Below are 144,179 nucleotides of genomic sequence, written 5' to 3' on the forward strand. Positions count from 1 at the left end.
ATGAAATATGACAAAATAGGTGCTTCCACATTCCACCTCACTGAGTTCCTTGGACTCTCAGTTTACTAGTATAAAGCAGCACCATGAAGTTGTACATTTAGTCATCCACCCACCTATCCATTCATCTCCTCCATTTATGAGTCTATTCACATATCTCCTGGGGAGCAGAGACTATAACTTAGACTCTGAAATTCCACTATGAGGCCTCTTCATGGTGCTGTCACCTAGAGAATATTGTAAATTCTGTGATTGGAAGTGTGGCCATGGATCAGTCATATCACCTTAGAGAAACAGAATCTACTAAATCAAAATTGGCATTACCAACCTTTCCAGGTACCTTGTTTGCCTGTTAAGGTGGAAATGCAAATCAAAATATTGGCAGATGGATAGCTATGTGTGACCCTATCGAATGGAGAGGGTGTTACAGATGGCTGGGTTTACAGTGCCCTAGATGTAAGCAGGTCAAGCAGGAGGCCTGGGTTAAATGTGGCAGAAAGGAGATGGGAGCCAGGGAGATCACCCCAGTTTGAATATAGTTTGTCTCCTCTGAAACACATGTTGGAGTTTGCCATTGTGATAAAACAGAGAGGAAAGGAAAAGCCTGCTGGGGAGGGGCATGGATGTGGTAACCCTCAGGTCAGTTCCTTCTACAGGGGTAGGAGATCACCTTTCCCAGCCCAATTTTTCCTGTAGGAAATGGGATCCGTGTTAGGAGGAAACTGAGCCATGATTAGAACTTGACTTCTGGAGTCCTTTGGGGTGTCACGCAGAGCCGGGAGGAAAACAGATTCTGCTCCCTCACTCTCCTTCACATTGTGTCCCCTCAGCCCTTACCCTTAGGGACTCTTCCAGACCAACATTCCCTGGTGGAGAACAAGGAACTGACTGGGTCTTCTCTGAAAAAAGCCAGGTCTCTGGCAATCAGCTTTATTCTGCCCTGTGGGAGGGGTGAGCCTGTCTTCCAGGAAGTCCCAGAAAGGCTCAAGGGAACATGTTGCGAGTTTCTGGTGGGCACCTCTGCCAAAAACAACCTGCAGTGGGAGCAGGACAGTGGGTGCCACATACCTAGTGAGGTACCATGTCTGCTCCACCTGAGGCACCTGGGCTCTCTGCCCTCTTCACAACCTGCCTCTGTCCTGACAGCCTCCCATGACTGTCTCCAGCCACCCATCTCCTCTCATTCCTGCTAGCAGCTTTCTGTTCCTCTGTGCTAAGCACCGGCTATGCACCGGTCACTTGCTAGGTGGTGTGATGACACAAAGAAAGACGTGTGAGATGTTGATCCTGTCCTCATGGACAGTGCTGCCTCCCGAGTAGGGGTAAACAAGTTATATTGTGATGCGATCTGGTGACCTCTGGCTTACTGTAGCACCAGCAATATGCTATGTAGAAGCACCTGTCTGGCTTTTAACTGAAAATATCTCTTCTTGACATAGCTTTGGGCAATGAAGACAACCTGATCACCTCTGTCCTGTGCTGTTACTAATCTTTAGGGTCTGCAGAGACCCTATGTCTCCTCATCCTTATTCCACACACTGCTCACAATTGCCATTTTCTTCTTTGGGCAGCTTAATTGGGCTACCATTGAGACTTCTGAACTTGTAACATTCCTGCTTCCTGCTTTGGAATCTCCAGCCAGTTACATATGGGCTGCATTTTCATGGAGCTAAGAAGAAAGAATCCCACATGTACCCCAGTTGTGAACAATAAAGGAAATAATATGTGTGAAGTATCAGCAGTCTATTTTACTCAGAGGCTCAGAGTAAAAGTCTACTGTGACCATTCCTCCTTTCCTTGGTGTTCACCTATTATTTTTTTATCCTTCCTGCATACTCCTAGCCGACTAGAGGCAGTTTCATTTCTCTGTTTTTTAAGTCTTGTTAAAATTTTTGATCTAAACAGTTATGTTTCCACTAGTTTTTCCTTACAATCAATAGATTATAGGTTGACTGATGAATATCTTAGAATTTAAAATACAGAATTGATGATGCTTTGGTTATTATAAAATCAGTTATTAACACAGACTCTAGATTCACGAGCTCTTCCTTTTTTTAAAAAAGAAATTTTGGCACAGAATAAATGGATACAACACTTCAGCACATCTTTTTCCCAAGAATGAAAACAGGCCCTTCTGAGTTTATCATGAAAGCTGTGAAAAGTTACATGTCTTTTGATGCTTAGACATAAAGACAAGTTAGATGCAACTGTGAAAAGAGCAATGTTTGAAGGATAACCAGCTGCAAGTCTTTTGTTATGTATTATACGAAGATCTAGATGATATAATTAAAGAAAGGGGAGGAAGAAGCAAGGTTTTCTCACATCTGGACAGAACAAATGTCTTGTTTCACAGTCTGAGAACAGTCTAAATGAATGAAAAATATCTCATTGTATCTGGTGTTTCTATTTCTTTAAATCTTGCCTGGAATAGTATAACCTGAGTTATACTATTATTATACTTATAAATTAAGTTACTTATCTTGATTTACTGTGATATTTACACTTAGTTGTATTATTGATAACAGGTCCTGTTTTAGGGAAGATGTAACTAAAAGGAAAGGTGCATGTATCACCTTAGTCAGCCCAGAAATAAGACAGCACATCCACCTGGTGATAGAGGGTGGCAACTGCAGGCAAATTACTCACCTGACAAAAGTATGTTGGCAAACAGCACATGGTCCTTCCTCTCCAAGAGTGCTGTAAATGCTAGCACTGTGCTTGTGAACTTAGGACTTTTTTTACTCTTGGTAAGGTCATACCTACTGGTGCTCATTATATATGTGCATTTAGGAAATGTTCAAGTCTCCTAATATCAATGCCTTGTAAACATCTGTCCACTTTGGTGTGTCTGTCTTTGAAATTAAAATAAAAGTCAGGGGTTATGTTTGTCTAGCACATATTCTCTGTAGAGATTACTTTCAATAAAGATAAAACTAATGATTTTCTAGCCTGAAAACTGTTAAGTAACTTGATCAATACTGGTGTTGGGACAAGCTAAGGAGATTTTAAGAATGATTGGCTGTTGTGAACTTAGGCGTTTGTTAAGAGCTGACCAATGACCACTTTGGTGCCTTGGGCACATGGCTTGCAAATGTGGGCTGCTGTGTCTGTAGATCCAAAAAAGAAGCACAATTCGCTGCTCCAGAATCTTGGAAGGGCCAGGCATGTAGCTCAGTGGCACAGCACCTTCCTGGCAGGCATAAGGCCCTGAGTCCGATTCCTGTAACCAAAAAAGAAAAATAAAATGGAAACTTGGAAACACTTCTTACGATTCTAGTGCACATGGCTCCACCTTCCTTTACTCACAGTTGTATGTTGCTTTATTGCTGAGACATGCGCAAGGGTAGAAGGGCAGGTTGATTCTTCCCAGAAACAGTGAGAAAAGTGAATCTACCAGTAAGATGTGCAGGTGGAAGAGAGAAGACAGGGGGAAAAATCAATTGTATTATCATTCATTCCAGAAAACATTTAAAGAACACCTACACTGTACTAGAATATATGCTATTCTGGGGCCCGGGATACAGTTTAGTGGCACAAGCATCTGCAAGTGTGAGGTTATAAGTTTCAGCCCTGGTACAAAAAAAAAAAAAGAATATATGATATTCTATTTTTTATTTTCTATTTTGTTTGAGTGGCTTATGAATTCTTATGGATCTCTTGGGCATGACGTAGTGAAAAGAACACTGTCCTCGAGTCAGTGGCTTCAATTTCACAGATAACCATGTGTCTAATTTGCTGTGATCTGGATTGAATTGCTTTCCTCTGTGAGCTTCAGTTACCACATCAGTACAGTGAGGTGGCTGCATATGGTCCTGTGATGAGAAGAACCTTCTCCAGTTTTTTTTCCACTATCTTTTTGAGCCCCAAAGAATTTAGTTTTACTCCTAATGATCCATAGAATGAATCTGAAAATCAACCACTATTGTACTAAAGTAAGAGAACAGCCAGCTCTGGGAAAGGTTAGGGTGTAGCTTTCTCAACTGACGTAGTTCCAACCACTGGAGAGTCACCCTGCTTCTGGAAATCAGCATCTCCCACCCAGCTCTGTCCACTTCTTGAGCTGCTCTGGAATTGAAGCAGCTCACCTCTAGGCATTTCCCTTTCCTAAGGCCTAGGAAAGATACTGATGTTTCTCCTCTGGATTGGACTTGAAAGAGGAAGAGTGCCCTTATCTGTGCCAGTCAGCGAGTGCTGGCTGCTGGGCTTTAATGCCTACTCAGGGGCAGATACTGTGTGTGTGGGGGTGTCATCTGGGAGCCCTAATTCTTGCCTGAATCATGGGGCACCCAGCTATAAAGCAAACCTTGTCATTGCAATCTGATCATTGAGCTCTGCCAAGCTGACCTTCCCATTGAGCTGTCCTGGTATAATTCCACAATAATACTAATTGATATCTAAGTAGACATTGATCAACCAGCATTTATAAGTCAGTCTTTGGGAAAACACAAGCACCCTAACTCAAGCTAGCATTAACTGAGTACCTACTATGTGTCTAGTGCATAGTCACTGCATAGAGAATACAGTGGTCCCTGCCACCAATAAAGCTCCCACAGTCTAAGAGATAGTAACTTGAATAGGAGTTCAAGAACTAACAACTATTCTAAGACAGGTCTGGCTGCTAGAACTTTCTGTGATGATGGAATTTCTCTATTTGTGCTATTCAATATGGTAGCCACAGCCAAACATAGCCCTGAACACTTTAACATATGGTTAAGGCAATTAAAAAATGCATTCTTAAGGTTTCCTTAATTTCTTTTTACTTTTAATTAAGTAGTCACATGTATCTGGTTGGTGGCTACCATACTGAACCATGCAGCATGCTACTCAGTGTGGCTTGCACACAAGCAGCACCACATCACCTGAAGCTTGTTAGACATTCTCAGGTTCAGGTTCCACTTCCGACTCACCTAAATCAGAATCTAGAGCTTACCAAATCCAGAGGTCATGTGCTTTCACATTGAGGATTGAGAAGCAAAGGTCTAGAGCTATGGTTCCTAGTTACTGCATACTGGAATCACTTAGAGTTTAAAAAAAAAAATCCCAATGCTGTGACTGCACCATAGATCAATTAAGTCAGAATTTCTGGTTTGGGAGACCCAGGCAGCATTTTTACACTTCCCAGGTGATTCCAGTGTGTGTTTAAGGTTGAGAACTGCTGCTTTCGGGCCATGCAGCCACCTAGGGTCATGCTTGGATAGATCAGTCCATGTGATGGCCAATAATTTACTTCTCAGCCTCTAAATTCACTTGTTGGGCCTGGCTGCCTGAGAGGCCAAAGGGACTTATTCATACCTCAGCAAGTGTAAGAATTGGCTAGGGCTTATGTTTGTTTCCAGTGTCTAAGTGAGATGTTCATGAGTTTTTGACAAAACATGCCCAAATACCACACCACCAAAGGGTACTAAATGGGCCTAGATGATTGAAAGCTGGAAAGGGCTGATTCACTTCCTCACTCTGGGACCTGCAGAACCCTGGCATCCAGAGCAGTCCCCATGAAGAGAGCCATTCTTCCCATCCAGGGCAGAGGCTGTTGCTTTTTTCCAGTGCCACATGTCTTTGGCTGCCCCTCCTGCAGCTCAGCAGGAGTCTGAGGGGCACTGGGGCCAGAGTAAAGAGGTGAGGACCCTGATCCTGTTGATCAAAGGCTCCAGCCACTTCTTTATAGTGATCAATGATATCTTCAGTGATGAATCTTCTCTGAGGTAGTGAAACATATATCTGAAATAAGCTCTGAGGAAAATGGGTTCCAGGGCTGGGGGTTTAGCTCAGCGGCATAAAAACCTGCCTTGCAAGCAGGCGGTCGTGAGTTCGATCCCCGATACCGATAAAAATGAAAAAGACAAAAAAATAAAAAAAATAAAAAGAAAATGGGTTCCACGAGCAGCAAGGCTGTCCTAAAGGGTCACCAGCTGATTTAGTTCCCTGAGGGCTGGCATCCTTAGCTTGGATGATATGGCAGTGCAAGTGAGTCACTTCAAAGTAGCATTCCTCATCTGTGTAATACTCATTTGTGGTCATAGAACTTCTTGAGCTTTGTACTCAGAGCTTCTCTCATGCATTCATTACATACTAAACTGAGATGACCTAATATAAACAGCAGTGCCCTCAAGAAGGTCACAAGAGAAAACCATGATGCTTTGTCCATCTGGGGACAAAAGACGAGGACCAGCACTGGTTTTGTCCCAGGACATGAGAGCAAGTTAACTCTACTCCATTTCCTCCACATGTAGGTTTCAACTGCAGCTTTCCTTTGAAAGCCACCAGTGCCTGGGCCATACACGCTTGAATGAAGCTTCTCTGTGCTCTAGCTGGACATAAGCCCATCTCTAGAGGAGTGTCGGGGAGAGGCAAGGGAGCATCATTTCCCTCCCGTCACTGGAGGTGACTGTACCCAGTGGCAACAGTAAGAGAAAAATATCTTTATTTCCTCTGGCTGTCTCAATTCTGTTGCAGTCCTGTCTCCATGAAGATGCTCTTTGCCTCAGCCACACTGTTGTCTAAGCTGCACAATTAGTGCTTTGTTAAATGATCTCTCACTCTTCAATGGGACTTCATTACCAAGCCATAAAACATCAGGGGTCAGCAGGCTTCTTGGCAATCAAAACTCTTAACCTTGACTTAAAGATGAGGAAAATGAGACCCTAGGGTCACTGCTATGTCCTGACATAGTGGAGGCCAAGGCTTGAGGAAAAATCAGTAATACTAATTTGTCATGGTTTTCATCATGAATTTCTTATGCTAATTTTTTTTGGTAATTTTTTCTTATGCTAATTTTTTTGGTAATTTTTTCTTATACTAATTTTTATCTTCTCTCTCTCTCTCTCTCTCTCTCTCTCTCTCTCTCTCTCTCCCTCTCTCCTTCCCTCTTGCCCTATCTCTGCCTTTTTGGCTCACTTTCCTCTCCAGGGTTTGCCATGGCAAAGCCATATAGTGTTCACACAGTTTTCCCAGACGGTGCTATGCAAACACTTTGTATATGGTCAAGTTTGTCAGTCATTATTTTATCATTTGTGGTTTTGTTCACAGATTTTTAAAAAAGTTCTCACAATTCTTTTGAGTTATTTTAGGGTTTATTTATTTTACAACTGTGCAACTGCTCTTATTTTATGGCATGAGGGATGCACCTGAATGTATTATTCTGTTCCCCGCAAATGCCTCACCAGTTGTTCTGGGACATCCACTGAAACACCTGTGTTTCCCCCTGGCTGCAATGCCCTCTTCGTTCTATGAATGTTCCCAGGGTGTGTTTGTGTCCTACTCTCTACCCTTCCTTGGGTCCCATTATTCTGTGTATCTATCTGCATGCCAGCACTACACTTTTTCTTCATGTAACAGGCAGACTTGTCAGAGTCTGTGTAGGGATGGGGCAGCAAGTGATGGATATTCGGGTCTGTTCCCACACTTCCTCTAACGGAAAAAAAGAACAAAGAAGCTGTTCCTCATTAAAAGTCTGTTTATCCATCTCAGAAGAAACACCTTTCTAGACAGATCCTCTCCTGCCCCACAGGCAACTTGGGTTCTTGCAAACTGAACTGGTCTTTATCTTAACAGCATCAGGATCCTAAACAAACCTGTAGACCTCCTAAAGTGGGCAACAGTCTCTCCCTGGAAAGGCTGCTGCTTCTCCACAGGCCACTTTCCTGCTTTTACCTTCCCCTTTCCCACTAGTAGCTCGGGCTATAAACAGGAATTCCTTCCTCTGGAGCAAGTCATTCTCTGCTTTACAGCTCAGGTTTTTGGAAATTTATAGGTAGGCCAAGGGGAGAAGGAGTGTTCCATGGTGTTCATGACACCCACACAAACACATAGAGAACTGTGAGGAAATGATGTGATGTCTATGATTTGCTTCAAAATACCCCTTTGAGGGGCAGGGAATGACAGAGAGTGGGAAGAGGTGCAGGGAGTAGGAAAGGGAGCAACTGTAGGTTCAGCAGGGTTGGCCATGAGTTGGTGATTGATGGAGCTAGGGATGGGTGCTCATGAAATAAAAGAAACTTAAAGGGACTGAGAAAAGAAGGGGACTTGCTAGGTTGCATTGCTAGAATCTGCCAACCCACATGCAGGTCTACTGTTCTCAAGATTCAAGCTCTACAGGAACCTCCCTGCAAAGCAAATTCCTTCGTTCATTCCCACCCCACCCTTTATCCTCAGCACCAACAAGAGAGAGGAACCAGAGCCTCTGAGGCTGTTTCTGTTTATCTACATCCTTTCTGCTAAATTTCTGTCACTCCCCACAGGCCTAAGTCATCACAGGCCCTGGGTCCTGCAGCTCAACTCTGGACAGATGAAGCCCTACTCTCTGGGTAAGCTCCTGGAGGAGGCTAGGGCTGCTTCAGGGATGTGCTGAGAGTAGAAAATTCACAAATTCCAAGCTCTGTACTCATAGCAAATCTCCCAGACCAGGTGGCTGCATCCCTGTTCTCCCCTCCAACACCAATGGGCCTGGCCTGCCAAGCCAGAGGCTTTGAAACCAGGCTTGTATTTGAGTTGTAAAAGCACCAATGTCTGCAGTGTTTGTCTAGCAGAGAAGGGGCATATTTTCTCCCTTCCTAATACAAACTCAAAAGATGCTCCATGGGTTTTTCTTCAGACTTTCCACAGGAAACATAAATAAGGAAGAAAAATGGCTGTAGGTGATGAGACCCAAAGTGGAATTTCAGTCCTGAAGGAACTGCTTGGAACAAGCACCCTCTGTCCCAGTGAAGCCTGCAGGAGCCTGGGTCCTCATTTCTTTCTTCTGAGCAGCTGTTGCAGAAGAGGCACAAGGAAGAGCTGTCTCAGTTCTTAGGTCTGACTCGCAGTCAGGTGTTCCTCCCATCCAGTGGATGGACCATGCTCATCAGCTGCTGAATCCATTGTTTTCTTAATCTGTTATCTTTATTGTCCGTGTATTAAGAGTTAAAAAACTAGGATGCCCCAATCCCAGTGGTCCAACAACACTGGAAGCCAGGTGGTAGGTTGAATGTGAGGTGTGGCCCCTGAGCCTGAGGCTCTAGTCAGCTGGCCCTCTCTGCCCATCTCCATCATGCAAGGACAACTGGTCTATGGTCTCTGCTCTCATGGAGTTTATGATCAATAGGCAAATGCAGCCTAGGAGTAATCATAAGGCATTGTCTGGGTGATACACACATAATTTGTAGGTGATTTGAAAAATCTTACAGGGCAAAGAATCAGATACCTGTTGTTCATGGGTTACAGTTAACAAATGACTGCTTCTGGGTTGGGAGTTTGCAAATTATGTATTTGCAGACTACCTGAGCACAATAAAAGGTTCCACATACCCAAGAACCTTAGATTTGAAGTCACTGTGGCTAGTTCCAGTATGAATGCAACATGGTGGTGGCTTTCTTATGAACTACACATGATTTACTAGGGCCATAGGTAGGATGCTTCAAGGTCACTGCTTCTGTTGCTTGACACACAGTAACTTTCTTCTTGAGGTGATTTCCTTTCCTATAACATCCCATCTCTGCTTAGGCCCAAAAAGGCCTTGGAACATCTGCACATCTTAAAAATCTATGTTGTCAATTCAGATAGTCCTGCGATAAATCAACTAAGCAAAGCAGAGAGAACCACGGGAAAATGCTTGGGAGAAACTCATGTTTTCAAGGAGAATTTGTCTTTGATGTGCTGAATTCTGAATAAAGACTTTCTTTTGGTACTGGGGATTGAACTCAAGACCTCGCACTTGCCAGGCGGGCACAATGCAGTCTGACAAAGCCTGCAGAAGCTGTTGACTAGTTATCTGAGGTTTATGCATGTTTTCAGGGTCTGCAATGGCTTCTTGGCATTAGACTCATCTGTCCCATCACAGGAAAGGCTACTGACCTGCAGACCAACCTGCTGTTTTCATGAGTGATACTCTTCTGGTGGGTGACTGGGAAGGAGGGATTTTCCCAGATGTCTCTAGGGCTGGAGCTGGGCTGGCTCTGAGGAGAGAGCAGCAGTGGAGAAGACAGGCACATGCTGATAAAGGTGCTCTAGTAGATACTGCCAGAGTTTGAGTAGGCTCTGGGCATGGGCTTTCCAGTAACATTGCTCTAGGATAAAGGCTTATCAAGACCCTTCCCTTACAAGCTGCACAAACTTATGTGCTTACATATTGCTTGTCATGTGAAAGTGGCACAGATTGAGCATCTTTAATTCTTAGAACCAGAAAAGTGTTTCACTTTTTACAATTTTTTGATTCTGGGATATTTGCAGATACACAATGAGATATCTTGGTAATGGAACACAAGTCTAAACATGAAATTCCTTGTTACATATACACTTTACACCCACAGCCTGTAGGTAACTTTTTAAATTTACTTTTAAAATTTATTATTATGCAGGGCATGGTGGTACATGCCTATAATCCTAGGACTTGGGAGACTGAGGCATGAGGATTGCTGAGTTCAATGCCAGCCTGAACTGCATAGTGAAACCCTGTCTCAAAAAAAAAAAAATTATTACAACTTTGCAGTATTAGAGAGTTACACCGTAGTCTTGTACATGTTAGGCAAGTGCTCCACCACTAAGCTACAACCCCATCCCTCTGAAAATGATTTTTATACAGTATTTCTAGTGTGCCTGTGTTTTGATAGTGACCCATAATGAGGCAGGTGTAGAATTTTCCATCTGTGGCTTTATCTCAGAATTCAAAGAGTTTCAGATTTTGGAGCATTTTTAATTCCCAGTTTTTGAAATTGAGATGTTCAACTTTTTGTTTTTGTTTGCTTGTTTTGATGCCTACCTTTCAAAGTGCTTGTGAGGATTAAACAAGGCAAAATAAAGAAGAACTGGGTGTGTGGGACTCACAATCACCACTCAGCAACTGGAAGCTGTTCTAATTATGGTGAAAAGAAAGGAGGACAAAGGGGGCAGTGGGAGGGGCTGCAAGTCCTGATCTGCAGCTGCTCTTTGCCTAGCTCCACCTCTGGGCACCTGGGACGACTCAGCTCCCAGTGCAGACAGGCGCTGCTCAGATGTTTATTAAAACCTATCCATAAAAGTTATTGGAAACTTTATGTTTGCAGCATGGTTTCTACAAACTACGCAGCTGCCATGGCCCTCAATAAGGCCTCATTTACCTCGCTGGCCACTCCTCAGCTGCCCCCATCTCCTAGCCCTCACACCCACCAGGGTGCCCCTTTCAGTCCTGTTTACAGAGCCCCCCCCAAGCCAGGCTTCTTTCCCTCCCCAGGCACTGAGTGATTTTTCTGACTTGCCCTTTCCAAATGTGAAGTCTCTGAATGAGGTCACTTTGACTGGGAGAGCAAGGGAGGGTCACACAGCAATATTTCCCGAGTGCAGAGGTCCCTGGCTGATTTTAGGTAGACTCTTAAAAGTTTCTCATTTTAATAGCTATGGTAAAGCTGGAGAAAATGTAAACGTTGCTTAAAGGACATTACTAAGTCTAAATGGATTCGATAGAGACAACTTGGAACATCCTGATGCTTCAGCCCTCATTGGAAGCTGCTCTGACATGGCAGTCTGATAGATGCACATAGTTTTGATCTCAACAGGGAGGCCCATCCCAGGCTGCCCAAAGAGAAGGCTGTTCCACATCTAAAGAGCTCCTGTGTCCTGTCTCAGCTGGTTCCTGGTGGTTCTCTCGTTCTCCATCTTTCTGTACTGGCCAGACTTGCTCTCCTAAAATGTTGCCCGCTGGAGAGAGGGCAAATCCTCAGGCTGGTACTGAAGGCCCTGTTGAATGTAGGTTTCCTGTCTCTATGTAGCCCAGCCTCTCCACTAGGCCCAGCAGGACTCCTCCCTTTGGTCTCCTTTCTGCTCAGAACATAGCTGTCTGAGTTTAGCAGTCTCCAATCTGTCCCCACTCTCTCTCAGCTTCCTTCTGGTCCCCAACCTCCTCTTTCCTGCAGCAGGAACAGCTACTGTGTGAGCAAGTTGGTTGATAGTGCTGCTAACCAGATGTGCATCCTCTGATCCTCAGTTGCCTCTTCTGTAATGACAGTGTAATGGTAGTGACATCTACCTCCTCCCAGGCTGGGAGAATTGAGTGACATGATGCTCCTGGCATAGAACCAGATACATTAACAGGATGTGAACGGAGGGGGCTATGACTTCATTGCACTTGGAAGTTAGCCCTTGCCAAGAGCAGCCTTTTGGCACTCATTTTCCAGGGAGAAGGTGTTTGATAAACATTGGTTGACTACTTGTGGATATCATGTGATATGCTTTCTACATATGTTCTCTTGATAGAGGCTCCAGGGAGCCTAAGAGCAGAATTTCCTTCTTTTTCCATGGCTGTTTGAAGACTTGAAGAGCATCCATTTCAGAATACCCTGTAGCCTTCTCAGGGCATGGTTATGTTTGCTTTCCAGGGCTCTTCCTGGAGACACATCTTCTTCCATCAGACTTTACCTAATAGCTGGAGTCTCCCCAGGAGCGGGTGTGGCAGGTGAAAGTGACACATGAATCTTCCCCAGTGCAGGGGGACAGAGATGGTGTTGTATGTTCTGAAGCTGCCTTCATGGACAGACTACAGAGCACACACCCACCCAGCATCCCATTGTGTCAGGTACTAGGCTAAGTGTTCCCTACACAGTTCAGGCCCTGCTTCTTGATCCTGGCTTTGCTTAGGTGGCCATGAAGTGATGGGGGTTGAAATGAATTTTCCAACTTCCAGCCGGTGGCCACCCTGCAGCCTTGGGAGGGAAAGCAAGTCCAGTGCATGTTTTCCCTCCCCCACTCAGCTTTCCACATTTTCTGAAAGAAATGCTGTGTTTCCTCCCTTCCCCTTGCCACATCCCCTTCCTTCCAACAGAGCCTGGATCTCCAGGCAGCAGTCCAGCAGTCCCTCTGCAAGCAGACTTCCAGTGACACATGGCTTTGTTTGAAATCTCATTAGCAGAGACAGAAAGGCTAGGCAGCCTGTCAGGCATTCCAGGTGTCAGTTAAGAAGGGCTGAGAAAGAGAAGGTCAGCAGACCTTAATGGAGGTCAGCCACTAGGAGAACAAAAGTAATAAACAGAGACCTGGGAGAGGGGTGTAAGGTAACTGGAGAGCTGGGAGGGGTTACCCTCTGCTCTGGCTGGGAAGGGAAGACCCCAGTTCCTGGTAGGACTTCCAGCTTCTCTTGCCTGGTTCCAGGCATCCCAGACAGCCTCTATATGTAAGCTCCTGAGGATGGGGCGGGGCCTAGGAGATTCCATATCTGCATGAATGAGGAGGACTTAGCCATAGCTCAGACATGCTGATGCCGGGGTCTGGTGCTGCATTTAGCACTGCCAGTCTATAAGCTCTTAGTATCTCAATCACATAGGTATTATTAGCTCCATTTCAAAGATAAGGAAATGTAGATTGTGGAATGTGTTATTTTAGGGCTCCTATAATCCCTGAGAATTCACTAGAACACTATCTCCCGATAATACTTGGAACCTCTGAATCAGGGAAATTCCACAATTGCTCATAAAAAGGCTGAATGTGTTGGCGGCAGCTGCATATTGAAGCTTGCTCCTTTTGAAGGGCAATTAGTGTGAATGTTTGGTGTCCAGAGCTCCCTGTCCTGCTGAGGGGGGCTACCTGGAGTTAGAGGACAGCCTGTGGAGGGAGGGAGGCGGAAGACAGAGGCAGCTCTGTGTGGACTCCCAGCCTGGCCCCAGGGATTTATGTCTGTCTTTGCTGGCTAGAGGCCCACAAGGGCCATGCATTTTTGTCATGCCCATTGTGGAATGACAAAAGGAATTTATGAAGGTTTTTTTTTTTTTTCCCCCTACCTGAAGCTTCTTCATAAAGGGGCTTTGAGAAGATGACAGGGAACCTGGTGATGAAAGGCCCTCCTTTCTGGGCTCTGTTACATAAAGCATTCTGATTACCTTATGCTCGAGGATTAGGGATGTGGGTACCCCACCCTAAGTCTGGAATGGCCAGATACCTCAGAAAAACTGCACGTGGACACTTGCACCTTCTTCTCCTACCCTTCCTATGTGTTCTGCCCTTCACAACCTTTTATTTCCATTCCAAGAAAGCTGCCTGAGAGATCTCTGAGTCTCTCATCCCTGACAGCCTTGACTTCAAAGGCATAAGCTTCCTTGGAAAAGTCACCTCATCTCACTGAATCACAGTTTTTCTCGACTCCAAAATGAGCAGGAAAAAAGTTCTTGCAACACCAATGCTTCCTGCACCAATTGGCCAGCTCTCAGGGGACAGCTCGCCTTAAGTCTTATTTCTTCTTGTCTCTATAGCATCTGACACAGGGCCTGGCAAGTAGCAGTGGCAATTGGTAGAACTACATAGGGCCTGGCACTAAATGCAGTTGGTAGAACTGCAATCTCCTAAATTCAGTCTCTGAAAGTGGCTAGCACTATGCCTGATCCTCATGAGCACTGAAAGAATTTGGGTGAAGTCAGCATATGAAGCTGACTGTCCTGCAAACACAGAACAGACCCAGACTCAGATTCTGAAGTGGCTCCCAAGCCTCCAGCTGTCCCCTCTGGGTTTGCTAGTGGCTGCAGAGGACCTCTATCAGTTTCCTTCCCTGGCACCCCTCCCCCAGTCCTGACCACTCAGTCTTTTGGAGCAGCAGCCCCCAAAGCCCCTGTGTGGCAGTGGGCGTCCTTGAGTCGGCTCAACCAGGCTGGGCCCCTCTCTAGGGAAGGGGTTGAGGGGTGTGAAGGACTGGTGTGTGTGACTTTGTTTATTTTCTCTGAAAGATCCTGCCTGAGCACTGCTACAAAAATAACCTGCCTGGAAACCTCACATCAGAGGAGGAGAAAGAGGCTTTTGTATCCAGGGAAGTGGCTCTAACGGCCTCCCTGTGCCTGCTTCAGCCCCATGCAGCAAGCATCAAGAAGGGCCAGCTGAGGTGATGAGGGGCAGGGCTGCAGCTTGGCAGCCCCTCTCCCAGCACGCAGAACCTCACATAGGCCTGAGGAACTCAGAAACTCCAAGAAGGAGCTGAGGAAGAGTGAAAGAGCAAGCCAAGGGGAGATACAAAACAAAGAGGCCAAGAGGCAGAGGAAAATCAAGAAGAGGGACATGAGGAAGGTGGATCAAAGACTGAAGTCCAAAGAGAAAGCTGGGGGCTGGGGATTTAGCTCAGCGGCATAAGCACCTGCCTTGCAAGCAGGCAGTCGTGAGTTCGATCCCCAGTATCAAAGAGGAAGCTGAACGATGCATGGTCATAGAGACTTGAAGTCCAAGGGATCAGAAAGAGACTGCAGCCATGTTTACAGATGTTGCTAAGGATTTGGGCCAATTCCAGGATGCCCACTGTGTCCCTACCCCTAAGGGAGAAGGCAGGGCAGGCCATGCTGGCCCAACCACCACTGAGGTCTTGCTCACTTGCACTGCTCAGCACCAGCTCTGGCTCAGACTGTAATGGCAGGACAAAGTCCCTGAGCATTCACAGAGCAGGCCCTGGTGAGGCATGAGATGCGGGTCCCACTCTGTTTCTCAAAGATCTGCTTCCCAGGTGCCAGGACTGGTAGCAAGAATGAATCCATACTGACCCTGGATCTTGGAGGCCTGGATTCAAGTCCTGATTTTCCCATTGTTTAGCTGCGTGATCTTGAACAAACTATTTAGTGTCTGATTTTCCCATCTGTAAATGACAAATAATAAATCTCCTTGCCTTTCCCTCATGAGGCTGTCAAGCAGTTCCACCGAAGGTAACAAATTGGGCTAATTTATATGGTTCCAAGGAGACAACAAGCATTGATCTATACGGCTGTGATTCTCTGGGCACTAGCAATGGGCTGGTTCTGACCCAGAAGTCATCAGAGTCTTTGGAACCAAGGTCACTCGTGTCCCCTGAAAGCTTCCGGGCAAGCTCTCTGTTGCAGCAAGGCCAAAAAGAAGCCCACAGAATCAGTATCTGAACAATAAGCAGGTTCCAAGATTAACTATGCACAAGAAGCTCTTGGCTTGGAAATTTCTCTCATGGGTTTCTCTCATGGTTCAATCACCAAAACTTGGGATTGACTCACACAGAATCAGAGGTTGGTAAAACATGTACCATAGAAGGTACCCCTGAAATTTCTGCCTGTGAGGGAAGTTCATCTCCCGTGGGAAACAGTGAGTCTAGCAGAGGGTGGCTGGAGCTTGGAGCAAATCAGAACGAAGAATAGTGCTGGAGTTCAGGATACTTTACAGTAGCTTTTGAGGGAAGAATAATTTCTCTTCCTAGTGTAAGGACTGTTGAGATCTGGGTGTTGGCGGCACATACCTGTAATCCCAGCACTCAGGAGGATGAGGGAGAAGGATCATTGTGAGTTCAAGACCAGCCTGGACTACAAAGTGAGCTCAGGCTAGCCTGAATTTCATAGCGAAACCTTGTCTTAAAAAAAAAAAAAAAAGGTTGAGAAACTAAAAGGATTCTCAGTGACCTGAGACTGAGCAGAGGCCCAACAAAGAAAAAAAAAAAAAAAAAAAAAAAAAACAGGGAGAGAGACTGAGCAACAGAGCTGATAAAAAATATAAAGCAGGGGCTGGGGATTTAGCTCAGCGGCATAAGCGCCTGCTTTGTAAGCAGGCAGTTGTGAGTTTGATCCCTGTACCGATAAAAAACGAAAAAGACAAAAATAAATAAACCTTAAAAAAAATATAAAGCAATAGACTTGGCTCAACCAAGGTCCATCATTAGATGCATGGATTTTTAAAAAATCTACTATATATACTCAGATGGAATATTAGTCAATGATAAAACAGAATAAAATCCAGTGGTTAGAATGGATGGGCATTATGAAAATTGATATAAACCAAGCATAGGACACATATCACGTACTCTCACTTATTTGTGGAAGCTAAATATGTTGATCTCAAAGAAAAGGGTATAATAGTGGTCACTAGAGACTGAGATGGTAGGGGAGGGTGACAGAGATATTAGCTAATGAATACCAAAATCCAGTTAGATAAAAAGAATTAGTTCTATGCTGTATAGCACAATAGAAAAACTATAGTCTTCAAAAATTTGTGAGACATTTCAAAATAACTAGAAAAGAATCTGAGGGTTCCCAACACACAGAGATGGTAAGTATTTGAGGAAATGGAAATGTCAATTACCCTGACCTGATTGTTGTATAAATGTACTGAGTCATCCTAGGTGCAACACAAATATGTACAAATATATACATTCAAACCAATGCTCAGTAGAGCATCTGAAAACCAATTCATAGTGCAGGTGCAGGACACAGAAGCAAGAGGTTAATAAAAATGGTTGACACTCACTGTAAGCCAGGCACTGCATGCATCTCATTGAATATCCTTTGCAAGTGTCACTGTGGTCACCTCCTCCTAGTTTCTGTCACATGGTGCCCTCCAGTAAGCTTGCAGATTTGGATAGAGTTAATCCTAGTCTCATTTCCCAGGTAGGCTCTGGTTGATCTAGGCTAGTCAGGCTGACTGACACTGTCACCCATGCCAAAGAAATGACTTTAGGTTGTCCATACAATACAGACAAAATTCACTTTTTTGGTGCAAGATTGTGTTACATGCAGGTTCAAGGTACCATTTTAGGATTTAGGTGAGCCATTCTGAGATGAACTGACATAGCAAATGGCAGCAATCACACTGAAGTTCAATCAGCTCTCACGACCTTCAAGTTTTCAGTTCTATAAATTAGTGTTATTGTTTAAGTCAATTGAGTTGGATTGTTTCATAACTTGAAATTATTCAAATTGATATAGAATAAGAGTCCTGGTAAGATACATAGAAAGTGATGGACCTAGGGTTCTGAGCAGGGCAATGTGAACCCAGAGCGAGGCTCTTCAGCCCCAAGACCAACACTGTCTGCATGCCGACCATGTGTGAGTGCTGTGCTTCAGTACTTTTCAGGTTATCTCACTGCGTCCTCCCAGCCTTTGGAGATAAAAATATCAATATCCCTGTTTTTGCAGCTGAGGGAACAGAACTTAAACAGACTGTTTAATATGCTCTTCAGGTTGCTCTTAAGCAATACAGCATGATTTTAGTCAGGTCTATGTGTTCCGAGTCAGCATGAGACCCAGGGTGTGGGGCCTTTTCTCCAATCGGGTACTGCCCAGCAGTGACTTGGAGCAGTTGTGTCAGTCCTTTTGAGAACTACAGACTGCAGCTCAGTTCTGTCTTTCCATGGAGACTGCACAACAGGTGAGCAATTAAGGGAGACAGGAGACTGATTTTAGCCCCACAGTGAGAAGAATGTTCCTATTATTCTGGCAATGGAGTGAGCTGCCTGGGAGCTTCAGAGCTTTCTATGAATGAGGCCAGCAGGCCAGAGTTTGTGGAGACCACGGGTGTCTGTACAAGAGGCATGCTGGACTTTACACAGAAAGCCTGACATTCAATGCTCCTTAAACCTTCCTCTCTGTAGGCCTCAGTTTCTCTTTCTGCAGTGTTTGGGGCAGGACCAGGTAAGGCTGAGGTCTGGTCCAGCCTTAACATTCTAGCACTCTGGAATTCCCGGAGGCAGGACTTCAGGCCCCAGGGGCTGGCGGAGAAAACAGAGGTTTGCCTGTTCAGCTGGCTTGGTAGAACAGTAGAGCTTATTGAGCTCGAGGTCCCCTGAAACAGAAACAGCCAGACGGCACACTCAAAGAAGAGAAATTCATCTGTGGGGCTGGTGAGAGTTGCTGTAAAAAATGCAGTGTTTGAGGACTGTCGAAGGAAGAGCCAGTTTTCAACTCAAAGGCTGTAACAACAGCGTACCCAGCAACTGGAAAAGCACATGGGGCTTCATTCCGCCATGGCCACAGGGAAAGTGGTGCCAGTGCCAAAGATCATCCTTATGGATAACTCAGTGACCAACCAGCCCTATGTGGTGGGGCCTCCTCAGGATGGGTCTGCTTCCCTTGTGGGCTTGGTCGGGTTGGGTTGTGTTTACAAATTTCTGAAGTCCTTTCAGAAATTTGCCTTGACCAAAAGAAGCCATTCTCAGTCATGTGATCAAAAGGTGTTTATTTCAGTGATATAAAGATCGCCTTCAACAAGTCATGAGCCCAGAAATACAGGGACAAGGCCAGCGTCTCCTCCGGATACTAGAGTAGGACCAGGTCCAAGAGGTGGACAAGATATCATCACAAAGCTTCAAGTAGTGGTCACTCTAGGAACTTCTCTCCACTCTGTTGTAATGACTGATGTTGATGGAATGACAGTTTTTAATGTGCTTTGACATCTGCATTTCCACTTGCTACCACTGCAGTCTGCTAATATCACCAGATGTATAGTAGGTAGATAGACAATGGTAGCATAATGTTATTCCTCTCTTAGAGGAGGAAATGGAGGTGCAAAAAGGACAGGCCTAAGGCTTCTCAGTTAGCAAATGAATGCTCTGAGGCTTGAACTGAAGCCCCTTAGCCCTAAAATCATTTTTTGTAGCACACTGCTGTCTTCTGACTGCCATTTTTGGATGATGAAGTATTGATTTTTTTTTCAGGTTTCTCTTCTTATTTAGGGATAAGACAAAGCCCTTGGTGCTACATTAAAATGTTTAAAAGTAACAAGTTTTAAAATGATTGGTATTTAAAATAAAAGCAATTAGCTGGGTGTAGTAGCACATACCTGTAATCTCAGCATTCTGGAGGCTGAAGCAGGAGGACAGTTGCAAGTTCAAGAGCAGCCTGGGCTACAAAGTGAGATCAAGGCCAGCCTGAATTGCACAGCGAGACCCTGTGTCAAAAAAAAAAAAAAAAAAAAAAAAAAAAGTAACTGTAGTGGTAAAATAATAAAGTCCAAAATTCTGAATTTCATCATGATGATTACTTTGACACTTTAAAAATATCCAGTGTTGAAAATTACTTACTTTTCTTTCTTTTACAGGGGACTTGTTAACTTACTGATGTCCTAGATAGTTTCTAACCTGCCTTTGTCCATCCACCCCTGAACATCCCACCATCACGGGCCAGGCCAAGGCCTTCTGTTACACTGCTCTGCCCTGAAAGGAAGTCTCGAGAATTCTTGGGGAAACTGAGTCAGGCTGACAGGTTGGAAGATAGCCTGTACTAGAGCAGGAACAGATACTGGGCACCCAAAAGGGAAGGGCCCAGGTAGGAAAGGGGACAGTATTGTGCTCACTCTTGAAAAGGCAAGGCACCAAAGAGACAAAGCTACAGGAACAGAGGCTCCCACAGAAATGTAAATTATATTCTTCCCTGGTTTGGAAAATGCAACAATTACCATCCCTACCCTTAGAAAACAGATAGACCACAAATCCACAAAAGCCAAGGCAAAAAGCAGGAGGAGAGAGCCTTGAGAATGGTCAATGGAAAGAGGAGGAAGGGAGTTGGAGATTTCTTACTTGCTGGTGGAGTCAGCTCCAATCTCCTGAACTCCTTAAGACTAAGAGGGAGACTAAGGTCTTCTTCTATCTGGCACATTCTGGTTCCTTCTGGAGGTGAGAAGGGTTAGAGTTACATTCAGGGTTATCTATCAAGAATCTGACTGGTATAATTTCTAGTCTTCCTGGCTTGTTTTGATGCTACAGAGGCTGGAAGGCACTAATGGGAGGGGTTATGAGAAGAGGAGGATGGGGGAACATTGTCAGCAATTTACTAATAATTAAAGTTGAATAATATTAAAATATTAATATTTACTACCAAGAATTGAACTCTTCTATGGTGTTTAGTATAAAAATAAACAGCTGAGAAACGCTTCATTCTCCACTTCTGAAATAAAAGAAGTAACATGTGTTCGACTAGGGAGCAATCATTTCACAGACCCCAATTCTCCCTGACGCAGCCCTTTCCACCCACCCATCTCCCGAATAGTCCTGCCCCTTGCTCCCAGCCAGCTGTCCTCTTAGAAACCCTGAGGCATGTTGAGGACTGGCTGCTCTCAGCTGGGGTAGAGGGCCTAGAGCCCTGACATACACGTCCAAGGACTCAGGGATGCAGAGAGCCTTGTACAAGTGTGAGCAGTGAACAAAGAGGCCTTAGAGCCAGTCTTCAGCTTGCCTCCTTGCTCCTTCACACCCCAAGGGCCAACCTGGGCAGACTACTGACTCCAGCTTCTTCTCCCCAGAGGAATTCCTCACACAGCTTTGGACCCCAAATGCTGTAGCATGGTGTTTGCTTCATCTGAAAGGTCACCAGGACTGGGACATCCCTACAAGGTTCCCTTAATGTCTTCTCATTTCTTCTAAGAGTAAAGACTGGGGCCAACAAAACTTGTCTTCAGTGCTAGTTTCAGTGATGAGTGATCCTGAGTAACTGACAATCTCTTTGAGCTCCTCTTTCTTCATCTGTACCATAGGTATGGTGACATTACTCAATCAGTGTATAAGCAAGCATGGTGCATAGTAAGCACTCAGCTGACATTATAGTCTGTTGTAGTGAAGATTTTCAAGGGATAGATTTAATACAACACATAATTTATAGGACTGTTTTATAATATTCACCTAAAAAGTCAAATGCAGAAATCTGCTCATGCACTGGAGACCCAAAGAATCCAGCAGAGGGCCTGGATCCCATAGCAATGTCCTGCACGAGTCCAGCAGAAGACCTTGCCCATGGCAATGTTCTTCATGAGTCCAGTTGGAGACCTAGAGCCCGTAACAATGCCACATGCAAGTCTGTATCAAAGATCTGTGCTGGGAAGGCCCAAAGATGAGTAGTGGAAGCTAGAAAGTCTGTACCAGTGGAGTGAATGATCTATGCCACTAGGCTGTGTTCTGCACTGGAGCCAGGAAGCAATGCTCAAGGTAAAGACCAGAGCTCTTTTGAAGAAAACCATAGCCATCCTCAGCAACAGTGAGGACCCAAGCTCCTGTGACAATGAGAGTAGCTGAGTTCACATCAAGAAAACCAGCATTACATGCTGTTCCGGGAGCATCAATAGCACCACCTTCCCCTCCAGTTCTCCTTTTATGCTGTTGGTAACAATCTTTGGGTGGGCCTTCCACACCAGCACCACACTGCTTCAGTTCAGCTGGCTGTTACAAGCTGACCATTAATTAATCCACCATGGTGTCATGAATATTGTTCCTAACATCCACTGTCTTCGCTTTTTCTCCTACTAGGCTTGATTCACCCAGAACATTGGGTCCATCAGATGAGAAAGCATCAATCTAAGCCCAAGTTGGGCTCTTTGTGGGATAGGGGCATGCGGTTCCACAACTCAGGCAGAGGGTATAGGAATCCTGAGGAAGACCTCAGATACTAGGAACATACAAGGTTGAAAATGACCTTAGAGGACTGAGTGGATTATAAAAATAGTCACATTTCCATCACTTACAAAGAAATTCACTCATATAGTCCTGGAATGTTCAGAATATTCACTAGTTCTTCAATTCTAAGGGAGCTCAAGGGACTTATGAAAAGCTAGGTAAATTTGTGAAATCTCTTCCAGCAAAACTGAGAATCTCATATGCTTCGCACATCATCTCAGTGGGTTTATCTAAGGGCCTCAAATTGACTTCTGCTCAAGTTCTCATTCCAGTTTGGAGACTGAAGTTCAGAGGTATTAAGTAGCTTGCTTGAGATCTTCAGAGCTTTCTGGGGCATATCTGTGATTCCAACTGAGACAAAGTCCTCTTTCTTCTTCTTCTGGAAGATAATGTCCTTTGGGTAAGACTGTGTTAAGTTCTCTGTTGGGCACTAGGAAGCTTTGTGAGTGCTCCCAAGGTGGGCTTCCTGGTGTCCTGAGGAAGTTGCTTAAGGATTTACCCTGATGTGTTCAGGGCTGGGTAAAAGGGACTGAGAAAAGCAAAGTCAGAGCCCAAGCCAAGGGCACAGCCACTCTGCACATGGTTGTGAAGGGTTAAATGAACTTAAGCATGGCTTTGGGTGCATGTGCTCCAGAGCAAGGCGGCATGTGCAAGGACGCACGTCGCTCCCTTGTGCGTGTTAGTGGTATGGGATCAAGACTGCAGGCCAGGCGGGGAAAGGTGCTGTGGTGCTCCTGGTATGAATGGACCTCTGTCCTCCAGGCTCTGTGAGCCTCTGTGTGTGCAGGTCCCATTAACTCACCTCAGACACATGTGGAAAGGGGAGGAGGGCTCAGAGAAGTCCAAACCACTAAGAGTTTTGACTTTGGAATGAAGTGGAGGATGCAGATGACTTTACAAAGAACCTGACTCTTATAGAATAATGTGCTTGCACCTGCATACCACACACACACACACACACACACACACACACACACACACACACAAACTTCCTGCCCCTCTGTGACCCATCATAACCTTCTTTTCTCAACTGTATTGCCAGCTTCTTATTCAGCTAGGTACTTTGTACGGAACAGTCTTCAGCTGATGTTCTAAGACAGATTCAAGCAAATGGGCCCCATTTGCTGGTATTCATGTCACTTTCACACTTTTATTCTAGCCCTGTGAGTCTGGATGTGACCATTTCCCTTGCCTCACCTGCATCTCCCACTGTGCACGCTCACCACCATCCAGCCAATAGTCGTTATTTGCACCATTGTGCCCACAATAGACAGGCTGGCTCAAGTTCTGTCCTGGGCCCTATGTTCCCATTCTGACTTCCAGTCTTCTCTGGGCCTGGGCTGCTGTTGCCCTTGGCTGTAGTTTGGTTAGCGGAGTGACTCCTGTCTGGGAGCAAACCAGAGCTCAGAACACAGGGAGACAATTGTCCAAGCTTGCTATTTTTCACCAGTGAAGCCAAACCACAATGATGGGCTCAGTGGGCTGGCTGGCTGGGTGCCTTCCTCATTCCTCCAACCACCATCTTGGCCTCTGTTCTCCTGGATGGCCTCAATTACCAGTGGCCTCTGGTTCAGAACTTATACACTTCCCCACTAAGGGACCTCCTGGACTGGAGTCTGGTCCCCTACATGAGGGGAGAAGGGAAGTTTCAGTTCTGAAAAAGTAGCTGAGGCTGAGATGTACTCTGGGAAGCAAAGGACAGGCCCACAGAGACCAGCCACCATACTATATCCTCTCCATCCCTAGTGCTTGGCACAGAATAGGCCCTAAAAGCATGAGAAAATGGTTGGATGGGTAGGTGGAGGGAAGGATAAAGACTTTTACATCCATGTAGACATTCTAATAAAAATCTGATATAATACCCTGCCCCAAACACGAAATACTGTAAGTCAAGAAGTTTCAGTTATCAATTTTTTGTCTTTTTTTGAGATGGGGTCTCGCTATGTAGTTCAGGCTGGCATTGGGCTCACTTTGTAGCCCAGGCTGGTCTCGAACCCGCAACAATCCTCCCACCTCAGCCTCCCGAATGCTGGGATTACAGGCGTGAGCCACCACGTCTGGCTCCAGCTATCAATTTCTGAACTTGAAGTTTCTCAGCCCAGACCTTTCATGACATGTCTTTGAGATTTCCCTGGTTGGGTGAGACTGGTCTCTTCTCCATTTTCATGGAGGTTACCTCTTGCAAATGTTGTCTGGAAAGCAGCTGGATAAAGCAGCAGTCAGGGTAGTGACTGGAAGATGAGCTGAGGGGCAAGTCAGTTTGCAAGGGTGTCAGGGACCATGGAACTCAGCAAAATGTTAGTGCTCCCACCAGAAGATTGAAGGGGTTTCTGGAACCTAGCACAGGGGCCTGTATTAGTATCTATTAAACAAATGAGTAAATGAATGAAACATTGCTATGTCTTCATCTATCTGGCTGACACCCCCAGATCCACAGGCAGGTAAGACTCTGTTGGGCCTTTTGCATGGGTATAGAATGAAGCTGCTGAAAGAGAAATGAACAATGTGTGCACTGCTCCCTAAGCTCTCCTTATCAACCATTATGCACTCCTCTCACAGGATCATCCTGCAGCCCCACCTTACCACTGGTCACCCTGCTATTGATCTAGAAGCTGGGGACCCAGGAAACAGCAGTACAAAACTACCTTGTGTATGCATGATTGTTTGTGCATGTGTGTGTGTGTGTTGGTCTGAGTGCCTGTAAAAGGGTTCTTCACCCATTGCTGGGGCCTGGGATTGGGAAGGGTAGAGACTCATCTTTCAGTGGAGTTGACTGGAGAGAGGCAGTTCCACATCACCAAGTCCAGACCAGTGGGGCTTGGAGACTTCACTGGAATCCCATTGTTCCCTCTTCTAGCCAGACCCCAAAGATCTTTGGTATTGAGATGTTCAAGAAGAAAACACTCAGAGCTTTTCAGGGGGCCTCGTTCCTGAAGTTTGATCACTATTCTTTATAGCAGTTAGTGCTGGGAGAGTCGGGTAGGAGCATTTTTTCTGAATTAGGTCTAGAGAGCCGGGAGTTTGAGGCCCAATGAAGCTTGTCTCTCATTCAGTGTGACTTCAGCCCATTTTGAGCAGACACAGGAGAGCTGTTGGCTCAGCACAGACTAGGAAAGGCTTCTGAGCCAAGGGAAAACAATTAGGAGTAATTACCATCAAGAGAGGCCTCCAGTGAGGGGTGAGGGTGGGAAAGGCCATCTGTTTGAGAGGAAGGTGAAAGTGGCAGACTGATTTTGGGGAAGAAATAGAGTGGGAGGAAGGGCTGCCTGTACAGCCTTTCTTCTCCGGTCACAGGGGCAGGACCCCGCCCCTTCCCCCCTTCAGTGCAGAGGGGGTGGGAGTGGAAGACCAAGGGAGGGCACTGGGCTTTGCATTCCTGAGATTCTCAAACAAATAGGAACAGCAGAGGAAACTTCATACAGGGAAGAGGCAGTGTGAGCACAGATGGAGGTGAAAGATACAATAGACTACTAGTAATGTCTCCAAAGAGGATGGGGACCTGGACATAAACACGCGCGCGCGCGCGCGCACACACACACACACACACTCTGCAGGCTGATTCTTGAGAATCTCTAGTCTGCTTGGGTCTGCTTGGTGTCTCCCTACCTCGCCAATCCATCTTTAGCCTTCTTTCTAGGTTAGAACCAGAGATCTTAATAGTAAAGTTTTGCTAATGTGGGCAGTCAAAACTTGAGGCTGAAAGTAAGAGGTGAAAAGATGTACAGCTGGAGAAAGAGGAAGGTAAAAGGGAATCCCTTCCTATGATCTGTCTGCAGAAGTCAAGAAAGAAATGAACTCAAAGGCAGTGGGTACCTATTATTTCCCTGATTGTCCAAACTATGGTGAAAAGACAAATAAGGACCATAAGCTCATGAGAGAAAAGAGGGAAGATGTCTGAGTGGACTCCAATGGTTCATTTTTTTAGTTTCATTTCAGTAGAGTCCTATGAAGTCTGTGTCAGGCATTTTCCCTGTGAAAATTAAACTGCTGGCCATGTTGGAAGTAGCAGATCTTAACACTGGTAGGGACTTTAGAATTGTGCTTATGGCTAGAAGACTGTCTATATATATCTCTGATATATGAGACTGGGCAGGCTGCCCTGTGGCTATGGTCCCTGTTTTCTCACTGAAAAACAGGTTCACTAGTTTCTCCCATGTATTATATGTGAAGATTTACAAAGCATTGCATATAAAGTGTTTGGCATGTAACTCTGGAGTCAAGGCCTCAATAAATGTTTACTGTTATTACTAATGCTATGTAATGAAGATGACTTTAGTTGCTAAGGGGAAAACAAACCTGAAGCCAGAGACCCTGAGGTAGGAAGCACTATAAACCAGACACAAGTGAGACCTTGCAATAAGATGGAGACTACTAAAGTGGAAGTGAAACACAGCTCAAAGATCTTCTTGAATTATCACTCTCCTTCAATTTTTTTTTTTTTTTTTTTTGTCCTGGGGATCAAACTCACAACCTTGTGTTTGCCAGGCAGGTGCTATGGTCCACAGATCATTCCTTCGTGTTTTAGGAACCTGGGTGAAAATTTTAAGGAGAAATGGGTAAATAGTAAATAATATACTCAGATACTGATAAGTTCAATAATGAAAAATGAGTTAAAGGAAGCAAGAGTGTGAGATTTGGGTGTGGAATGATACTCACCAGCAACCAGAGGACCTGGACAGAAGACTAGCCCTGAGAGGGAGAGCAAGCTTAGCTTGTTATACAAATAACAGAGGCCAGGATGGCTTAGCAGGGGACAGGGGCAGGGTAAGGGTGCAGACAATCAGCTGGTGATAGTCATTAGGAAAATGGGCACAGGGAAGTCAAGAAAGTCAAACATTTTTTCTGGGCTTCAAGAGTATCTGGCAGAACAGGTACCTATTCTTTCCCTTTGGAACTTTCTGCACAACTAAGATCAGAGGCAGTAAATGGTGAGACAGGTTAGAGATTTATATACAAGCAAGAGACAATCTTTTCTCTGGTGACAGACAGTGCAGACCTAGGCACTCAGAAATCAGAAAAATGAAGAGGGGTTTAAAGGTTTCCTTCCTCACTGCAATCATTGCCAGCTGGAAAATCTTAATCACGCCTAAGAAAAGTCAGAACCTGAGAACATTCTGAAGATGACAAGGGTGCTCCTAACTCAACACAGATGAAATGTTTCTCCACTTATCAATTTTTAAGAAGTTGGAGCTTTCTTATGTTTTACTCTTGCAAGCCTGAGTCGTACAGGTAGGGTGGCAGGAAGCATTTCTATAAAGACCTAGCTGGACAGAAGGTGCAGAGGGGCAAGACAAGGGACACAGTTAGCAGGGTGGGTTGAAGCCCTGACTGGTGAGGTTGGCCTCAGGAGTGTTTTCTGGCAGACTCCACAGACAGGTTTGGTTTTTAAAAGTGCCAGAAAGCCACAGATTTGCATGTTATTTGTGTTCTGGGCTTCACTTTTAGGTATGTGGAATGAAATAAATGAATGAACAGTATTCAGACTCCTGGTTAAGGGGTGGACTCAGAAATCCAGGCTACACTCAGGACCCAATCACTGCCCTAGGTTGGATCAGGAGACACTGACAGAGCAAACAGTGACAGAGACAGAGAGACAAACACCAGATACTCTTTACCAGGGAGTTCCCAGTTAAAGCAAGGAAGCAAGATCCAAAGATTTTAAATGAAACATTTTTTAAAACCAGGGAAAGTCACACATAGGCAGATAAAAGCAGCTTCATCTGTAACTCAGTGCCACCTCTGCTCCCACATCCTCTACTTCTGGCTTCCTTTAGAACCAGGTGCCTGAGTCTGCTTCTTAATAAGGTAACTGCCTGGTATCTGCTTACGCTCACAAGTCAGGAAAACTGTGAGCACCACAGAATGTAAGATGCTGAGCGCAAGATCAACAGGCGAATACTGAATATAACGTGGCTTTCATTTTCTTGGTTAAACCATCTTTACATTGCATGCTTTGGAATCCCCAAGCTCAGTGCTGAAACACATGCTATAAAAACACCCAGGAGGTTTCCAATCAGTTTCAGGTAAGGCAAGTCTGTTTTCTTTCCTTGCACTGGGACTTGAACCCAGGGCCTTTACTCTAAGCTACATTCCTGACCCTTTAAAAAATGTTTTAATTTTGCGACAGAATCTCCTTAACTTGCTAAGTTTTTCAAGCTGGGTTCAAATTTGCGATCCTCTTGCCTCAATCTCCCAGAGTGTTGGGATTATGTGTGCACACCCCACACACAGCTAAAGCAAGTGCTTTCAAAAGGCAAGACAGAAAGGAACCTAGAGTCTCAATCTGTCATGCAAAATATCACTGCAATAAAAAGGACAGAGAGGAAAAAATTAAGAGAAAGATGTTAAAGCCTGTTAGGAGAAAGCCTGAGCCCCAAAAGGCATGCTATCCAACTGAGGAAGGTCAAGGACAGAGTGAGGCACTGGGGTGATGAACTGTTGGGGACCACAAGTTGTCATCTAAGTCAACATTTAATAGAGTGACCCCCACTTCCTCCCTGGCAGGCCAGCAAGCAGACAGCTTGTACTCCTGGTTTGAAGAAAGTAAAAGCACCAGATCACCCACCTACCTTTGGATATTGCATGGCTCAGTCCATTCCTAAATGGAATGGATGCCAGTATATCATTTCCTGATTATAAGGGATGTTGATTGTACAGATAAGAGATTTTATGACTAGGAATGCTTCAAAAAGAAGGAATTTAGGTTTGTGTGCTTAGCAGCTATTTGTGAAAGGAAAACAAAAAACCCCAAAAACCCCACATTGATTAAGGAATGCCAGCAGCATGGACTCAAGTGTTTATGGGCCATTTTCCTATACTTTTTCCTAGCACTCGTGTCCTGTCAAGGCCAAGGTGACCTTCAGAAGTCCAGTAACTGACAAATACTTTTCATTTTTGAAGGGAGAAGCCTGCAGTTTGGATCTGCTGCATTTAGTCTGACATAGGTATTAGGTAAAACCAAGCCAGTGTTAACACTGGCCTCATATTTTAACATTGACCTTTACTATGACAGGTTTCTATGCCCACCAGTATTACAGTTCTTAATTCCACCCCAGAATCTTATTTTGACAAGATCCTGGGCATCTGGTACAACCACTCACACAAATGAATTATCTTTATCTCCCTGACAGGCCAGACAGGCAGCTTACACTACTCAAGGTGCATATTTGAGCTCAGTCTCCTGGTTTCTTCTTTTCTGCCACAGTGTTGCAAGTCTAAGCTCTCCCTTATGTTAGTGGGTGACATTTCCTTTTCCATTTCCACAGCTAGGAAAGGCAATTGTGTTCTTCATAGACAGTTGTTAGGGTTCAGCACAGAAAAAAATTAAGTTAAGATGTTGAGCTGGGCCTCACATTTCCCACCAAGTTTTGGAATGAATTTGATGCTGTGGACACACTGTTCCTGGGCAGGGAAATATGGCATCCAAGAACTCAGCATCTAAGTTCACAAGGACTGAGAGTGTAAGGCTCCTTTTCTGAGTTGCTTGGTATGTAATCTTCCAGAGAGAAAGCATCTTGCTCTATCTTGCCTTTATCTATTCAGAAGCAAGGGAAGATAAACCCCAAGTCAAGACCTATTTTCAGAGCTCATCAGATGGCAGAGACCAGAGGCTGACATTAGAAACACTGGGGGTCTTCAATGAACCCTCTCCCGCTCTACCAAGTACTCTGCAAAACGAAGTTAGTGGAAATGTTTTTCTAGTTACCTGTTTCTACCTCACAACCCCCAACACTTGCAGCTAACAGTGATGGGGCTGGTGGTAGAAGACGCATTTGATTGCAGTGTTCAAGAAAAGAGAAGTTGCTACCACTTACAAGTATGAAGATCCCTGTACACAGAGAAATAGGGTGACATTGTATCTCTAGGCTGGGAGAGGAAAGTACTCTTCCACTCAGCTCTACATAGGATTTCTGAGAGCAACAGTCGTAGGGGAAGAATGGGATAAAACTAGCTTCTGTGCCTCAGATGTTCTCTAATGGTCAGGAAAAGTTTCTCTGTGCAGTGTCCAGGAATGATTGCTGCAAATGATTTCTGGTGTCGGTTCTGATTCAGTGTCTAGTGCTTATGATCATTCAAACACTCCTTTTTTAAGGGAGGTAGGTAATTATACACACTGAGCATGGTGGTGACAGGAAGAAAGGAGAAAGGAAAGCAACAGGCTTAGTGTAAAGCAGATTAAACAATATATTAATAATATGCCTAGCCCATGAGAACAGAAACATCTTTTTTAGTTCTGGTCATCAAAGTTCATCCCTCTAGTCTTACCTTTGCGGAACAGCTCTCTGAAGAGAATGGCCCACTATGTAAGTATGTACTTGGTTCCCATTAAGACACTATAAGCCACAGCTTCACTGTGTTCTTTCTATTTCTACAACAAAACTGAATTGGAGAAACAGGGGCCAAGTTCAGATAGGCTCAACAATTCCTTATATATTTTGCAAAGTGTTTTTGTTGTATGCTTCATTTTCTGTTACACATGGCAATAAATATTTGTTGCTTTGGTCTGTACAAAAAGCTTCTGAGGATGGTAAGACATGTTACCTAAATGAACAAACAATAAATAAATACAGAGAACTATCTTGTTATAAGCCCCCAGACAACAGTAAGAGAGCCTGGAAAATTCAAGTCTTTTGATTCATAGTCCAAATCTGTACCATATTGCCACCTTTTAAGTTGTCATTTAAATGCAGTAAGTCCCAAGAATCAGACAATATTCCAGGAGTCCTACAGTAAGTCTACATGCCATAGCTTTCTAAAAGAGAATGTGAAAAGTCACAGCAACTCATATATAGAAAGCTATTTATTTCCTATAGGAGAAGGAGAAGGGAAGGAGGAGGGGAAGAGCAAGAGAGAGAGACAGTGAGACAGAACAAGAGCAAGAGTCCGAGAGCAAGAGTGAGAGAGAAAGGTGAGAGGAAGAGGGGAAGGGAAGGAAGGGAAGAAAGCGAACACACGAAGGTCATCTTCCCCCAAAGGGCAGGCAATTATGAAAAAGGTAGGACTACTGGTTGCTGGAGTGGAAACAGTAACATTCAGTTAACAATGGAATATTTAAAAAAAATAGTTTTCTTTTTCAAATTGTAACTTGTGGTAAAACATAGAAAAATGTACTAAACAAGCTTGTTATAAAACAGAGTAAAATTTTCAAATAAGCCCAGGGAGAAAGCACAATGCTGGAAAGGATGGGTACGAGGGTAGGACAGAAAATATTTTATACAAAACTACCTATTACAATACAGAAAAAAGTATAAAATGTTCCTATTTGGAACTTTAGTACAAAATGACACTGGCATTGGATCACTTCAACTATCTAAGCCGTAGGAGCTCTCAAAGGGTAGGGGAGACGCTAGAAAGAACAAAAGGAATAGCAATTTTTAAATCTCAAGTTGATCAGTTCAAACTCCACCCGTTTTTCACTTGAAAATCTTATCCCATCAGTAACATCTACCCCTAAGCCAAAGTTGATCCAGGCCTCAAAATATTCTGTTAAAAGTCCACAAACACCCTACACATAAGGGCTGGGAGCTCTGTGTGCTAGAATCTGGAAAATGAAAATAAATCTACAGGCTAAATGGTGAACACATTCAGTCTTTTTAAAAAAATCATATCCCTGTGATGAATATATTTATATATATATATATTCATTCATTCTGTGGTTAGAAACATTTAAACTAGCCACAGACCAACCGGACCTGGATTCATCCAACACTGGAATTTTATGCTAAAGACTGAAGTCCTTCTTCTTCTTGGTTCAGAAGCAGGCAACCTTTTGCTGCTCCACTGAACCTTCCCTGGGTGGGTCTTCCCTGTAGCAAGTGCGGTTAGCACATGCAAACCTCTGCTCTTAAGAATTGCCTGGGACTTTGGAGTCTGTCTGGGGCTCATGTGTTGTGCCTCAGGATGTAATGGAACAGATTATACAGTCTTGTAGAGAAGCAGTTAGGTTTCACATATGGGGCATATAAATAGGAAGGGTCCTCAAGGCAGGGACTTATGCATGTGCCTCAAAGTCCACTTTATAGTCACTTTCCTGACTACCCATCTCAAAAATCATGTATGCATGTGTTCATGTATATGCTGGTGGTTTTGATCCCTACCTCTTGACCATGCCCTTTTCTACTTCTTAATAAGGCCTAGCAACAACAATTTATAAGAAACCAAGATTCTTTCCAAGCTTTTCTCAGTTTCCCAATTAGGGACTGAGTGAGGCTGGAGCCCTTTAAAAACAAGATGGCAGAACTGAAGTGAAAAGCAGTCTCTCTTCAGCTTAGGGATGCCCCTCACCCCTTTCACAGCACCAAAGTTTCTTTGCAAAAATAGTATCTGAGATACAAAAGGAAAGGCAGATGTGCTTGTGAATGCATCTTGCCAGGGCCTGGTCCAGGATCAAGGGCTACACAAGAACAGAGGGTTGAGAGCAGCTGTTTTCAAGGTCTCTGGCTGTAGACAACAAAGGGCTGGTCCCCCACAGGGTCAGTGTCTGCTTGTTGAGACAGTCCTCACAAGAGCTTTCGGTGGAGGATCTCCCAGACCATTCGCTTCCGGAAGTATGGCATGTGTTGCTGTAGGGACACAAAGATACTCTTAATTTTCATTTATCTAGACTCCATGTGCCTTTCCCCATTCTCTTCTTGTTAAGATTTTCAACTAACAGTCTTAGTGACATTTCTAGTCTTTCACATTGTTCTCGATCACATGTGGCATTTTCTTCCCACTGCTTTTTTTCTACTGTTATTCCTATTGCTATTTTCTATTGCGGTAGCCTTGTAGCTTATAATGGGAATGATCATGGCCATGACCAGGCCATAACCAAATTCTCTTAAGAACTTTGAAAATGGTATTTTTACCATCAAATGGATCAGCTGCAACTCATTTTGATCTCTGAAGGACGAAGTGTACAGAAATGACCAATCATAAACTAAGAGAAGACTGACCAGCTGCATAAAGTAAGGGGGACAACAGCTTAATACACTCAACATACCTTAGCACATCAAGGTATGGCCTATTCTAAAACTTGAATCCAGGAAAACAGAAAGACTTGTCTAGGTTTCAGTTGCATTTCCTACAGGAGAGTGGTGGCAATCCTATGGCACGTGTGCCACACCACGCACACAAGGCCCTCTCTGTCACATGCAAGCCAAGTTGCCTTAGCAGCTTAGCATCAGATATTCAGGTTTAATTACAGCCTTGACACCTTGTGATAAACAACACCTGGGTTGCAGTTTGGATACTTGGCCTCTAACAGTTTTGCCATCACTGCTATAGGATTTGGGCTTAGAAATATTCCTCATCACTTTCATACTACCGAAGTTTCTTTGCAAAAATAGTAACTTAAAAACACTAGTTGATTTTAAAACAACTACTAGCCTAATTGTTTTGAGGTAGGTGGGGCAGATGAGCAGAAAATAAGGCTGCTTTTTGTGGTAATGGAGATCGAACTCAATGTTTTGCACATAGCAGACGAGTGATCTGTTACTGAGCTCTATCCCTAGCCCTCTCTTTTTATGTTCTATTTTAAGACACAGTCTTAATAAATTGCCCAAACTAGTCTTAAACTTGCAATCCTTTTGCCTCAGCAACCAGAATAATGGGTTAATGTGTACAGACTACCATGGTCAGCTAAGGTTCTTCCTTTAACCAGGATTTCTTAGCTATCATATGTGACGTAAGGTTGTGGCCTATCTTTCTTTCTTTCTGATATGTTACCAGTGTATGAATCACAGCCCAAAGCACAGGCAAGATTAGGAAGCAGGTACAGATAAGATTGGCAATGATGTTTTGTAAACAGTTTATGTCATCTTATTCTTGGAAGATTTATTTATTTTTTTTGTCTTTTTCCTTTTTATCGGTACCGGGGATCGAACTCACAACTGCCTGCTTGCAAGGCAGGAGCTTATTCTGCTGAGCTAAATCCCCAGCCCCTTCTTGGAAGATTTAAAAGGCTCTTTTTTCTTTTGATTATTTTTTTCTGAGACAGGGTTTCATTATGCAGTTCAGGCTGGCCTTAAACTCAGAGTGATTCTCCTACCTCAGCCTCCTGAGTGCTGGGATTATAGGCGTGCACCACCACACCTGGCTCTGTCTTCCTTCAAGGCTAATTTATTAATTGCTTCTGTACCTTGCTTGTCCCCTCCACATCACCTTTCCAAAGACCAAATTCCTCGGCCAAATAAATAAAACTAGAACCTTTCCTTTGTTCTAACACCCAGCACTTTGGACACGAGTTCAGCTCGGTCAATGTGCATCTAAAATCTTGGAAGTAAATCCACCTTTTCCCCATTGGAGTCTGATCTTTTGGATTCTGCGACATTTCTGGAGACCATGAAGGGACAGAGACAATGCATTTGCTGTCTCCTTTTCCTTCGGGCCAGAGAGGGTCCGAGCTGTAGGAATCCTGAGACCTCTGGTACCACTGGGTGAAACTTCAGGTAGGAAAGGGTATCAGGCCCCCTACAGCCCAGAGACCTCTCTCCTGTCAGCATAAATGGAATCTGAGGGGATTTAGGGTGATTCTGGAACAACAGTATGCTATAGCACTGTGGTAAAGTTTTAGTCACCCAAGTGGGAAAACCCATCCCATCAGGAAAGAAGGGGAGCCTAATAACCTTCCAAGGGAAGATGTACCTAGTCATTTGACATGGACATATGTCAAATGAAACCTACCACCCTAAATGGTATACAGGGCCTGCACTGTGAGAAACTGCTAACAACCTGCTGGTTAGGTCTGCACCAAGAGCGGCTCACTCTCAGACAACTCACAGAATAGATCCACACCGAGTGCTAAGGAGAATGTGGTCATGGTGAGAAAGGTTCACAGAGAATGCCAAAACTGTGGAGTGCCCTGCAATGGGAGAGCTAGAAAATCCAACACTGGGATAAAAACTGGGGGAAAATGTGTATAAACGCGTGTATGGGAGCAAAATAAAATATATGAATCTAAGGTCAGCTGGGCTCAACTGGGGACTAATTGGTCTAGAAACAAAAGCAATTGCAAGGACATGAAAAAGCTGATTAACTTTAGTGTACCAAGTTATATAAGTGGGGTGCTACAGATACAGGCTGATAGATTAAAAAAAAAAAAAAAAGGAAGCAACTTGTGAAACAGCATGTGTTGGTGACTGAGACTAAAAAATGTCCGAGTGGCTAAGTGGGATGGTGGAACATGGCCTACAGATGTAGGTCCAACTGGGCCTTCTGAGATTGGAGGAGCAAAACAGGGATCATTTCATTTCACAATGAGCATGGAGTGGAGACACAGCCCAAGGTCTCCTCCCAGCATCAGGAGCTCCAGGATCAGCTCTTACTTAGTGTTATCAGCCTGGTGATGCCTGAAGGTATATGAAAGCTCAAGTAGCTCTAGCTGGGGCAGAATGGCCAAAGTCCTGTTGGGCCCAAGGACGGATCAGAGGAGAAATCAAAGTACAAATTTTAACTAACTGGTAAATGTACTTCTTGTTTCCAGTTTGAGTTGATATATGTAGAACACTTCTTGTACATTATAAATTCTTGAATTTACAAGGTTAACCTGTGCTTCTCTCTATTCTCTGTTGGTTTAAGATAAGAACCCTGATTCAAGGTTAACTTAGAAGTCTGTTGGCAATCAGTCAAATTTATAAAATAGCAATCTAAAAAAAAGATCAAGCAGCTACAGTGAAGTTTGTTATAAAAGATTTATAGCAAATGAGAAAAAATATTAAGGAGACTATAAATATAAAAGAAATACTTTTGATATGACAGGATTTTGTATGATGAAATTTTTGTCCTGCTAAAGAGGTAAAAAGAGAGATAATGACAAGAATGGAAAGTTTACATACATGGAGGGAAAGCTTATTTATAAAACATGTATGGTTTGGTGAAGCTCAAGTTGTTCCTTCTAAAAATTCCTGTGAGGGAAATGATCAAAATGGCATAAAAAAATGCTTAAAAAAGTAATCTGCATCACACCAGGGTAGATATGGGAGGAAAAGCTTCAAAACCAATCCCACTAAAATCTATGTTGGCTAACTTTAAGAAAGTATACAGAAAACTATGAAATAAAGGTGACTCCCTGTCCCCGAGGTAAATAGCTCTTTATAAAGCAGATTGATATTCCTTTCGACAGTAAATGGCTGGTGACAGGATGGGTAGGTGATTGACAAACATTGGGTACATACTGGATGGTGACTGAAAACAGAGGGCTACTAGGACATCAGGATCACTTTCCCTACACTATTCCAATTTTAGTATATGTGCTACCAAAGCAAGCATAGTTTTTCTACATTGACTCATGGATAAATATAGTTCAGATTGGACCCCCATGGCTTCAGCTTTGTCTAGGTGCCTATTAACAAAAACTAAAGGGTTTTGCTAGCAGGAATGTGACCCAGTTTTCAGAGGTCACTACCAAAGTGTATGTAAATCGTGACCAGAAGGTCAAATAAACAGTCCATAAGAGACTCAAAAAGAAAAATCTGTTGACAATAATGCTCACAAAAGAAACAGAAATCACTAAGAGGTAAAGACAAAGACACTGGCAAAATAGAAGTCGAACTGAGCCAGGATCTGCCAGTTGACCAAAACTAGATTGGGATTGATATACATGATGTAAAAATACGAATAAGAAAAATAAATGCCCAAGAATGATAACAATGCCAAAACTAGAAGGCTGTCTACAAAAGGCTACCCTTCCTCATAAAAAACCCCAGATGTTAGGCTTACTGGGCTGACAGGAACTAAAGGTTACCAGGACTAGGTTTCATTCCCCTCGACACCCAAAAGCCCACTGATGTACTTTCTGGTAGACAGCAGAGATGAATACTTAATAACACAGCTCACTGGATCATTATCTATCATGTGACTACTGTTAGAGCCATTAGAGTCCCCAAAAGAGGTCATTTTTCCAGTCTGAGAGGTATATCATAAAAATAAGAGGTTCAACGTAAGTTCCTACATCTTCCAACTGTCTGGTTCCCTGCTGAAAAGGGACCTCCTCCAAAAGAGGACAAAATTACCTTTGGGTCACAAGAATTAAAAAAAAAAGTCAACACAACACAAGACTGACACCGAAGAGCAGCTCACCCAACTGTGCAAGACCTCAGAGTGAGCTCAAGTAACATAAGGGGCCAATGGAGAACACACTGATGCAAACCAATGGAGGTGGAAAAAAAAAAAAGATCCTTGCGTTGAAGGTTAGCTTTGAAAAGGCTACTGTTGATAAGACAGTGCCAAAACTGGAGCTGAGACATATCTATAGCAATGCTGAGAACACACTGCAACAAAAAACAGACAAAACTGGGTGCAACTTGGCAGCAACAGGTGGCAGCAGAGAAAAAACAACGGCATTGCAAGGCTGCACTGGAGGAAGTCAAACAATTCAAAGCCAAGGTAGAAGAGGCCCAGTACCTGTGGGAGCAAACAGAACAAGTGCAGACTCAACAGCTACAGCTGGCGCGGGAGCCTGCCCAGAAAAAACTACAGACAAAGGAGAAAACACATGAGTATGCTATAACGATTAAGGAACGAGAGACAGACAACTCGGCGAGTGATTAAAGAGGCTAAGGAAGATCCAAATCATGCCAAATATAAGGCAACACAGTCTTGCTGGCAAATGAACAAAAAAGAGTGACTAAAACAGTTGACAGAGGTACATGCCCAAAACAAGGTATAAATGGAACTAAAAGCACAAAAGCTACAATGGTACACAGGAGGAGATAACACACTGGGAAAGAAGTAACAGTTGCCACGCAAAAACAGTATTTAGAAAGAGCTACAACATTTGCGCAGTTGCAGTTTAGAGGCAAAGATCCAAGCCAAGACCCCACAGACGGAGATAACCAAACTGCACATCAAAAAAGAGATCCACGTGGTACGCCTATGGCTGGAGATAACTGAATGTCGGCATGGCAGGGCTAAGGATGAAGAGGCTCTATGTACATGAACAGAAGAAACAAAACCCCAGGAGTGACAAGTCACAAGAGGTGACTAAGCACTTGCAGAGACAAATGCCAAGGAGAGCCAACATGAGTGTCAAGCAGAGGTAAAACAGATCCTGAGCAAGAAAGCAAAAGATGAGACAACTGAAAAAAAAGACCCCCTCCAACACCAAAAGGCTCTACAGTTACTGCAGAAACTACCACTGCAAGCTAAGGAGACATAAGGCAACTGTGGCAGACAGAGACAGGGCAAACTCAGCAAGTAAGGGAACCCTAGAGACAACTCAAAGAAACACAAGACAAAGCTATAAAGCAAAAGTTCCTCCTTTGCAAAAAGGAGTTAAATCACACGCTATAGGAACAATATGTAACAATGGCCCAGCTGAGGAAGAAAAAAAAAGACCTATCAACAGACAAAAGCTAAACATGCTCGTGGGAAAACTGCACTGGAACTACAGTGCTGACAACCAAAGGCCAAAGAGACACTGAGGCTACGGCTGCAAATAGAAAAGATAACATGACAAAAGAGCCTGACACAGGTCAAAGCCACAAAGAAAAAATGGAGACTATATTCAGATACGCCACCAAGGTGGGAGAAAGGAGCCCTCCTTCAGAAAGCTGACAAGGAACAAACATTTAAACATCAAAGAGGTCTCAGTCTTAGGACTGCCAGATATAATCTTTTTTCCTTTTGTCCCCATAAAGAAGTAAACAAACAAACGGTTGTAGGAATCTTAACCCAGGTCATTGTCCACAAATGTACTTGTCAAAACTCAGTCTGCAGTCTAGGATAGCCTCCATGTTTTAGCATGCTTGCTGCTGCTGCCTTGCTGACACAGAAATCTTACAAGCTGAATAACTTGGGACAGCAACTGACCATTCAAGTACTACCCTCGGTTATAACCTTAATGAACTAGAGAAGACAACAAGGATTGTCAGACCTGAGGATGGTTCAGTGGAAGGGGCTCTTATGTGAAAATCCTTGTATAACTTTTGAGACAATAAACACTCTTAACTCAACCACTTTGTTCCTAGGCAAACCATTAGCCCCTTTTTATGACTGCATTCTTCTGCTAAAACAGGTCCACCAAACAGGACATGCAATGGTGACTCAACTCTGCTATGGTAGAGGCCCAGTCTTTGCCTATTAGAACTTCAGCCCAGAAAACAGAACTAATAGCCTTGACAAGGGCTCTTTTGTTGGTAAAGAACAAAAAGGTTAACATCTATATTGACTTCAAATATAAAAAAAAAGGGCTCCTGACAGTTGTGGAAAAGAGATCTAATACTAAAAAAATTTTATAGATCCTACATGCTATATGGGTCATAAGGAAAGTGGCCATTATACACTATAGGAGGGAACAGAGGACTGGACCAATAAAAGCGAGAGGAAATCAAAAACATATAGGGTGCTATGACAGTTCCACAAAGAGGGGCTCCAGCTCAGCCCCTCATCCTGGAGCTGCCCCTCCCAGAAACCATCAATTACTCTCCAAATAAAAAAACTGGTTGGGTGAGAAGCCAAAAACTACAGCAAGAGGGGAGAACAGAAGTTTGCTCATGGGAGGCTAGCCATCGCCAAAGTGCTGGACCCTGGGTTCATAAAACAATTCCATAGAGTTTCTCACATGGGAAAAAAATACCATTAAAAACATTACTAGACCACCGTTTCTATGTGCCATAACTTACTAAAATTGCTTGGGCTGCTTATAAACAATGCTTAACCTGCATACAAAACCTAAGGCAAAGGCTTACCCATGCTCCATGTGAAAACTTGCTTATGAATTTTACTAAATACTTCAAGCCGGTGGCTATCGATATATGTTAGTACTTTACAGTACCTTCTTAAGACTCCAGAACTAAGAAGACATCAGAGATGACCTAGGTGCTGTTAAAAGACTTCATCTCAAGATCTGGATGACCCCTGACCTTAAGGTCAGACAACGGACCGACACTTATAGCAGATGGTCCAGGAGCTCACACAAATAAAAATAAAAGTTTCACATAGCTTACCAGGCACAGAGCACAAAAAAATGGAACACATGAATCTGATACTGAAAAAATTGCTGAAAAAAATATTGCCAAGAAACCCGCTTGAGATGGGGCCAAGTCCTGCCAATGATCCTCCTCCATGTTGGATGCACTCCCACAAAAACAAACTAGGTACTCCCCTTATAAAATTCTATTTGGCTGGCTGCCCACAAACATAGGTCAAATTCAAGACAATCTCTGTGATCTAGGAAAACTGTCTCGGAGGAGACAAATACATGCTTTCACAATAGCCATACTGAATATTCATGGTTGCACAGAGGCAAAATGCCCATAAGCCCAACAGACCCACTACACCCATTTAAACCTAGGGACTTTGTTACCAAAAAAAAAAAAAAAAAAAAAGACAACTCTGGGACTCATGGGACGTGGGCCTCATACTGTAATCTTGTTTACCCCTATTGCTGTTAAAGTTACAGAAACTGTGCTTTAGATTCACCATAGTTGGCAGAAGCCAATCACCCAAGACAGGTGGATCAGCAAGCAGGATCCGATCAGTCCACCTGAATCAGCTGATCCTGTCAAAAGATCAGGCTGCCATCGGAGACAAAAGCCCTGCTCTGGTCACTTCAAAAGCTGACCAGTCTACGTAGAGCTGAAGCTTGATCGACATCAGGATACAATGACAACATAAGTCTCCTTTCCTTTCTGTTATAATTCTCCCTCTGCCCAATAGGAAGCCAACCCTCTATAACAATGTAAATGTTAATGATAGTGATACTCTCTCTTAAAACTTACTATAGGATGTATCAAAGTGGGAAATGAAGCAAGACTTAAAAGAGAAAGCCCCCTTAAACTGTCCCCTCTCCTCTATAGCTACAACTCCTTGTTCTTGTACAGATAAGATTGGCAACCATGTCCTGTGAACAGTTTGTCATCTTTTCTTCCAGGATTCATAAAGCTCTATGTTCTTGCAAGGCTAAGTTATTAAGTGCTTTGTCTTGCTTCTGTACCCTTGCTTGTCCCCCTCCTCAGTTTCTAAAGGCCAATCTCCTCAGCCAAATGAATAAAACTAGAACCTTTCCTTTATTTTAATGCCCAGCACTTTGGGCACGAGTTCAACTGGGTCAATTGTGCACCTATAATCCTGGAAATAAATCCTCCCTTTCCCCCACTGGTCTTCTGATCTCTTGGATTCTGCAATAGTCAAGCAGAGTTCCCAGAAGAGAACAGACAAAAAGTCCATGAGCAACCTGGACACAGGGTGGTCCTAGAGCTCCCTCCTGAAGCTCACCTGTGTGAAGTTGATTGGTCTGTCTTTGGTAATACAGTCAGCATATTTACAGGCAAACATCCCACAGTCACTTCCATTCATCTGTTGTGGAATTTCCTGAAAGAACAAAACAATATGGTGCTATCTTTACAAGCTTCTTTCCTTCTCAGATTAAAAAATGAGAGCCAAAGCTCAAAAATTTTACATATTTCCCTGAACTCTGAACAAATGACACTACTCTGTACCAAACTCAGAACAGAAGCTCAAAGTAAAAATACAGCATTTCAGTCAGGTCTATCTATTTAATATAAATCATTAAGGAGAATATCTCAAACTTCTATGCATCTCAGGATATAAAAGCTGGCCCTGTACCCATGGGCCAAATGATCAACAAATGTTTCCTATATGAATGAAAAATGGTTTTCCTTTTAGAAAACTTATTTCTCCATTATAAATATTCCCAGAAAGAAACCTACTTTCCCCAAGGAATCGAACAATCAAGCTGACACTAATAAAGTCTCTAGCAACCAAGCAATACAGCCTTTTCTCCCCCAAAGAGCCTACTTCTAGGACCTCTACTGCAACAAGATGAAATATACCTGGCTTTTCTTGCTGAAGAGCTGCCAACCATTGGTGTCAAACTCTTTCCTTTTCTTGTCAATGCTTTCTTGCTTCAAGTATTGCCTAAAGGTAGTGGAGGAGAATGAGATAAGCTGTGGGGAACTCTGATGACAACTGCTTCCCTAAGAAGGAGCTGGCAATCCCAGGAAAAGTTTCCTCTGTTCCTCTGAGGGGAACAGTATACATAATGCTGAGCAAGGAGTCCCTCAACTCCTAAGCTTCTACTGGAGCTTAGCCTGTCTTTAGAATTCTCACAATTAATTCTTTCAGTCTGAAAGGGACATGACATCTGCCTCTGATACGCTCCATCAACCTACTATACTCCAAGGAACTTTTTTTTTTCTATACTAGAGATTATACCCAGGGTTTCCTACATGTTTCCCAAGTACTCTACCATTATCTCACACCCCAGGCCCTTTTGAGACAGGGTCTTGCTAAGTTTCCCAAGCTGGCCACAGACCTGTTATCTCCTGCCTCAGCCTTCTGAGTACCTCAAATTATAGGGATGTGCCATGTTGCCTGAAGAATCATTTTTGATTCTTCTCATTGGTTTATATACTCCTTTAGAAATACAACTGAGGGCCAGGCAGGGACAGGAAGGAGCCCACCAAGAAGTCAACTATCTAGCTTTTCTGGCAAGCCGTGTAAGCCATACAGGGCCCAGGAAGAGAGAAGTCAGACAGCGTCTCCTGTGAGCCCATCGACACATGGGCTGGGAATCAAGCATTCCCCTGTCACAAGCAACTGGTTGGCTTGAGGAACAGGAAGAATTGATGGCAACTGAGGCACAAAAAGCAACTGAAAATTTTTTAGTTGACTTGGCAGGCCTGAGACCAGTGGTCTGACCATCTATTGGGAGGACAGTAGTATGCAACATATAGTGATATAGTGATATAGGGGATATCCTTTTATCATTTTTGAAATACAATATTGTTCTCATTGTTTTGTTTTAAAAATAGAATACAATCTAATAGATAAACATGTTTCTCTGGATATGCAGATATTTACCACTGTTAGCTTTGGTTTTCCGGTGTGAAAATTCAATCTAAATAAATCTACTTGAATGTATATCTCATGTAGGGTATTCTTTCAAAGTGCAAAATTTTCACTATTCTGCCATCTGGTTATTAGAGTAGTACAGTGAGGAACAGGTGTTTTGAAGGGAGAAATAGGTAGGGTAGAAAGATTTCTATTCTGGTTCCTTGTTGAGCTACTAACTAGTAGGATCTGGGCAACCAAAGTCATCTCTATGGGTTTTGGCTTTTTCATCTGATAAATTAGGAAGTTGAATTAAATGGTTTCTAGGTATTAAGTAGTGACTAAATCTCTAGCTATAAATCCAATCTGTATACTAGGACAGTAATCGCCCCCACTAAGGACAAGTTTTGGTATTATTCTATAATTCCTGAACTGAATTTTTTTAAAATTTTATTTTAAAGAGGAAAAAAACCCTTGAAATTTCAAAATAATATAAGAGTAACAATGGTTACTACATTGTGTATTGTTACCTCTAAATGAGGTAATCAGAGTACAAGATACAGTACAAGATACATTTAATTATTCAAACAATATTAGCACAAATCTTTCTTTATAATGAATTAAGAGAAAGTAGTACAACTGTCTTAACAATCTTGTATTAAAAAATATATATATATGTATTTGCATTTTTCTTCTCTCTTTTCTTTTTTTTCTTATCCTAGTTTTTCTTTCTTTTTGAAGAGTTTCTTCCCATTTCACAATATCCATTGTACATTTTGGATCTTATTTACTCTTTCACCTCACGTAAGTTTCCAGTTTATCCTTCTTTATAGCTGAGTAGTACTCCACTGTATAAAAAGACTGTGCCTTTTTTATTCATTCCTCAGTTGACCGGCATTAGGGTTATTTCCAAGATTTTACTATTACAAACTGTGCTGCTGTAAAGATGGATGCAAATATATTGCTGTGGTTTCATGTTTTAAATTTTTTCTCAGACAAGAATAGCTGAGTCAAATGGGACCTCTAATCCTAATTTTGTGAGGACTTTCCACACTGATTTCCATAGTGATTGCATCAGTCTACATTCCTACCAACAGTGTATTAAACTTAAATTTAAAATATTTATTCTTAATTCTAAGATTTTATTAATCACACTCCTAAAAGTATTAAACAATTGAGTTTAACTGCCAGAAAAACACAGCATATACCAAACCCCAAACTTCTGTTCTCAATGCCTTACTTACAAGAGGATCCTGCAGGCTTCACTGTTTATCCCGCCCATAGAATCATAATAGGTAATGTTCTTCTTTCTAAAGTCTACCACCTGAGGGTAAGAAAAAAAATTGTGTTTATAAAGCGAAGAAAACTGGTTTCTCAGTTTCTCTTTTCTTTGGCCCTTGAATCCTTCTGGACAGCTTCCTGTGAAATCACAAGAAGTCTGATACTTTGTATTTTACATGCTTAATGTGCAGAGGAAAAAAGAAGGGAGTGATTTATATGGAACTTGTTCAATTTCTTCCTCCCCATAATAGGCTACAGTAAAGAAACAGCACATAAGTATCTTAAGACCATTTCCACCAAATTTTGGAAAAATAGTGAAAAGATTCTGGGTTTTTTTTTTTTTTAACCTTTAGAATTTCTTTCTGATTTTTAAATGCAGCTTAAAATTAACTGTGTTTTAACTTTTATTAACCTAGTAAGCTAATGCATTCATGTGGTCAGTCATAGGAAATCTGAATTACACATGCAATGTAAACTCTGATTAGGCAGAAAAGAGCCACAGAATCTGAGCTGGCATCTTCACTTGGAAGTTACTTTTTCTCCCATGCCTTACCTTGAGGCTGCTTTAATACCCTAGAACTCCTTTTTAAATATTTCCAGAAAAGGAAATTTCATAGCTTTCTTTAAAGTCTAAGTACTTCCTACTCTAGACAGAAAGTTTAATGATATGATTTTTTAGCTGACATACTTCCTAATATTATTCTTTCTTTTAATAATCAACGGAAGATGCAGACAATGTAGGACTAATCACTTCTTTGCCTTTTGGCTAAGATCAAGTGTAGAAGATTTAGAAATACTATTTACAACCCTGTGTGTTCTACAATTATGTAGATTTCTTTAAATCTTTTTTATCTAAAATAAAGGAAGTACTCACAGCTAGACACCAGTGCACTCCTAAGTGGATGGGTACCAAAAGAATGTCAACAGAAAATACATCCACTTTCTTTGTCCAACGCTTCACTGCTTGGTAACCAGCTGTTTTTAACTTAGTGAAGAAGAAAGTATTAAATGCATGCACACTTGGTAATCCTTTTTCTTTACTTCTCTCCATTAGCATATTCATGTAGAAATTGATGATCTGTGAGAAGAAATTACACATTAGAATAGACATTCAAAAATAATTGTGTTATATAAACATAACTACTGAATCTGGGTATAGGCATGATAGTGTAAGCCTATAATCCCAGCAATTCAGTAGACTGAGGCAGGAGAATCTCCACTACTCTGAGGCCAGCCTGGGCTTTGTAGTGAGTTCAAGACCAGCCTGGACTACATAGTGAGATCCTGTAGAAAAAAAAAGAAAAGAAAAGAAACAGCAGTTGCAGTGCTGAACAGAATATGCTATTTTTTCCTAATCAACTCAGTTAAGGCTTCAACACCTAACAGCCTCATCACATAAACAAGCAAGGTCAAAATCGTACGATCATACCCAGAAATCTTAAGATCATATGCAGGAAAATCCAACATCTCTTCAAGATAAAAACCTTCAAGAAAACAGACAGAAGGACCATACCTGAATGTGATAAAGACTATGACAAATCAATAGCCGCATCACACTAAATGGAAAAAACTGAAAGTATTCCCCATAAAATCGGGAACATAACAAGAATGTCTACTATCATCTCTTCTGTTCAACACGGTATTTGAAACATAAGCCAGATAAAGTAGACAAGGGAAAAAAATAAAAGGCATACATAAAGGAAAGGAAGAATTCAAATTATTTGCAAATGATATGATACTGTACATAGAAGACCCAAAGAATGGTCTCAATTCTTAACAAACTCAATTCATAACAAACTTTAGCAATGCAGCAGTATACAAGATCAATACACAAAAATCATTAGCATTTGTATATAGCAATAATGAACAGGATGAGAAAGAAATTATGAAAACAATACTATTTCTAGTAGCTTCAAAACATAAAATACCTAAGAATTAACATAACCAAGGAAGTGAAAGACTTTCTACAAAGAAAACTACAGTACTCTGAAAAAGAATATAGAAGAGAGTATTAGAAAATGTAAAGATGTCCCCTGCTTCTGGATAGGAAGAATCAATAGTCAAAATGACCATATTTGCAAAATTATTATACAGATTCAATGCAGATCCAATTAAAATACCAACAGTATACTTTATAAAGATCCAGAAAAAAATCCTAAAATTCATATGAAATCAGAAGAAACTCAGGCTGGCAAAAGCAATTTTGGGCAATAAGAGCAAACAAGAGGCAAAGTAATACCTGACTTCAGGCTATGCTACAAAGCAATGGTGATAAAAATGGCAAAGCAGTGGAGCAAAAACAGATACACAGATGAATGGAACGGAACGGAGGGCACAGAAACTTCCCCAGACACATCAGCTATTGAATTTTTGACAAAGGGGCCAAAAGCTGTTTTTGGAGGAAAGATTGCCTAGTCAACAAGTGGTGCTAGGAAAACTTATTATCTGTGTGCAGCAGATTGAAATTGAACCCTTATTTCTTACCACATACTAAATTAAAATCAAAATGCATCAAAGATCTAAACATTAAAACAGAAAATACATAAAACATTTGAAGATATAAGCATAGAAAGGATTTTCTAAACAGAACCTCAACTGCACATGAAAACAACAGCAAAAATTAACAAGTGGGACCATATTAGACTAAAAAGTTTCTGTAAGAACAAAAGAATCAATTAGTAGAGTGAAGAAATAGCCTACAGAGTGGGAGAAAGTTTTGCTAGCTGCTCCTCAGACAGAGGACTAATATCTACAATATACAAAGAACTCAAAAAATAAAATTAAGTCACTTAAAATTAAACATCCAGTCAAGAAATGAGCAAGAGAAATGAACTGAGACATCACAGAGGAAGAAATACAAATGGTTAACAAATACATGAAAAAATGCTCAAATCGCTGGCTATCTGAGAAACACAAATAAAAATAATACTAAGATTCCATTTCACTCTAGAAAGAATGGCAACCATTAAGAAATCAAACAAAAACAAAGGCTGGAAGGCTATGGTGAAAAAGGAACTCTTCTTCATTGCCGGTGGGAATGTCATCTAGTACAACCATTATGGAAATCAGTATGGAGATTTCTCAGAGAACTAGAATTAGAAATTCCATATGACCCAGTGATTCTTCTACTAGGTATCTTTCCCAAAGAACTTAAGGAATCCTATTTTAGAAATACATGCACATCAATATTCATAGCAGCACAACTCATAACAGTAAATCCTATAAGCAGGCTGTATGTCCATCAACAGATGACTAGATAAAAAAAATGTGGTATCTATGTATAATAGATACTAATATGCTATTAAAAATGACAAATTTTAGACATTTGTAGGAAAATGGATGCACCTAGAAAATACAACATTGAGTGAAATAAACCAGACATACAAGCTGACATACTGTAACAGTATCTCTCATTTAGGAGAGGCAAAATACAAACAGAGAATAAAAGAGGATTGCAACAGGGAAGTGGTCTCAGGGAAAAAGTACAAAGAATGAGGAGGAGGGGAGAAGGAAAGAAGCAGAATAAAGATATGCCATGTACAGGAACCTAATAACTTCAATTAATGTAAACATTATATGCTACAACATAAGCTAAGATTAGTATTAACAAGAACAGAAAATGAGATGGGAGAATTGGAGGAGGGAGAGAGGAAGGGGGAGGGAAGGAAAAGGAAAAAAAAAAGAACTTGAGGTATATATAAATAACCACTCCCCAAAATGACTATATACTACGAATTCCAAACATGCACTAATAAAAAAATCATGTCACCAAAAGAGACAAAAATAACGAAAAAGCAGTTGTGTTGAATAGCACATACTACAATTTCCTGATCAACTCAACGGACTTGAACACATACCAGCTTCATGTCTCCATACTAATGTGCAACTAGAAAGAAAGAGTTGAGGCAGTTATAAATAATAAAAAGAAAAGCTGTCAGATACACAGCTGGAATAAACAAATGGGAAGATATTGACCAGATTTGTGGAACAACAGACTATAGAATGAGGAGAAAGGGGCATCAGAAGGTGAGGCCCAGAAAAAATGAAAGAAATGAATATGAGAAGTTTAATAAAGCATATAGCATTTACTTTACTATATTGGGAGAACTCTGTGAATAGATTTCAAGCTTAGTTAAGAGTCTAGTGTTAAGCTAAGAACAATAGTTCGAACTTTACATGATAGTTACTTTTGTCTTGCACAAAGATAGAAAATTCTGTTCCACATGGTTAAATTTGCCTTTTTAACCTCATAAGCCATAATATAGAGGCAAACTGTTTTGGTTCAAGTATGAGTAAGTAACAGGACAAGCCATCAACCATACTGGAAAAACACCTACAACAATGTAACTCTGTAAGAGGCAAACATGGACACACAGTCATATAAAAATCTAGATTATATGAGACCTAAAGTCACAAACAATGAAGGATAATATTGTCCCACAGGATCTGTGAGCTTAGCTTTCTCATCTTTACTTATTTCATTTACTCTTCAATAACAAGTGTGAGTGAAAGAAATTAAAATGCTCGATACAGGAGATACGTAAATTTTTCAGTTAACGAAACAATGTCTTCTCTATAGTGGCGATGTTGTCTATGATTCTTTTAGGTCCAGGACTCCCTCGTACTAAAGCTTGAAAGTTACTGTGCCAGAAGTTATACTGCATACTTACTTTATGTGGGCACAAAGCTAGTATCTGTCAACTGCAAGGAATGAATGGGCTAACTGAGCCACAGCTTGGAAATATGACTAAGAAAACAGGCACATTTTTCAGAACGCTTTTTGAGGAATGGGAAAATGCCCCCATCCTTTGACAAATATTTACACACCAGGATGCCAGAGCAGTGAGCTACTGCCCAACAGTAGGCAACTACATACTGGGTAGGTAGCAGGGAACACTGCCAGGAACACACCAGAGTATGGTCGAGACTAGAGAAAGGGCCTATAGATGAGGATGCCTGAGCAGTCACAGGGAAACTATACTCACCATAAGGCAAAGCTCTGACATACGACAGGCTAGGTCTGAAGAAAGACACTGTTCTGCCTACAGCTCTGACAACTGAGACAAGAGGCCCAATTAGGTCCAGAGGACTCAGGCTATGGCTAATTCTGTACCACAGTACAGAATTACTGGAGTGTTTTGAATTACTGGAGGAATTGAATTAACTGTTGGGTTTCACATTACTGTGTGAAACCCAACAGTTAATGGAGCTTAGTTGTCTTAAGTAATGATAATAAATCAAAGCACAATTAGAATGATGGATTCTCAAATCTAAGTGTTCAGTTAACTCTGCCTGAGGTTATTATAATGGTGCTAGTTGATGCCTGTAGGTTTATGAAGACGGTTACTAATACTGGGAATGATCTGACCAGCAAGCACAGATTTCTAATTATATTCTCTAGAATGTAGAGAGAAATTAGCCAGAAGAGACTAATAAATTTCTTCTGGCATTCTACCTGTCCCAGTGTTAAGTTACAAGGCTAAACCCTACAAATTAATGGATAAAATGAATAAGCACATGACCTGCTGGTCACTGCAGGTCAATCTTCCATGGGGCAGTCAGATCATATATATTATCAGCAATAAGATAAAGGGAAATGTGAAAGAAATCAGATAAAGAAATAAGGACAAACACATGAGTGCCATGGAGATATACCTTCTTCAGATACCTATCAGAGGTACTATAGTTTGGACATTAGTTTAAATAAAACAAACAAAAGAGAACAAGACATAAACAAGTATCATGCTACCTAACACAATTGAACAAGAACAGAGAACTAGTGATCACTGTATGTCTCCTTAGAAAATTCCTCTATTGCTTTTGCCCTGCCTCCAACCAAGGTTTCTCCACTGAGAGGGAAACAGCTTCCTCCAAAGTCAACTAGTTAATTAGCTCTAAGGAATGATCTGAGTTCTTTTTCATTTCCCTAATATCCCAGTAGGTGGGAGTCTGGTGGCCTTAGTGCTTCTTCCCTTTAACTAAGAATGTGTAATCTGACATCTGAGCCAGATGTAAACTGTTTACATCCAAATTTCTCTTCAGTTTTTCAGCTGTTACTCTGTCCAAATGAGAAAAATTGCCATCGTTCAGCCAAGACACAGTTATACCCAAAATAAGCTAGGAATTGAAGAACAAAGATGATCCCATATGTCATCTCACAGAGGAGGGATAAAGATGAAGGAAAAAGAAATAAGAGAAGGGATCACAGCATTCAAGATGAAAGAGATGCAGTAATGGCCACAGAGTGTGAGTCTGTGTATGTGTGTGCGTGTGGACAAAGAACCTTCCTCCTTCCCCTAATGGCAACAGCCCTTCCTGCACACAAGATTCTCTTAACTCCAGCAGATCTTAAACCCCCTTTGAAACAGGGGACTAAAAGTAGATCAGCCCAGGGTTTGTCCTGCCACTATACCACTAAGATTCTTGCCAGTGTTAGTCCACTTGTCATCCTTTCTGGGGTCCATATTTGCCTCTATTTGTCCACTGTGGCTCCTGGTGCCTAAGGAGCTGCCCTTGCTGCTGCCTTCATGGCCTTGGCATAAGCTCTGCTTGTCTTTATAGTCCTGTCTAGGAGTAGGATAGTTGTTTACAGTGTCTTTGCTCTTTTGTGATTTTATTTGAAGAGCTGACAGGCTGAAGCTGAAAAGTTTCTTTTTAAAGGGAAAGCCTATGATATTTTCAAATGAAGGATTTAATAGTCTTTATATTACCACAAGGACATAAATAACCACCACTATTTGTATTTTCCTTCTTGTCCGGTAAACTAGTTCACTTGTTTTCTCTGTATTTAAAAGCAAAATATTTCCTAAACAGTAAAGACTTGATTTTAAATCCTTCCCATGTTTACACTTTGAACTTTTCTGTTTAATTTAGAAAAAAATGTTCTGAAACTACAAGACACGATACTACTCTCGAGGACAGATGCAGACAACATTTAGGGAAACAAAAGTCATTTTTCAAATTTTACTTCTTGATATTCCATTCTGAGTTTTTTTTTATTTCTCTCTTGGCAGTAATGGGGACTGAATTCAGAGCTTCTGTACTGAGCTTCAAGCCCAATCTTTTAAAAAATTATTTTTAAATTTTGAGGCAGGGTCTTATGAAATCACTAAGTTGCCAGGCTGTGTTCAAACACGAGATCCACCTGACTCAGCATCTCAAGAGTGCTGGGATTGTAGGTGCACTCAACACATTCAGCCCACTTTGACTTTTAAATTCATTTATGTTTGTCAACCACAAAGTCCAAAAGACTAACCAACAAGCAGCAGTTGGACTAATATGGTTCACAAAGTTTTTCAGTTGTTAAGATCTGATCTGATGATGTTACAGGTACCAAGAAGGCAGGCTTTCTTCACTGCGAACACATGTTAAGTTTTTTCTTACATGCACATTCAAGTAACAAATTACTGCTCAAGTTTTAAAGAAAGACAGGCAGACAATTCCTACTTTTAAGTGACCCTGTGTAAATCTCAGGTTTATTTGGGTTGATTCTATTAAGAAACACTTCAAAGAGATATCACAATGTGGAAGCCAATGAGTCATGTTAGAAACACTAAATCTTTCACTCTGATAATTTCATTTCACTTATAAGAGGGTACTAGAGATGGCAGATCCGTCATATTCAATTAACAAATTTATCTTGTTTTTGCCTAGTTAATTCTTATTCGCTAAGAAAAACCTATTTCCAGGGTTAGAGCTGGTCTTGGAAGTTTTATGAGTTATTTCCTCTACCTAGTGAGCATCACTCAGTTAACTACGCCTTGGAAACAACTGCCTAGGTATGTGTATGACTAGCTCACCATTTCCATTAAGCATGTGTGATCAGGATGTTAAGAATGCTTGACAGAAAAAATCAAACCACACCACCCCACACCAGCATGTGCTCTGGTTCCAGATCTTGACTGCAATAAAAATTAACTGACCATGGTACAAAGTCTTACTTCCCTATAAAGTCTTACTTATTTATCTACTGCCAATCAAGTAGGAATATTTTTTCTATATATAAACCTATAATATTACTGAATAACTGAAATATTACTTCTTTCCTTTGGAAAAGGAAACTTACAAAACAGGTGATTAGTTTCCTTGGCTTAGCTATGGCTTCAGTATAGTTATAGTTTACTATGTAGAGTCTATCTTAATTTGTTCTTCACTAGCCTCCTTCTCTCTATTTAAGATTTTTTTTTCTTGGCCTTTCTCTTGCTGGTGAAGTTACAAATACAGTACTGTACTATCCAACACTTTTCCATTTTGGAAACAACTGGTAATAATAGTATGGGTTTGCAAAGCAGAATCAAGGAAAATCACATGCTTGCTTTGTACTTGTAGAGCTTCAGTCTATAGTCAACTGGCTCCAAGGCTGGGTGGCACGACAGAGGACAACTGCAGAAAAGAAACAGTCCAAGGCAAAGCAGGGCAACAAGAAGACACAAATAAGCCAAGTAGCAAAGCAACTTCTTTCCAACATTTATATTCCATCTTTTTGGGTGGTACCACCCACAGCCAGGGCAGGTCATCCTTAATGTCAGCATCATACACCTAACACAGTCATCTTTGAAACTCTGCATCTATGAACCACGAAAGTTTTGGAGGGACATCTAGATACAATCCCTAACAGTATTTTTCCAGTTTGCTGTGTAAATTAGAAATCAGTAATTTATGATAGTAGAATTATAAAGAAAATAGGGTCCTGGAGAGAATATAAATCAGGAAATGAAAAAAAAAAATCAGGAAATGCTGCAGCCATCCTGCTTTTCCACCCAAGATAGCACATACATTATAAGGGTACTGTAAAGAAGAAAGTGTTTCCAGTCTATTTATGTATTTCCAGTACATGTAGGTACGTACACAGGATCCATCTACTTATTCCAATTTTTATCTTTACTGATTTTTCTATTCATTCTATCAATTATTGAGTTTTTAAAAAATCAACAGTAATTACAGATTTATTTATTTATCAGTTTGTAGTTCAAGTATTTTTTGGTGGGGGGAGGGGGGTACCAAGGATCAAACTCATGATCTCATGTTTGCCAGGCAGGCACTTGTGCCGCTGAGCTAAATCCCTAGCCCCTAAGAATCTGTTATTAAAGTATGCACACATTTAGGCTGACATGCTTATATGATGAACTAACCTCTTCATCATAAAATGTCACCATCATTGGTAGTAAATACTTCCTACTCTGAAATATAGTTGGCATAATATTAATACAGACACTTCATCTTTATTTTGATGTTTTTTCTACTCCTTTACTTTTGTACATCTATCTGTCTTTACATTCAAAATAGTTTCTTCTAGGCCTGGAAAATGTGGCTCAGTGGTAGAAAGCTGGGTTCAATTCCTAACACCAGAAAAAGAAAAAAAAAGTATCTGGTTAAGAAATTTCTACCCAATCTGACAATCTGCCATATAACTGGATATTTAAACCATACTATGAATAGAGTAGCCACTAATGTAATTATTGAGCACATGAAATATGCCTAATTCAAACTAAGATACACTGAGTATAAAATGTACATTCTATTCAAAGAGAAAGTAAAATATAACATTAATATTGTAATATCAATTACATGCCAAAGTAACCTTTTGGATATATTGGGTTAAATAATTATGATTTTACCTATTTTATTTTTTAAATATTACTATTAGAGAATTTAAAAGGAGATATGTTCATATTATACTTCCATTGGGCAATGCTCTCTAGATCATTTACATTTACTATTGATTTGGTTAAACATAATTTACATCTTGATTTTTTTTTCCTATTTGTTCTTTGTAGTCTTGTATCTTTTTCGTTTTTTTCCTGTCTTCTTTTGGACTTTTAAATTCTGCCTAATTACCATTATTAATAATTACATCTTTATTACGGTATTGTTTAGTACTTTCTCTAGGATTTATAGTATGTCTCTAACCAGAATCTATCTTCATATAATATAGTAGTTCACGTAGAATGGAATAATCTTACAATAGTAGCACAAGCTACTATTCTGTCCTCATCTTTGTGCTGACTGTCAAATATTTTACTTCCACATGTTATAAATTTAACTGTACAATGCTTTAGTCAACTGTTAGAAATACTAAAAATTGACAGCATTTCCACTGCTCTTCATTCCTGGGTATGGATGGCCATTTCCCACTGATATTTTTCTTCTGCCTTTAGAATATATTATTGCTTACAGTATAGGTTTGCTGGTGGTGAACTTAATTAGCATGTCTGTCTGAAAAATTATTGATTCCTTTTTGAAGGGTATGTTTGCTGGGTATAGAATCTATGTTGACATTTTGTTTTTCTTTGTTAGTACTTTAAAGATGCAGCTACATTGTCTTCTGGCCTAATGATTTCAGGCAACTAATTACCTTTGTTTCTCTACACCTAATGTATCTTTTCCTCTGGTTGCCTTTATAATTTTGTCCTTATTACTTGCTTTCAATAATTTATTACACATTTTAGCATGGTGGAAATCTTCCATCATTAATTTTTCCAACACTTTTATGACATCATCTGTGCCCTACCTTTTCCTCTCTGACCCCAATTACGTGCTTTTGACTGCTTCCCACAGTTCACTTGTCATCTTTCTTCAGCCTTTCTTCTGTGCTTAATTACTGGTAGCTTCTGTTGCTGATCATCAAGTTCACACATTTTTACAAAATATTCTCTAGGGTCTAATCTGTTACTCCTACATACATTTTATTTCAAATATAGATGTTCAACTTCCCACAAAGAATGTAAACATTATAGACAACACATGTACTAATAAACTAAAATTTAAAAATATAGAAGCACAGTCTGGATCTTTTCACATATATTCCATTTCTCTCCTAATAACATCTATTTCTCTGTATTTTCCTAAACTTTCGGAATATATTTATAATACCTGTTTTAAATTTTTTTTTTGAGACATAATCTTGATATTTTGTTCAGGCTGACTTTAAACTTACTATGTTGTCTGGGTTGGTAATTTGCTGGTATTGTAAATGTGTGCCACCATACTTGGTCTGTTTTAACATCTTTGTTAATTTTATCATTTTGTTCATTTCTGGGTATTTTTAGTGACTAAGTCTTTTCTTTCTCATAAATTGCCCTTTCTTCTTTGCATAACTGGTAATTAAAAAAACTTATTAAGTATTAATTATGGGCCAGGGATTTAGCTCAGCACCACAAGCTCATTCCTGGCAAGCATGAGGGTTGTGAGTTCAATCTCCAGTACAAATAAAATAAAATATATTAACTGTATAGTACACCTAATAGTTTTTGATAGACAATACATACTGTCAATTTTATACAAGTGCTAGTAATTGTTGTATCCCTTTAAATATTGTTGGACTTTTCTCTGTGACATAGTTATATTATTGGGATCATTTTTAAGCTTTTGAGATTTGTTTTTAGGCCCTGTTGGTCTAGGCCCAAGGTTGTACAGCTGATTTATCTTCACTTTGAGGAAATTCTCTTCTAAGAAATCTTGGTATGCCCTTAGACTTGGGAAGTTCTTCCACTATAACTGGTTGGGATGTGAACTATTCTTGGCATCTGGATAGGCCCTGATAATGTTCTGATTCCTTCTTTCTGGAAATTCTTTTCCCCATCCTCTAATACCTTCTTCTCACAACTGAAAAGCTCTTTGAGGGAAGCCCTGTGGCATAGGCTCTGCCAGGCCTTGTCCATAACATGTATCCCCATTTCAGTAAGCCAGATAAACAACATGGCATATTCTCTTTATTTTCCTACTCTCAGGGCTTACTGTCCTATACTGCCTGGTAGAGTATCTTAAAATTCTTTCATATGTTTTATTTTCTGGTTAAACTGAAAGGATAAATCTTGCCCCTTTTATTCTATCATGACCAGAAGCAACAGTCAGTTCAATTTATAGGTATACTGAATCATTTCCATGTACTTCTGCATTATAAAACAAGACAACCATTAGCGTCTCAAATATGCAAAACCACTTGGCTATAAGAAAAAACATAAAGTCCAAAGCAGTCTGTTTCTCAGGATGGTAAACCTAGAATTCTTAAAGTTGAAAGGAATTCTAAAAGTCATTAACATCTAAGGATTAATAATTTCTAGCACTGACATTTTCTTTGCAAATATTTGTTTCTGAACTGCAATTTTCAATCTGCTTTGCAGCTAATTCTTGTGTTTAATCCTACTCTTCCTTATCCTTAATTAAGTTTTTAAAATTAATAACTAATCTCCTGACAGTACAGAAAACCCTACCTACAATATTCCTGATTTTAACCATTTTTTTTTTTTTTTTTTGTCTTTTTCTTTTTTCATGGGTACTGGGGATCGAACTCATGACCACACACTTGCAAGGCAGGTGCTTATGCCACTGAGCGAAATTCCCAGCCCCTCCACATTCCATTTTTAATAAGTCTAATTTCAGCTGGGCGTGGTGGCCCATGCCTGTAATCACAGCACTTGGGAGGCTGAGGCAGAAGGATCACAGTGATTTTGAGGCCAGCCTGGGCTACAAAGTAAGTTCAAGGTCAGTTTGAACTATGTAGTAAAACCCTGCCTCAAATAGACTCAACCAAAAAAGAAGTCTAATTTTTTCTTTATGTGGACAAAAACATCAATCTTGTCAACCTTCAGTGCTTTTGAACTATACAGGATTTAACCAAATTCACCTATATATAAATCCATTCATAAAAAAGTTTTGAAAGCCTATTGTTTGAATAGGTACTAAGGTCTATTTTCTTTTAAGAAAGAGACAAGAGCAGGAGTAGCCTAGTGGTTTTCTATACATATTCCATATACAGGATTTTTGGATTTTTTTTTTCTTTGTCTTTTTTTTTTTTTTTTGAGATGGGGCTTCATTATGCAGTTCAGACTGGCCTTGAGCTCACTTTGTAGCCCAGGCTGGTCTGGAACACACAACAATCCTCCCACCTCAGCTTCCTGAGTGCTGGGATTACAGACGTGAGCCACTACACCCGGCTTGGATTTTATTTTCTTTAAAAACTAAATATGGGGGCTGATAGCTCAGTGGCATAAGCGCCTGCCTTGCAAGTGTGCAGTCATGAGTTGGATCCTCAGTATCAAAAAAAAAAAAAAACTAAATACGATTCCTTTAATTTTCTGGCTCTTACATTCCTTGTCAATGGTAAAGAATAATGAAGCAATCACTTTATTATCGAGAAAGTTTTAATACATCCATAAAATTTACAGGACATCAAAAAAAAAGTAGTTATTCATAAAAACTACTTGAGGGAAGAACAAAATAGAAAAAGGGAAAAATTACTTGCAAAAAATGAAGCATTCACAATTGAGAGTTAAGTATTTTTAAATGAATATTAGTATTTAAGGATGTCTATTAATAATTCATTAGACTGTGGGTTTCTCAAGGGCAATAACGTTAAAGATAGTTTGAAAATGGTGTTTTTTTAAAAAAAAGTTACCATCATCATATCATCATCCATGGAAACATGAATGGGGGCTCACAATATTCTGAACTCAGAAGAAAACTACTCCCTACAAAGTTAGAGGTAGATGTGGTAGGGATAAGTAGACAAGTGATCTTTCCTTCCCTTCATCTCCTCTAAATAATATAATTTTCATTAACTTTGCTTGCTAAAAATCTAGCTTCTGATAGACCCAGAGAATGAAAAATATGTCCTGAATATTGAATGCTGCCTCTGTAAAGCATCTGTCACTGAAGTAACTGCCACAGTAAATAGCAAGAACTCAGCTCATATCCTACTCATTGCTGCCCTCTAGAAGGTTTTATATAATTTACAGCAGGTTACAGTCCCTTCAGAATAACTGACTTTTCCTTAGTAGAGGCAGGCAAAAACTAGCAAAAGACCACAGATCAAAAGCAACTTATCAGTGGATAATTCTGATTATCCTTGATTTTGATCTTCCCCTTTGATTTGGTCAACTCTCTCACAGCATTATTTGATTCAATGGTCTAGTATCTAAGGAACCAAAAAAAGCAAGAGAGTTAATATCCCCATCTCGAACCTCATATTCCCTACCATTCTTTATCAAAGAATATCATTCAGGGGCTGGGGATTTAGCTCAGCAGCTTAAGTGCTTGTCTGACAAATGCGAGGTTGTTAGTTTGATCCTCAGTACAAAAACAAAACAACAAAAAAAAACCCCAGAAACCAAAAAACAGACTAGAAGACATCAGAAAGTGATGAGTTTCTAAAATATTTATCTTATAAATTGACCAGTGCCAGGGACAATGGGGCTAGATTACTTGGTTTAGAGATAATCAAGATCCTAGACATGAAATATGACTTCTAAAATCTGTATGATTGGTCATAACACAAGATCCAATTTAAGATTCTCAGGCAGTATACTATATTAGGGAGGACCCAATTTGAATCTTGGTTCTGTTACTATGTTACCTTGCAAACTTTTGCTTGTGAGACAAAGTATATGGCCTTTAACTCACTATGTAGACCAAGCTGGCCTTGAACTCATGTTCCTTCTGCCTCAGCTCCTTGCATGCTGGGATTTCAGATGTATACCTCCCATTCCAGCCCATGTGAATTTCTTAATCTTTCTATGTCTTATTTCTTTGCCTATGAAATGGAGATGATAAAACTATAGTATCTAATTCTAAAGCTATGGTGACTCTTAAATGAGAAGAACTTACTTAGAATAGTGCCTAACATAAGCTAAATGCTCAACAAATGTTCTAATAATATTTTTGAAAAGTATTAAGCATACAAGAACAGGATCTGGATATCTACAATATCAAGTGATTACTCTCTAAAATTCCTCCAGAGCTGTGAATCTTGAGTTCACCTGAAGGTCAGGTAGGGATAGTCCTAGCAGGCCTAAGAAGACAGTTTTGGAAAAAACACCCAACCTAAATTTTCATCTCTATGAAAACAACTTCCTGAAATAAAACAGAGCTTCTGTAGATTTAAGCATAAGATAGATCAATTTAAAGTTCATAGTGCAAATGGCGAATGGATAAAGATGTGGGTTTTTTATACAACAGAGTACTACTCTTCCATAAAGAAGGGCAAGACTGAGATATTTCTAGGTAAATGGAAGCGCCTTGAGACCATAAATTTAAGTGAAATACATCAGACACAAATAAATCAGACATGTGTAAATATCACATTGTTTCTCTGGTGTGAGAACAAAAAGTGTAAATAAGAACCAAATATAACAGATATTGTAAAACAGGAAGAAAATGTTTAAATGGGGAAGGGAACAAGAAAGAGGTGAGGGAGGAAAGAAGGGAAAATTTTAAAAAAGAAAAGAAGGAAAATATGGAAATAAAGTTTTTATAAATGGGGAGGGACAAAGGGATTAAAGGGATGGTAAGGGAATAGGGGAAAAACAAGTTATGTCATGTACAGGAACAAATTCTCTATGATGAATGTGATCACTATATCTAAAATATATCAATAAAATCTGATTAAAAGTGAAAAAATAAAGATCATAGCATAATCAGCATATTTAATTTAAATTGGAGGTAAGGGATGTAATTTTTCCCTCAATATAATAATAGTACTAAAGTAAATAAATAACTTTTCACAGTTAAAAAAATATGTACAAGATTATCATTTATAATGTAAGTGACCTAAAACAAGTAGCTGTAGAAAGGGAAGCAGAACTGGGTACCACTAGAGAAATCTTCAAGTTTTACTGCAGGCTGCAAAATAAAGAGCTATTAAACTACTGGCTCAGAAGATGTGCCTTAAAGACAGTGATAAAAAACCAGTGAGTCGATGTTTTCTCCTTTTCCAAATCTTTAATGCAAGAAGTCAGATGTTCTGAGCCTTTAAAGTACGTAAAAATGACCTAAAATGTTTGCTAAAAATGTTCATTTCTACTACATATTTCCTCACACTTAGGAGAATGCAGAGCTCTTGAGAGGAAATTCTAAGTCATTTGAGGAGCACATTTTAAGAAAAAGTGAAATAATGCCTTGATTTAGTTTCTACTTAATGTTTACTTACATTTTGTATGTAAAAATAAGTGTGAGATTACCTCATCATTGAGCCAATTCAGATGGTTTAGAGTTTGCATATCTTTGCGGGTAATGGTCAAGCGGAATGCTTCACTGAGAACTTCATCTTGATTTCCATTACGAAACACATTCTTTATTTCTTTCTCCATCTCCTAAAAACAAAAGGTGTCGGAGAACACATGGCATTTCTCACTAATCCCCAGATTATATTTACTATTAACCAACTGTTTATCAATTTGGTGTTAAGTTACTTCTATGCAATATTTTGGTTTCAATTTCCATCATCTTCCCAATTACTACTTTCTATCCCATCTACTTCTCCCTTCTCTTTTTCAGTACAACATTCAGATCATTGTTTCATATTAATTCTTAAAGTTTGAACTAACCCTACATAGCCTGTACTACCAAATTTCCTAAGCCTGTGAAAAGACCACCTTTTATCCAGGCCCAAGTCAGGCCCAGGAGCTTTCACAAAAGGTAGTGACAGAGTAAAGGTTTAGACACTATTTTTTTCTGGAAAAAGTATCCATTTAATTAAAAATGTAAAATATGAAATCTAGTACAACTGTAGTAAATGTTATATTCACCAGTTACATGATAAGTTTTTAAAAGTTTATTTACTTAGCATAGTTGGAGATCAAACCCAGGGGCTTGCACACACGAGGCAAGTAAGTACTCTATCACTTAGGTATATATCCGGCACCAATAGTTTTTCAAAGACAACAATAAAGGAGCAGATTTTTAAAATGTATACAGTCTTTAATATACTTTCAAAACTTCTACAATAGGTTTTTATTATTTAAGAAAAATAGTAAATAAGTTTATTCAATATTAAACTATTGCATGTGTAGGGCTGGGTGTAGATGAGTAGTAGAAACACTTGCCTAACTTGTATGAGGTCATGGGCTTGACCTCTGGTACCAAAAACAAAAATGAAAAAAAAAAAAAAAATCCCAGAACAAAACCACACAAACACAGTCTACCTACAAGTAAAAATGCACGTGAAATAAAACAGAAAATTATTACATGCTTTTTCACTGAAGTTACTGAAAGCCACTCTATAGTTTCATCAATTTTTTTTGTTGCATCAATTTTCAATAAATCCTTTAAAAAAAAAGTAAGGACTGGTATACAATATAAACAGAAGTAGAAATATTCGAATAAAATGTAAACAACATTCTTTATAAACACAATAGCTTCTAATAAAAGAATTTATAGTATGAACTTTACCTCTGTAATTTCAGGAAATTCATCTTCACTATCAGTAAATTTATGACTTTTCTTTTCTGTTTCTTGGGCAATTGTGACAGGGATCTCCTTTTCAAGAGGTACACGAAGATGCAGTTCTACTGAATCATGTACTGAATGTTCTTGTTCCTGCAATCTCTGGAAGACAGAACTTGAAAATAAGTGGGATAAAATACAGAAATCTATTTGACTTTTGTATACTGAGTCATTCTGGCTGGGCAAACCAAGAACATACACCACTTACATTACAATGCTATGCTATCACACAATATTGCAATCACAACAGCAATTACCAAAATCCAGATAACCTTCCCAAATAGTTTCAATTTAAATGTGCTATTTATTTATAATTGTATCTTAATTTTTCCTTTTACCTGGTTTTGAAGCTGTAATGCTAATGCTTTCTGTTCCTCGATCTGGCGCAATCTTTCCCGTGCTCGAGAATCATAAACACTAGTTCTAGAAAATTAAAAGTGACAAACGAGATCACTCTTGCAGCATCAAACATACTGTTTATACACACAGTAAATATCAAATACAGAACCCTCATATACAAAGTCCAAAATCTTTACACTAACTTACACCTCACCACATTTATATGTTAAAACATAAGACTGAAACAATGTAGATTTATTCAAATTACTCTAACACTTTTACAGAAATATTTAAATATATTACTGTGTTGCTCAATGTGAACAATTGACTTCTGTAGACATCTATGAATATGTAGTCCTTTTTGAAGCATGCTTCTAAGATTATAGTGAAAGTAAAGCTTCAGGGGCTGGAGATTTAGCTCAGTGGCATAAGCGCCTGCTTTGCAACCAGGCAGTCATGAGTTCGATCCCCGGTACCGATAAAAAGGAATAAGACGGAAAAAAAAAAAAAAAAAAAAAAAAGAAAGTAAAGCTTCATTCTGGAAATCCCAAAATAGAATTAAATCCCAAAGGAGAAAATAATATATTATGGAGGTTTTAAATAAACTACTATGTTTTAAAGGTTTATTTTGTAAAAAGTCATAATGATCTATAAAACTAAAAGTACATTCATGACAAGACTAAATCCTTTCAGTGATTTTGCGAACTCAAATTACTCAATTTAGTTTTATCATTACCAAAGTTAAGGGCATTTATTTTCCAATCTAAAAATACCTAACTCTGAAATATTTTTCAATTCAATTTAATTTCAATAATTATTAAAGAGTTAAATAAACATAAAAACAGCAATATCCTAAGTTTCACCACTTAACAGTTTACCCTGAGCATCAATTGGGTAGCATATTTATTATGTACTGACTATCCTGGACATTGTTTGGTCAGGTGTTATTTCAACCAGTTGATTCTTGTAGTGAATAAATTTGATAAAATCTATCATTTTTTTATTTCCTGTTATACTGTCTTATAACAACCAAAAAAATTTTTTGTCACCTTTCATTTAAATAATTTGACTGGTACGTGGTTAAAAATCCGATAACTTAATACAAACAGGGAGCCGGGAATATGGCTCAGTGGCACAGTGTCTGCCTGGTAAGCATGAGGGCGAGTTCGATTCCCAGAAACAAACAAACAAAATAAAACAAAAGAATACAAATAGGTAATTCTTAGTAACTAAAAGTAACCAAGATGGTTAGTTGTTTCATTTTATCTAAGTGACAATGAAATTACTATAAAGGAAAAATAATACTAAAAACAAGTAACTTACAATTCTTTGATCCACAGCTCTGCCTGGAAGAAAGTAGGACTATGGGTGGAAGAAGAAAAATGAGCAAGTTTATGAGACATCCAAATACTTTTACCAACAAAAGCATTTGTTAAAACTGTCTTTAAGTACACTTTGCAATGAGGCAATAAATAAAAGGTGCCTAAATGACAAACTGTAACCAAGAATGAAATAACACAAATGAGTTATCTGAATACATTAAAAAGACACCCCAACACAAAACACAAAAATCCTTACTTACATGCATAGCTTCCTTACTTACATGCAAGAACATAACGTGAAAAAGCATATCGCTTGTCCAAACATTATTAAGCTAGAATAGTGATGGCCAAGCTTTTAGAGACCAAGTGGGCCAAACTGCATCTCAAAATCGCCTTACTTATCACAAAGTGCCAATATTCATATAATGAAATCTGATTATCTGATAGTTGGCTGCTGGGGTAATTTGGCTCATGTGCTGACAGAGGAGGCTATGTGTGCCTACTGTAGCACACGTGCCACAGGTTTGCCACCACTGAGCTAGAATATTACTCTTTCTAAAGGGTTCATATTGATAGACTTAATGATGACTTAACCAAATATTATGGATTCTAAGACTTTCTTGTCAGTCTGAGTCAAAACAACTAAAACCAAATCATAGTAGATACTAAAAATCCCTACTCACAAAATATTCCATTATCAAATTGCTAATGAACTAAAACAGAAAAATAGCGACAGTCAATTCCTTTCCACCTGACCTTCCTGGCAACCCAAGTGAACAATGCTTAGCAGAGTTACTGGCATGTTACTTGTCCTAGCAGCTTCTTGCTTTTCTCAAGTTCTTAGTCTGTTTGCAAATCTCTAAAACACCTATTACAGAAACCAACAGAAGAGCAAAGACTTTATAAAAGAAACTTTTAGATATATGGAGCAAATAAATAAGTGTCAAATTGGAGTTAAGAGACCTGGAGCTATCCCCAGTTAGTCTTAAAATTTTGAGCACATCATCTCACTTGTATGGGTCCTGGTTTCAAGATCTGTTAAATATGATAGTTTATTTTGTGTTCTTAAATCTCTATAATTTCTCCTAGTATGGCAAGAACGAGGGCTCATGGGGTGTCCCTTGTTCTTTAGCCTAACTTTTGAAAATCAGTATTCTCAATCATCCTGGGGCTGCACACTGGTGATGGAAATGCTATTCTACAGCCTCTTCATTGTCACTAAGGTTAACAAAGGCCTATTCCTTGAGTCAATATGCACTTGGCTAATAATGAAGATAGAAAACCACGGAGATCAGTGGTAGCACTGTGAAATGAAGGCTGTTTAATGTACAATACCAAGAGCAAATGAACATGAGATGATGTTTATTACATGATAGAAAGATGTGACAAAAAACACCCAGAATCTCATGACAATGAATCATATTATTCAAATATCTACATCCTTTATTAAAGTATAAATCTGACGAGGACAGAAACTTTTGTCTATTTTGTAAACTACTGTATCCTCTGCAACTAAAATAACTCCACAGACTAGGCACTTAGGACTGGTTGAATAAATAAATAATGTAAGAGCAAGTACTTTCTTTTCAATGGCTCAAAGATTCTTCTGGCTTAAAAAAGCCAAATGTAGGGAACATTTGCTATCTCAAGAGATTAGGCATTATTTCTGACAGTAACTACCCAAATAATAACTGCACTAATAACTACAACTTTTTTGTACACCTTTGTGCTCTGTTATGTACAACTTTGCTGTTTTATATATTAGTTAAGCCTCATGATAATTCCCATAGTGCTTAATCCTCAATACAATATACAATAAGAATTACTCATATAGATGAGAAAACTGTAGTCTGGCAGGATAATTTGTCTCGAAACAAAACAGTCAGGATTAGAAATCTTACCAGTCCAATCCAAAGACTGTTTTCTATTAGTGTTACAATACCTTCCAGATCAGTACACTGAACAAAAAGGGGAAAGACAAGTACTTGGAATACTTAAGACAGCATTTCAGACTCTCTAAAAAACTCATTTACTTGGCAAGGATTTATCTATTAAGTGTCTATCACATGCCAGGCACTATGATCAGCACAGCATGAAAAGTGCAAATATATTAGTAACGAACAAAGACAAGGATAGGCAAAAGATTAATGTTATTTGGAGAACACTGAGAAATCTTTTGAGGAAAAAAAAATAACTGCATCAGATTTTAAAGAGCAAAGTAAGAGTTTATCAAGGAAACAATGAGAAAAAGGGAATTCTAGGTATATAGGTCAGAATATATCAAGGTAAACAGGTATGAAACATGTCACCTTCCAAGAAAAAACAGCAAATCTTCATTGTAGGAACTTAAATGACAGGCAGTGGCAGGAAATTACAGATGGAAAACTAATCAGCAATCATTTGGGATAGGAGGCTTTAACTTCAACAAACAGCATTATTTAACTAAGCTTACTGAGCAGACCATTTCTCAATTCATTCTTCAGTGATCACCAGAAGTGTTCTTTTTACCTGAGATCAACTTTTTCCCACGAAAGAAAGGCTACCTTTTACATACTATATGAAACATTTCTTAAAGTACTTTACCTGCAAGTCATTCTTCATGACAATTCAATAGTAAGGTATTAATATTGGCATTTTATTGATAAGTAAATACAGGTTCAGAAGAATACTAGCTCCAAAGTTACAAGAAACTTGAAAAAGCCAAGAGCAAAATCCAGGACTTAATCCAAATTATAAAGTCGCCCTGAGGGAATTAACAAATACAGAATTTTAAAGAATACTTAAAGCCTAGGAGAACTTCAAAGCAGCAGTAAAATTGAGATAAGGACCTTCAAATGTCTCTAATCTTCTCAATGGAAAACTGATACTGTTATTCTAGGAACTGAATTGCCAGGGCCATGCACATCAAAAGCACCGTGATCTACACAGTGATTTACTGAATTACAGAGGAAGAAGTATGTCATGCCTCCAAGAGAAGTTTCACATGAGAGGTGACATCTCAGTTGAGATTTAAAAAGATAAAAGACTACTGCCAGATAGACGAGTTGAAGGAAAGAGGACATGCTAGGCAGAAGGAACACCGAATGTGATTGCAAAAATAAATGTATCATATTTACAAAATAGTAACAGTCTAACATAGCAAAATATGAGTGTCCTATTTCTCCTACATATGGCTTTTCTCTCACTTTCATCAAGTCTCTGCCCAACTGGCACCTTCTTAAACTTGCCCTGATTATCCTAAATAGTGTTATCCAAGCTTAAGATATATATTATCCTATTTTACTTTTCTTCACTGCATTTGTAACCACGAGGCTTGCTACTTGTCTCATCATTCTCCTCTGCTGAAATATAGGTCCTTGAGGACAGAGTGTTCTTTTTGCTCCTTGCCATTATTCCCAAATAACTAGGCCAATACCTGACCAAAAGGGGCTCTCCATAAATACTTGGTAATTAAAGATTCAGTGTGTCAACAGAAGGTGTGACTTGTGGAGGCAGTGCTTTGTATAACATACTACAGAGTTGTGGGCTTAATTCTATTCTGATAAGCAAGCCGTGCCTGAAGGAGTTTAATAAATGGTCATCAAACTCCTCTGATGAATGATCAAACATGAATTTTAGATCACCATGTTTGCAGCATGGAAGATGGACTAAAGTACAAGGTAGAAGAATGTATTAGAGAACACAGTATGGTAGAAGATGAAATAAGAACAAAATGAAGGCTGAAGAAAAGAAGATCAATTAGAAAGTCATTGAAATAATTCAAATAATATATGAGAGAGGTTTGAACTACGGCAATTTTATATCATGTAACTCTTAGTGAAAGAAACTGTGATAAAAGAAAAGGAAACAATATGTTAAGAATGACCTTTTTCCTAAGTTTACCTGGGAGTTGGAGTCTGAGACTCTTTCACTTTGAGTAAAATCACAGAGTCTGATCCTAAAAGAAACACAAGAGCATTTCATTATTAATAAAATTCTACCCAGTTATATTTCCTAGATGTCTTAGCTTAAGTTCCTAAACTCTGTTATATCCTAGTTCCATAAAAAAATATATCACAAGGACAAAGATAAGATGGAAGAGAAAAAGAAGTAGGTCCATTTTCATTGAGACAAGAAATAAGTCTTAGTGAAGAGCTTGCTTCAGAAATAAGGAAATCACTCTGAAATACAAGCATATCTGCCCTTCAGCATCCATTGCTGGGCTGTGCTCACTCCCTGTGCTCTTCCTTCTGTTTCTGGGGAATAAAAACACGCCAGGATTTCCTGAAAGCCTTAAGTTTATGATGTACCATGAAACTGAACTAAATGAAGCAAGGGAAAGAAAAAAAAGGAAGGGAAGTGGGGGAAGGGAAAGAGATAATAGCACTGTAGCAGAAGTCTAAAGAGTACAATTTTATCATTCTATCATTTATTTCTTTTGTCAAATACTCACCTAGGAAAGCAGAATCATGTCCTTCTAAAGTGCCATGCTGAGACTCTTGTTTAAAGTATTTATTAAATCATTCAAGCAAACTAATAGTGCAATGCGTATACCTGTTCCAGTCCAGTTGCTATCTATCTGCCACAATGTATTTTCGAAAGCTAAAGGGTCTTCTAGCTTTTTTAAAAATGACAGTTTCTAGCAAATCACTTCATAAAATGTAGTACAAGTTTCTATAGATATGTGTAGCTATAGTGATGCCACCATGGTGATACCACCAAAAATTTTCACGTTCAGAATTTTCAAAAAGTGATTTAAAAAAATGAACTAAGGAAGAAGATAGCCCTAAGAAACTGGTACTCAATCTATCAAAAGATCACTATGTCTAACTGCTTAATCTAAAATTTGCTTTAATTTTCATTTACATAAATATATATCATTGAGTACACATAGAATGCATACCAAAAAACTAGGACAAAATAGCAAAATCTTAAACAATAAACATGCTAAGAGATTGATTATATTTATTAGTTGAAAGTTAGGCAGACAATACTTTATTTCCAAAATTTGGTCACAATCATTCTCAAATGCATAAATCTTCTATATAGGTTTAATAAGCACCACATGGTAAACAGTTATACTTCAATATGTATTTTTTAAAGCTCCTGTAACTTTAGAGTACTTCATTATAAAGAAACAGAAACAGAAAGTGCTGAATTGGGCTGAATATAGTCTGAATCTAGGCTCTGTATAGGAAGTTACTCATTTAAATAAAGTATTTTATTAAATCACTTGCCTCTTAGCCAGATATGGTGGTAGATGCCTGGGGTGCTGAGGCAGGAGGATGGCAAGTTTGAGCCTAACCTAACTCAGCTTAGCAATTCAAGGAGACCCTGCTTCAAAATAAGATAAAAAGGGCATGGGACGTTACTCAGTATAAATACACTGGGTTCAATCTTAAGTACTAATTAAAAAAAAAAAAATCACATCATAATCTAGAAAAAAAGAATATCTTTTAAAAAAAAGAAAGATCTTATTTATAGGTTTAGTTTCTTCATGGAACAGTTAACTGAATTACATGTATTTAAAGTTTCATACATGTTAATTAAGTTATACGTATACTATAGTGTTGCCTGTAATAACTATAAAAATTTTCTGTTAAAATTAAAGTTATTTATCACTTTTACCTTCAGATTGTGTATTTGATGCTGGTAAACTATCTGACTGATGCCGGGGCTGATGGCAAGGATCATGATCCTTGGATCCAAATGCAACATCTAGAGCACATGATGGCAGGGAATACCCACTATGACACACGGATTCCTGCGTAGTTAAAATGCTGGCTGATCCAGATGATGAAGTATCAGAGCCAATGATATGAGATGTACAAGAGTTTCCATTTTTAAACAGTGAGTCTTTCAAAGTATCTTTACTGGAATTAAGACATCGAGACCTATGATGAGAAGGATATAGTTTCAATATCAAATAACAAACTGTAAAATTAAATTCATCTGAAAGATACTTCTGTGACTCACAGGTGTAAAGGAAAGTGTGTGGTAGGTTTAGCTACAGAGAACTGTTTCCCTGTGACCATCTGCAGTAGCTGTCTGTAGATTTCTCTCTCTTCTTCTTGAACTGTCTGTAAGAGGGAGAAAAAAACATCTTAAACATATACAACAAGGCAAGTATTTCATGAAGTAGAACTAGATGAGATCTCAGAAGCTGTACCAAACCTCAGACAGTCCTAATGATAATTAACAACTATAGCACATTAAGGATATTCAAGAAAATTATCAAGAATAATTATTAAGTATGAGTAAGAGGAGAGAATTTCAAAGAGCATGGCTTCTCTCTTTCTCTTTCCCTCTCTCTCGATACAGGGTCTCACTATGCAGTAGTTCAGGCTGGCCTTGGACTCACTGTGTAGCTCAGACTGGCCTTGAACTCACAGAGATCCTCCTGCCTCAGCCTCCCAAATGCTGGGATTATAGACATGCGCTACCACGCCCAGCTCCAGACAGTATGGTTTTTTTTTTGGTCTTTTTGAGACAGAGTCTCGCTATGCAGTTTAGGCTGTCCTTAAGCTCACTTTGGAGCCCAGGCTGGTCTCCAACTTGCAACATTCCTCCCACCTCAGCCTCTTGAGTGCTGGGATTACAGGCACGAGCCACCATGCCCGGCTGCCAGTATGTTTTATAAATTATGAAAGATACATAAACAAGAATGCAAAGAAGCTATAGGGTATTAAACTAAACAGCAACCACCTTTTAAGTCAACTGATAGAGTTGCAAAAATGAAACATTTAAGGATTCCTGAATTAAAATCCTAAAAATCCCTTTAGTGATCTGATTCCTGTTAGAAAGATCACAAGAAAGTAGCCAAAATAGTCAAGGTCAGTGAAAGGAAAATATTTCTATGGCATTTTCCTATTCTAACTCAAGTGTGGGTATTTTTCAAAGATGGTTTTCTTCTTCAACATTAACTTTTTTCTGAAAGTCCCAATACATACCCTGTAAGATTCATTCATTGACTTGAACATCTATTACATTCCAGTCACTAAAGATGATGCATTGAATAAACTTCTTATCTTTGTGCAGTTTACATTACAGTAAAAGGGATGACAAAAAAACTAGTTGAGTTGTATGGCGAATATTAAAAGGATACAGAAACTGATGGAGGAGCAACAAAAAGAACAGGTAAGATCTCTCTAAAAAGGTGATGTTTCAGCAGAAATCTAAAAAAAAGGGAAGCAGTAAATCATAAAAATAAATGAGTATTTTAGATGGAAGAACAGCCAATGGAAAGCTCTGAGATAAGAATGGTCCTGGTGTTCAAAAGTAGTAAGGTCAGTGTGAAGTAACTAACAGCAGAAAGAAATGAGGTCACTTAGCACCTTACCAAAGGATCTGTAATCATGGTAAAGTATCTACTCTACACAAATCCCTTGAAGCAATGGGCTGTATTCATTAAATAACATTTTACACACTATTTAATACAACTGAACATCTTCATGAAATAATTTTTTCCTCAGTACTAAGGATTGAACCCAAGGCCTTCCCACTGAGTTATACCCCTACCTTTTTTGTTTTGTTTTTGATTTTAAGACACGGTATCAAAAAGTTGCCAGACTGTACTCCAACCATGTGATTCTCCTCAGCCTCTCAAGAGTACTGGGATTATAGCTCTGCACTACTATACCTGGCTAATATTTTCTTCTTGAATCTTTTAATATTGTTGTTGCTACATAGTAAATTAGTAATAATAACAATTATTATTATTATTTTTTGGTATCGAGGATCAAACTCATGACCTTTTGCTTGCCAGGCAGGCGCTTATACTGCTGAGCTAAATCCCTGGCACCTACATAGGAAATTATAATTACACTGTCAGTATAGTATTACTCATTTACTAGAAAACGTTTGACTTATTAGTATAACAACTTCTATTAAAAAGAACTATCCTTGTATCTGAATAACTGAGTGATAGAAAAGGAAAAACTAACTAGTTGAACATTTGGTAGAATAATGGCCCAAAGAGAAAAAAACTTCCTATGTTCTATGTAGGACAAAAGTATTTTACTCCTCAGTCATTAACACTGTACCCAAAATGATGGTGATCACCTCTACTGTTTGTGAAGACTGTTTACAGTACTGTGTAGGTAATTCAACAGCAGGATAAAAATAACAGAGAAATATAATTATCATGTATAAATTAATATCAACAACCAAACCTCTATTTTTGGCTATTCTATTAGAAAGGATATTTGGGAAGTAAATTGAAAAGCTGTAATGAAAAATCTCACCAGGGTGCAATGGTACATGCCTATAATGCCAGCACACATGGAGGATGAGGCAGGAGGAGCTCAAGTTTGAGTCCTGTCTGGGCAGCTTAGCATGGATTCTTGTTTCAAAATAATGAGCAAAGGGTTATAGCTCATAGTATTCCTGGTTCCAATAACCCTCGTACCAAAAAACAAAGTAAATGTCCTTAGATTAACACCTTAAATTGCCACTGTGAAGATTCTTTAAGTAAAGGACAAACTAAAATACCACTATAGGTTACTAAATTGTGAAAGAAACCTGGGTTGACCAACAACAGTGATCTTTTATATAAAGGAAAAGCATGTTACGTGGCACTTTACTGACCAGAGTTTTTGCAACCTCCTCTCCAAAAGTATTTACTTTCTAAATACACCAAATAAACTAATTAATGTACACTAGAGTTAATAATATGTTGGTTCCAGAGTGATAAAATGAAAGAAGGGAAGGGAAATCAGACTATCTGGGTTACAAAAATTAAGTCTTAACCAAACATACATTACATTTCCATTGTCCTACCACAGTGGTTAAAAAATAAAAGTGTTGGCTGTATAATCATATCATACAGAGGAAAATAAAATATATAACCTAGTAGGACAGGTTACCATACTATGCATGTTATCTCCTTGCACCAAAGGACTACTCTTCACATCATATAATGACCTTAAGAGAATGCTGAGAAAAGTGAAATAGAAAGGTTCTTGTTTTTATCCTATTATATCAACCACAAAAGCTAAAAATAGTTTTTCTTTTCACCAGGCATGGTAGTATGCACTTGTAATCCCAGCAGTCTGGAAGCTAAGGCAGAAGGATTGCCAACAGTGAGTTCAAGGCCAGCTTGAACTACACAGTAAGGCCTTGTCTCAAAAAACAAAAAATAAAACCACAAAACTACTTTTTCCTCATGTTAGTTTTTCCTAAGAATAAATTTATAAATAAAACACAAAAAACAAGTGGATCGTAAAGTAACTGCTAATGCAAATTAAATCTAGATTAAAGGTCTGATTAAAAGCTTAATTTAGATATCAAAACCCCCTAAAAAATCATTTTCTCAATAAATACAACCACAAAGTTTCTTTTTAACTTCAAACAACCTAACAATTCATAGATAATATACATTGACTAGGAATAAGTTATCCACATATCAAATGATCGCCCAAGGCTCATTAAGCCTCATACTTTCAGTTTAAACTAATTTGTGGTTTTTTAAAAGGTTACAATTAAGAAATTTCCCTGTTTTGCATGCTAATTTAGAGGTCATTGGTTTTATCTTTTTAAAAAAAATGGTAACAAAAAACACTGATACATTATATTCTATCTAGAACCATTTCAGACAAAAACTTTCAAAAGAACATATATAAGGTTTGTTTTATCAAAAGAATGCACAAAAAGATATGTCTCTTAAAAGTCAAACAATCCTGTTTTAAAGCATCTGGTATACAAAGTACAAAATATATTTCCTTATAGATTATTAAACTATTTTTTACTTAAATTAAGAAATAAACAGGACAAGAAGCAGTAACTAGACAATATGTTAAAGTTATAGAAGGCAGCTAATGCTACCTTTTTTTGTAGTGCCAAGCACTGAGGCTCAGATCTCCACCTTGATCAACATTCCTGCTCCACCCACTTATCTCCCTGCCGGCCTGCCTTTCTTTCTTTCTTTCTTTCCTTTCTTCAGAGATGGTCTCCCTAAGTCATTAAGTTGCCTATACTGGGCTCAAATTTGCATATTCTTAACACAGTCTCCAAGGATGCTAAGATTACATACCATGTGCCCAGCTTAATGTTACATTATTTTTATTTTTTTAATGCTACATTTAAAAACCTAATCAAGTACCAAGTAAAGTTTTAAAACATAAGAGTAAAGTGCTAAATTTTATTAAGAAAAATATAATGTCTATAGCCAGGCCTATAATCCTAGTACTCTGAGAGGATGAGGAAAGAATATTACAAATCTGAGCCCTGCCTGGGCAGTTTAGCAACATAAAAGGACCTGACTCAAACTTAAAAATTCAAAATAGGCTGGGCAGTAGCTCAGTGTGAAGACCCTGGGTTTAATCTCAATACAATCGATCAATCCATCCTGTACTTTGTGAAAGTCAGTGACAGATTCCTACAATTGATACTCTGTAAGAGGCTACATGATAAATTTGAACTGTAAGACTATAAAAACTTAAGAAGACTCTCTATGAATTTGTAGCAAATAAGTAAGCCGTTATGAATTATCTGAACAGCTTTATAATCTCTCTTTCTTGCTTCATAGTGACTTTATAACACAAATTTTAAGTACATAATTCAGTAACTTTCTGTTAAGTCCAAAATGCCCGGTCTATGACAATACTATAATGCACTGATGAAAATCATTTTAGATGGTGTTTAATAAGTTCCACAAAAGCATGTCTGAAAGCAACAAATAATGAACAAGAAACTATTTTCATTTTATCATTGATAATCTTATTTTTATTAATATAGCTTTCCAAACAAAAATTTACATCTCCTATAATAGCACTATCCAACAGAAACTTCAGTGATACTGGAAATGTTCTATATCTGTGTTGTCCAATATAGTACTTCTAGTCACAAGTAGGTAATGAATACTTAAAAGTGTGGCTAGTGTAGAAACTAAATTTTTCATTTTATTTAAGTAATACTTGTGGCTAGGTTACTCTACTGAACAGTTTAAGTCAATGCTACCCTTTGAATCAGCCCTTCTATATTTAAGCCACTGCTTGCATATTTCCCATTTTTTTCACGCCCATTATAATGTTGAAAGTACAGCAGCAGCGCCATCTTAACTTAAATTTATAGATAGCTCCATACTCCTGAAGTTGATAAACAAATCCAGAATTAACATTTAACTTCCTTAGATATTACATAGCAATTTATGTCTCTTGGAGATCCCAACACTACATGGGAATGCAAGTTCTCATCAATTAATATTTTAGTCTCCCCCCTGCAAGTTTAATGAATGAATGTAACAACTCAAGTATCAACGGAACTTCCTTCTTTTTGGGAAAGTCTATGACCTTGAAGATGATTGTATTTATAATGACAGGATACAAATTGTTTCTTGATTCTTGATTTTGCTTTTATATTGGGGAACACTATTCCCAGCAAAACGGGTTGGTGCTCTATCAAAACAAATTTTTTCACAACAAAACTGTTTAGCTAAGCTAACAGTTTTGGTTCAGGAAGCAATAGTTTAGAAAGTTAAAAAAAAAAAACAAAGAGATAGGAAAAAAGTTGTGCAGGCAACTCTGAGGATTTATAGTAAAGCCAATTATACAACAGGAATAGAAGATGCTAAGAAAAAGAAGTCTTGTTAAAACAGCTCTTTAATTCCTTTACTGACAGAATTTAAAGAGTAAATAAGAAAGAGTAAATAAAAAATCTCAGAAAGGATTAAGCACATAGAATCATTAAGTATCTACATCAGAGATAGCAAATGGTTCAAGGGAGAGCAAGTTTCTAACTTAGTTAATAGCTTCTGATGCAGGTTTTTCTTACCTCTTCTGCCGTACTAATATGCCGTCGCTGAGTTTTCTTAGGACTTAAAAGGCTTCGACGACAAGAACCACTCCAAGACGGACTTGCAACAGGCTTAATAGGAAAAGATTTTTCATATGCAGACATATGGCAGTGATGATTTGACTTTCCTGAAAATGTGTTTGATAACCCACTAAAAAGAATTATGAGACATAAAAATGGTTATGTCTATTTCAAGAAATAACAAAATAAAAAATAGAAGAATTGATAGGGATTCCATTTGTGAAAGAATTATACGATTATAGTTTACAATTTATATAGGTAAGATACGTGGGGTTCTGCACTTAAAAGTTTATGTTAAACTGGGCAGAATGCCAAGTCAGTCAATACTTAAAGATGTTATTTCTTGTATCTACAATGTAGAATTTCCTTTTGTCTGGAACCATGTAGCTGTGTGATATGACACAAAGCAAAGAGACTAGCATTCTTTGGAAAACCTTGGTTTCGAATATACATATATGAAAAATTTTCCTTTATTATCCCAGCTCTGCCCCCAAACCTTTGGAAGGAATTACTTTAAGTATGTACAGATGGGTAAATCTGAAGCATCACAATCAACTTTTAAATGGAATCTTAAAATTTCCTGAAAGACCAATAGAGGGCGCCTAGCCTTCATTTTAAAAACTTCGAGAAGGAAGGAATAGGCTACATCATTTTATGAATCCTCTTTTGGCCTCAGTATTTTCTGCTCAAGAAATTTGTTTTTTGTTTCTTTATAGTATTTGTGCCTTATCTAATGAGAAAAAAAATTCTGTGAATTCAAAAGACCAGTTCTAAGGATAAATCATTTTAAGTTTTGCTCCTGTATTATCTTTTTCATCTATCGTTACTCACCAGGTCTGAAATGCTTACTTTTACCATACTGAATTTTCCTTCTGTTCCTTGCTGAGTGCTCAGAACAGTTATATAGCTCACTAAGCGAGATTTGACACAATCAGCTCTTCAAATTACTATATGTAGTCTGAATTCAAATAAACTGACTACATTTAAGAAAATAAAGTGCATATATATACTCTTTAACTTTGTAAATTTTACTAGTTTTTAGAGTGAGGAAAGGAGCAAAGATTTTGAATTTCATCAACTGTTTACTTTTTTCAGGTTGAGTAGCAATAGCTAAAAAAGATAATAATCTAGGTTATGTAATTGTTTGGAAGAAGTATCATGGATTCTTCACACTGTCTATGTACTTGAATTTCCTAGAATGTGCATTTGTGCACTTTTAATGTAAAAATTTTTTATTTAAAAAAATGATATTTTGCCAGAAAATAGGGATGCTAAAATTAAAAAAATTAATGAGGTTGGGACAAGCAGACACTGAGGCAAGTCTGACAGGGAATCTCACTGTTCAGTTGTGAGAACATGAACATTAAGTGTACAATTACAGTGATTTAAAACACACTGAATCCCTAATCATACACAAAAGATAACAGAACAAAATTCATCTCACTACAATGGCCACTAAAAATATTGTGAAAATTGGTAATAAAAAATTCTCATCAAAAAAAAAAAAACTGTTTTAAAAAATCCTAATTTGCTGGGCATGGGGGAGCACACCTGTAATCTCAACACTCAGGAGGCAGAGACAGGAGGATCATTGCAAGTTCAAGGCCAATCTGAACTATTCAGTGAGCCCGTCTCAAAAGAAAAAAAAAAAAAAGAGAAAAATCCAATTTATCCAGTCTTTCCCATAGGTAATACATTTCAAGGTAACCAAAAAGCCTCAGCTAATGAAAATATAAGAATACCAATCAAACAAGAAGAAATGACAAAATTACAAAAATATCACCTCATTAACTCTAACAAAATTATTATCCGGTAAGGATTAAGAACTATGTTAAGTGAAAGGCTATTAGGTGAAACTGCTCATTCACCTAAGGCCAAAGTAACATCATTTAGATTAAATTCTAGTCATAAAGGGAAAAACTTGATTGCACAATTAGGGACCAGACTGTCATTTCCCTAATCCAGATCAATATGGCATCATTAATGACAAGAAAACCAGAATAAATTACTGTTTGTTTCTCTTTTTGTTTTGAGACAGAGTCTCACTAGGTTTTTCAGGCTGCCTTGGACTCACTTTGTAGCCCAGGCTGGCGTTGAACTTGTGGCAATCCTCCTGCCTCTGCCTCCTGAGTACCAGTATTACAGGCATGCGTTACCATGCCTGGCCCATGCACTTTCTAATGTGATATAGCACAGCATCATTTTTTCTTCTAGCCAAAAATTTAGTTACAAAAATATAAGGAATAAAGGACAAAATAATACCACGAAGCAGTAATCTATCCAAAAAGTGGAACTCAGTATAGAAAAACTCTGTTATTAAAATTGTATTAGCTTATTTTTGTAAAACAATGTATGTAAAAGCATAGAAAATTATCTGGAAAGATATGTACTAAGATATCACAGACTGCCTTCAAGTTGGTAGAAAAGTGACATATCTGTTTTATTTTTGGGCTTATCTATATTTTCTAATTTTTCACTAAACATATGTATTGTTTCTGTAACTACTTTTAAATATAGTATTGAATAAAAAAAGCAACCTGCTGAGTAAAGTATACAGAAAACCTCTTAATGAAGACAAAAATCATGTAGTGTTTCATAGGTGTTTTTGTGCTATGTATGAGTGAGAGTGAAGTAAACATAGGAAGTTTTAGAAGGAAATACCAATGGGATGGGAATGAGACTGTGCAGTGGCCTAGGGATTTTTAACTTCATTGGTAATGTTTGATTTTTATAATATAAATGTATTAATTTTTAAGTAATCTGAATATTTAGAAGTGGTGAAGATGATCCCTGAGAGCAATAACATTTGTTCTCAGAGTCCAGATGGTAACAATCATAAAGTAAAAAGGCCATCTTGTTAATTTTGATCAGCATCAGAAGGGCTTGACTCAACAAGATCTGATCTCACATTTCTTGAACACAGTAGCAGAGATTTTAAGTCATAAACATTGGTTTTATAATACAGTATTTTACTAATAAAATACCTCGGGCAAAGTTACTAGCTCAAATTTCATCTGTCTTTAATAATCAGTGTAAGTTGGGTAAGGGAATAAGTGAGGCATATAAACTAGAATAAAGTTCTCTGTACTCTCTAATTTCTTACAGAAGTAGCTGACTAATGTGTGAGGCACAGAGCTGCTTTCTGTCTTTGGCTCATGTGAAAGGCTATTAGACATGCAGGTTCCTTTGCTACTCAAGTTGCATTGATATGCACTTCAAAATCTGTGACAGCTAACTTATCCTGAAGGGTCCAATACACTCAAGTCCACTAAGATTTTCCTCACAACTCTCTTTTAATAGTAAACTTTGGCTATCACTAAAATTTGTAACTTAAACACTGGAAGCTTGAAACTGATTTGTTTATATCTCTATAGTTGAAAGTCCAAAAGTGGTATGACTCATTCAAAATACCAATGTAACAACTATCTTACAGCCATTTTCACTAATACCTGAGGAAGGGCTTAAAAACTAGGCAAATACCAACCTTGAGGTCTTACGGGTTTCAAGGTAAAGACTTCGGCTGTTTCTTGATTTTTGTAAAGTTGAGCTTGGTACTGGAGTGGAATTTCTCCACTGGCCATTTGCACTCTGGCCGAAAGTCCTTACATCGCCTGAGCCAAGAAAATTGTCTGAGCAAGGGTTGTCTAAAAAAACAAACACAAATAAAAGTTTGAATAAATTAAACAAGTAACTACAGCTGGTTCTCTTTATGACTGCAACCATGACCATCACTGTATTCCAAAGTAATGTAGCATATTACCATGTCTCTCATGGAAGAAAGATACCAGTCTCAACTGCCAGGAAAATCTGCAGTCAGGAAACTTCTACAAACTATAATTGATTCAGCCATACTAACCTGAAAATTGATGAAGGAGCTGAATCCTGCCACAGCCATGTGCCTTATCTGCATCAATGTGACTCCGTGGTGTCCACCAAAAGTCAACATTTTACCCCAACTATATCTTGCAAGCACTCCCAGGCCTGGGCCTGAAAGAAGGTAGGCCAGACCAGTAAGAAAGCATGTGGAGGGCCAAGGAGAATTGTAATTCAAATGAACAACAATTATGGTTTAATAAGCAGCTGGTGTCACTTTCTTCTTTTTAATTACCATGATCAAGACTCAGGAACTCTCTCAAAAGAGCACAGTTAACCTAAGTGCTGCTTATACTGGTCGGCTTATGGGAGGAACAACCCAATTTATACACCTGTTTCTGATAGGACAATCTTCAGTCACTTAATGCCACAATCATCAGACATCAATATTTCAATGCTCACAATTACAATCAGACTGAGGATTGTTTGATATTTGAATTTTATGACTTCTGGGTTATAAACTAGGGTGACAAAAATCTTAAATTTCATCCAGGAGTTGTAATTTCTATACTCTCCTCTATAAGGACTGGACAATTTAAAAATAGCTCCTGCAAAATAACTTTACATTTTAGGTTATAGAACCGAGGAGCTTTAGGAAGAAAGTAAGAATAGAGGAAAAGAAACCCTTTTTCATTGTTGGTGGGAGTATAAACTGGTGCAACTACTATGAAAATCAGTGTGGAAGTTCCTCAAATAACTAGAACTAGAGGCTCCATTTGACCCAGCTACTCCCCTTCTTGGTATCTTCCCCAAAGAATTAAAAGCATCATACCACAGTGATACATGCATACCCATGTTTATAGTGGCAGTTTGCAATACCTGTATCTTGGAAACAGCCCAAATGGACTAGGATATGGGTTTTTTAATACACTGGAGAAGTACTCTGCCATAAAGAAGGATAAGCCTGAGACATTTCTAGGTGAATGGATGCATCTTAACACCATACTCTTAAGTGAAATAAATCAGACACACATATATAAATACCACATTGTTTCTCTAGTTTAAGAAACTGAAAGTGTAAATAAGGACCAAAATGTGTAATAGATACTGTAAAATAGAGAGAAAAATGTTTAAATGGGGAGGGAAACAAAGGAGAGGGGAAGGGTAAAGGGAAAGAAGGGAAAAGTGAAACAGAAAAAAGAAAGAGAGAGAGAGAGAAAGAGAGAGAGAACCCAAAAGCAAGAATGGCTGAGTGGTGGCACACATTTTAGTCCCAGCACGTGCAAGGTTGAGATAGGAGGATTGCCTCAAGCTTGAGGTAAGCCTGGGCTACATAGTAAGTTCAAGACCAGCCTGTACTACACAGAAAGAGGATGCCTCAAAAAACAAACAAACAAACAATAAATAAAATACAAAAGAAAAAGCACAAATCAGGCAGACTGATTAATCATAATAAAGTAGTTCCATTCCCACCTGACAGCATCACTGAGTAGTCTTCTATTGCTAAAGAGGTCTAACAAAATTAGGGAAGGACCAAAAGCCTGCAAATTCACTTTTTTAAAGTGAACATTTAACCTGACATTCTGTTATCTCTAGAATCCGAGTTACAGATGCTAGAATTAAGATCACTGCACACACATACTGACAATAAAACTAGGAGGAAATGCACTGAAAATTTAATTTTTATGTTCTAGTAATAGAATGCTGGTTAATTTTCTACTTTTCTTAACAAATTTTCCACAGGGCCAGGCAATACTTTTATGGAAATCCATAAAATAAACACTATGCTAAACGTTATATTAAAAAAAGTTTACAGTCAATTACTTACTGTGACTACAATCATTAAACTATTTCTGTTAACTTTAGTTACCACAGTAATAGGGCAACTGTTAGGTAACCTAACATTTTCTAAAAATAAGATACTGATAATGATCCTAAACAGTAGCAAAAATAATTTCGTTTTTGTTTTTTTTGAGGTTTAAATTTTTTAAAATTTTCTTTTCATATTGCTTTTAATAAAACTGGGGAACCTGAAGGCCGACCATTACTGTTATTAACATGAAGAATCAGTGCTGCCCTGTTTTCCTAAAAATATTTTAAATTCTTTTTTTTTCTTTTCTTTTTTCTGCATCCAGGATAGTTTGCTATATCCCTAGCCCTCCCCATCCCCTTTTTTATTTTGAGACAAGGTTTCATTATGTTTTTCAATTGTCCAGGCTAGACTCAAACTCATAATTCTCTTGCCTCAGTCTCCCAGAATGTTGGGACTATAGGTGTGCACCACTTTGCCTGGTTTATTCTAATCCTGAGTGCACTGAAAAGCAAACTTTTTAAAGTTTTGCTCTAGAGAGGTAGATTCAATATAAAATAATAAATGTTTCTAAAGTTTGAGCTTTCTTGCTCATTTCCATCTTGGTAAAGGCAATGGTAAGATAAGAGAGAAGATCAGTTCAGAAGACTAAGGCAGGTACGATGGGGATTCATGTGTAGCCAAACCATGAGATTAGGCTCAAGGTGACTGGCCACAGGAATTGATAAAGATTATATAAAAGAGGTAATGCAGACAAAGTTCTGCAGGATTTGCAATGAATTAGAACAGCTTATTGCGAACAAAAGAAAGTTTTAGAGGTACTGCACATAGTAAAAACAAAAACAGCTATTATTTGGCACTGGGGATTAAATCCAGGGCTTTATATATGCTAGCATGCAATCTACCACCAATCTATACCTCCCTGGTACCAAAAGCTTTTAACTCAAGACTTTATTTTAGAAAAGTCTATAAATGACTGGCATTCATGGATTTCAAACTGTAATTGTTAGTGAGCAATCCTGGAGTCCGTGACATGCAATACGCTAGTTTGAACAGAGACTAAATAAAATTTGGTGGAGGAAAAAACTGAATCCTGGTCTTCACACTGTGATGCCTGCTTCTGCAGTTCTGGACACTAAAACCAGAGCCTTCACATGGAGTTACATCCCTAGCCCTTTTTTTCATTTTGAGATAGGATCTTGCTAAATTGCCCAGGGTAGGCTGGAACTTAGGACTTTCCTACCTCAGCCTCCCAGAATGACACGATTGAAGGTATACATCACCTCAGCCAGTTTCAGGGAGTGCATTTAATAGTACAGCACTCCCATTCAGTATAGTTATGTTTTTCTCTATTCATTGGCAGGGATATTATAACTGTTTTTCCTAAAAATTTCCTAAGTTCAAATGAGAGATACACTTTAATGTTTCTGAGAAGAGAATTAACTTGTGGCAAAAAGATAATTATAGAAAAACTAACTCATCAATCACATCACTCAAAATCTAGTAAATATTGTTACAATCAAGAATATGAAGATGTGAGATAGTCTTGAACATACCCTAAATATCAAGAGTTTACTGTAATTTAAAAGAAAGGTATTTTTATGAATGCTCTTAAATCATGCTACTAATAATAGCTGAAAATGGCAAGTGTGAAGTGGACCTAAACTATAGGAAAAATAATGAAGCACATGAAGGCAAGGCCCATCATCCCAAATCATAAACCCACAGGTTCAGTTCTATTTCTGAATTTAAATTTTTACGATATTTAGGAAGATAATCTGATACATTATATAACACTTCCAACTATAAATTACAGTAGTATCCTATAGACAAATGTACTGCTATGTATGTGGCAAAACACATAGATATTCATATTTACAGAGATAAATAAACACAAAATATAAACAACTTCATGTTAGTTCATGTAGGCTTTGCCAAGGACAAAATTTCAGGTCAAATCAGGTCAGATTTTGATATTAATGAAAAAAGTTTGGTTTTCAGAGTTTAGGTTGGAATTGGACATAAATCTCAATATTGGGGACATGGGTATCAATTCCATGGACTAAAGACTAAAAAGAAGTATGAGGAAGAACATATGAACTGATTGAAACCTAAAACTACAAAATTTGAGTTTTTTTTAACAAAATATTTTATGGGAAAATCATATCACGCGGAGTCTAAATGTATACACACATAAAAATCAGAAGCTATTCCTTGACAAGGAATCCTGGGTCAAATGTAATTTCTAAGGGCCAGGGATATATAGCTCAGTAGCACAGCACCTGCCAGCCAAGTGCAAGGTTCCTGAGTTCAAGTCCCAGCACAAAACAAAAGGTGTAATTTCTAGTTTTAGATCTTTGAGGAATCTTCATACTAGTTTTCATAGTGATTCACTAGTTTACAAGGGGAAAAAAAGAACTGAGTTATAGTCAGGGTACTTTGTGTATAATTTTCTATACAAGGGTTTATTATTGAGAAATTATCTTCAATCTAAAGCAAAGATTCTAATGTTAAATCACTAAGTGAAATTATGAGGAAACGCAGCCTGAATTCAAGTAGAAAATAAATGATCTGATTTTGTCAACAACTCAATTACCCCTTCTCTAGGATTAATAATGAGCTATCAAACCAGATTTCAGGTGCTCTGTTCATCAGAAAGATCCTTTTTCAATAGTAATAACAGTAGTGTTGCTTTCTGAGTTACTCAATGTTTTTATAAAAATTGCACATATACTATGTGAAAGCCACTGCCCATCTCGAGACATAACCCAGGGCACCTAAAGTACCATCCACCTAATGTACATTTAAATACAAATCTATAAGAGTATTATACTAACGTCTTTTTAGGGGAGGAGATCTCATCTTGCTGACAAAGAATCCTGAGGAAGCCAAATAACAACAATTATTATTTGCATTTCATATTTATCATCTCCATTTATCCTTATAAAAAATTTCATTTAGGCAGGTTCAATGGAATTTGCAGTATCCCCATATTTATGGTAAAATGAGATGAGGGAAAAGATTGGGAAGACCACTGTAATCTTCCTGAGTCACTGCCTAAATGCTAAAACAAAATTCTTAAGTTTTTCAAGTCAGCAGAAAGTACAAACCAGGGATAGGACAGCCTAGAGACTGGTGACTTCTGTCATGGATCACAAGCTGAACACGCAAGCCCTTGAATATGCAAGCATATGGCTGTGGCAGGTTCTAGATAGAAACATACAGTTAACACTTCCTGCCCTGATGGAGGGACAAGCTTGGGTAGCAATAAATTTTCAGGTTTCAGTGTTTCAAGCAGAATAGACTGTGATTTAGATCAATACAAAACAAATCCCTCTTATAAGTACATACACATATCCCACAAAAGTAAACATCAAACAAAACCAAAGCTGTATTGTTTTCTATAATGGCATAACAGACAAACAGGAAAATAGTTTCTAAAAAACTTCCACTAAAAAATTAACATTTGTTTGAGACTAGATCCATAAAGTATTAGAGCAATTTATATATATACATATGAAAAACTTATTAAAATGATGCTTTAGCAAAGAAAATGCCATTTTGTTTTTAACAATGTTTTTAATGCTAAAAGATAATATGCAAATATGATGTACTAGGGAGAAATCTGAAAGTGCCTTGATTACAAGTAAAGTGTCGTACCTGAATAATAGTTTGGACTATAAGTTGTACTCCTTGTGGAACATGTAAAAGAGCGATCCAAATTTCCTGGCCTGGAAGGTAAAATCTAAACAAAGGAGAAGATTTTTCTTAAATCATATTTTTTACAATATAAATTGTACTTATATTAAGGAAACCATTAAACAAACTATTGTATACTTTGCAATTCAATATTATTATAGTATACTTACATATATATTATACATAAACTAAAGACTCATAAGGAAAATACACTTGATGAAATATTTCAGGTTCCAGGGAGAAAATGGGTAAAAATGTGCTATATAATTTTATTCAAAGGCTCTTCATTGGAAGGTAAATACGTGTTAGTATATTCTATCTGAAAGCCAGTTATAATGGGCTATGAAGAGACTGAGAAAACCAACTTGATTTTGATTTTTTGAAAATTCTTACACAGGGGTTGTATTGCAGTCCTGGTGCTAATCTGAACTATGTAAACACATACCCATCATTTAAATAATTATGAGAGGATGGATGCTACAGTATTCAATGTCTGTCCTACTATGCTTAGGATACATGCACACAGCAAAGAACTATCTCATCCACATACTAATGGCTTCCTATTAAGAAGTACTGCTTTATTAATAGTGCATCTCACATTTTAATCCTGAACTTCCTCATACAGACATATCTTAAAATGGCTGTGTATTTACACTCATTCAAATTACTGCTCAGTAATTTTAAGACACTAGTTTAAAAGAACACTGACTCATGTATTGACAGTTGATGAACAATGAGTTTTAAAAAGGTGCTATTCTGAAATAATGGTATTTTTTCTTAACACTTTTGCCTTAACTTTAATACACCAAGCAGAATTCTAAACAGTACAATTATTTACTCTAAAAAAATTCACATATATGCTTGTATTTTTGAGTGTAAACATTTAAACCACATCAGATGAAAACCAACAATGAGCAAATTAATTGAAGAAAAAAATGATTCTTAACCTGCTGGTCAGGAAGTGAAAGCTGGTCCTCTGGAAACCCTGGCTGTGGCAGGAGGTGGGTTTTGAAGATGGAGTTATGGTTCACTAACGTTACTTCTCCAGCGTCCATCCTCACCCTATCAGCAATATCATCTGGAAGAAAGAGTTTAGATTAATTCAGGTCATTAAATTCTTAACTCTTTTCCTATAAACCAGTCTTTTCATCTAATAAAAATGGTTCCCAACCATTGGCAAGAAATCTCAAACTGTCACTGTCAAAAGGGGCCCACACAAAGAAATTGGCTCACTTGGAATTGAGAACACCTATCAAATATATACAGGAATAAAAATTGGGCAACATAGCAAAACTGTCTTAAAAAAACCCAAACACTAGGGTAGGGCAGTTTCATCATTCAGAAGCAAACATGGTTCATATTGGTTTACTTCTTGTTTTGATTCAAAAGAAGGTAATTTAAAACAATTCACTTGAAATTTTTTTGTGGAAAGTATAATTTATTCATACAGTTCTTTTTTTAAAATTTATTCACACAGTTCTTAACAGATGTCAGTGCAATATAAAACTGTGGCAGAATCTTACTTTAGAAACATTTTTGAGACTTTTGTTACTATAAAAGAGCTAAAATAAAAATAAATGAGAAAGGATCTAAAAAAACTGACCCTGAATACCAGCAAGGAAAGAAAATAGGAACAAATGAGGGGGAAAAGGAGAAGGTAGACTAATCCTAAGGGAAAACATAGAAAGTTGATGGAAATTTAAAACGAGTATGTGGAGTGCTGTGAGATCTTATTGTATAGATTTTTCAATTTATAGCTAAATTGACTCTTACTGCTGATCTTATATTGATCCCCTTAACAAAGTACCATGAATAAAAACAGTAGAAAATGTTCTACTCACAATGAATTCTCAGTATTACTAGGTAAATAAAATATAAGATTTACTTTATTCAAATTATCACACAGAAGGCAGTGTAACATAGTAGTAAAGATTGGAAATCTGGAACCAGAGTGATTTAAATCTAGGCTCTGCTAGGTATAATACATGTAACCTTAAGGTCTTTTTTTTTTTTTTGCTTTTGGTTTTTGAGACAGAAGTTCACTATATAGCTCCAGCCTCCCAAGCACAGGGATTATAGAGAAATAGGAGTTCAGATGTATGCCACCATGCCTGGCTTCTAAGCTAGTTTCTTCTGTGTCTCACTTTCCTTGTTGATATAACAGGGACAATGACAGTACCTACTATTAGGTATTCTTGTAAGGTGATCAAAAGAATATATTTTAAGTACTTAATATAGATTAATATATTTTAAGTACTTAAGACATGTAAACAGTAAGTATAGTAAATGTACATTTGTCTTTTTCATTATAATGAATGAGAAAATGTGCCTTAACATTTTCACCTTAATTTTAATATACCAGGAAGCATACATTTGCTAGTGTACATTTGGCTTTTTCAATATAATGAAGGAAAAAAAATGCTCCAAAATGACTCCGTAGACAATGTCCCACTTCACCAAAAGAAAATTATGTTTGGTATATAAGATTAAGATTGACCACACCTGTAGTGCACACCTGTAACCCCAGCATTCACCAGGCTGAGGCAGAACACTGACATGAGTTCAAGGCCAGCCCGTACTACATATTGAGTTTAAGATCAGTCTGAACTACATCGCCAAGATTCCTATCTCAAAAAACAGAAAAAGATTAAAATTGTTCTTAAAATTATTATGCACCAAGATAAAAATACTGAAAATGTCAGGGAAACTTGTTTTCCCTAACCTGAGTTACTAAAAGGATTAAATGATTATATTAGTCTTACCCATGTCAGGTCTTTTCACATCACTGACTTTAGCAAATATACGAAGTCCTATAAAAGAAGGCACAAAACAGAAACATTAAATAATGAAATTTCTGTCACATATTATAGAACAGGAAGTCACTCAAAAGTAACATTTGTGTTCTTACTGGAGAAAAATTTAAGTTGGTAAAAGAACTGACTTCATGGGAAATGAATGGAAAATTGGCCTGAGGCACTTCCAAACAACTCTGCAAACTGTGCAACACTGAAGAGCAATTACAAACTCAAAGAATCACAGAATATTAAAGAAAGAGGCAGCTGGGACAGCCAACCGACAGAAGATTACATCGCATAAAGTTAGTAACTGCACTGAAATTATAACCTAGAAATTATTCCCAGTCCATTGCCTTTTCTATTATTTCATGCTACACCATTTTATAAACAAATCACAGATCCTGTGATGATTGAGACTTCTCATACTCAGTGGCCAAATATAAAGCTACTGATTTGTTGAGATGTATCAAGGAATAGAGTCCAGTTGTATCAACTACTGTCTTCCTCACATCATCCATCAAGTTGTTAAAAATCAAAGTTGAGAATTTAACATAGTAGTGTTAAATAGTAGTGGCACAGTACTTTTAACTTGTATGAAACCCTAGGTTTCATCTACAGCACCACAAAACAACAAAAATAAAATACCACTAACCACCAGAATATCTTAATCTATACAATGGTCTTATCTATGGAGGATATGTTCCAAGATTCCCATTGGATGCCTCAAATTGCAAATAGTTATAAACCTGTGCATAATGTTTTTATATACATAAATATCTAAGATAAAGTTTAATTTATAAATTAGACATGAGATTAACAATTACATTACAAGAAAGTTATAATGATGTAATTTCTCTGTATTTTTCTCTCAAAACAGGAAATTTCCATTATTTTGAAACCACAGCTGACTATTAAATAATAATTCAAACTACAGAAAGCAAAAATCATAGACAAGAGTAGACTTTCCTTACTTTCTTCTTAAAAGCCTAACTGCTTGGAACTAGATTAATAAACACATACTTGGCCCATGGTAATGCTTCTTGGCAGACTTCCAGGAGGAGAGGAGGGGTGGTAATAATCACATTTACATTTTTTTGAGCATTTTTTTGGATTGAGTACTTCATTGAATACATAACAATACTAGAGTTTCAATATGCATGATAATAAGCATTTTTGTGGCCACAATAACAAAAGTGTGCACACAAATAAAAGCTGTTCGAGTTTCCTCAGCTTAGTTATAGACTAAGTAGAGTGATCACTGATTTACCTACACTTTCTGGGGAGGCTCCTCAAAGAGTTTAGGCCTCAGATTAAGGTTTGTACTATATTTCTAAGTGCTCAAATTAATACAAGGCTCCTGCTTAGAAATTCCTTTGCTTATTCTTACTCATCTCCTTTAACAGAGCAAAATAACGTGGATTCCAGATTATGGCGGGGGCAGGTGCTGACAAATAATTTAGCAGTGCTTTTTCACATTTTACTCTTTCAGCTCACTTCCTGTCACTGTCATAACTAGCTTTTATTCATTTTATTAAGGAAATGCCAATTTAAGTCTGATGCCAGCCATGTGAGGTGACATAAACCCATAATCCCTGCTACTTAGGAAGCTGAGGTAGGAAGATCCTAAGTATAAGATGCCTAGTCAACTTTTGAGACCCTGTCTCAAAAAAACAAATGGGTGAGATGCTGCCTTCTAGCAAAGCACTTGCCTACCATGTAAATAGATCTGGGTTTAATCCCTAGTAGAAAGAAAGAAGGAAAGAAAGAAAGAAAGAAAGAAAGACAGAGAGAAAGTCAAAAAGAAAGAAAAGGAAAAGAATAGAAAAGCAGCAAATAGTCTGCTGACACAAAGGATAATCCCATGTAAATTTTCTTTGTCTTTTCTTGGGATAGAAGAGGGAAGAAAGCTAAAAACTTAAAAAGAATTTTAGAGATTATGTCCAGGGAGGTTAAATGACAGTTAAAATCAAAGGGAAGACAACTGGGGTATTCTGACTCCTCAAACGCACATTTCTAACATAACCCAAGACAATACAAGTGCACATTAATTAACATACCCTCTGTCAAAGATTTATACAGCAATTAGAAAATAATCTCTACTTCTGGGGAATACATACTGATTTATAATTTAAACAATTAAAACTCCACCTTTACATTTTAATACAAATGCATTTCATTTCTCTCCAGTGCTTATAAGTATTTTCTTTCAGTCACTTTGTGGTCACACTGGAAGAAGAGATATCTGAAGATTCTGCTTGAAGCGCTGCATCAGGAACCTTATTTAACGCCACCAAAGTTTTGCAAAGAAAACAATTTTTTCTTTCAAGAAAGTCATTCTAATAATTAATCTCTAGTATACATTGATGAATTTATTAAAAGAATACATGCAGTTGCAATTATTCAGGTGAATCAGGTTAGTAGTGTGACTTAGGTAACAAGAAATTTGAAGGAAAAAAGGAAACAAAGTCCTGAATGCAGTAAAACCAATGTAGTAAAACACTTCTAAACTAATGTATTAGGAAAACAAAATTACATAATGATACAGGTGGTACTATACCACATACTTGTGCTTTTCCCCTCTTACTATTTCTACATTAGATTACATTAATCTGTCCGAGTTAGTTTCTAATTCTTTAAGAACCTTAATATTCTAAGCTTTAAAAAGTATTTTTAACTTCTTTGATACACGTATATTTATTACACATAGAGTAAGAGTGGGATATGGCTGATAAAAGGATCCAAAAATTGATCCTTGCCTCTGAAAAGCTGTCTAATAGGGGAAGCAGATGCAGTAAAACTCTAAAGCTAGTACAAGTGGTAGAAGATGCGGAAGTCTGGGAAAGGACTTCCAAAACTGTAGTTAAGAATTATGTCACCTTAGCCAGAAGCAGCAGAACCTGTTTTTGTATTCATCCACTCCCTCCAGACTTAACTCGTCATATGTGCAATAGACGAAAACCATATTTACAGTTGAGATAATTAACTTAAGTCAGGTAAAGATGAATGAAGCTTCTTAAAAGGTATGGGAGACTGGGGGCGGGGGCAGAGACTAGAAGGTTAAGGGATCATGCTTAAGGAGATGCTTAAGGCTTCCCCGCAACAGTAAGTCAAAGTCAGTGTGATCTACAGTTAAACACGAGTCCTTAACCCAAATAATATTCATGAGGAATAAAGACTTTGGAGATGATGTGATCTACTCCATCCAGAATATCCAATTGCAACAAGGACCCCAAGACAAATAGCTGGCAGCCTGTAAGTGGCTCTATGTAAATTTTACAAGAATCACCACCACTCCAAATACAGTAAGTGCAACAAACGTGAACTGAAATAACTTTAACAAGTGTGACTTTAAAGTGATAAAGGAGTAAGTTATAGACAACAAGATAGTAGAAATACTGCAGAGGCACTGATAAACAGAAATCACCAAGCTCAAGACAAGAGAAACTGGGCATACATCCATAGAGGTCGCGTTAGGGTACACCGAGAACGAGACGGTTCGAGGAATTACCAAGAGGCGATGAGCCGGGTAAGCACACTGTGGCAGGTAAGGGGATTCTCATAACCTGGGCGGGAGGGTCCGGTCGTTTTTTCGGTCGTGGCACTAGCGATATCACACCTCAGAGAGATATGAGAGTTAAGAGTTGGAAAACTGACTATATGAGACACAGAAAGAGCCGAGAGATACCATTCAGGTCTGCGCGAGAGGTGAAGCAGGTGTGAGTGAAAGCTGAGCTTCTAGCGAAAACAGCTCTCCTTCGAGAGAAGACACTACTCTGGCGGGAAAGTCCCGAAATCCCAATCGGCCTCTTCTCGTCCAGTACAGCTGGGCGGTGCTGGGATGCGGCCTGCTGAGAACGCAGAGACGGCCTTCCCGGGGCTCCGGAGAAAGAGGCCCGAAGAGCGACCGCGGGAAGCCTAATTAACGGCCACTGCGCCGATCGCGGCCGCCGGACAGCAGGGGGGAGGGGAGGTGGTCCCAGGGGGCGGGGCAGCGGGTAAAGCGCAGCCACCGCAGCGGTCCACACTCCCGCACAGCGCAGCCCAGGCTGGTGGGGTCGGTCCGACGCAGCTTCCCGGCCCAGACTCCCTCCATCCTCACCCCTCCCCCAGCTTCCCGCCGCCACTCACCGAACCGGAACCGGCTGCTAGGCCAAAGTGTTTCCGGCCGGGCGCGGAACGCAAAACCCGGGAACCGCCGCGAACCGGAACCGCCTCCCAGCACCGGAAGAGCTCTGGGCAGCTGCCGAAGTGGGGGTGGGGCAGGAGTCAAAGAGCCGAGAGTTCAAGAGCGCTGAAACGCCTGCACTTTGTGGCGACGCCTCAATAGCTCAGGGAGCGTCTAAAACTACAGTTATAATTTCTCCGTTTCTCTTTAATGTGGGCTTTCCCCTCTTTTTCTACTGCTATTGGACTCTTGGTCCCTCGCTTTTTTGTCCCCTCGGACGCCTTACCCGCCGCCTTCTGGTTCCGCAGGCGATTTTTGTTTCCTCTCGGGTTTCCATGACAGCTTTTCCCTGTGGCCCTAGATTTTTAGGAACTTGTGGTCTCCCTGAAAAATGACCACTTGAGATCCTGGTCGATCTCCAGCTATATCGTATCTTACTTTGAATCATAAAACGTTAGTATTTATAGAGGTTTATTGGAAATGTGTTAGTCTTAATAGGTTCTGGTAAATGAAATAATTTCTCCAAGTTACAAAGTGCATAGCAGATCTACAACTAGGAAACAGTATCTTAACTTGAAGAAGTACTATAATCTGCATCACGTGGTACTTGACTGACCTTCTAAAAAACAAAAACAAAAAACAAAACAAAACAAAAGGGGGAATCTAGGGACAGTTTAAATTAGACCAAGACAACATATGGAAGCTTCCAAAACACTGGAGGAGTCTGAAATATAGGCATCATTCTCCTGTGGGGCCTTACAAATCTACTTTTCTGGATACAGATAGGAAAGGACTTGGAGCTTGACCCTGGACAGGTCCTTTCTGTTATTCTTAGGACCACTGTAATTAACCTGTAATCTATGTCAGGATTTTCAAAAGAATAATAAGAAATAGATTGTTCATTTAGGCTATTTAGGAAGCCCCTCAATTTGGTTGACCTCTGGTGCAAGCCCTGTGCAGAAGTTTTAGAAAAATAATCCCTGAAAGGCACCATAGACCCAGGTGACTGCTGCAGTCTGAGTATAGTCTTGAAGAAGAAAGCTGAAAGCCCCCAGCCTTTTCCATTCTGTCAGTAGGTAGGAAAGAGGGAGTATTTGCTGATTTCAAAGGATCCAATATATAAAAGTAAATTATGTGTATCACCTCATGTGTTGAAATCTTTATATTCTCAAGCCCTAAGACCTAGTAGTATTTGAGTATATATGGTCCATATCAGTCATTGACACCTTAAATTACTCCATAGATCTGTTTACTTGGATTAAGTTCTGTCTTTATTTCTAGGAAATAACCATGCATAAAGAAGAATTTCATCTGAAATTTTTCATGTGTGTGATTCAGTCTCGCCGGTTAGTCAGGACTCCTCAGAGAACAGGTACAATTTTGTCCTGATTACAGTACAGTATCAGTAAGTGGATCCTTTGACATAAAACCTCAATATAGAATGTAAACTTTCCAATGTAATTATTGAGTTAAGGGGTTATTCTATTCCCACTATGATAAAATATTTTTCACTGAGTCACATCCTTTCCTTGTTCAAGTACAGATGATGGCCTGGCATTTAGGGATAGGCTCTAATTAGATAAGTAAGAGTTGAGCAAGAACAAGATTTATAGCTCATAAGGTGGTCATGGATTTCTATGTCCTTCATGAATTTTTTCAACTTGTCTAGGATCATCTATGGGAACTATACTTTCCATTGTAATTGATACCCCAAAACCTATAAGATAAATCAAATTAAAGAAAATATGTCTTGTTTTCCACCCCAGCCTCAAAATAGGTAGAGATATATTTTGCCTAGCCTCTGTTCAGGTCAAAGGAATAGTTTGGTTTATTGTTTGTTTTTTTGTTTTTTGTTTTGTACCAGCGACTGAACTCAGAACCTTATGCTTGCCAGGCAGGCACTATGCCACTGAGGTAAATCCCTGGTCCAGGAAGAGAATATTTTTGAAATAAGATAATTGTTAAGAATGGTCATTACTTCTCTTATTTATATTTATGGAAAAAACACCCTAGACAGCTGAAAATCATAGGAGAAATTAAAAGATATAATGAGCAGTTCTTCCCTTCAATCTCACCTTGAGGGTGACCTGCAACTATTGCTTCTCAGCTGGGGAAACTTCAAATTCCAGCATGCTCATACCAAAGCTACGACCAAGGACAGATACCTTGAAGAGTCTAGATACTGTGGATGATCCAGCTACCATGGAAGGCATACCTATTTTCAAAACTGGTGAGGCTTGTGGGTAAATGAGGGGGGTGAGTGGAAAAGAGTATTGGAAACTGGAAGGTTTGTACATAATCATATTGTAAGTCAGAGTAGACTACAAAAGTTGAAATGTTAGTTAAGGCACAAGAAAGCCATTGGTTTGTATGTGTATGTGCACATGGCATATGACAGACAGACAGAGCCAGAGCAACTGGAAAACTGAAGAGGAGCACCTCTGTGAATAGCTTGATTTACTCAATATTTATATTAGTTATTCTGTTGCTGTTATAAAGTAGCTAAATCTGAGGAATGTGTAAGAAGTGATTCATTTATTATTTAGTTCAAAGTTTGGGAGACTGGAAGCCCAAGAATCAGCAGCTCCATTTATTTGTTTTACCTCTAGGGGGACTGCTTTGGCCAAGTCACATCATGGCATATATCATCATGTGAAACAGGAAGCCACAGAGTGGGGAGAGGCCAGTCTGGCTATTTCACAACAAAGGGAACTAATGAGGGTCCCATGGAAACTAATTCCTTCCCCAGGCAGTGCCTCCAATGACCTATTCACCTTGCAATAGGGTCTAGGTCTTAAAAATTGTATCATCTCTTAGTACTGAGGTCTTCCAGCACATGAAACTTTTGAGGACACACCCAACACACATCCAAACTATAGCAATATTAAATCAGTTAGTTCCCTTAGTACTGTAAGGTTTTACCCAGCAGTCAGCAACCTTGACTTAGAAAATGGTGAAACTTTAGAAAATGATTAAATTAAGGAATTATGTTATGAAATGATTCTAAATACATTAAAACTTTACCTTAGAAATCCATTTAATAACAAAGTTCTCTTGTATATTTTAAAGTTGTTCAGTTTATTAGTAATTTAGATGAAGTTTCAGAAATACAGTTATACATTTTTTTCTCCACTTAAATACATCTCCATTGAAATCAGTTCACTGAAAGCATGGCCTGAGTTCTCACTGTGTGCCCAGTGATACACTAGAAATGATAGAAAAGTTAGAAAAAACTACATACATTATAAGATATATCCTTATCATTATCCTAATATCTTATTTATTTATTTTGTCTTTTTATCGGTACTGGGGATCAAACTCACGACTGCCTGCTTGCAAGGCAGGCGCTTATGCCGCTGAGCTAAATCCCCAGGCCCCTAATATCTTATATTTTATAATTAATTTAGGACTGAAAAGATGGTAACAATTTAATAAACATCCATGAAATATATAGCAGTATTTATTCATGCCTTTTTATGTGCTCACTATTTGGAATCATTGTGCTAGACTCGGTAGGAGATGAGAAAAAGAACTAGATATTTTTCCTGTCTTCCATGAATTGATTATCAAGGACAAGAAATGATCTGAGATAATATATAGGTTAAGTGCTTGATAACTGGCTCAAAATGTTGAATTTTAAAAGAAGAAGCCATGGAGATTTAGAGATGGGAGGAGCCAGAGAATGCTTAGGCAGAGTGTCACAGCTCCAGTTGGGGGCAGGCCCCAAGGTTCTACATAATCTCTAACTTAATGCAGTGTTTTAGTAGACTCAGAATTTATGCACACTCACAAGAAAATGGCTTATGTAAAATAACACTAATTTATTCATATACTTGTGCAGTATCTATAACTGCCAGCTGTGTGTGATTTATGTCACTTTAATCAGACTTGCTTTGTCCATGCATGGAAAGCAGCTAGTAACAAAATAATTCAGCTGATTGCTTTGTTCTACTGTTTCTTGAATTTGTGTTAATTATTTTTATTTTCCCTCCCCTTTCCTCCTTTTTCCATTCTTATTTTGCTCTATTTTTAATACTTGCCTCAGACCCACTTTGCCCTGATGATCCATTTGGGCCCATTCTAATTTGAATCATCATTTTCCTTTGGACACAATTTTGATGTTCAGATTCTGCCTTTAAAAAGTAGTTCCTCAGGTAAAAGCCACTCTTAACCTGTCCAGCTTTCCCACTATAGAAAAGGAATCAAATATCTTCCCAGCACTAGTGGGGCCTCCATCCCTCCGTTTCTACTTGCCTCTATCTTTTCTTCCTTTTTCTTTCCTTCCTTTCTCTCTGCCTTCTGTCTCAGTCTGTTTCCCTCTCTTCAGATGAAAGAAAGTAAGTTGTGCCTTTACAATATTAGTTATTGTTCTTAGTGCTGCAAATAATAAAGCAGATAAGTTGCCTTCATTAAGTTTTTGGTGTCATGGGAGTAAGACAAGACTACATAATCATGTACAGTTATATAATTAGAATGACGTTAATGCAGTGAAGGAAAATATCATGTAATTAGGGTTTAAAATGGAACCTAAGCTGACTGGGGAGGAGGAGCAAGAGACAGAGACAGAGACAGAGAAAGAGGGAGAGAGGAAACAAGAGATGAAAAGTGAGAGAAAGGAAAGAGAGAGAGATAGGAGAATGGGATAAAAGGAAATAAGTTATATCATGTACAGGTACAAATTCTCTCTGATGAGTGTGATTATTATGTGTATCTAAAATGTACCAATAAAATCTGATTGGAAAAGAAGAGAAAGCAAGCAAGCTAGCTAGCTAGCTCTCAGGAAGCTCTACAGGGTAAGTACCAGCCAGGCAAAGAGGGAAGAAGAGCTTTTCAGAAAAAAAGGAAGTGTAGACCCTGAAATAAGGAATTTAGTTCTTAAGAGGAGTAAAGTGGGCCAGTAAGACTTGCTGCTATAAGAATAGCTGAAGGGTGAATTGTGAAGACAGTGCAAGAGCCAGATTTTATGGTGTCTTCTAGGTCTTGTTAACACCTTTGTGCTATGGAAAGTCTCTAAGAGTGACAGGATCACATTTGTATCTTAAAATGCCCTTTTTGGCTCCTAGGCATAGGACAGGATACCGGGGTGAAAGGTAAAGTTTGCTCTGGTGAGGTGGCTGCCACTGCCTTGCTCTGTTCCTCGCTTCTGGCAGTGCAGCCCCACAAGGCACCCATGAGGGACTCATGTCATCAAGTGACAAGGGAGCAGAGGTGAGCACAGAGCTATTAATACTATGAGCTGCAAAACCATGATCTAATGACCCTTTATTGCTTTTGCCTTCCTAAAAAATCCATGGGAACTCCCTCCTTGCTCTAAGTACACATGAACTGAGCCATAGCCCTAAAAAAAAATTGAATACATGTTGTTTATGGTTTCATGCTTGACAGCTGTAGTGGTTATTTTCTCCCACTCATTGGCTATTAGTATACGCATCTCTGCCTGTACTATGAGGTAGGACGTGTGTATGTGTGTTCTTGCCAACAGAAGCCTGCTGGTCCTGAACGAGGGCATAGCCAAGAAGTGGTCACCCAAACTTTACCTTTTACCCCTGTGTCCTAGCTTCCAGCCTTTGTAAAGAAAAGTGACCCAAGATACCTGAGATGCTGCTAAATATACTATAATGCACTAGAGTTCCCTACAGCAAAGATTTATGTACCCCAAAATGTCAGTATTGCTAGGTTTGAGAATAATGTGTTATTCCTCAATTATTTCCTACAGTTTTTGTAGTTCTTGTGAGTACTCCCATTAGGAGAAAATGTTTTCAATGTAGTTCTTTCAGAAAACATGTGAAAAGTTACATTGCTGATAATCCCTATTAGAAATGACTTCAGCCACAGTTCCCTTTGTTTATGGATCTGGGAATTCTTACTGAGAGAGAAATTCCAATAGAATTTTCCAGTGAATATAGGATTGTATTCATCAGTATTTCATCATGAAAAGTGGTCCCAACTCATTAATTTTTAGTCTTTATTTTCAATATTATGCCTCTGTAAATAACCCCTTGTGCTTTCTCATAAAGCATTGTACATAGTATTTTTACTATAGTTTCATTGTTGATATTTCCTTTTGGATAACTTACTTGACTGAAGGCACATTTAGAATTGTATTATGTACTAAGCACTATGGTAGTTCTTAGTATCTGTTTGTTGCTAGTAAATAATTCACATGCATTATGATGAGAATATGTTGTCTTCTTTTGTATGGACTTTTTGTATATTTGCGATCTTCTGTCCAGCTAAGTGTGGCATATACTTCTAGTTGCCCATCCAGTTTCTATTCTCATTCTTTTCCCATGTCAAAAGAATTCAGTTTCTGTCAGATGAGTATGATTCTTCCACTTGTAAGAATGGAAGTTTTTTAAAAAAAATATCTTTCAGTTTTGTTAAAACTAGTACAGTCAGCCATGCGCAGGCCACTGCTGGACTGGGAACAGCCAGACCCAAGCTTCCCACTGTGAGTCAGTGCCATTCATGGACTAGAGGGAGAGAGAACAAGGCCACACCAGGAAGCAAGTCCAGTCTGGGAACCAGTGCCATGCACAGGCCACCACTGGATGGAGATCTGCCAGACCCCAGCCCCTTCCTGTGTGCGGACTGGCAAACAAGAAGAACCAATCTCCCCACACCCCCTGTAAGTGACTGGCTTATCCAGAGAAACACAGGCTATGATGATATTTACTGAAGTGAAATGCAGTTGGATGCCTGAGGTGCTTCGATGTTTCACTGACATTGCAGGTCTTGATCCAGTGGTCTGGTCATAGGTTCAGAGGATAGTGGTATGCAGTATGACATCTAGTGGGGGAATCTTCTGAGGGTTGTAGCCACTGTTGATTCCCTGTGGTCTTATTTTGAAGTCTTACATTTTTTTCATTTCATTTGTTGGATTGGGTTTTATTCTCTTTCATTTTGTTTGATTGTGTTAAATCCGATGGCATAGGCAGCTATTTCAAAGATAGCAAGATATATTATTGTAGCAATTTTGGATTTGCTATTGGCTTGTTTTGAAGTCCTTTATTGCATTCATTATTTTGTTTTTACTGTTGCCATTCTATTCTGTTCTGTTTGATTTTTACTGTGTCTGAAGTTAACTGCAGCTATTTTGAAGACATCAAAAGGCATTATGGTAACTACTGTTGATTTTGTAATGTTTTGAAGTCCTGTATCAGTTACATTAGTTTGTTTTGATTGGATTTATTCTGTGTTATCCCCTTTAAAATAAATTTTAAAAACCTAGTACAGTCCATGTTCCATAACCTGGCCGTTGACAAATAACCAGATGTCATTGTATACTTTTCTTAGAAAACCTTCTTGGCTGTGTTGAAATAGGGTACTCCTTACCTAGATTCTTCTCTTCATATTTTTGTTTGTTGCCCTTCCCTGTGTTTCTCACCTCATAAGATGAGATCCACTATCTAGTAAGTGTTAAAAAGATCAATTTTGTGATTATAAGGGCAAAAACTATAGTAAAAGGAGGAAACCACAGAAAAGTCATAATGTGTCTAATTGGTCCTGGATTTTCAGATTATACATGAGTAAAAAGTTAAATTTATTATGGGTTTTTTTTTTTTTTTTTGGTTTGGTTATTTTTGGTTTTTTTTGAGACGGGGTCTCGATGTTGTTATCCAGGCTGGCCTTGAACTCACTATGTAGCCCAGGTTGGCCTCAAACTTGTGGCAATCTTTTTGCTTCTGCCTCCTGAGTGTTGGTATTACAGGCATGCACCACTATGCCCAATCAAAATGAACAAAAGCAAAAAAACATAAAGAGATTTAAAAAAACCAAAATAACTGAAAGTGTAGGACAAATACTTGTAGGACAAAAGCTCAGAGGCAGTAATTGCTTTGTGGGCCAGGCTCTAGTTCAGCAGATGTGTCTCCCCACTAGACATAATATCTTCCCTGTACATAAAGATTCCACGAATGGGCACCCTGCCTGCATAGCCCGTGACTTACATGCTACTTCTTATTGAGCTGCAAATGGTAGAGCATTCTAAATGAGTAGTGCTGTGCCACAGCTCCTTTCTGGAAAGTAAGATCTTACTGGCATCCTGTTTTTCCATTCATCTAGGTTGTCTGCCACCAGCATCACCCACTCCCCTGCTGCTCTTCTGATCTTTTGATACTCAGATGGTTTATGCAGACCAACATATTCAAAGTCATCCTAACATTATGAGTACAACTGATAGGTAGAGATTATGATTCCTATCTATGGCTGAGATTCCTTCCAAGTAGGTATACTTGCTTTCTACATCAAGGACCAGGTTTTCCACATATTTGTTATGTTGTAGAAATCCCAAAATCTGCTTCTTGCTAAAGAAAAATCAGTGGAGTTCGGCCTCTGTGCAGATTGCCTTAATCTCAAAATAGCTAGCATTTAACATTGATCTCTTCATCTCAAACTTCCAGGATGAGTTCCACAAAACTTGACTCTATAGAGCTAAAACTCTTAGGGCTTTTTAAATAGTAACTGAATTGGGAAGTTCATTGAGTGGCAAAAATAGCCTTACAGATGTTCTTCTTTGAGGCAAATATACCCACTGATTAATATAGATGATTATATATGCCTTATATATGCATAATGACATTTTGGTCAGTGAAAGACTGCATAAACCACAGTAGTCAGTAAGGTTATAATGGAACTGAAAAATTCCTATCACATAATATTTTTACTGTATCTTTTCTATGTTTGGATATATTTAGGTCCACAAATACTTAACCACTGTATTACAGTTGCCTATGGTATTTAGTATAGTAACATGCTGTGTTGATTTGTACATAGTCTAGTTACAATAGGCTGTATCATATAGTCTAGATGTGTAGCACACTGTGCCACATACACTTATATGAGTACACTCCGTTATGTTCACACAGTGACAGAATCTCCCAGCAGCGCATTTCTCAGAACATATGCCTATTATTTAGTGACACATGAGTATATATCTTCTTGGATTTCCCTACTCCCAGTAGTCCCAAATTATATTACCCCTCAGTCACTTGGGGAAAACATAAAGAGCCTAGAGGTATATTTCTTGGCTACATACTTACTAAACAGCTTAGTAAGTATGCTTCTGCATTATTCTTGAGGTTAGCAGATCTGAAGTTGAAGGTTTTTGGTACTGTTCTATACAATCAATTATTTGTCTTCTCTACCTGACATTACCAAAGGCTTGTTGCCTTAAAGAAAGAAAAAGGTATCTAGTCCAAGGTTTAGGTTGTATATCTCAGCTGATGGATTTATCCACCTGTGCCTTCATTTGGAGTTGAAAATATTTGCTTCCTGTGACCACAGGAGTCATCTTGTTGCTTCTTCTTCGAACTGTCTTTTCCAAGTTAACCCCACTTGTCATAAATGATTCTATAGGAGCTATCCAGTTTTTGAGGAATATAGATTCATTCTTCAAGTGATGGTGTTCTTGGATTGTCATATTTTAGAACAATGGTTTTTAAGCTTTAAGTTGTTTCAGAATCACCTGGGGAAGAAGGGGCAAACTTATGGTTTGTGTGCCACAGCAGGGTGTTAGTTTTTGTTAAAAGCTCTAAAAGATTCACCATCACTGAAAGATTTATTTATTTGTGTGTGTGTGTGTGTCTGTGTGTGTGTGTGTTTTGGGTTTTTTGGGTACCCGGGATCGAACTTACAACCATGCACTTGTAAGGCAGGCACTTATGCCTGCTGAGCTAAATCCCCGGCCCCTAACTGAAAGATTTATTAAAACATATTGCTTGCTGAGCACAGTGGTGCATATCCATCTGTAATCCCAGTGCTGTGAGGGACTGAGGAAGGAGGGTCATAAGTTCAAACTCAGCCTGGACAATCTAGTGATTTAGTGAATGAAGCTCTGTTTGAAGACCCTGGGTTTGATTCCCAGTAGCAAAAAACCAACAAAACCTTGCAGTGCCCCACCTACTCAATTTCTGACTCCATAAGTCCCAGTTAAGGCCTGAAAATTTGCATTTAAAACCAACTTCCAGATCATACTGATTCCCCTGGATTGAACTAAAAACCATTACTTAAACTGACCAGGATTTGCAGAGAAACTCAGCCTGCCTGTGGCAAATGAGCTAAAATACCCAGACATCCCCCAACAGAAACTTTCATTTAAGTGACTGGTGGAGGATGTTCTGTCTTCAGGAATCACTCTTTCTCACCTAAAGCTAAAATTGACACCCCCGCCCCAGTGATAGTAGGTTCAGGTCTGTGGCCAGGATCTGCTCTCTGGATCTTATGGTCTAGTGGGGAAAACAGGTAATACATACCCTATTAGCAGGTAATGATGGGTGAGATCTAGAGGCTGTATTAAAGTGAAAGAGCTGGATAGATATTTGTTTCAACACAGAAAACACATACCTAATTGCTTGAGTGTTTTACTCTATTAACCCTCCAAAATTGTGTCCTATCTTATAATTCTAATTCTAATCAAAAGGAAACCTTGGTGTTCCTGTGATATAAGAATCCTAACTTGTTACTGCGTCAGATTTTTTCTGTTTTCCCTGAAAGCTTCTAAATGTCGTATCTTTAGATTTTTTCTGGCCCACTCAAGGGCACACGATAATGCCCTTATTCGTGTACTACTTTGCCTGTTCTTTATAGCACTTATCAATACTTTATGTGCTTTGCTTGCTATCACCTAAGTTCCATGAGGACAGATAGAGCTTTTCTGTTTTTCCATATTGGATCCCCCTAAACCTAGAATAGTTCCTAATATATAACAGATGTTCATTGTTTATTGCATGGAAACATGAAACCTATAATAGTTGTTTTTCTCTTGGGCCACACCTGAGTAGCTATCATACCTACTTCTCATTCTAAAATACCCTGGCTCACCAGTACTAATGTTATCAGTTTCTTTGTTTTTTCATTACAGTGCATTTACTATAGCTCTTTACCCATTCCAAGTCATGGCAGTAGTATATGGATTCATGGACATGACAAAAATCATTTTTTTGTTGTCCCCATCTATGTCAGGCTCTAGCATTCATTGTAAAAACATTCTTGTATACATGAACTGTTCAACAACCTGGTGGTGATATCTAATTGCATCCTGGATTGGAGTATATTGTCCAAATCTGTCCACATTTTCCTTTGCCTGTCATACACAGCATAGGCATCAGGGAGCTTAGAGCAGGAGTCACAGACCAGAACAAGTCCATGGCCCGGTAGGACCTGGGCTGCACAGCAGAAGGTGAGCAGTGGATGAGAGAATAAAAGTTAACCTGTTTTTACAGCTGTTCCCCATAGACAAGATTACACCTGAGCTCCATTTTCTGTCAGAACAGTAATAGAATTAGAGTCTCATAGGGGAGAGCCCTACTGTGAACTGCACATGCAAAGGATCTAGGTTGTGTGTTCTTCGTGAGAATCTAATGCTTGATGATAGGAGATTGAGCTGAGGCTGTGATGCTAACACAAGGGAGTGACTGAAAATAATTGGCAGAAAGGTTTCCATGGAAATCATAAATAACCAGTTGCCTGCCAACTCGTCAAAACCCTATCAGTGAGAGGCAAGTGACAAGTGAGCTGCATTTGGTGGTAGGCTTTATAGTTGTTGTACTTTGATTGTACAGATATATCTGGTGGTGGGATTTAAGTCAAAACCTGATATTTATTTTAGGCCATTGTGTCCTGTCTGTTATTTTATTTACTACTTCCATCCATGTCTCTTTCCTGCACTGCACACTTGTCTCAATCACAGTTTTGGCAAGCCCATAAGGTAACCCTAGCCAAAAAAATGTTGTTGAAGACTTTCTTTGAAAAAGGGGAATGACCCAGTGATGAGACTACAGAAGACTCTATGATTGCCAAAAAAGAAAAGTTCACTTAAATACCATGAGTCCTCAAATTATGGATTCATTGCAATACTCACAAGCCCACCTTTTATAGTATTTGTGACCACCCAACAAAACCATGAAGCCTTCCAAACTGTTTCATCACATGGATAAGACTTTAGAGTTTTTTCAAAGGAGAAAAGTGAATGTGAAGAGCAAAACAATTATTGAAGGCCATTACTTCATCAAATGTAGCTACACTGAGAGCATCATTGTTAGTGGCTAAATGCATTGTTAAACTAGAAGCTCTTTACTGTTTGTTTTTCTTTTTGGAACTCTTTAAAACTGTTGCTAAAGGGTTGATCCTGCCTGCTACTAAGGACATTTATCGTGAACTTTTAGGAGAGACTTCAATTGAAAAGTTGCCATGTTTTCTTCTATCTGCTAGCACATAACTAAATGAATTTACGAAATGGTAAGAAGACATTGAGGCACAATTTTTAGAAAGGATTAATGTGTAACAATGGTACACAATCCAGGGTGCTGAATCTATCAGAGTCACAAAGGAGCAATGCTTGTTTTTGCACGAGATATTTTTAGGATGAGTTGCAGGAGGATATGTTATGTGTACTTTTGTTGCCAATCAATACCACAGCTGCAGAACTATTGCAAGTCTTTGAATGATTACACGTTAGGAAAACTGAATTGGTTATTTTGTGTCAGCATAGGCATAGATGGAGAAGCTGCTGTAGCTGGATAACTTTTGGGTCAGAGGTTGCTTCTGAATAATGTGTCATGGTGAGCAGAAAAATTTCACCTGAATTTAACAGTGTTTAACAGGATGTGATTAAAATTATCAGCCACATTAAAGTAAGTGCTTTTAATGCATGCGTTTGTGCTGCTCTGTTGAGTAGTTGAACATAGAGCACACTTGTCTTCTCTTACACACAGAAGTAGATTACTTTCAAAAGTAGATCACTGGCCAGTGTTTTTGAGTTGTGAGGACTTCTCCAAAGATTTGTTTTAGAAAAACAGTCCCCATTGGCAGTGCATTCAGTGGCATAGAATGGATCACAAAACTCATTTACTCATGATATTTTCAACCTGCTTAACAAACTCAATTTGCTACTTCATGGGAGAATGACAGCTGTATTCAGGCTTTCAGATAAAGTAGCTATATTCAAATCTAAGCTGGAATTATGGATGGATAATTATGGAATTACATATGAATTAGTAAACTTTAGGATTTTTGAAATGTTTCAAATGTTAGCAGAAAATTTTGAAACATTCAGAGCTTTCTTTCTCCAAGCTGATACATGATCACCAATTTCAGGTTTCAAAAGTCTTTTGGTATTACTTCCCAACCACAAATGATCCCTAAACTGGGAAAAAATGGATTCAGGACCCAAATGTGAATAGCCTGATGAATTGACTTTGTCCTAAAGAGGAACAAGTGTTTGAGATCACAAATCATGGAGGCCTTAAACATATGTTTAAGATAACTTCATATTTCTATACTTTCTGAGTTGAAATAAAAGTGGAATATTCTGAGATCGCCACAGAAATGCTGGAAAGCTTACTTCTATTTCTAGTATATGAGTGTATGAAGTAGAATTTTTGGCAGTGATAACAACTAAGATGAGATTACTTTGGTTGTCACTGTCTCCCATCACTTCTAGATGGTACCATCTAGTGCAGGAAAATAATCTTAGGGCACTCACTGATTCTATATTGTGGAGAATGACATAATAATTGTATTATATATATAGCAATGTAATAATTAATACAAATAAAGTGGACAATAATTGTGATGTGCTTGGGGCATCTTAAAACCTTCCCTTCAGTCTGTGTAAAAATTGCTTCTATGAAATTGGTTCCTGATGTCAACAATGTTGAAGACCTCTAGTTCTGAGCATCTCTTCTCCACTCAAGCACACTACTTGTCTAGCTGCTAGGGAATTCTCTTTAAATATAGTGCTCTCCCACAAACTGTCTTCTTTCATAATAATTATAACTTTTCTCTATTACTTACCTGAATTCACACTCTAATAGCTTGCAGAAACCTACTGAGTACTGGGAAGTCTAATAGGACCCTCTACATATTTTCCTGTACGCTGCAGGTCAGCATAAAGAATATGCCTTTCATTGCTCTGTACTGGGGTATGGATTAACATGAGATACAGTTTGACTTTCTTTTAGACATTAGCTTTACTTGGCATGCTAAAAATAGGGAAATTATCATCAGGTAATGAATGACAGAGGAAATGATAGACTTTAATCTCATGATCTCCTGGTTCCATTTGACTATATACATACATATATAGTCAAATGGAACCAGGAGATCATGATACATATAAAGTCAAATGGAACCAGGAGATCATGATACATATATATAGTCTTTATGGTCAATCACCCCCTCACACATACTTTCTACCAGGTCCAGCTTCTCCAAACCCTAAATTCTAACTATCAGCTTCAACAACTGATAACTGGGTATATTTTGGACCAAATCCTGACTTTCTATCAGTCCTGTGGCTAGGCCTTATGCGTCATTGCAACAGACACACAACCTCTTGAAAAGCCTACCAGAGGGCCCTAGATTCTTCTTCAGTGCAAAGCCAGCATCTTACAGTTTTTTCATCTGGAGGAAGGATCTAGGACATCCTTTAATAGCTGTATTAAATCATACCAGCAATGAAAATAACCTTAGAATGAGATTACTCCCACTATTGGCTTACTGCGATTGCCTCAAGAAAATATTGTATCACCTTTTGTTTGCCTATGTATCTTGTTACTTTCTTTCTGTGGTCATGCTCTCCTAAGCTTTCTTGATGCCTAACACAGCATCCTAGGTTTTATGTCAATGTTTAGATCCCTTTCTTAGCACACTCTTCCTTAATCACACTGTGTTCATTTGTAGTCACATATATATGAATGATTTGGCATATATATTTGCCAAGGTCTCAAACATTCTCTCCATTATTGATCCACAATTAAATCATGAATTCAAATTTTGATTCATAATGTAAGTCAATCATAGGTAGCTAAAATACCTCTTTCAAGTTGTAAAGATTCCTATAAAACTATATTTGAAATTTGGAAGTTGTTTGATGAACAGATAATTAGGAAAAAGGAACATGCATGGTCTTGGAGTTTAGTATTAAAAGGAAAAAAAAATTCTATTTTTAGAGGGCTAGTCTTCTTTCATTGTACTATGAAAATTTCTAATACTGGTATTATAGCTTACATTTGGATGTCCTCGCAAATCCTCAAGGGGTCATAGCTGAGGCTTTTCCAGAGGTGGCTGGATCTAGCGTGTGTGATCTTGAGTGTGTGACTCAAGGATGCTAGGATTAAGGATATGAGTGCTACTCACTCTAAGTAGTCTGAAGAGGATAAAAGTGCAGAAAAAAACTGTTTAGGTCCTTTGTTGCTTTTGCTACCTCATGCATACCTTGCAATATTGTCTTCTGTGATGCCTTCTGCCATGTGCTACTTTGCTTTGAAGCCAGCCAACTATGGACTGAAACCTCTGCAAACTGTGAGCTAAATAAACTTTCCCCTCCAACTTGGGTATTTGTCAGGTATTTTGTGTCTGCAACAAGAGAAAAGTAAGATGACTGGAATATTTGTATCCGCTGACATGTTTTCCTTAAACAATGTTGAATAATTACCACCAGATTTTACTATTCAGATATTTTGTTTTTTCTTTTTATTTCATTTATCCTCAAATAATATATTTATATCATATGAATTTGATATATTATAGATGTTAGTAGAGTTATTGATTTCTTCAGTTATAGTTTAGGTCCAGTGAATTGTAAACTTCCTAAAAACAGTTCTTATGAGCCAGTTAGATCATAACTCCATGACAGCTTATTGTAGTTTAGTACCTGTCACAATGGCTGCATATAATCTCAATAAATGCATATTGAATATACCAATGAATTAATAATGAAAATTTTTTAGGATTCATCTCAGGAAGACTTTTGCAGTCACTTCTTAACACAAAATGTTTCTTGTGCCAACTACACTATTTTATATTGCTTTTTAAAAAACTAACTTAACTCTCATAAAGTAAAATCCTAAAGTTTGGTGATTCCAATGAGATGATCATAGGCAAGACTAGAGTGCTTCTGAAAAGTTAGTCTTTTCTAGGACTCCACACCAACTAACATTTTAAAAATTAATAATAATCTTAATGGACATGAAAAGGTATTTTTTTTTTTTTATCGGTACCGGGGATCGAACTCACAACCGCCTGCTTGCAAGGCAGGTGCTTATGCCACTGAGCTAAATTCCCAGCCCCGTGAAAAGGTATTTTTAACATTTTAAAAATTAGTATGTGTTAGTGATACTGAATGAATACTGAATGAATAATGAATATACTCATGGTGAGGAATTGCTTCCGATGCATATCCATCTCAATCTTTTTCACTTCTCCTTTCCTCAGATGAAGTGAAGTGGTTTTGATTTGATTTGTTCTTCTTTACTGTGAAATGGTGTTGAACATTTTTTCATGTGCTTATTAACTGTTGTATACCTTCCTTAGAAAAATTTCTATTCAAACTTTACCCATTTAAAAAGCTTTGAATATCATAATTTTATTTGATATTTCGCTGAACATGATATAACTTAATAGGCTTTATTTTTGAGAACAGTTTTAGGCTTATAGAAAATTATCCTATGGAACAGAAAGTTCCCATATACCCTGACTCTACCCTGTTCCATTTCCTCTGTTACTCATATCTTGCATTAGTATGATAAATTTGTGATGAATCAATATTGATACATTACTTTTAACTAGGTCCATGTTTAATATTAGATTTTACTCCATTTTGTGGTTCCAAGAGTTTTGACAAGTGCATGTATCCACCATTATAGTGTCATCCAAAAGAGTTTTAATACTCTAAAAATCTCCCATGTTCCACCTAATTTACCCTTCTTTTTTATCCTAAGTCCCAGGTAACTACTGATCTTTTTACTTTCTCCTCAGTTTGAATTCTTTTCAGGCTGCCTTGTTTTACTGACCTCAATGTATTTAACATTCCTCCTTGTTTTTTTTCATGGCTTCCTGAGTCATTTCTTTGTATTGTTGAATAATGCTTAGTTGTATAGATGTGCCATAGTTTTTTATTCATTCATCTTTGAGGAACATCTTGGTTGCTTCCAGTTTTTGGCAATTATGAATATACATTCATGTGGAAGTTTTCGTGTAGGCTATTGGGGACATGACAAAGAGTCCTGATTATCTGTATTAAGGGTATGGCGAGAAAAATAATAAACAGAGACAAGTTTAGTAGTATATGAACAGCTGGGAAGTCAGTGCCTCCGGGTGGGTCCTTCTCCTATACTCCAAAATAGCCACTATTTATTAGGTATATACAGTGATACATAGGGCTAGTGAAAGATTCCAGTTCAGCAAAAGACTCAGACTCCACATGGTGGAAATGATCATATGTTAAGAAAGATCTTGACCTAGAGTATAATCCTGGGATGACTCAACAGGGCATAGATGATCTTATGCTATGACGAGTCAGTGGGAAACCTCAAATGGGAGGTATTGATAATCCCAAGCCTCCATTTTATGATTCCTTAGGGAGAAATGCAAAATTAGCCACTGTGAATTAGTGATCCCTAACATAGATATCAATTGCAACCTATTTGGGTAAATAAGAATACGATTTCTGGATCACATGGTAAGACTATGTTAAGCTTTGTAAGAAACAGTCAATTAGTCTTCTACAGTGACTGGACCTTTGTGCATTCTGCCAACATTGAGGGTCTCTATTGCACTGCATTTTCATAAACATTTGGTATTGTAGGATTTTTAGTTTAGTCCAAAAAAGTGTGTAATGGCATCCCATTTTTAATTTGCAGTTCTCTAAAGACATATGTTAAACATCTTTTCATATGCTTATTTGCTGCCTGTATATCTCCTTTGGTCAGAAGATCTGTTCAAAGCTTTTGCCCATTTTATAATTGGGTTATTGTCTTTTTATTATTGAATTGCAAGAGTCCTTTATAGATTCTGGATACACTCTTTTGCTAGACGTATGATTTGCAAATATTTTCTTCTATTCTGTGGGTTGTCTTTACTTTCTTGATGGTGTCATTTGCAGTACAAATTTTTTTTTAAATTTTTTTTTTTGTCTTTTTCATTTTTATCGGTACTGGGGATCGAACTCACGACTGCCTGCTTTCAAGGCAGGCGCTTATGCCGCTGAGCTAAACCCCCAGTCCCCCCCCCTTTTTAAAAAATTTTGTGCAAATGATTTTATCTCCCCCTTACGGATATTTTAATTGCTTACAGCTAGGATGTGCAGGAGTAGAACCAAAAGTCAGCAAGAGAAAGGACAGTAGAAAAAGCAAGAACAGAGATCACTCTGCAGAGGCGCTGAGGCTAAGGAGTAGGGTGGAGCAAGGGAAGGAGAGAATAAAATTTGTGTAAGTACTGGGCGCTAGCAGATGGTGCCTCTAGAGCTCAGAGAATATGATCTAAATAAGGGATCACCTCGTGCTCTGGAAGCATATGACCCATTTTCCCAGGACGGATTTGTTTGCTGCGAAGTTCGTAGACAGGTTTGCTCATTACCAGAGTCCTGCACAACACCTACTGCAAGCTTTAGAAGGGGCTGTCACAGCAGTGCTCTTGCCTTTTGCTACTTTGCTCTAAGTAAGCTAGCTTTTCTGCATTTTTTTAAAATGAGAAAGGTAATACAAATGTAAAAGCTTTTGAAGTTATTATGTATCAGTGCACGGTGTTTCTCAAAGGAAGGGATTTTGTCTCGTTTGTCTTTTCATTTCTCAGCACCTCATTTAAAACCTGGGTTACAGGTTTTGAATAAATGTTTGTTGAGCAAGTGCTAAAGGTGGCAGAGGGCCAGAACAGGGTGGTTTAATTATCAACTGTTGAAGATGTTCGGATGCAGTCTCAGGCAGTCTGGGTAAAAAGTGTCTGTTGAAAACAAGAGAAGCAGCCAAACAATTTCTGGTTCCTACTACGTGCAGGAGCTGACAGCTCCATGGCAGAATAAGATGCTACCATAGCTGAGCGAAGTCCTTAGGGGAGGAGAAAGAGGAGGGAGTGCGCGGGGAAGGCGGAGCCTCCTCGCCAGCATCAGCTAGTGGAGGTTGGGAATCCTGCCCTCCTTCCCCCGCCCGCTCCCTCCACCTGGCTCCTCCCCGACTTCGCCGAGCTCCCCTCCCCCTTTCCCCAAGGACAATCTGCGGGAAAGCAGCGACCGAGGAGAGCTAAGACTGAAAGGCAAGAAGGAGGCCTTGGGGGCAGAGCGCGGGGGGATTCGAGAGCGAGGTGGGAGTGAACGTGCTGGGAGGAGAAAGCGGGGAGAACTGTAAGAGCTGAGGGACTAGCAGAGGTGATAATGGCATCAGAAGCGCGAGGCCAGAGGGGGATGGGCCGAAGAATCCCAGCCCCTTGGTTCATCTCCCAGCACTTGCACGCGGGGCTCTGTGCGCTGGGGATCTCCGATGAGTGGGTGGAAGCTCCGACAGTGTCGTCCTTGGCTGCCTGACCCCTTCCTTTGCACTCACCCAATGCACATCACTGTCCGTCTGATGCAGGAATCCTGCCTCCCGCGTGCTTGCATACATACACACATGTGATCGTATATCTGTCTCACTACATGCGAGTCCCTGTGGGTCTATACTGGATGCTTATGTATGAGTCTGTGTGTATTTCTGTGTCCTGAGCCTCTGTAGTCTTAAAGAGATTCAGGACAGAAGCCAGAGCTGTTATTTACAGGTCAGCACTCCTAAAACACCAGGTTTTTGGAATGAATTCTCTCCCCCACTGACGCCCCAGGGGTGCAAAATCGTTACAGGGCTTCTACGTGTGATGAATCATCTATCCCTGTGATGCACCGCAGAGGGGAATGGAAGAGACAACCTAGAGAAAAAGCGATCAGCATACTGATGTCTGTGTCTTTCCTTTCCAAGTGTTTGGGTTTCTGTTAGCTCCAGCCACTTAATGTTTTTCAAGGAAGACAGAACTTTGGATGCTAACGTTCTAGTTAATTAAGAGTGGTCTCTACACATGTTATATTTCTGTTCCTTTTACTACATGCAATCGTATGGTCTCTTAACCCTGATTGTGTCCCAATATATTTTAAGAAGTAGAGAGAATATAGAGGTGTATCTGTATCCAAGTCTGTTTTTAATTTTTACATATTTGTATTTTTGTAGTATGCATCAGTTCATTAATGGTTTCAGAAAAGTATTTATTGAGCTACTGTTAATATGCACTGACTTCATTAGGTTTTGGTAAGCTGTAGATCTTGAAGATGAATATGACCCCTGCTCTGGAGGAATTTTCAGTCTCCTTAGGAAATGTGACATTAGCAGTCATCTAGTCCAGTGGTTACAAGCTCTTTTGTTTAAAAGGCCAGATAATATTTTAGGCTTTGCAGACTAGTGAGTCTGTGCTGCATTATCAACCCTGCTTACTACGTGATGGAATGAGAGTTAGTATGGGCACTGAGATACTGATTTGTTTTTTACTGGAATGGTGATACACAGCTATGATCCCAGTACTCAGGAGGCTGAAGTAGGAAGATCAGCTGGAGTTCAAGGCCAGGCAGGACTATGTAGTGAGTTCAAGGCCAGCCTAACCTACAAAGTAAGACCCTATCTCAAAAAAGTAAAAAAGGATGGAGTTTCACTGTTGCTCAGGCTAGCCTTGAACTCTTGGGTTCAAACAGTGTTTCTGCCTTGCCCTCTAGAGTAGCTGAGCAGTTGAGGCTGCAGCCACGTGCCACCATACCTAGCAACAGTGAAATTTGGATTTTGTGTATTTTTCAGGTCATGAGATATTTTTTACAACCATTTTTATTTGTTATTTTGAGACAGGGTCTCACTGTGTAGATTAGGCTGGCCTTCAGCTCACTGTGTAGCCCTGACTGGCCTTGAACTCCAGATGATCTTGTCTCAGCCTCCTGAATACTGGAATAATAGGCATGCACCACTACTCTCAGTTTACAACCGTTTAAAAACTGTAAAAATCTTTCATAGTTTGCTGCCAAACAAAAACATGAGAATGACCGGATTTGGCATGTGGGCTGTAGTTTGCCGGTCTTAGATCTAGAACAAACCTTTCTTTAGAGCAGAAAAAGCTATTAAAATGCCACTTTTAAACACCACTAAGATGATATTTGAGTGTTAAATGTGTGATCCAGTTACAGACAATATGTTATTTAGATACCCAAAAAGAAGCCTGTCTGCACCTTTGCTGGTCAGTAAAAATTTAATCGGGTAGTGAGGTGTGACCAGGAATGGCATTTGATGGAATAGGGTATGCTAGATAAGGCATGCAGAGTGCCTAGGTACAGAAATGGAGATGATCAATGTGCTGTTGAGACAAAGATTGAACAGAGAATCCCTGGGTAAAGACTGAGCTTTGGATGCCAGCCGAAGTTCATACTTGACCTGTCAGTGCTGATTATGTAGTAGGTCTATCAATAAGCATCGTCCTCTTCTCCTTCTCCTTTCTCTCTCTTTTCCTCTCTCTCTGCCTCCCTTTTTTCCCCCCTGACCCCTGCATTTTTTAAGGACCCTTGGGATCAACCCCTGGGCCTTGCAGTTTTTAGATACACTCTCTACCCCTAGAGTACCTTACAAACCCCTCTTTATTTGCAGTACCAAAAGTTGAAACCAGGGCCTCACACATGCTAGGCAAATACTCTAACACTGAAGTACATCCTCAGCTCTTTGTAAAAAAAAAAAAAAAAAAAATTGTTTTGAGTAGGGTTTTGCTGAGTTGCCCAGGCTGGCCTCAAACTTGTAATCCTCTTGCCTCTCAGGTACCTGCAGTTACAGACATGTGCCACTATACCTGGCTCTAACTGTATCTCTGTCTGTATAATAAAAACTACATGTGTTTATGTATGTCAGTCTTCATATGTGTCTCACTGCCTGCATTTTATTGGCATCTGTGAGTTTGTGTGTTTATGTGGCTTATGTCTCTATCAGCAGCTGTCCTCATGTTCCCAGATGCAGGGCAGAAATTTAAGGGCCCCCTTAAAGTTCCTGTTCTTATATATGACTCCCATCTCCAGCAAAACCACCAGGACTTATAAGCTTCCCATAAAGCTTTGTATCTTTGACAGAGTGAGGGGAAGACATACACAGCTACTATAGCAAGGAATTCAGGTGAGAAGAAGCAGTAAGGATAGAGAAGACAAGGTATGTAAGGAAGATAATAAGAGAAAATATAGGATTTGGTGACTCTTGATTCTGTGGGGAAGGAGATAAATTTTAAAATAACGGATTTTAGACAATAAATGGAGAATGATGATACTACTGGCATTTCTTGGGTATAAGAGTATGTCTTGTGTTCCTTTGAAAGGTATAATCCCTAAAACCAAATATATGAAGGTGTTTCCATGGTGTGTTTATGTATCAGTGTAGATGTGACAGTGATTTTGTGTTACTCGTCCCATTTGGTAATATGTGGTGTGAAGGGCAAGGCCTAAAGAGATGCTCTTAGGCTGAGAACTTGAAAAGGATGGGAAGAGCCATAGAAATACCCTCGCCATTCCTAAGATTGACACCATTAATCTGCCTAAGCATCAAACTCCAATTTCAATTCCATATCACTCAGCCCCACTCAATAACTCAATTTCATAAAGTTCAACTCTAATATTAACCCTAACCCAACCTACTTTTGCTTTTCTATTTCTACATCACTGGTTTTCAGCACCTCAGGCATCATTTGATTCCTTGACAACCCTGCCTTCCTAAAGGGAAGAATCCCTGAGGCTAACTCAGCTTTCCTCCTTTCTTTCTCATTTCTATTCAGTCAACTGCCCTTCTCTCTGATCTTAGCTTATTCTCCAAATAGGTTGGAGATGGGTGGGAGGGAACAGGGAGAGGTTAGCCAGGACTTCTGCAGTCTTGGGTTTGATTACTGTGACATTTCAGTTTGTCATTCTGTGAAGGTGTGGCTTTACTCTGGAAGAAGTCCAAAGCTCCCAGGGCTTCATAAGCCAGCCTCACTTTAGTGGGAAAGTCTGTCTGGGTGGCTCTAGCCAGTCTAACAGCCATTTCTTGGCCAAGTAGCTCCTTGAACTAGCAGCTTCTTAACTGACTATTGTTTTAAATCCTAGAGTGGATCATGACCCATGAAGAGCACCATGCAGCCAAAACCCTGGGGATTGGCAAAGCCATTGCCGTGTTAACCTCTGGTGGAGATGCCCAAGGTAAGGAGAAGGGGCAGAAAACAGAGCTTGAGTTTCCCCTGGAGTTTCTTAACTCCTTTGGGCCGTAGAATAGGACTAGACTCCTATAGGTTCACACTGGAATCCGAGGCTTTCCTAAAAATCCTGTCATGTCTAAGTGCTTAAGTGTTTTGAATTTTATTTTCTGTGCCTTTATTTACTCAAATCTTCATATAACCTGTTTTCAAGTTTCTGTGGAGATTTGGGACCATTTTGGATTTCTGATACCTAAAAATGTAGTGCTTTCTCAAGCAGTATTAGAAAGAAAATAAAGAAGTAAAATTATTGAGAAGGCAATAAGTAGGTAGATTTACTTCAAGAACTTGGAAAATAGTAGCAAAGGGAGGAGACTCAGAATTGCTATTTGGTGAGCTCAGCTTTGCATATTAATTCTTTGAGTTGTAGAGAGTTCCTGAACTGATCAGAGCTAGGTGGTCCTCTGATTTCTGTGGGTTTTCCTTCCTTTCTACTCATTTACCCCTTTAAAGACAGGGGCAGTGGCAGTCAATGAATATAGATCCATTAGGAGCACAGGAGCAGAAAACAGCCTTGCCAGGGTAAAGTCTAAGAAACCTAAAAGTCATGAAAATCCGATATATAGGAAAAGTGAAATGAAGTGGTGGGTGATTTTTCTTTTAAAAGCACATCTTTTCTACTTTGACTTGCTTATATATTCTAATTGATAATATGTTGAAGAGGATCAGGATCTCCTTGAATGGTTGCCAGGAAATGGGTTACAGGAATGGAAGGAAAAAAGAAAAGAGGGAAGAGCTTTCGGCTAGTCTCCTCCTCCTCTGTGCTACTGTCCCCCACTTTCCTTGGCGTGGCACCAAGCACTTTGTAGTGAAGATGTTGATTTCCTTTGAGAACATACAGTTTAATGGGGGAAAGATCTGTGTATCACTGGGATTCTTGTGTAAAGCACATAAATAAAAACAAACAAGAATGCATTAGTCATGTGGGATCCACTTATATAGTGAAATGATAGACCCAGGCTGAATTAACCAAATATCACAGAGAAGATAAGTTTTTAAGAAGCTGGTCACATTATTCAAGTATTTTTGTTCTTAGAAGATTGGCTTCCAGCAAACAGTAAACACTTAGTGAATTTGTTGTTAATAATTAAAATGAAGTATGGAGCTTAATGATTGATTAAGCTCCTGTCAAGCAGGATGAAAAGTACCAAGGATGCATTAATGAAAAAGACAGTCGTTGCTCTTACAATATTTCTTATTAGTATATTAGTGGAACTAGACTTTACATACTTAAACTGTTTAATAACAATTGTGATATATATTATAAACCAGAGAATGTTAGGATGAAGAAACTAGGAGAGCAGGATGGCTTGAATTTAGGAAGTGACCAGAATAGCAATGTAGAGCCCCAGTGAAGACTGAAGAGAGTCCTGGCCTGGGGTTTCACATTTTTGTCTTCTTTGCTGGCAGAGTTCCATAGCAGTACTGAGGTCTTTGGCAAAACTTGTGTATGCTGATCCTGGACCTTGGAAAAATGGTCTGTGGATTTAAATCATCCAATTAGGGGAAGGAACCTGCTAAAAAATCTACATGAGACACAGTATGAAATGATGAAGGAAGGGAACTCTTTGAGGAGGAAAAGATGAAAGAAACAAAAGCAAAACAAGAACAGAGGCGTAGGATTTAACTTGGTTCTAAGAGCAGCAGAACTCTTCCAGCTTCTGACCCCAAGCAATGAGACCCTTTCCGTTAGACCTGGCTGCTCCATGAAGAGGCATCATTCATGGAGGCAGAGGCTATAGATAAGCTAGGTTCTAGAGGAGCCTGCTGAACCAAGGCCTGTGATGTGGAGTACTGGGGAAATACAGTAGCTCGCCTCCGAACCCCATGACAGCACAGGGACTGAGGCAGGTAGGAAATGAATTCTAAGGAGGCCTTGGAGACAAGGAGAAAACTCAAAACAGGGCTGAGGGACCCAACTGAGGGAACAGCTCCAGTACAAAAGTGGCCTTCCCAAAGACAAGTTTGATGGTCCACAATTCTCCCAGGAAGGAAGTACAGAAATATTTTTTCCTTAGGTGCTATGGACCACATTAGAAAGTGAGATCGAACTTTATAAAATCCATAGAAACTGAAGCTGCCCCTCTGTCATTTCCTAAACTCGACAAAGCTAATCTCTTGAAATATAAAAATGGCCTAGAATCAACCTGAGTTGGAAAGCCAAAAATTCTAAGATGCTAGGTGATTAAATACTAAATTCTAATTCTCTTTGCAACCTAGCAAAGGTCCTAGCTCCCCAAACTATGCTACATTTAGTCTAATGTTCTGCCCCTGGTAAGGACCTCTGTCGTCTGTTCTAACCTTTCGTCTCCAGGTAGGCAATCATTCCAAATGCGTGCATATCCTATTTTTAAAGGTTTACAGAAACATGGATTCTTCTGCCTCTCTGGATTGCTATTCTAGAGTTTATAATTTTTAGTATATATCTATTAGAAAGTATAATTCTCTTCTAACAAATGCTTCTCATAAACAATATTAAAGCTCAAGGTTTCTACCTTCTACCTCTTAATGTGAAGTTTTAAAAAGTTGTACCAAATCATTTTCCCCCACATATTCTTAAAGCGATCTGTCACCCACAGCTTTTCTCCCCCAAACTTCTTCCCAGTGTGCTGTAACTGGAGACTCCAAACTCTGTATTTATAAAAGTTCTCCAGAGCCCCTCCTGAGTGTACCCAGAATACCTCCTGTATAGTGCCTGTAATCTTATCCTTCGTCTTGCTTCTAATAAGTCAGGCAGCTGCTCATAGAAGGTTATTTAGGGCAACATGGAACAGCCAAGAAGAGTGTGGCCAGGGCTGGCTTGGAACCAGACTGGCCAGTGAGGCTAGATAGCATAGTCCAGTGAATTTTTGGGACTTCTTCGCATAAACCATCTAGATAGCTTAGCACGTATGTTTGTATGTGGTTTTGTTTGTTTGTTTTTTAGAGATACAGAGTTTGAGGCACAGGTAGAAGAGCACAAAGTGAGTCTTGAAATTTGATTTCTTGGGAGTCACCCCTTCCACTTAGAGGCAGAATGATCTCTAGAGGTTGGTAGAGTTGAGGTAAGAACATACAAGGAAAAGAGAAGAAAATCTTCATATTTGTGAGTTTTTTTTTCTACCTAACAGATTTGGATATTCTCTGTCCACCATGGCTTAACCCTTTGCCTAAGTCAGTATAGAGTATTTCTTTCTTCTCTAACACCCCCGCAGCTAATCACGTTGCTGATTAGATGTATCCTATTGTTTCTATTTCCTAAATATCTCCCGCTAATATCTATTTTGTCCTGAATGCCACCTTCCAGTGCAGGCCTTTGTGTCTTATCTTAGATGCCAGAAAGCCTCCTGATCTTACTGACCTCCCTCAAGTTGCCTGTCACATGCTGACATAGTTATCTTTCTGATATATGGATCTCACCATGTCTCTCAGCATTCAAAACTCAAGATTCTTCATTATTTCCAACCTTGTGCTATATAGTTTTGCAACATTCATGGATTCCCTGAGCCCTTCATGGAGCCCTAGATAAACCATGTCTTACATGATAAAGCTAAATTTCTTCACATCCCATGTAGCTACTTCCTGTGAAGCTTAACCTCTTACGACTTCCTATCTTGCATTTTACTCTTTATTCTTTTTTTGTTTGTTTGTTTGTTATTTTGGCCTTGAACTCCATGTAGTCCAGACTGGCCTTCACTTGTGGGGATTCTCCTGCCTCAGCCTCCTCAGTGCTGAGATTATAGGCATGTACCATCATACCAAGCTTATCTCACTCTTTTTAATACTGAATTGTCAAGGTTATTTCTTGACTTCTACCTTTGTGCTATTCCTTCTGCTGGGAATATCCTTCCCTAAATTTTCTACCTGACAAAAATTACCTATTAGGGAATATGTCCTTTAGGTCTCAGATGATGCTGTCCTTTCCTTTCCCTTTCTTTCTCTTTCTTCCTTTCTTTCTTTCTTTTCTTCCTTCCTTCTTTCTTTCTTTTTTTTTATACTGTCTTTTCTGACTTCCTCTTGCCAGGCTTAGATGCTACTGTCCTGTTCCCACTGATCTTTGTACACGCCTCTTTTTTAAGGCATCAGTATATTCTGCTGTAATTCTCTATGTGTCTTGAGGTTGGTATCAAGTCTTTTATTTTTGTGCTTCCAGATTCTGCATTGCTCAGTACTGCATTCCTAGTGCCCAGCATACTGCCAGGAGCATGATAGGTGTTCAGTCAATAGGCTGTTTAATGAGTTATTGAACCTTCAATTTGATTAGGAACTAATAGCCATATAATACTATGTCAGGTGAAAAAAGAAAAAGGGGAAAAAAGACATTCTGTTTTTTGTTCTATTCCATTCAAGTTAGTGTTGGATTATTCAATAGTTTATAATGACTTTTAATCTGGTGCTGAAGATTTTTCTAGTTATTAGCTTCCCTAGTGCTTGCTAGTCTGTGATATTACTCTAGGCAGGGTTTAAGGACTACGTGAACTGTTTTTTATATTGAACATGTACTGGGTTATCTGAGGAGGATGGCTACAGTGATACATAAGGAGCTGATCCATCACATCTCTGAAATACTAGATCCAGGCAGGCATGGTGATGCATGTCTGTAATCCCAACACTCAGGAGGTTGAGCAGGAGGATTACAGTGAGTTTGAGGCTATGCTGAACTACATAGCAAGACTCTGTCTAAAAAAAAAAAAAAAACAAACAATAAAAATGAAACAAAACAAACAAAAATATAAGATCCTAGACCCATCCTGTCTTTAAGACCCACCCTCTACTTCTTGTCATACTGAGGTTGTACAGGAACATCTCCCAGATCTCACTAGTGCAGCAGTGTTTAGTGCAGTATCAGTTCCTAGTGTTCCTGGTTCCTTGTGCAGAGTCAGTATTGTTCCTAACATGGAAAACGCATGTGACACACCCATTTCACATTTGTGTTGGGACATGTTGGCCACTCCACTGTGATGCTAAAAGAGTTCTTGTCGCTGATCAGCAACTAAGAAAGGGATTGATATTGACCTGTGAAAAAATTGAAAACCTCTGCTCTCCATTTTAGTCCTATTTTTTCCTCCCAGTAGGAGCAGAGAGAGAACAACTTATAGCACATTGTTAAATTCCAAGATTCATCTTAATGTACAGCATTGGAGGACAGGACCAGCAGGTCTTTGTTAACATGCCAGGGGAAGATACATGGAGAATAGCTTCTCCATCTTTCTGTGGGCCACAGCCTCTTCTGGCAATGTGGGAACCAGAGAATCACAACTGTGGCATACATTGGAACGAAGACTACTCAGATGACACTAAAAGGCTCTGTGTGTGTGTGTGTGTGTGTGTGTGTGTGTGTGTGTGTGTATTGACTGAATTTGCCTTCCAATACAGTACATATGCTACTTGGAAATAACTATGACACGTCAGCTCATCAAAATTCAGAAAGTCATGTTTCTTATTTTTTCACCCAAAGAAACTCCTAAACTTGGATGTCTAGATTCAGTGCAGCAAACCAGGAAAAACCTAGTGTAGGCATTGAGATTCGTGTGGGCATTGCATTTTAGTGAGATTAATGTAGTGGGGTTAAGACTTCAATTCAAATCTCAGCTTTTGAAGAGCACTAGCTGTGTGGCCTTATTCTCTCCGAGCTTCAGTTTATAAGTCTGCAAAGTGTAGGCCACACCAGAGTTGTAGATAAGGTTAAATGAGATGCTGTTTGTCAAGTTCTTGGCAGTGTGTAGCACCCATTGAAGACAATGCTTGCTTTTTTTCAGTGCTTGCTTTTATTGTTGCTGTTGCTGTTGTTCAGGTTTTCCTGGCAAGAAAAGGTCTTTAGAAAGGGAGGATGGGGTGGGGAGGAATGAACGGGTCTCTGGTACCCCACTGACACTGAAGACAGTAATTGGGATTGGGAAGACCAGAGACTTGGATGGGAGCAGTATTCTAGCTTCAGACAAAAGCCTAAGAAAAGGCCTGACTATCATCTTTAGAAAGATGTAACTTCAGTGAATTCTAGGATTTAGATGTAACCTTTCCCTGACTTTTTTCTTCCCTCCTTGCAGGTATGAATGCTGCTGTCAGGGCTGTGGTTCGAGTTGGTATCTTTACTGGTGCCCGAGTCTTCTTTGTCCATGAGGTTGGTTCCCTACTTGCTGTCTATCGCTCTTTCTCTATTCTCTCCTTCTTCTCCCACCTCCTTCCCATTTCCCCTTTCTTTACCCCCTGTTACATTTCTGTTGGCTTTTCCTTGGGTGCTTGTCAGCATGAGTCACTCCTCCTACTACGATGCTGGGACCCAGATCTCTGCAGCCTGGGTCTTCACGTTGCCTGTTCATGTTAATGGAAGAAGACTCATTCTCTTCTCCTTCCACCTTCTGTCAAACAGAGAGAGAAACTGAAATGGGCAGTCTTTACAGTAAATTCACTCTGTCTGGGGATGGAGCTGCAGCAGTGATGAGTCACACTATGTTTTTTGAGTTTGCCTGACTTTCTGAGGATCTAGCTCCTCCTTGGCTTTATTCTCTCAGTCCCTTTTCATGCTTTGTCCACCATTCTTTCTGTAAAGACTGCTTTCCTTTTTCATCACAAAATTTTTTTTTTGTACTGGGGATTGAATTTCATCTCAAAGTTTATAGTCTTGTAAATAGTCACATTTCTTTTCTTCTCCCTTCTTCTTTCCCGTTATTGTTGTCCAAGTCACCTGTTAGCTACTCCCACTGGGAAGCAGATTGGAAGAAATTGGATAAGGCAAAAATAAAAGGAACTAGGGTTTAAACATCAGAAATGGTATTCTTATGGTTTAATAATGATTGTAACTAAAACAGTATGTTGACATCTCCTTTTGTGACCTACGTTATAGATCATCTCATGAACATCTAGGGATCACTAATGGCAAGAGATGCCTTGGTTCTCAGAGAAGGTCCTCCTGAATATCCTGTCTCAGTGCTAGAAATTTAGGGGAAAGACAGTTGGAGGCTGACTGGATGTAATGTGTCCCACAGGGTTACCAAGGACTGGTGGATGGTGGTGATAACATCAGGGAGGCCACCTGGGAGAGCGTTTCCATGATGCTTCAGCTGGTATGTTCCAGAGAACTGCTGTCCCAAATTTGTCCTGTCCTTGTCTCATCTCACTCTGGTTTGGGTCTTGGTCTCCTTGTTTTCCTGCCATGTGGTTTGATGTGAACAGATTCAGTGACAAGAGAAGGGCTTATATTTGCCCTTTACTCTTTGCATTTAAAAACATCATGCAGGACTCCTGGGCTGGGCAAGGGAGTGGGAGAATGATCTCAGAACTGTTTGCTCTTTATAGAAAGGTCATAGGCAAGACTTTTGGAACTAGCACATAAGCAAGTCCTAATCTGGGGTCATGGGGAAGGTCTGTTCCTGAAAATAACCTTAGCAGGGGAACAGAGCCAAAAGTAGAGCTGAATCCGTCATTCTTCATGTGATGGAGATGAGGCAACCTGAAACCAGACCATTTAGAGAAGCAAGAAACTGTGAGCCTTTTGAAATCTCAAAAACTTGAAGAAACTTACTGACTTTTGAACAATTTGCAGTCCTTTATACTACTTTATATTGTTCTAGGTTCCTTCTAATGGGTATCAACTGTGGAGTAACCTGTTAGAAATACAACTATTGCTGATTTACTAAAAACTGACAAATTATGAGTATATATGTATCCCAAAAAATCCAGTGGAAGAATTTGAATGTGTAGCTTCTAGTAAAGGCTCTACACAGGGAATGATGCATGCCACAAATAGGCCTCAGACTAATTCTTCACCAAGATGCCAAAGTCATAGATGCCTGGGTGCTTAAATGATTTATCAGAACCCTAAGTCAAGTTACCTCTCTTGGAGTATAAATGAGGCCCTGGGAATGTTAGGCTTTCTACATTTAGAGCTGGTTTTCTCGTGAATAGTTGAATGCTATGGTTCCTGCCATGAGTACCATTCTTCAGAGATAGTCACTTTGGTGATGTACTCTTTGGTACATGGGATGATCTTAGCAGTGTGGTAACATGTATAACAGGATATGCAAACAACTTGTTGATGTTTCGGGTAGTATCATTTTCCTTCCTTGGAAGGAACAAATGACTGAGGGACAGCAGGGTCCTTCCTAGGGAGTCCTTATGGTATGTCAGCTTATCACATCTTGGGACGGGGGAAATCTTAGAATGCTGAGTCCAAATTTGGCTGTATTGTTTGGGGAACTGACTACTGCCTCTCTCCTAAAGGGTGGCACGGTAATTGGAAGTGCTCGGTGCAAAGACTTTCGGGAGCGAGAAGGACGACTCCGAGCTGCTCACAATCTGGTGAAGCGTGGGATCACTAATCTCTGTGTCATTGGGGGTGATGGCAGCCTCACTGGGGCTGATACTTTCCGTTCTGAGTGGAGTGACCTGTTAAATGACCTTCAGAAAGCTGGTGAGATATTATTTATATTCATATTATTTGGTTTTGTGTGTATGGGGGGGGTATATGTATATGTACCACATACCTCCCACTGGAGAAAAACGTTGACCAGACAAAAAATAAGTGGTCTTTGCTCTCTCCATTTTTTCTACCATTATGTACAATTCCAATGGATTCAGCTTCTTCTCTCTCAAGTGATCCACTTGATTAGGCATGCTGGGGACTCACCCTGTGGCTGCTGGTTTGTTTCTCATTTAGGTAAGATCACAGCTGAGGAGGCTAAAAAATCTAGCTTCTTGAACATCGTGGGACTGGTTGGCTCCATTGACAATGACTTCTGTGGCACTGATATGACCATTGGCACTGACTCTGCCCTGCACCGAATCATAGAGATTGTAGATGCCATCACCACTACTGCTCAGAGGTAAGCAGGCTTGGGAGGTAGACAGTGGATGAGTGTGGTAGATGGAACAAGGAGATGATGAAGGGCTAGTGAAAAGTCAAAGCGTTTGAACCACAGTGACTATGATCAGTTTTCTGGGGCTAGAACATGTATTTTTAACTTAGAATTATCATACAGCACTGATTTTGCACTTTTCCCTAAATGCTGCAAGAGTTGTCTTTTATTGCTGTGTGGCTCACTGTCTAAATATGTAGCTCTGAGATCTTGAATACCTGTGGGATCTGGTGAACTGTTAGTACAGTGACACCTTGGTTCATGAACCCTTTTGTTTGCAAACAGTTTGGCTTGCAAACAGAAGCATTTGGCAAATTTGTGTTTGTTTGCGGACTCTACATCGGGTGACAAAACATCACTGTGACCATCTTTCCTGCATGAACATGAATGTGGTTATCTTTTGCAGAATTATGGGATGAATTATGTTCATGAACTAAATATATACTGTATACCACTACAAACAGACTGAGTCAGATCCAGGGAGCTAAAGCCTAAATCCTGGAGACATCTACATGCCATGAGTGCCACTGCTCAGGGAAATATAGGGAGGAGCCAGGAGATGCCATGTAGGAGATGAGAGGACAGAAGGGTAAATTCATCCCAGGGTAATCCTGCAGGATGGTCCATTTAGTCCAGTCTCCACTTCTTTTCTCCTTCTCCCATTCCCCTTAGTTTCCCATTACTTCTGGAGCAGAGCCTCTGCACTGACATGTATTAATGCTGCATTTTCTCAAGCCTACAAAGGATGCTGTGTGCTAATATGTATCCCCTAGGTCTTCCTAGTCAACATAAATCCATCTGTTAGAAGTTAATTAGCCTAGATTTGGGCAAATTGATGCTAGCCATAGGACACCCATTCAGCGCAAGTCTTATGTCTGTCTCTTACAGCCACCAGAGGACATTTGTGTTAGAAGTGATGGGCCGCCACTGTGGGTAAGACTCCCATCCTGACTCACTGTGGACCCAGAACATCCCTTTACTCTTCCTAGAGGCCAGCGGGTCGGTCAGAGGAAGCATACCTTGAAGTGTATGTGCTCTGTACGGTTCAACCCCTTCCCTGCTTCCTGTCTACCTATCTTCCTTACCTACATGTGCATAGGTGTGCACACTGAGGAACACACGCAACATCAAAGGATAAAAAGCCCCTGCACAGGCGGACATGAATAGAACACGTTCTTCAAGGGCAGTGTCTCACTGACAGGCCCAGTGCTCTGAATTCACCTAGGAAAGAAATGCAGGATCCCCAGACCTTTCACAAGCTGCAGGACAAAGAGACTTTGTTCACAGAGTGTAGTTCCCAATGCCATGCTTCTGACTGTTATCTTAGATACCTGGCCCTTGTCACCTCTCTGTCCTGTGGTGCCGACTGGGTGTTTATTCCTGAATGTCCACCAGATGATGACTGGGAGGAACACCTTTGTCGCCGGCTCAGTGAGGTACTTCACTTTACTCTGAAGATCCCTCACCTTTTCCACTAATGATTCATCCATCCATCAGTTTCATCTTCTGACTAATCTTATTTTTCATTCCTGACCAGACAAGGACCCGGGGTTCTCGTCTCAACATCATCATTGTGGCTGAGGGTGCAATTGACAAGAATGGAAAACCAATCACCTCAGAAGATATCAAGAATGTTAGTATGCATGAAACCAGAGGGGACTTAGCACCAGAGCCCTTCTGGATTCTCAGAAGCCTGGCACTGCATCTCCCCTTGTCCGTCCACATGCTCTGCAGGTCCCAGCCTGTTTTCCTCCCACTAGAAGCTAGTATAAGACAAAAGACTACACCCTCCATGATTTACCTCAGTGACAGCTTGTTTTGTCTTTGTGACACTGTGTGTCCCTTTCTTGGACCTTTCAGCTGGTAGTAACGCGTCTGGGATATGACACCCGGGTCACTGTTTTGGGACATGTGCAGCGAGGTGGAACACCATCAGCCTTTGACCGAATCCTGGTAAGTTAACAGGTCTTTGGCTTTCATGCCTTGAAATCTCCAACCATGTCATTCTGTCCATCTCCTGACATTGGCCATGTTGCCCCTTAACCAGCTTCCAGATTGCAGTCCCTTATTCCATTTCCATACATTTGAGAGATCTCTGTTGCAAAAATGATGGGATTTAAAAAAAATGATGGGAGACTCTAGCTTCCCTAATAGTGAGGACAGATATCCAAGAGCTCTAAACAATAGTGAATTTACTGAGATCTAATCTTGGACAATTTGAACCTTCTTATCCTACTTTCATTAGAAGAGTGGCAACCCACTTCCTGGTTTTATCAATATGAAGGGAGTATTCTTAAACTGGTAGTCCTGCTGATTATTATAGCAGACTTGTTTCTCCGGAACAAGTTAGAATCTTTGGGGTTCTAATGGCAAGAGGGCAGAGTTATAAAGCTGTGGGTGAAACCTGGGCATGGAGGTCAAACCCAATAAGTTCTTGGCTAAAGACTTTAAAAGTGGAATTCAACCCTATGATTTGGAAAGGACATTGGATAGCCTGGCTCTCCAGAATGGGAAAGCTTGATCCAGACTTTCTTTGTTCCCTGGGTTCCTGCAGGGCAGTAGGATGGGTGTGGAAGCAGTAATGGCACTTTTGGAAGGGACCCCAGATACCCCAGCCTGTGTGGTGAGCCTCTCTGGGAACCAGGCTGTGCGCCTGCCCCTCATGGAATGTGTCCAAGTGGTAAGTACTGAACCCAACCCGCTTCTTAGCTGTTCCAAGCCCCTGACTAGAAATTCATGAGAAATGAGACCAACTTCTAAGACCTCTGGCATAGGGCCAGATGGAAAGTCAGACTGGTGTAGCAAGAGACACATGGGGAGAGAATACAGTGGGCTGTAACCACTCTAATTGTAGGACTATGACTTCTCTAAGCCTCAGTTTCCCTATCTGTAAAATGTTCCTAAGGAAGCTAGGAGATCATATCCTTCCTAGTAATGCAACCCATTATCTCATAATATACAGCCTCAAACCCTCTTATTATGTCTTTATTGGAAGAGACGTGAAATATCCCTCTTAATGTTATTAAAAGCAGCAGACTATTACTAAATTCTGGCCAGGTAACTTTTGTCTCTATGAATCTACCATGAATATGTTTCTGTAATAGGTTTATGAGTAATCACTTTGAATGTGGTTATAGAGATTAGAGAGCATATATGTAAAACATCCAGTGCAGTACCTGGAAAATATGCATGCTCAGGAAATGGTGACTTGTACTTTAAAGGAATCACTTGTTTGACACTATAGAGTGAACTTTGTGGCTGGGAGGCTGGTCTGAATGCTCCCCATTTTTTGGCTTGCTTCTCTTTGAAATAGTAGTACCAGTGACCTGCAGCATTGCTTAAGACTGCATCTCTGAACTCAAAAGTCAAGCTCTAATCAGAGAGCAGGAATCTGTGCTTGAGAAACACACAGCAGGAGTCTCTTCCTACTGGGTTATCTCGGGATTTTCTTGTTTTATTCAGTTGTTTAGAGCTGTTTGGAGACCTGGGTGTGGCATGGAGGAAGATGCTATTAATCTGTGTACCCATCCCATTCTGTTCTTAATTCTAATAAATATGGCTCTGCTTTTGCCCTCTCCTCCCATTCATTATTCGGAAAATTAAAGAGAAATAAAGGTATTACTACAAGAGTTTGTGGGAATAGAAAAGGTGGGATGTATAGTAGGCAGAATCCAGGTAAGGCCCAGATACGGGCACTGTGACAGAGATGGAAACGCAGCTGTCTAGAATCCTGCCCTGAGTCAGAACTGTTGCTGTGCTCCTCCCCAGACCAAAGATGTGACCAAGGCCATGGATGACAAGAGATTTGATGAAGCCATGAAGCTGAGAGGCCGGTGAGGAAATGACAAGAAACTTGCTAGATTCAGAAATCAGATATCAGAATGAAACCAAAACTTTATAATCCCAGATCCCAAATATGAGCTTTTGCTTCCACTTCAGCTTTTATTGTCTCTGCAACAATTTCTTCCTCAAGGAAATTAGTTGAGAAGTGACCAGGAGGTCAGTTCATCCCAGGATCAGCTTTTCACAATGTTATTTCTAGATGCGGGCTGCAGCTAGATCTTAAGTTTCTCTAGACAAGGGACAGTTGCTTGTGGTGCTGCGGAGAAGAGTGCCAGGGAGTGTTTGATGAATGAATGGCCACTTTAGAGCCCATGTCCAGTCCCTACTGTCCCTCAGTTATATCCTTAGAAGTTTGTCTTATAGAACATCAGACTGGGACTAGATCTTTGGACCAGAATCTTTAAGGCAGCTGGCTGTGAGGAACAGCCTGGAGACTAACGTCTCTCTTTATAACTTTTACAGGAGCTTCATGAACAACTGGGAGGTATACAAGCTCCTGGCGCATGTCAGACCCCCGGTCTCTAAGGTACTGCAGTCTTTCCTTTTCTCTTGGCCTTCTGCCTTCCTCGGTGTCTTTATGAAGTAGTACCCTGAATCTGTGCAACCCAAGCCTTACCAGTCTCTTTTCGCCAAATCTGTCATCCTCAGTGTTGTGTCCCTGGCTGCACTATGATAACTTTGTCTTAACCACTCCATATACCAGCCATGAGTTGTTGGTGTCCTGGATGTCCCTAACCCAAGACTTACACCCAGCTCAGGACCAGCAAGATAGCATGTGAAGAACAGAGAAGAGGGCTTATGTGCGTTATCTTCTAGGAATAATCACATCTAAGTCTGTCTGAGTCACCTTTTCCATTAGAGTACTGATTCTTAATATTTACTATACATCAGAATTACATGGCTTGCTTCTTAAACATGCAGATGCCCTTCAGAGGGGATCCAGCTCTGGGGCAGAGGATAAGAATAGGCTGGTTTAACAAGCTCCCCACGTGGGTCATGACTCAGTGGTCCAAGATCACATTTTGGGAAATACTGCTCTGGGAGGTCCCTTATTTGTTATGTAGTGATATCATGAATCAGAGACAGCAGCTTTTATTTACTAAATTGTTGTGAAGAATTTTGCTTCTGTGGTGTGAGAGACAGCAGCTGTACTCGCATCCCCTGGAAAAAGGATGTGCACTATCTTAGGAAGATGTCCTGATCTTAGTACAGGCTAGGCTCCAGGTTCTGCCTCTCTTATTGACCTCTTTCTCCCATTATCCCCTTCCCTTGCTTTTTCCTTATAGAGTGGTTCATTCACAGTGGCTGTGATGAATGTAGGGGCCCCAGCTGCAGGCATGAATGCTGCTGTTCGCTCCACCGTGAGGATTGGCCTGATCCAAGGCAATCGAGTGCTGGTTGTACATGATGGCTTTGAGGGCCTGGCCAAGGGTCAGGTATGGGGACTCCACGGGCACATACTATGCGAAGATGGGGCAGTCCTGGGGAAGATCAGTGTAGCAGGAGTCACTAGTCCATTTTCTTGCTTCCCTGTCTCATATTGCTTCTCTGTCCTCTCGCAGGGTTGAAATGGAAGCAAATATTTAATTTTAAGAGAGTAAGGACAAGCAGGAGTGCTGGAACAAACCTTTTGCAAACATTGTGTCTTAATTCCCTATCTCAAAGCTCAGCACAGCCTCTGGCATACGTAGGTGCTTAATATTTCTGAATGAAGAACAGAGGTGGAAGCAGTTCAGTGTGTGAAGAAAAGGCAATACCTGCTGTCCCTCTTCCAATGAAGGGGACTCTAGAGAGTGGGGCCAGAGTCCAAGGAGTGTTTCAGTTCCACACAAGCTTTGGTACCCTAGCTGCAGTGTGAACTGTGTGACTTCTCCTGCAGATTGAAGAAGCTGGCTGGAGCTATGTTGGAGGCTGGACTGGCCAAGGTGGTTCCAAACTTGGGACTAAAAGGCAAGTGGCACTATAGGAATATCTTCTCCCAGTCACCTCTCCAAGATGTTTCTTGAATGTAGGCATCAACTCATTAGGTCAGGGCCTGCTTCCAGTACCCCTGTGGTGTGGGTGTTGCCCCCTCCAGCTTATAGTGGCTTCAGTGAGGGGAGACAGGTTTATGCACACATTTTACAGTAGTTCTGACCTTGGCATCCCCAGTATGTATGTATCCTTAGATCAGGGTGAGTGGTGGAAGAGAGTAGAGGATTCAAGTCAAGATATTATAAAATACCTTCTAACTCTGTTCTCCCAACCTTGTCTTTTCTCCAAATTCCCACTCTTTCCACTGGTAACACTAGGACACTACCCAAGAAGAGCTTTGAGCAGATCAGTGCCAACATAACTAAGTTTAACATTCAGGGCCTTGTCATCATTGGAGGCTTTGAGGTGAGTTCCCCCACTGTTGCTTCCTCTTTTCCTCCACCTTTGCCCTGTGCCTACTCCTGCTGTGCTCTTCTTCTCAGGCATACACAGGGGGCCTGGAGCTGATGGAGGGCAGGAAGCAGTTTGATGAGCTGTGCATCCCATTTGTGGTCATTCCTGCCACAGTCTCCAATAATGTCCCTGGCTCTGACTTCAGCGTGGGGGCAGACACAGCACTCAATACCATCTGCACGGTGAGAGCTCACCACCGCTTTCCATTCCATTGGTAGGGATCAAGTGTGGAAAGTGAGCTACTTTTTTTTTGCAGGGTCGGGGGAGGGTACCAAAGAAGTGGCAATATTTGAAAAATGGCTCTTCAAGCCAGGCATTCATACAAATGTTAATAACATTCATTCTCCATACCTAGAAATGTATTAAATGTTACCATATTTTTTTCGTTTGTCTCCTGAGGCCATTATTTTCCTACTTTGGGCAATGTTAAGGTGAGGCATAGCTTTCTTTCTTCCATGGTATGGTTGGTGAATACTCTCCATCCTGTACCAGAATGAGAACTTCATGGGGTCTCAGGGACCTGCTGCCTGGGAGAATATAGATCTAGAATTAATGGGAAGGGCTGAAGAAGTGGCACAAATCAGACCCCTGACCTCACCTTTCTGACTACCCTGTTGTCTTTGCAGACATGTGACCGCATCAAGCAGTCTGCAGCGGGCACCAAGCGCCGGGTGTTTATCATCGAGACTATGGGTGGCTATTGTGGTTACCTGGCCACCATGGCAGGACTGGCAGCTGGGGCCGATGCTGCTTACATTTTTGAGGAGCCCTTCACCATTCGAGACCTTCAGGTAGATGGACAACTAATGCCTGCTAAGTAGGCTGTCTCCTGCCCCAGTCTGGCCCCCAGCTGTCCCCTCAGTCACCAAAGCTATGAGGGCTCAAAATGAGGACGGTGCAGATTGTTTCTATGTTCAATTTTTATTTATAACTTCACAACATCCATGTAAAGAAGATAGCATCTCCAAATTGCAGATAAGAAGGGTTTGGAGATGTTAAAATTTTTTTATAAATTCCTAAATAAGCAGATGGTTCAGTTGCTTGAGAAAGTCGATGGCCTGTTCCATCATGCTACGTTTCTCAGTTTCCCTCCCTTCCAATTCATTTTTGGGGGAGATATCTTTTCACCTCTGGGGTAGGACTCTTGATTTGTATTTCACAGAGGGGATGTATGATCTTACTTTCCCAGATGCCAATTCATTGGGGGATTAGAGAGCCACAAAGTGGAGGTTTAGCAGTAGCTTTAGTACATCTCTCATCTGTGATCCCAGCAGCCTCTGCCTGGAGCAGAGGTTGGGAGTCTGCCTCATTCACACCCAGCTCAGAGCTCAAATGAAGAAATATATTCTGTGCAGATCAATCACTGCTTTACATACGAGCAATCCAGTAAAGACTGACAGCCTGAATAGAGTCAGCTCTCGGAGTGAAAGGGAACTGGAAGGCCCTGGACAGAAGGGATCAGACAGGGTGAGAGCTGGAAACTGACAGTTACTGTGGCTGTCTCTTCAAGTTCTGCCTTTCAGTCCTTTTTATTCCACATTAAATAACCCTTTTCTTCTGTTTTGGGTATTAGGGATTGAACCCAGGGCTTCTGTACTGAGCTACATCCCCATCCTTTTTAAAAAATTTTGAGACAGGGTCTTGCCAAGTCACTAGTTGCCCAGGCTGGGCTTGAACTTGTGATCCTCCTGCCTCAGCTTCCCAGAGTTCTAGAATTACAGGCGTGCACTGCCATGCCTGGCTCATACTAAACTTCTTAAAGGACTTAGGCACAACTCAAGCCAAGATTGTAAGCAGCTGTCCTCTGAGTCCCTTCCCCTGTGGGAGACAAGGATTAATGCTGTTGCTCAAGCTTATCCACTGCTGGCTAGACTTAGGATCTACCGTTTCATTTTCAGGCGAATGTTGAACATCTGGTGCAAAAGATGAAAACAACTGTGAAAAGAGGCTTGGTGTTAAGGTACCTCATCCCCAGTTTGTTCCTAAGTAAAGAAAAAAAATAGGTTTTGGCCCTAACCCAAAGCATGGATCTACAATTGGGACACCCTGAGAAATCTGTAGATGCAAAGAGAGGTGACAGCGTATTCCCTGAACCCCAGGAGAGGGTAAAAAAAATAAATAAATAAAAAGAGAAACAGAATCTGTCAAGGCAGAGAGAGAGGCTGGGGAGAGATCCAGAGTGATAGGCTTTTGGTTTCTGCCTGGCAGGAACGAGAAGTGCAATGACAACTATACTACCGATTTCATCTTCAACCTGTACTCTGAGGAGGGGAAAGGCATCTTCGACAGCAGGAAGAATGTGCTTGGCCACATGCAGCAGGTAGGGAAGACACCCCAGTGTTGCCTGCACCAGCGAGCCACGTCGCCAGCAGCCCTAGAGGCTCCTATTGGCCTCCAATCTGCTGGAGGTTTAGCACCACCCTAAAGCAGGGGTCAGCAGCAGTCTCTTACAGTCATAGACCTAAAGCATTACTGGAAATGGCTTTAGATATACTGTGGTTCATCTTTATTTAGGGAAGGTCCTCAGCCTTGGCATTGGTGCCATTTGGAGCAGGATAATTCATTATTGTGGGTGCAATCCTGTGCACTGTAGAATGGTCTAGCATCCCTGTACTCTACTCACTAGATATACTTTTCTCCTTCCCCAGTTTTAACAAGAATGTGTCCCCAAATATTGCCAAATGCCCTCTGAGGGGTAACACTTTCTCCATTTGAGAGCTACTGATTTAGAGAAGGAAAATGAGGTCAGGGAGGAAGAGTAATTTTTTTAGGGCCACCCCTTAAGCTTGGATTGCAGCTAGAATGAACTGGGTTTGATGCTTTTCCCATCACACCATTTGGCCTTTCGTGAAGAACCTATTGGATGAGTACAGGTGTTGAGCTCTATCTCCACTAACTGCGATTTTGAAGGAAAGAACTTTTCTGTCATGAACACTCGATCTCATAGGCCTCATTCACAAGTGGCACTTGAAGTCTGAGACCCTGCTCCATCCCCAGTGTCCTCAGCTGGTGCCTCTTCAACACTGACCAGTGAATCCCTAATATGTGTGTCTCAGTTTGAATGAACTTGCCAGCAAGCACCTGCAAGAATGGGATATATTACTGGATGAATATGAAGCCCTGTTTTCTGTTTTCCTTCTTTGCCACTTTCCTACTTTCTCTTAGTTTGGAGAAGGTCTGTGTGATGTTTCGTATTATTCTGAGGTTCTACCAAGGGCTGCTAGATTCGGCCACAAAGAACATCTTTTATGTGATAATGTGACAGACAAAAGCTCTTAGGCTGAAGAGGGGTAGGGAACTGACCTGGTGGCCAATGGGACTGAAATGGAATCTGTGGAGTTAAAAGAGAGTTGTGGATTCAATCATTACTTACTCTTTCTCTTGTTAAGTGGCCAGTTTATCATAGATCTACATACTATTGTAGGTGTTCTTTCATAGACTTTTGGATTCTTATAAACCTTCCCAATTTTTATAAATCTTTTTCCAGGGTGGGAGCCCAACTCCCTTTGACAGGAATTTTGCTACTAAGATGGGTGCCAAGGCTATGAACTGGATGTCTGGGAAAATCAAAGAGAGTTACCGTAATGGTAGGTGGGGTAAAAGGGTGCACCCCTCTAGAGAGGCTGGCTACCCAGCAAAGCAGCTGATGGACCCTCCTTTATTGCAGGACGGATCTTTGCCAATACTCCAGACTCAGGCTGTGTCCTGGGGATGCGTAAGAGGGCCCTGGTCTTTCAACCAGTGACTGAGCTAAAGGAACAAACAGATTTTGAGTGAGTACTTATTTCTGCTTTCTAGGGTGCTCTTCTACCTGTTAGTTTAAGCTCTATTTTCTTCTACCTGTCTTCAATGCTTTTCTTATAGGACTAACACCTGTCAACCTACCCACTTCAGGTCTGAGGACCATTACCTAAATCCAACTTCTTCTGCCCAGTTTCTTCCCATGAATTTTTAGCAGAAGTTGATGGGAGTGCTAAAAGATGGTGTCATCTGCCTCATTTCTTTGTAGGCACCGAATTCCCAAGGAACAGTGGTGGCTGAAGCTAAGGCCCATCCTCAAAATCCTAGCCAAGTATGAGATTGACTTGGACACTTCTGAACACGCCCACCTGGAGCACATCTCTCGGAAGCGGTCTGGAGAAGCTACTGTCTAGACCTATGTGGAGTGAGGGGAACACATTATCTGGTCATGGTCAGCTCACCCCCTGCTAGATTCAAATCCACATTTTGTTAGTGTTTTAGCTCTTTTTCATTAGGTCTCCTTTTATCCTGCTACCATGATCAGCTCTGGCCAGGAACTAGGGGAAGGCACAGTGAATGGAGTCTCCTAGATAGAATTTACTATTATTTCCACCCCAGCTTCATCGGTTATACAGGCTGTGTTCCTCTACCACTACTGCTAGGTGTCAGCTACCCAAATTTTCCTAAAACTAAGCTTTATTTATTTCTTTGTGATAACAAAGAGTCTTAGTTCCTCTACTACTTTTACCACAAGGGCAAACTGTAACTACACTAATAAAGGCCAGCTGGTCACTGTGCTTTTGGTTCTGCTGTTATCTTCTCAAGTGAAATGTAACCCTGTCGCCCTCTGCGCCACACCTCCCCAGACAGAACTTCTGGGAAAACAGCCCACAAGATTATCCTGTGCACTTTTCGCTGCCCATTGGATTATTTTTCTGCAGTATCTCTTGGCTGTTCACAGTGTCTCAGGACACAGTATATTGGCCCTCGTCCTCATCCCACACCAGTCCTGCCTGCATCTCCTGCAGCCGAGAGGACCCTCCTGTCTCCCTTAAGCATAATGTTTCTCTTCTTTTCCTATACTCATTGCCCAGGGTTGTGTTTTTTCCAGCCATTCCACAGTCTCTGTTCTTTCAACACCCCCCATTTCCCCCAATCCAGAGCTTTTCCTTCTCAACTTTTCTCCTATACTGCTTCCTGGATGAAAGCCAGACTGCATCTCATAGAACATTCATGGGAAATGTAAATTTTGAAATCCTGAAAAATGCAGACAAACCAATCCTGGACTGGCTCGGTGGGTTGGTTGGAGAGATCTCACTTTTCACTCAGCATCGTGCTCTTCTGTTCCACAGCAGCTACTACTTCCTCATTATTGAAATGCATGTGGAAGGCTGTTGGTCCTCAGTATTGGGGGCTCAGACAGTACCAGAGGTTGATGGGAGGCTGCCCAGTCTTAATGCCAGGTTAAGATTAGCCTCCAGTAACCAGACTGTAGCTCTCAGCACAGGTATGTACCTTCCCAAGTTTTCTCACTTGCCTGATGAAATAGGAAAATCGAGTTTTAAACCATTAATACAATTCTTAGTCAGAGAAGGCTTATGCAGGAGCCTGCAATTAATACAGCCAAACATGCTTTACAGTTCTTTATGGGGAAGAGAAATTAATAGTAAACACCAAGTGCTTTGTTAGGCATTTTATATGTTATCATTGAATCCTAAAAATAGCTTTATGGGGAGAGTGGTGACACTTCAGAGACAAGGACATGGGCTAAGGGTAATGAGGTACTGTTTCCCAAGTCTCATAGTCTAATAAAATTGAGAATCAAACAGTTCTAATTTCAAAGCCCATTTCAATTCCCTACCATGCTACCTCAAATCCAAAAAAACCATAAAGGCTATGAGGATAAAGGTAAACGTTGAGCATTTTACTTATTTACGGTGCAAAGCACTGAGCCCAGGGCCTTTACACAGCTGTATCTCCAGCCCTTTTAAAGACAGGGCTTAGAGTCCTGAATTGTCCAGAATGGGCTTATATTTATGATTCTCATTGTCTAAACCTTCCAGAGTACTGGAATTGCAGCATGCCAGACTTCAAGCATTTTAAGTGCTGCTATTAATTTATAGGTTTTCTTTTCTATCTTTAATCCTAGAGCAGTTTCCTTGTGAAAATGATGAGGGAATGGGTAGCTAGGTGACAAGTTAATCACAGAAGAAAAATGTCACTGTGTGAACAGTAAAATGATTTAGGGTCATAATATGATCTGAAGGAAAAACAGTGAAGAACACTTAGAAACAAAACTCATTTAAGTACATGCCATTCCCTAGAACCAACAAGAAAGGTGAAATTTTAAGGTAAGTGGGGTTGAAGCACACAATTTATTAGCCATCAATGAGTGATTAGGAAGTAACAGAGAAAAAAGTAAAATCCTTTGTCACATGGAGAAAGTATTTTCCCTTTCCAGACTATAACCAGTGTCTGTGATGAGAAATGAAATAGTATCTAAAGCGGTGTGCTGAGGTCCACTTTGGCCATCTTAAATTAGTCTCTGGAAGTAGAAACCAGATCTTAGTACAGTATTTAAAAAATTTTCCTAGGTGGCTTTAATAACTAAGCTGGAATACCACCGTTTAAAGCAGTGGATCTCATTTCTGGCTACACACTAGAAACATCTGAAGAAACTTAATAACCCATTCCTACCCAGGAGATAATCTAAACAAGTGGTATGGGGTAAAAATCGCAAGTGTTTCTTTTTTTTTAAAAACTTCACTAGTGGCCTTATGTGCAGCTTGGCAGGGAGCATAAAAGAAGGGGAGGCTTCTCAAATACTCTGCCCAGGCCTTTCTGTCCTTGCCAGAGTATCACTGTTGATGGCAGAGAAGTTGCCATAAAAAGATATACTCAAAAGCCAGAGAATAAAGAACTTTTTATAAACAGCAAGAGGAGAGAATGGAAAAAGTAGAAACAGTAGAAATTGGCAAACTTCTTTTTAGAGCTTTACTTTCATTTTTTTAAATGAGCAAAAGACAAAAGCAGACATAGTTTTTCAATTAGCAGCAGATCCCATTCATTTTGTTTGTAGTTCTCAACCAGCTTTTTAAAAAAAGGTCAAATTTGCATATAGGTCATCTAAGATCAGTAACAACTTGATCTAGTTTAGGAAAATGAAGTGTTGTTGAGTATTATTCACTGACACAGATCTTGGTGGGCCATCTCAAGAGAAGCTTTCATATGTTTCTTGCCCAGTCCCTTCCCAACTCTTCCTCCGAAAACAATGCCTTTTATTCAAAATCAAAGTTCCCAAGACAATGGAAATTAAAAACAGCTCCAATCATTCAATAGAGGGAGTTTTCCATAGTGAATGAAGAAGACCCATGGGAAATGTAGCCCAGCCCATCCTCCCTCGACTTCCACTGAGGGGCAGAAAATGTCGCAAACTGGCTTTCAGAAGAGAAAGTCATTTTAGAGTGGCTGAGAACTCTTAGTTCTTAGGACTGCTTACAATCTGTTCTCTTCAGTGTGGAAAGCAGCAAGATGCCTTTGTGAAATAACACAGCTAAACAACCTTAATCTTTTCTGAATGCACAATTTTGAATCTGAACTCCAACAGGAGTTGGAGTAACTTCATCTTTAGGACACGATTACTATTATCTGAATCTGTGATTTTCTTCTTCACATACCAGTTAAAAAGCTTAGAAAGGATTCCCTTGAAATGTTAAACCATGCCCCCCCCACTACCCAGGAAAATCACACACGTATTCTTTAAACACATTTCACCTGCCTAGAGGAATTTGACTGCACTCTTGACTCTTTCCCTAAAGCGGTAGTGGAGGGGGAAGACTTCTTCTTTTGCAGGAGTGCAATATTAAAAAAAAAAAAAAGCGAAGTAGGCAATAAACAGCACACAAAAGTGAGGGATTTTTTTGGTTTGGCTACTTGATAATAGGGAGGAGAGGTGGTGTGAAAGTTAGTACTGTGACATATTGCCTTGAAGTTTATGAACTGCACTACCAGAACAAATGCTTTTCTGTTTTCCATGAAAGAAAGATGGTACTGCAGGGGAAAACCTCACCCAGAATTGTCTGCATGGTGGTGCAAGTGTTTCCTCTGGGCTATTCTACAAGTAACAGATATTCCTTCAAAGAAGCTGGCAGTGGAAGGCCCTTCACTGCATCTGGCAGATACTGGAGTCCCAGGCTACGGCGCACAGCATAGCGTGAGAGAGTTTTTAGAGTTCCTGGGGCCGAACACAGCACAGTCAGTTTTTCACACAGCTGCTGGTCTTTGGCCACCTCTCGTGGCATGGTGCCATTTTTCCTTAATTCAAAGTGTCCCACAGCTCTGTGCAGAAGCTCAAAGCAGGAGTCCTCTTTCTGTGTTCCAAGTCCCCTCACTAGCAGAGCCACGAGGCGGGAGATGGGCGTCTGGCCTTTTAGGTTGATGACTCTGACCTCCGCACCATAATCAAGGAGGATGCTGACACTCTCAAGATTTCCTTTCATGGCAGCCCAGCTGAGTGGTGTATCGTTGTTGTAATCCAAAGCATTGACAGAGGCTCCACTCTCTAGGAGAGCCCGCACACACTCAGCATTGTTCTTGAAGGCAGCCCAGTGAAGGGGGGTGTCTCTGTTGCCATCTAGAGCATTGGGGTTTGCACCATACTCCAACAGCACCTCCACACAAGCTTCATCTTTTTCTGCTGCATAGTGGAGGGCTGTTCGATTGTAACCATCTAGGGCATTCACCTGTAAGAAAGGAGGAACTAAATTAACAGTAGATAAAACTATTGAGAGGAAAAAAAAAAAGGAGGAACAAGGAACATTTGCAGTGCAATGCTCTGGGCAAGACAATCCAAAAGCAATTCCCAGGGAATCTTAGTGATCAAGATACAGACATGAAAGGAGCTAAGAGAAAGTGGAAAACCACTGGCCCAAGACAGTAACCCTACTATGTGCACTGACCAGCAGGTCTGCCTTATTTAGGGTGTTGCCGTATATCACTCACTTCTCTTTATATTAGAATCTCCACCACAGAGGAAGGAGTCGAGCAGGAAAAGATGAAGTTCAAGTCTTTCAAACTACTCTGAAAAAGTCCACGGAGCTGCTTGAATACTTACAAGTTTTCTGTATTACTGTATTTTTCCTATGCCACTTGTTCCTAATGTTCCAAAATGAAAAATAATGAGGCCAAACCTCTGCCCACACACTTTTGCTATGTTCTTGAACCATGCTTAAAATGCTAAGTCAGCCCTTTGCAAAAATATACTGTGTGTTAACAAGAGAACCCAGCAAAAAGCATGTGAAGGCATGAACACTAATCCTCCAACACGGAAAAGCAGCCAGCTTGCTTCAAGTTACTATCCCCTGTAATTTTTTAATTTCAGATCCCCAAATGTATAACAGCATATTATCTTCTCCCATAAAATGCAATAGAGCAAAACTGAAACATTTAAGTGAGTTCAATTTTTATTTGGCTAAATCTCTCCCATCCTCCCCTGCCTTGATATTTTCATTTTGATCACTCATTTTAATCACTTAAGGGTATAATCAATTTTTACTTCAGAGTCACTCACCACTGAAGTCATGGAATGGTTAGTGACAAGCAAAGAGCAGCATAGCTGTGTGGAGATGACAATGGCAGGGCCTGGCCCCGGGGACTTACTGGCCCATGTGTTGGCACTGTGCACTGGCTTCCTGATTTGTCTGACTGAGTTAGCACTTCAGCATACACATCTTCAAGGCGGCTTGCAAATACTCAAAACTGTTAGCTTACTCGTTTAATACACATCCACTTAGCAATTACTACATGCTGTGTTTCAAACACTTTATAACCTATGAAAAAGATGTCATCTTTTATTTTCTAACAGATGGGAAAACTGACACAAAGAAGGCTAAAGGAATGTGCTCCAGATCACACAGTTGAAAGAGAACTGTAACATGAATCCCATGAAATATGAATGCAGATTCTGTTGCTTTAATTATTCATTATATTATGCTGTTTTGTGTCTACTTCCCAAAAGTTAATTTTTGGTATTTATCTTATTAAAAGTAAGCCAAAAAGATATATAAAAAACAGGGGAGATATAAAACCTTTTTGGAGCCATGGACAGAATAAAGAAAAGAAAGGAAAAGGAATGAAACCCTTAAGATTATTTTATAGATTTACTGTTACATTTCCCCTTTAATATCAGCTATGCCAATTTTTTTAGTAGTTGCTGTTTTGAGACAGTGTCTCACTATGTAGTTCAGGCTGGCCTTAAACTCACTGTGTGGCCCATGTTGGTTTTGAATTTGCAGTGATGCTCCTGCCTCAGCTTCCTGAGTGTTGGGATTATAGGCATGTGCCACCACACCTGGCAAAGCTATGTCAATGTTAACATGAGTTACAAGGTCAGAATGGAAGTACAAAGAGAAATTCTAAGGAAATATAAAGCTCAGATTTTCATGAATTTCTAATGTGACAATTCATGTCACATGTTGAGACCATTACCTCAGCTCCTTTTTCCAGGAGTAACTCCACACAGTCAGCATCTGATACCATGCAGGCACAGTGCAGGGGCTTCAGGGTGCCATGGGTGCAGTTCACATCTGCTCCCTACAGGAAGAAGGACACTTCATTCAGTGTGTTCATTTCTGGCTCACTCAGCAAGATAGACTCTGATCTGGAGGAAAAGCCCTAACTTTGACTAGGCTGTAAATGTACTACTGTTGCCTGGCTTCTATTTTCATTAATTAAATAATATATTAAAATATTAAATAATATTATAATGTCATTGTCTAAGCCAGAGGAAGGAAAGGAATTGTCAGTTCCTAAGATCAAGTTATTAAGTTTCTCCACAAATTAGCCTGCCAAGATGATCACTTATATACCACAGAGGACATCAATTTATGTGTAAAAGCTATAAGAATCTTATTATCAGGCAGGAAAGCTGGGTAAGTGATCTACTTTCTGTGTCTGCCATGTTCTGAAAAAAGTCATGAGTCTGTCAGACTGTCAGAACTGGCATGCATGCTCTTTTTGCCATTTAATGAATGACTTGACAGTCCCTAGCAGTGGGGTGATCTTAATGTTATTTTTATTTATAAATATCAATAAGATTATCTATTAGTCTCAGCATTCTCTGCCACCTATTCCAAATCAGGAGCTTGTATTCCTAATATGAAGATGAAGATACCAGTCAGACCAAAGTCACCAAATGACTCAGCAGCAGAGCTACAATTAGAACGTGACAAAGTTGCGACTGCTGAATCTTCTGATTCCACTTTTGCTGAGAATAAGCTCACACTGTGCACCCTCCTCCTGCAGCAGTGCCATGGGCTCAGCCATATAAACCAAAATCCTAAAGTCATTAAAGATGGTTACATTTTCTAGCGGAAAAGAATCTTTGTAACTTCTTTTTAACAGGAATAACAGAATAGGATATAAAAGATCTAGGATACTAGTCATATAACAGAATTATTGAACAGTGGTAGCAAAATACCAGGTAAAGTGTTGTCCTCATTTGCAATTACCATTGTTTTAGAGGTGAGTGTTCTCTTCCAAATACAACTGGCAGCTGTTGTAAGATAGAAGGAAAGTGAACTCCTTCCACAGTTATCACATGCAGGTTTGGAGAACAACTTACAAGGCTCTGAAAAACACCTCTGCTTTGTTTACCCTCTACTACCCTTAGTAAGACACGTACAGAAGACTTCGCATTCAATAATTCCATATGCGTCATAGAGTGGTTTTACAATGAGACTAAGGTTATCTAGACTATATTTCATAATGAAAACTATCAGATACATAGAGCAAGCAAAGGAAAATGGAGAGGAAAATATATTTTAATAGTCAAAATTACATATTTAAAGAGTATTAAGACTGTGATCTTGTGCTAAGTCAAAGTTGCAAATCTATAATCTTTTAGGATTTACCAGCAATTTTCCCATTTCCCCTCCACAGGGACACAGCACACTCACCCCTCTGATGAGGTCCTCTACATTATCATGAGGGAAGGAACGGATGGCAGCAATGGTCCGGATTAAGCGTTCTGAGAGAGAGTATTTGCTCTGAATGCTCTGCATAATATACCACATACTGGAACTCATCAAGGCTCAAAGTGTATTCACATGCTCCAAACTGCCTGAAACAAAGAAGTTTTAGGCATATACCATAACACTGAGCATATCTGTCTTTAGGCGTAAGCATTCTCTGAGGCCTTTCCAATATTAAAAGCAGACATCAAGATTAGTGATTAATGGCATTTCTGTAATCCTAGGAAGTTAGTTTGTAATAGTTTCTAGGGTGCTGAGTAGACCTGTATGCAAATGCTCTAGGCTAGCATAATATTTCTCTGAAAAGTATGATACTAAAACCTCCATGAGGCTGTGTGGTTTACAAGATTAGTTAAGGAACGGAATTTTTTTCAAGCCAGAAGATAACCTTAAAACATTATGAATTTTTGCTATTTGTTATTTATTATCAACATCACCTTTAAGTTATTTATTATATTTGCCTTATGATACAGTTATGTACATATATGTTCCTCCATCTAAACTGTTATCAACTAGAAGGGAAGATCTTTGTTCTCTACTTTTTTGTTCATATAAGTATAGGTCATTATCAAACATTCGTTGGTTGACTGAGTCAAAGGTATAGAAGTGATTGTTACCTGTGAAAAGAGGGAAAAGTTAGGAAACAAATATATCTATCTCAATGATAAAGTGTCTGTGAAAGATTTTCAAATGTTTTCAAAGAAAAACAGGAAAATCTGAAGTAATATTTTAAAATAAGGAAGAAAGTAGAAGTATAACTATTATGGAATCATCTACTTAAAATTAGAAAAACAAAGTGAATTTCACACCAATGAACACTTTGAATTTTAGGAAAATATGCAGATTTAAAACGAAAATTTTTTGTTTGTTTTTGGGACCGAGTCTTGCTATATAGTTTAGTCTGGCCTTGAACTCATAACAATCCTTCTGTCTCTGCTTCTCAAGTACTAGGATTACAGACAAGTGCTGTTATGGTTGGCTTAAAAATGAATTTAGAATGTTAAAAATTGGCAATTCATGACAACTGAGAAATAGATTTGGGTAAGTATGTTTCAACCACAATATGGCTGAGTTTTAGGATGACAGAACAAAATACTATAATGCAATATTCTTGAATTCAAATATGATAAAATGTTTGACTAACAAGATTCTAGTTAGGGAACATTTAAAGTTGGGTGGTTCAGTTCTGAGAAAAAGTACATATTAAGAACTGTAGAGAGAGCGGACATGGTGGCGCACACCCACAGTCTCCATATGTGAGAGGCTGAGGCAAAAGGATCACTATGAGTTTGAGGCCAGCCTGAACTTATAGTGACTTTGTCTCAAGAAACAAAGTCACATAAACAAAATAACATAAACTGTAGAGAAAATACAATATGTAGCACCAACTCTTTATTTGTAATTGCTGAGGAACCCATATTCTTACTAAAATATAAATTCCTTAGTAGTAAAGATTTTTTCAGTAGTACTGGTCACAGGATAGGTCCTCAACAGGTGTTGAACCAATGTAAAGTGTATTACTTTAAATTCCAATAAATCGAAAATTTCCTCTTAGTAGTAAGCATGTCATGCATATGATGACAACTAAGGGAAAATCTAAAAATTGTCATTTTATAACATAAAAATTGTGCTTTTTTGTGATAGGTAGCTCTTTATACACTTTATGACACATTATAAACTCCACTAAGGGTTTTTTTTTTTTTTTTTGCATCTATTTGCATCTTGTATCTATTTAAAATACACACAGGTCTGGGAGTACACGACAGTGGTAGCATTTACAAGGTTGTGGATTCAGTCCCCAACACCTATGTGTATATAAATGCAAACCATAACTCTCTGGTGTGTATATCAACACATGCACAAACGCAACACTTTCTCACATAGCTCAAATTCCTTAAAGGCTTCTTTGAGGAGGAGGGGCAAAGGTCCTTTCGAGTTGGGGATTCCAGGAATGGGGCGGGGGAGGGGGGAGCATCTAAAGTGGGTTTGGAAAAAATATGTTAAAAAAATAAATTGGGCTTGGACAAAGTGCTTCTGTTAACAGTTTCTGGGCCACTATACGCTCCATTCATTTTCAGGGTGATTTTGACCTCCAGGCTAAGAACTCCTGATGGGAGTGTGGCCAGGGGGTCTCTCCTGCTGTCTCAAAGCTCCAAGTGAAAGTGAAACCCTCGGCAGAAGGTCAGCATTCACTGTTTGGAGAGGCCAAGGAAATCTAAATCCATCCTCACTCTAGACAGTAGCCTGTGCACGATTTGACGTGTAATAACCCCTCCCTGTGCTGGTGCTGAGAGCTCCCTCTGTCCGCCACACCCCGTTTCGCTACAGGATTTAAAAGAAAACATCAAAGGTTGTTTGGTTTATGCGAAGCTAAAATTCAAGAGGAAAAGAGAAGGCACTTAATAGCCTCAATAATTCTGAGGCTGGGGGCCTAAGCCTTCACCCCTTCGATAAGCCAGAGGCGCCGGAACTCCATCGCACCTGCTGCGGGAGGGCTCACGGTAGCGTCGTCTTGCCACGGCCAAGGGGGCGGAGGGCAAGCGTACGAAATGCAAGATCGTGTGATGTCACTTTCTGCATAGGCTCCCAACATATCGCAGCAATCCCGACAAGTCTCCCGGCAATAAACGGGAGTTGTGCAATCTGTGTCGTGGGAGCCCCAGGCGCGGCCCAACCCCCTCCCCGATCTCCCCCAAGACCCAGAACGATGTAAAGTCTTGGCCTTCAGAGCTCTCGGGCCTCCGGAGGAGTGGAGGAAGCGTAACTGGGAGTGGTGCACCGGGCTCGCGGCCCTGGCTGCAGATCTTGTGCACAGAGGACCGCACTCACCGAACCGCTGGCTGAGCTGGGTCTGGAAAGCCGCTGTCAAAGTGTAACCCGGAAGCAGAAGCTGGCGGCCGCGAGCGTCCCTGTTTACAGGACGGAAGAACTGAGTAGGAGGGGCGCCTGCGCGCTGGCCAGTCGCAGAAAGTCGAGTGCGCTTGCGCAGACACGGGTAGCACGCTCCGCTCGGCCCTAGCTATCGGCTTTCTACCCTAGCTCAAAAGCTAAGAGCAGTTTTGTACTGTCCCGGTCTCGGGGCCTAGTACTGTCATAGGAAAGAAGCTCACGAACCCTGGCTGTCAGGCCAATTCTATATGGCTGCGCGCCGGCGTGGCCAGGGCCAGGTGCGGGTCCGCCCTATCACTT

The 144,179-nt window shown here is 39.7% G+C and overlaps 3 protein-coding genes across 10 annotated transcripts; 1 reads left to right on the forward strand and 2 right to left on the reverse strand.

The window, feature by feature from the left end:
• Positions 1 to 18,854: 18,854 nt before the first annotated feature.
• Senp1 (SUMO specific peptidase 1) lies at positions 18,855 to 91,249 on the reverse strand. 4 transcript variants are annotated; one of them, XM_063254641.1, is made up of 18 exons: positions 90,428 to 91,040; positions 86,887 to 86,934; positions 85,072 to 85,202; positions 84,086 to 84,170; positions 78,287 to 78,446; positions 74,761 to 74,932; positions 68,968 to 69,071; positions 68,620 to 68,885; positions 66,895 to 66,949; positions 63,014 to 63,052; positions 61,690 to 61,774; positions 61,298 to 61,453; positions 60,088 to 60,219; positions 45,006 to 45,209; positions 44,095 to 44,174; positions 41,851 to 41,935; positions 41,273 to 41,368; positions 18,855 to 19,584 (listed from the first exon to the last, which is right to left on the reverse strand). In XM_063254641.1, the coding sequence occupies exons 1-18, from the start codon at positions 90,477 to 90,479 to the stop codon at positions 19,525 to 19,527; spliced, it is 2,010 nt and encodes a 669-aa protein (XP_063110711.1). In that variant the 5' UTR covers positions 90,480 to 91,040; the 3' UTR covers positions 18,855 to 19,524. The 4 variants fall into 4 exon arrangements, with proteins under 4 accessions (XP_063110711.1, XP_003476124.2, XP_013014914.1 ...); XM_003476076.4 differs by lacking the exons at positions 18,855 to 19,584; positions 90,428 to 91,040 and adding exons at positions 30,489 to 32,640; positions 91,048 to 91,249; XM_013159460.2 differs by lacking the exon at positions 18,855 to 19,584 and adding an exon at positions 30,489 to 32,640 and having other exon boundaries at positions 90,605 to 91,040.
• Positions 91,250 to 92,365: 1,116 nt separating this feature from the next.
• On the forward strand, positions 92,366 to 133,757 carry Pfkm (phosphofructokinase, muscle). Of its 2 annotated transcripts, XM_023567732.2 has the most exons (24): positions 92,366 to 92,456; positions 93,192 to 93,314; positions 113,970 to 114,062; positions 120,142 to 120,215; positions 121,081 to 121,158; positions 122,315 to 122,504; positions 122,751 to 122,916; positions 123,838 to 123,882; positions 124,277 to 124,385; positions 124,487 to 124,582; positions 124,810 to 124,902; positions 125,504 to 125,629; positions 126,718 to 126,782; positions 127,255 to 127,318; positions 128,079 to 128,228; positions 128,672 to 128,742; positions 129,084 to 129,171; positions 129,249 to 129,401; positions 129,846 to 130,010; positions 131,118 to 131,179; positions 131,428 to 131,539; positions 132,707 to 132,806; positions 132,887 to 132,992; positions 133,229 to 133,757. In XM_023567732.2, exons 1-24 carry the CDS (start codon positions 92,375 to 92,377, stop codon positions 133,371 to 133,373), a joined length of 2,556 nt encoding a protein of 851 aa, XP_023423500.1. In that variant the 5' UTR covers positions 92,366 to 92,374; the 3' UTR covers positions 133,374 to 133,757. The 2 variants fall into 2 exon arrangements, with proteins under 2 accessions (XP_023423500.1, XP_005006562.1); XM_005006505.4 differs by lacking the exons at positions 92,366 to 92,456; positions 93,192 to 93,314 and adding an exon at positions 109,947 to 110,113.
• A 1,559-nt stretch (positions 133,758 to 135,316) lies between these two features.
• On the reverse strand, positions 135,317 to 143,924 carry Asb8 (ankyrin repeat and SOCS box containing 8). 4 transcript variants are annotated; one of them, XM_005006503.4, is made up of 4 exons: positions 143,820 to 143,924; positions 140,916 to 141,079; positions 139,447 to 139,551; positions 135,317 to 137,702 (listed from the first exon to the last, which is right to left on the reverse strand). In XM_005006503.4, exons 2-4 carry the CDS (start codon positions 141,042 to 141,044, stop codon positions 137,070 to 137,072), a joined length of 867 nt encoding a protein of 288 aa, XP_005006560.1. In that variant the 5' UTR covers positions 141,045 to 141,079; positions 143,820 to 143,924; the 3' UTR covers positions 135,317 to 137,069. The 4 variants fall into 4 exon arrangements, with proteins under 4 accessions (XP_005006560.1, XP_003475882.1, XP_005006559.1 ...); XM_003475834.5 differs by having other exon boundaries at positions 140,916 to 141,075; positions 143,820 to 143,922; XM_005006502.4 differs by lacking the exon at positions 143,820 to 143,924 and adding an exon at positions 143,472 to 143,813 and having other exon boundaries at positions 140,916 to 141,075.
• Positions 143,925 to 144,179: the final 255 nt, after the last annotated feature.

Source organism: Cavia porcellus, unplaced genomic scaffold (assembly GCF_034190915.1).
Source record: "Cavia porcellus strain 051 isolate PalLab524CR breed Dunkin Hartley unplaced genomic scaffold, mCavPor4.1 scaffold_8, whole genome shotgun sequence".
Classification (NCBI taxonomy): Eukaryota; Metazoa; Chordata; class Mammalia; order Rodentia; family Caviidae; genus Cavia; species Cavia porcellus.

Excerpts from the sequence above, each read along its gene's own strand:
- Senp1 (XM_013159459.2), bottom strand. The coding sequence starts at position 90,479 with ATGAGAATCCCCTTACCTGCCACAGTGTGCTTACCCGGCTCATCGCCT. Across the intron at positions 84,171-85,071 it reads TTTCACTTCCTGACCAGCAG|ATTTTACCTTCCAGGCCAGG; the intron begins GTTAAGAATCAT and ends TCCTTTGTTTAG. Across the intron at positions 74,933-78,286 it reads GAAACCCGTAAGACCTCAAG|TGGGTTATCAAACACATTTT; the intron begins GTTGGTATTTGC and ends AATTCTTTTTAG.
- Pfkm (XM_023567732.2), top strand. The coding sequence starts at position 92,375 with ATGCATAAAGAAGAATTTCATCTGAAATTTTTCATGTGTGTGATTCAG. Across the intron at positions 114,063-120,141 it reads CTCTGGTGGAGATGCCCAAG|GTATGAATGCTGCTGTCAGG; the intron begins GTAAGGAGAAGG and ends CCCTCCTTGCAG. Across the intron at positions 129,402-129,845 it reads CACTCAATACCATCTGCACG|ACATGTGACCGCATCAAGCA; the intron begins GTGAGAGCTCAC and ends TTGTCTTTGCAG.
- Asb8 (XM_005006503.4), bottom strand. The coding sequence starts at position 141,044 with ATGAGTTCCAGTATGTGGTATATTATGCAGAGCATTCAGAGCAAATAC. Across the intron at positions 139,552-140,915 it reads TAGAGGACCTCATCAGAGGG|GGAGCAGATGTGAACTGCAC; the intron begins GTGAGTGTGCTG and ends TTCTTCCTGTAG. Across the intron at positions 137,703-139,446 it reads TCCTGGAAAAAGGAGCTGAG|GTGAATGCCCTAGATGGTTA; the intron begins GTAATGGTCTCA and ends CCTTTCTTACAG.